At 35.2% G+C, this 143,441-nt stretch overlaps 13 protein-coding genes and 2 long non-coding RNA genes across 27 annotated transcripts; 10 read left to right on the plus strand and 5 right to left on the minus strand.

Moving 5' to 3' along the window:
* Positions 1 to 2,224: 2,224 nt before the first annotated feature.
* Positions 2,225 to 46,067, plus strand: LOC119068791 (probable serine/threonine-protein kinase DDB_G0272282). Of its 2 annotated transcripts, XM_037172553.1 has the most exons (18): positions 15,339 to 15,808; positions 18,653 to 18,906; positions 20,791 to 21,863; positions 22,607 to 23,147; positions 27,309 to 27,948; positions 28,004 to 28,301; positions 28,371 to 28,799; positions 37,138 to 37,355; positions 37,502 to 37,639; positions 38,029 to 38,337; positions 38,408 to 38,638; positions 38,717 to 38,888; positions 38,955 to 39,371; positions 39,432 to 40,168; positions 40,231 to 40,413; positions 40,624 to 40,710; positions 40,795 to 40,912; positions 44,243 to 46,067. In XM_037172553.1, exons 2-18 carry the CDS (start codon positions 18,875 to 18,877, stop codon positions 44,359 to 44,361), a joined length of 5,742 nt encoding a protein of 1,913 aa, XP_037028448.1. In that variant the 5' UTR covers positions 15,339 to 15,808; positions 18,653 to 18,874; the 3' UTR covers positions 44,362 to 46,067. The 2 variants fall into 2 exon arrangements, with proteins under 2 accessions (XP_037028447.1, XP_037028448.1); XM_037172552.1 differs by lacking the exons at positions 15,339 to 15,808; positions 18,653 to 18,906; positions 37,138 to 37,355; ... (8 more) ...; positions 40,795 to 40,912; positions 44,243 to 46,067 and adding exons at positions 2,225 to 2,963; positions 31,633 to 34,834.
* On the minus strand, positions 24,961 to 26,924 carry LOC119068792 (gamma-aminobutyric acid receptor subunit beta-like). The gene is made up of 8 exons (XM_037172554.1): positions 26,761 to 26,924; positions 26,607 to 26,704; positions 26,412 to 26,479; positions 26,125 to 26,348; positions 25,983 to 26,065; positions 25,795 to 25,929; positions 25,450 to 25,734; positions 24,961 to 25,362 (listed from the first exon to the last, which is right to left on the minus strand). Exons 1-8 carry the CDS (start codon positions 26,823 to 26,825, stop codon positions 25,235 to 25,237), a joined length of 1,086 nt encoding a protein of 361 aa, XP_037028449.1. The 5' UTR covers positions 26,826 to 26,924; the 3' UTR covers positions 24,961 to 25,234.
* Positions 46,068 to 51,477: 5,410 nt separating the features above from the next.
* Positions 51,478 to 54,926, minus strand: LOC119068793 (ABC transporter G family member 20-like). The gene is made up of 12 exons (XM_037172555.1): positions 54,842 to 54,926; positions 54,587 to 54,748; positions 54,131 to 54,249; positions 53,676 to 54,073; positions 53,464 to 53,612; positions 53,254 to 53,389; positions 53,105 to 53,188; positions 52,865 to 53,050; positions 52,603 to 52,798; positions 52,295 to 52,544; positions 51,833 to 52,225; positions 51,478 to 51,765 (listed from the first exon to the last, which is right to left on the minus strand). The coding sequence occupies exons 1-12, from the start codon at positions 54,898 to 54,900 to the stop codon at positions 51,591 to 51,593; spliced, it is 2,307 nt and encodes a 768-aa protein (XP_037028450.1). The 5' UTR covers positions 54,901 to 54,926; the 3' UTR covers positions 51,478 to 51,590.
* Positions 54,927 to 60,681: 5,755 nt separating this feature from the next.
* Positions 60,682 to 64,431, plus strand: LOC119068794 (SCY1-like protein 2). The gene is made up of 6 exons (XM_037172557.1): positions 60,682 to 61,134; positions 61,193 to 62,025; positions 62,409 to 63,078; positions 63,407 to 63,620; positions 63,685 to 63,767; positions 63,825 to 64,431. Exons 1-6 carry the CDS (start codon positions 60,999 to 61,001, stop codon positions 64,238 to 64,240), a joined length of 2,352 nt encoding a protein of 783 aa, XP_037028452.1. The 5' UTR covers positions 60,682 to 60,998; the 3' UTR covers positions 64,241 to 64,431.
* Positions 64,432 to 66,057: 1,626 nt separating this feature from the next.
* On the plus strand, positions 66,058 to 68,591 carry LOC119068795 (kinesin-like protein KIF18A). The gene is made up of 4 exons (XM_037172558.1): positions 66,058 to 66,191; positions 66,244 to 67,601; positions 68,031 to 68,177; positions 68,243 to 68,591. The coding sequence occupies exons 1-4, from the start codon at positions 66,092 to 66,094 to the stop codon at positions 68,561 to 68,563; spliced, it is 1,926 nt and encodes a 641-aa protein (XP_037028453.1). The 5' UTR covers positions 66,058 to 66,091; the 3' UTR covers positions 68,564 to 68,591.
* Positions 68,592 to 71,449: 2,858 nt separating this feature from the next.
* LOC119068796 (endochitinase) lies at positions 71,450 to 76,238 on the plus strand. The gene is made up of 10 exons (XM_037172559.1): positions 71,450 to 71,533; positions 73,705 to 73,761; positions 73,823 to 73,986; positions 74,038 to 74,203; positions 74,266 to 74,309; positions 74,409 to 74,587; positions 74,653 to 74,776; positions 74,838 to 75,425; positions 75,482 to 75,841; positions 75,990 to 76,238. Exons 1-10 carry the CDS (start codon positions 71,485 to 71,487, stop codon positions 76,194 to 76,196), a joined length of 1,938 nt encoding a protein of 645 aa, XP_037028454.1. The 5' UTR covers positions 71,450 to 71,484; the 3' UTR covers positions 76,197 to 76,238.
* A 587-nt stretch (positions 76,239 to 76,825) lies between these two features.
* Positions 76,826 to 77,428, minus strand: LOC119068797. Its single transcript, XR_005086224.1, has 2 exons — positions 77,147 to 77,428; positions 76,826 to 77,089 (listed from the first exon to the last, which is right to left on the minus strand). It is a non-coding gene; the product is annotated as an uncharacterized LOC119068797 (long non-coding RNA).
* A 2,534-nt stretch (positions 77,429 to 79,962) lies between these two features.
* On the plus strand, positions 79,963 to 87,647 carry LOC119068798. The gene is made up of 8 exons (XM_037172560.1): positions 79,963 to 80,269; positions 84,392 to 84,481; positions 84,542 to 85,602; positions 85,658 to 85,906; positions 85,969 to 86,041; positions 86,097 to 86,269; positions 86,335 to 86,790; positions 86,858 to 87,647. The coding sequence occupies exons 1-8, from the start codon at positions 80,209 to 80,211 to the stop codon at positions 87,242 to 87,244; spliced, it is 2,550 nt and encodes an 849-aa protein (XP_037028455.1). The 5' UTR covers positions 79,963 to 80,208; the 3' UTR covers positions 87,245 to 87,647.
* Positions 87,648 to 99,423: 11,776 nt separating this feature from the next.
* On the plus strand, positions 99,424 to 120,902 carry LOC119068799 (spectrin beta chain). Of its 12 annotated transcripts, XM_037172561.1 has the most exons (12): positions 99,424 to 99,577; positions 104,426 to 104,592; positions 104,683 to 110,601; positions 110,668 to 110,864; positions 110,942 to 111,116; positions 111,530 to 111,580; positions 112,725 to 112,814; positions 114,503 to 114,667; positions 115,993 to 116,096; positions 116,182 to 116,348; positions 116,417 to 116,599; positions 118,291 to 120,902. In XM_037172561.1, the coding sequence occupies exons 2-12, from the start codon at positions 104,457 to 104,459 to the stop codon at positions 118,292 to 118,294; spliced, it is 7,191 nt and encodes a 2,396-aa protein (XP_037028456.1). In that variant the 5' UTR covers positions 99,424 to 99,577; positions 104,426 to 104,456; the 3' UTR covers positions 118,295 to 120,902. The 12 variants fall into 12 exon arrangements, with proteins under 12 accessions (XP_037028456.1, XP_037028465.1, XP_037028463.1 ...); XM_037172563.1 differs by lacking the exon at positions 118,291 to 120,902 and having other exon boundaries at positions 99,477 to 99,494; positions 116,417 to 116,604; XM_037172562.1 differs by lacking the exons at positions 99,424 to 99,577; positions 118,291 to 120,902 and adding an exon at positions 99,578 to 99,876 and having other exon boundaries at positions 116,417 to 116,604.
* Positions 120,903 to 123,663: 2,761 nt separating this feature from the next.
* On the plus strand, positions 123,664 to 124,363 carry LOC119068800 (TM2 domain-containing protein CG11103). The gene has a single exon (XM_037172575.1). The coding sequence runs from the start codon at positions 123,760 to 123,762 to the stop codon at positions 124,336 to 124,338; it is 579 nt and encodes a 192-aa protein (XP_037028470.1). The 5' UTR covers positions 123,664 to 123,759; the 3' UTR covers positions 124,339 to 124,363.
* A 2-nt stretch (positions 124,364 to 124,365) lies between these two features.
* On the minus strand, positions 124,366 to 125,463 carry LOC119068801 (protein Abitram). The gene is made up of 2 exons (XM_037172576.1): positions 125,258 to 125,463; positions 124,366 to 125,183 (listed from the first exon to the last, which is right to left on the minus strand). Exon 2 carries the CDS (start codon positions 124,993 to 124,995, stop codon positions 124,420 to 124,422), a length of 576 nt encoding a protein of 191 aa, XP_037028471.1. The 5' UTR covers positions 124,996 to 125,183; positions 125,258 to 125,463; the 3' UTR covers positions 124,366 to 124,419.
* A 59-nt stretch (positions 125,464 to 125,522) lies between these two features.
* Positions 125,523 to 126,052, plus strand: LOC119068802. Its single transcript, XR_005086225.1, has 2 exons — positions 125,523 to 125,836; positions 125,896 to 126,052. It is a non-coding gene; the product is annotated as an uncharacterized LOC119068802 (long non-coding RNA).
* A 1,167-nt stretch (positions 126,053 to 127,219) lies between these two features.
* Positions 127,220 to 128,303, plus strand: LOC119068803 (protein BCCIP homolog). Its single transcript, XM_037172577.1, has 3 exons — positions 127,220 to 127,431; positions 127,497 to 127,623; positions 127,693 to 128,303. Exons 1-3 carry the CDS (start codon positions 127,336 to 127,338, stop codon positions 128,298 to 128,300), a joined length of 831 nt encoding a protein of 276 aa, XP_037028472.1. The 5' UTR covers positions 127,220 to 127,335; the 3' UTR covers positions 128,301 to 128,303.
* A 1,944-nt stretch (positions 128,304 to 130,247) lies between these two features.
* LOC119068804 (putative aminopeptidase W07G4.4) lies at positions 130,248 to 134,709 on the plus strand. Its single transcript, XM_037172578.1, has 9 exons — positions 130,248 to 130,711; positions 130,776 to 130,920; positions 130,993 to 131,121; positions 131,195 to 131,305; positions 131,645 to 131,789; positions 133,360 to 133,892; positions 133,955 to 134,248; positions 134,317 to 134,419; positions 134,479 to 134,709. Exons 1-9 carry the CDS (start codon positions 130,704 to 130,706, stop codon positions 134,541 to 134,543), a joined length of 1,533 nt encoding a protein of 510 aa, XP_037028473.1. The 5' UTR covers positions 130,248 to 130,703; the 3' UTR covers positions 134,544 to 134,709.
* Positions 134,710 to 134,737: 28 nt separating this feature from the next.
* On the minus strand, positions 134,738 to 135,938 carry LOC119068805 (SUN domain-containing protein 3). Its single transcript, XM_037172579.1, has 2 exons — positions 135,764 to 135,938; positions 134,738 to 135,608 (listed from the first exon to the last, which is right to left on the minus strand). Exons 1-2 carry the CDS (start codon positions 135,834 to 135,836, stop codon positions 134,806 to 134,808), a joined length of 876 nt encoding a protein of 291 aa, XP_037028474.1. The 5' UTR covers positions 135,837 to 135,938; the 3' UTR covers positions 134,738 to 134,805.
* Positions 135,939 to 143,441: the final 7,503 nt, after the last annotated feature.

Here is a 143,441-nt window from a genome sequence, read left to right on the forward strand (position 1 = left end):
GAAGAGTGATTGTTTACAATGAAAATTATGATTTTTTGATTATGATCTCGGTTGGCACAAAGCATGATGTGTTACACTTATTATAATGTTGATTTTTTCAGCACACGACCCAATTTTCCTTACTCGCACCGCTCGTAAGGAAAACTTGGGTCTAGTGCTGAAAAAATCAACATTATAATACTTGTAACACAACATACTATTGTGCCACCGAGAATTGAAATACAACTCTTTTCAGCACTCATTTTAGTGTTGTAAAGTGACTTATTTCAGCACCCGTTTGATGGAATATTTCAATACTCAAAGCAGTGTTGTTATGGAATTTGTATGAGTTATTACAGCATTCGTTTTAGAAAATGCAAAGCAATGTGATCGATCAAATTTGAAGAGTGATTGTTTACCATGAAAATTATGATTTTTTGGGCATTTGTCTATTTCAATTCTCGGTTGGCACAAAGCATGATGTGTTACACGTATTGTAATGAGATTTTTTCGGCACACGACCCAATTTTCCTTACTCGCTCCGCTCGTAAGGAAAACTTGGGTCTAGTGCTGAAAAAATCAACATTACAATACTTGTAACACAACATACTATTTCCGAACTAGTGTTGAAAAGTGTTGTTCCTTACTTATGTTAAAAGGCATTTTTAGCGAATTCGATTATAGAATCCGGCTCCCTAAAAAAAGCCTTTTAGCATAAGTTAGGAAAATAGCTATTTCATAACATGTGAAAGATGTGAAAATTGTCAATTTGAGATTGAAAACTCATCGTTTTCGAAAAATTACAGAACAGGAAATAGCGCATTTCCGACATTTGAGTGCATAAAATCTATTTTAAAGAAAACAACACAAAGCCCTGAAGGTTTTTAGAAAATATCTCTAAACTTAAACTTTATCGGTTTACATTTTTTTTTTGATAAACTTTTCGATACCGTAAAAGTTGGTTGTTGTTTTCAAGAATATTATTGTCATCCACATATTACAAGACAAATTCTAACATATTTGTTGTGGTTCAAACTCTTCAGCGTATATAATTATAATTTTATGTTGTTTTACTGTTGAACACTAAACGAAACCATAAAATATCAAAATTTTCAAAATTCCCCAAGTTTGAGTGAAAATTGGCGGATAGTTTTTTGGTGCATAGCGGTGACAAGTTAATTAAAAATGTTAATTCGTAATGAAGATATTTTAATTTAGAAATTTTATTGGACTCATCTATAACGAATTTTCGTTACCTAGGACACAACTTCCGATCTTCCGAAGCATTTACAATCGCATCAATAAATGCACAATCATTCAAAAATTGAATTATTTCCGTCAATATAATCGTAACCGTCTTCGACCAAAACAAAAAAAATAAAACCTACGTTGCGTATATTTTGCATATCAAAGACTTATAAATGCGATGATAACTTAAAACTCTAGCAATGGTAAAAGAGACTTTAAAAATTATAACATTCCATCTTGTGTGACGCAAAGTCGCGAAGAAAATTGTTATTTTTTTCTTTTTTAAATGCAATGAATTGCGACTGATCTCGGGCGTTAAAGAGAATGTAAATTTTTTATTATTATTTTGATTTACCTATGATTGTCTTTGCGCTTATAGCGTTTAATTGTAAAATTCCAATGTATCTATAACTGCCACATAACATAATTATACTTTGCGGTTAGTTAATGCTATTTGTCTAACTTTTATAATAACATCGAAAAACATTAAAATCTCTTGATGGTTTGCTTTTACCATTACATTGGAACGTTATTTCGCCCATATTTATATAGATTTACGTGAACAGTCAATATATCTACACACGTATACAACCATACCTGGATATGACCGATACATGTAATAATAATAATAATAAATGATAATATTACAAACACGTTTTTCATATGAGAACATAAGTTCAAAAGTTTTTTTTTAGTTATAATAGTGGAGAACACATCACAGCACTTATATTTTTCTGCGATGCATGTGTTTGTTATTTAAAATATACCTGTTTTTGTACCGTAACATTAAGATTTTCTTTGGAACTACCTGAGTGTCTGTTGTGGTCTTTGCTTCTATACATTAACGAATAATGTTGGTTTGAGAGTCGTGTAAGAAGTTCAAGCATAAGATGGAATGGAAGTAAATGGAAAAAAGTGAACGGCAATTTCTAACTTAAGAAGAAAAAAAACCCAAACAAGCAACGCGTTAAACAAGTTTTCCAGCACTAAACTAGCCGTTTCAGTTTGGTTCGCGCAGTCATGTTCCACGGACGTGTGTAATCAGTTGTGAGATTTTTTTATTTAAAAAATATTTTTGGAAAAAATATAAATATTTTAAAATTTATAATATACACAACACAACATTATATAGCATTCCGATTCCAATATTTATGAATTGTTAAGGTGATTGTAATATATATATATATAAAATATAAAATGTATACACAACACACAAGGCATGATTCGTAAGTTTTGTACAATAAACGTGGAATATATCAGTTGTTGTTTAAATTTTAATTAAGTGCAAACAAGTGCCAAATAAATTTTTTTTTAAGAAGGAAAAGAAGTAGCAAACAAAAATAAAAACGACAAAATTTAACGTTCAACTGTGATAGTTTAATAAACAACAACAACAACAGAAAAAAAGTATTTGAAAGTGTTGAACCTTCTTCTTCATCACTGCATTTAATATATATATTTATTGACGAAGAAGAAAATTCCAAGTATGTACGCTGAAGAATTTATTATTTTCTTCGTGTGTTTTTTTTTTTGTGATATGTGATTCATATTTTCGAAACAAGAATTTCTTGTAATCAAATGGATACGACTATCTCGTTCAGCCTCATTGGTCTAACGTTGCACGTCTGAACGGAGAAAAAAAAAACAAACCTGTATATCTTTGTTGCCATCGCATCATCTAAAGATCTACCATTTTGTGTGTGACACTCCTCTTCCTCTCAACAGAAATCAAACAGGTAGGTTCAACAATTAAAATGAGATTTATATACATAAATAACTAGTCATATTACCGATCGAATTTTTATATTATATCTTTTTTGTGTTGGATTCTATAATGTGAGTCTATACTCGATCGAATTGAATTGAAAAAAAAATGTTTGTATTAAAACTAAAAGTAATCCAATTTTAGTTCGAAATAAACGGAAAAAAAACATTGTGTAACACGATAGTCAGGTATAGACCACATTTAATATACCGAAAACATAGTATATATTATATGCACTGCATGCACCATTCAATTATAAAATCATAAAACTGTGCCCTTTTTAAACTGAATGAATTTGAATATAATTACGATGTACTTTTTTGAGCATCATCAAAAGAATGGTAATTTTATTTGTATATATGGCATGATTCATTGAGTTCTTGGGATTTAAATCTTATATATATGAATATAAGTGGTATATGTATTACATATATTTAACACACCGTCGCATACCTCTAAACGTAAGGAATACTGCTGGTTTGGTGGTTTTTTTTTGTATATTTTTAAACAACTTTTTTTTCTTCGTTCTGTTTAGCTTGAAATATTTAATATTGTTGTTGTTGTCGTACAAACAATTGTTTACAGTGCAGTTTCAAGTCTAGACTGTATCAACATCTTAATAAACAACAAATACTTTTCGTTTATACATTTGGAATGACTTTAGAATCTCGGCGTTTTTTTTCTACAAACTATATTTATTATAACGTGTGCACTATAAAAAAAACTATTATTGCAAAATTATGCTATTGTAATCGGTGGGGGTAACGCTATTACTATTATTGTACGTGTGTGCCGATTTCATGCAAAAATTCTTTTTTTTCGGCATCAAGATCTTGTGCACGAGATAAATGCTGAGATTATGCATTCGGTACGGTAAAATGCATAACAATTTTTCGGAATTAAAACAATATACATGTAATTTGATCTTGACATCCTGGTTTGTATTATATACCATACACACTCGAACGTATTGAAGTTTTTTTTTTGTTCCAGAGATAAAGACATTTTTATTCGTCTAATTTTAGCCATATGCAAACATTTTTGTGAAACTCAGTCAATCGATGTAAAATTTAAGTGATTTTCTGTAAAATGTTTGTTTTGCAATTCGTTTTCACAAATTGAAAGATATATTTTTTAACATTAAAAATGACTAACTTTATTTTTCAAAGAAATGCAAATGGTTTTTTTATTTGTTGGGAGGTTTGCCTCTTTTTTTTTGAAGAATAATTTGCATTCAATCAAAACTTTTATTTTATGGTTTGAGTATTTTATTGCTGGTAACGTTTGTGTTGTGTCATTGCCGAAAAACAGAGACAATATTCACCATTATATTATAAGGGTTTGGGTATTATATACTTATGTGCTGTCCTCTTCTTATTTTTGTTTCTGTTCAGTTTTTGATTGTTCGAAATTCAGTTTTACAACATTAGTTCAGTGGATTATTGGTTCCGGTTGGCTCGGTTTATGGTTAAAAGCAAGGCCACCGAATTAGATACAACATACAAATTTAATAAACATCCTGACTTTCGGTTAGATGCTCTTAACAATCTATCATTATCAACGAGATTGCTAAATTTCGAAATAAAATAAGTTTGCAAAATTGCACACGATAAAAGGCAATGCTCATTTGAATATATCATCATATTTTATAGCTCGGTACTGTACTGGACATTTTATTGTCCGGCAATGAAATTTTACAGTTGTCTGAGCAAAAAGGTTGTGTGGGAACTGAGCTGTAACAGGGTATATTTCGTTCGTAAATGATCCTTACGATCGTCTACTCTAGCTTTACATGAGATTTCTTTTGTAAGTTTTGGCTCCATATTATAAATAAGTATACTTAAACTCTCACAGACGGCAGGCATATCAGCAATTTTACTGCCGGATCTATTACTTCACTTGATCTACAGTTTGTTCACATTAAGAGAACACAATTTGAATTTTTTCAAGTTTAATAAGTCATCGACGTTCCCAGTCAATGAAGTGTTTCCCGTTTTATGATTTTTTGGCGCAAAATTTGAATACGCTTGAACGAACTCAAATTTTGCGCCAAAAATATAATAGACTGGGATCAACTGTAGATCAAATGAAGTAATAGTACAACTCGGTAAAATGTTCTGAGCTAAAAACAAACCCACTGTACCACCGCTATTTTCAAGAGATTTATTTCAAATCTTCTACTTCATTTTTTTTTGGACATGGCTTTTGCTACATAAAACGGCATTCGCTTCATTATTGATAACATAATGATACCCATCCGCACAAGTTAATAAAGCATGCGAAGTAAGTCGACATGGCACAGTTTAAAGTACTAATTCCAAAGACGAACGAACAATATCGTTTCAAATTAAAACATCACAATATATCATTGACCAGAGCTACTTGATCTTAAATTATTAAAAAACTGTGAGATTCACGTTTCACTAATTACAACAAGTTATGTGTTGTTAAAATAACTAACATATTCAGACAGATCGTGATTGTCCGTTTTTCAAGCATCTAATCAAAGAACTATAGCATTGCAAATATAAGTGACTCTCATGTATCAATTGGAATCCGTTCGCTTTTAGAAGTTTGTTTTTACAATTTTCATTTTCAAGCATTGACGCCGTTTTGTGCCTTAATTCGTCTTACAAAACACATATAGGTACGAAATGTTATTATAACTAATTGCATAAGTAGATAGTAGTCAACAGCCCACTATAGGGTTATGACATGAAATGTTATTGGGGTCAAAACGTTATAAAGATTATTTTTATTTAAACAGAAAAAAAAGGTATCTGTAAACAAATACCACACTTAAGTTACGAATACTTTGTAAAGTATGTGCTTAAAAGCTTTGAAATGTTATTCTACTGATAAATTTATAAATTTTAATTGATTTTTAAAATTAGCGTTAGCCTTTTTTGAGTGCGGTATTTCAGAAATTTGTAAGAAAAAGAAAAAAATCTGACTCATTTTAGTCTATCGGAATGCATCGTACCGTGTAAAGGCTTTCTAAACAAATCTGAACCATATACAGTCACATATTTTGATAGTTTAATCAAACAAATAAAATTTCAGTAAGCATATCCACAAAAGCAAACCGACAATATTTTCCTCAGTTCCCAAGCCCGCCCATATTAAACTATGCTCTGTATTAAATTATATTTTTTATTATTTAATTTTCAGTTTATTTTTTCGTATGCGAGGTATATAATTTGTTGATAGTTTTTCACACAGTTTTGTTCTATTTCGTTTGTTATGATGTAGCGTTAAATACACATTTTATTTTTATAACAGACAAACAAACAGACTATATAAAATCGTTTGTGTGACAGTAACAATTTGAGAAAAATTACCCGAGATAACTTCATCTCCTTCATTTGAGTGTGGACGAATGATCTTTTATTTTATAGAAAAATGCTAGAAAAGATTCTTAAACAATCAAAACTTCAGTGATAAGATTGATAAATTATGTATCCATCTCTCGAAACATAATTTTTTTTCGTGTTAATCCCGTTTTGATGTTTTGTCCACTACTAGAATTTAGACATATATGTCAATAACCGTTTAGAACGTTTATGGTAAAGTTAATTCTAAAGCAAACTCTAGAATTTTATGATTTGAAAAGGCTCATTTTATTAAATGTCGGCGCCATTTCCGTCTGGTTGTTAATTGCTAGAAGGCTTTTCTAGGAACACATCTCAATAGATTGTGGAAATTGTTATCGTCACTAGTTACCGCAAAAATCAGCGATGGCACTGCCTTCGAGTCGGTCTTTTGAGATACGAAATTTAAAAATCAAAATCATTTGTCAGGAAATTAAATTTTCGATCACATTGTCCATGAAAATATTGTTCGATGAAGTGACAGGAGTGACCGACTTGCCGACAGCGTCAATTATTGAGAGTCCTGTGAAATAATGCTCAAATCCTCAAGCTATACTTACAATTCGAATCAAAAACAGAAAATGCACACTGCAGGAAGCATTGTGATCGCAAATCTCAAGAAATATCATTTAAAATTTCGCTTGGCTTACACAGGTTTTTCAATGTGTAGCCTTAAAAGTGACTAAGTCTAAAAATAGAGCCGAACCATGGCAGAGTAAAATAAACCAGGCAGTAGCGGTTCATTTTCGAAACGTCAAATAAGGGACCTAATACACTGGATGAAAATGAACTAAAATGAACACTGACATAAATTGAAAAATTTTGTTCGCAAAAAATATAGTGCTACTAGATTATTCAGGTCCCTAGTCAAATCAGCGCTCCTGCCTGGTTAACTTTACTCTGTCGTGGCCGAACGATAAACATAATCAGTGTGTTTATTTATTAAATCTGTTGCATCCACTGTTCCAAACTTCCGGGCAGAGCACGGGAAAATATGTGGCGTGGTAGAAAGCCCAGTTTTCGGTATGTCCAGAGATCGGATGACACCGGTGATTGACTTCACGAAGCGATTCGACGCTACCTTCTTAGGCAGAGCAGACTGGCTTAAGGGCTGGCCTACTAGCCTATCAAGGGGAAGTAAAGTCAGATTCACTGACGGTTCAAAAACTCCAAATGGAACAGGAGCTGGAGTGTATGCTTCCGAAACGGGGCTAGGAAATTCCTTCCACCTGAGAGTGATCGCCAGCGTACCTCAGGCGGAGCTTTATGCGGCACTCATGGGAGCACATGAAACTCTGCCTATAGGGACGCAAGGCGAAGAGGTTCTTATATGTCTTGACAATAGGAATGATCAAGGCACTCGTATCGCCCGTAGTCACCTCCAAGCTGGTGAAGGAATGTAAGGAATACCTGAACCTTCTTGGTATGAGCAATCGGATCAATTTGGTCTGGTCTGGACCAGGACATTCCGGTGTGGAGGGAAATGAAAAAGCGGATAAGCTGGCCAAAGAATTCGGTGTAGCACATTTTGTACTACAAAATCTGAGAAAGTGAAATTTGTGAGAAAAACAACAAATAATCGTTTTAATTAGTTATTTGACCCACGAACAGTAGTAAGAAGTCGATTTCGTCGCAAATACACATTTTTCGATATTTTTACAAAAGGTTGAACTTCGTGGTATACCGTGTCAATATAATGTACTACATCGAGATCCCAAATATTTTGTAAAAGAGTTCAGCTACTGTTATGGAATATTATGTGCACTTACTGGCCAAGGTTACCTCGACTCAGCAACACCGGTTACAGTGTCTGCACTGGCTTCGTGGGCGACGTGGGTACACTTAAAAAGTTCATTCATTAATGTTGAAAAAGTGGTTTCGGATGGATCGCCGACCGGGACAATGCCTAGTGTACTGGTAGTACTCGACCTCCTCTACAACCTCATGCCAAAAGCTAAACTTAATAATTTGTCTCTCAGGAAATAAAAGTCAAAAACGAAAATGTCGAACTTTCGATGTTAGAAAACCTCGACAGACACACCTTTTGGACCATCGGTTTTTTTTGGCAGTTTTGTAGAGTTTTTAACGCTCTACATCCTGCTAGAACATTGTTTTCAGAAATACTCTCAACTTTCCGAGTTATGACCATTTGAAAGTTAAAGTCGTCCGGCGGGACTTCTTCCCGGGCACCTTCGGATCCATCAACCATATGCCTGGAATTAGTTTTCAATGATCTACGTTTTCCGCACACAGGCTATCGCGGCCCTTAAAATTCTAAAAATTCGATGCGCCCTAGTAAACACGCAGAACGATGGGAAGCGTATAATGAAGGCTTTGACACGAAATGCTTCTTCCCTAAGCCTAACCAAAAATGGGCCAAAGATTTGCTCAAAATGGACCGAAATCGCATTAGAAGAGTAGCAGGAGCGATTACGGCACATTGCGGGCTGAATCGGCACATGAATAAGTAGAGGCTTTTGGACACTCCGAGATGTTCCTGCGATCTAGAAGAAGAAACGGGTGCACACTTGATATGTGATTGCCCCAAATTTCTTCAACTAAGACGCAAGACGAAAAAAATGCGTCACACATTTGAAAGTCGCCGACTGTACAGGAAAAAATTAAAAGAATGATTAAAATGATCATAAAAGGGGGGTTATGTCGGTTCTGTCCCATGTGAGCACTATTGGTGACTATCTGTAAAACATTTGTTAAGGTATTGTGATAGAAGACGTAGGCAATGTTGTGTAGTGTAAAGACGATACTACACCCAACACTTGTTAAACATATAAGTTATTCCCTTCCGACCAGGTAAGTGAGTAATTTGGGTATAGTAAAATGAGAGCTATGATGGGTGCGTTCACGAATGGTGCCTAATTATTTTCCTCTCGCATAACTGAATGTAAATTTTCACATCGTCTGATGCATATTTTGTCTGATGTAATGAAATTTACAGTGCGACCATTAAGACTTAACACGTTAAAACATTTGATTTCATTTCGGTATGTGTACCGAGACATAAAAATTGCTAAAAACATTTAACACTCGAGACTTTAACAGGTTTTCTACGTCATTCGAATATTGTGTGTATCTTAGAAAAACAAATAATCTTTCCACATACTTGTAGTCCGAATTATTTGCCAATAAAAAAGCTTCATTTAAAATAACAAGCTAAAAAATATGCCAACACTTCTCGGCATAACCAGCAAACATTCCCTATTTGTATATTTGTACAAGTAAAACAATAGCCATTAAAACCTTTACGACGTTTTTTTTTTAAACTGAACCTTTTTCGAGTTTATGAATATAACATAACATGCATGGTGTTGAACTCTTGATAAATCAGTTCGCGTTAAATGAAACATAATAGTTTTAAGCACATTATGTGTCCGAGCGAGCATACAAAGTCAAAGTAGACAAACTAAAATATACAAAAAATGAATCGAAACCAAATATAAAGAGAAAAGTGCTTGTTTGATGGCTAGTATAACTTTGGTATGTACGGTTTGTACTTGTTTAAATTTACATTTTACAAACTTTTTCGTGTTAATTGTCTTTAGAAATCACTTAAATATTCCGTTTGTGATTTGGAGAATTATTAAATGAGGCCTTTGTGTTTTCGATTCGATGTACAAACTCGAAACGAACGTCACGGATTTTAAATATTTTTTTTTCGTCTTTCATTTCTGTCTCGGATGTTATTTTCAAATTAACTATCTGAAACAATTGAATTGAAAAGTTTTTTTTATTATTATTTTGGTCATTTATTCATCACGTATTCGACTTCTGATTGGCATACCAAAACTATGTTAAATTTGAAGCTAATTTGATTGGAATTTTTTTTCTTTTCTTCGCTCTTCTAATTTTTGTTGATTCAGTCAACATATCCATGGCATGGAAAAAAATACTCTGCTTCATTGTCTTCATCAAGTGGCCCGATATCTTTGATTGATTATTCATTTATACCACTTTCAATATAAATAAGTAGAGATCGGTACATACCTTAACCTGAATTTTTATTTCATTTTTACATGCAAGGTGTAAGTCGTTAAAAATGTTTGTAAATAGTAATTTTCGATGTGACTGAGAGTGTTGAGCAGAAAACTTTTGAATAAAGTTAAATGCAAATAAGTCGTGACGATCCGGATGAAAAGGCGAGTATATTTAGATAAATGTTTTAGTGGCTTTAAATCCTTACTTTTAATATTTGTTTAAAATTTTAATTTCATAATGATAGCTCAACTTTCATATTTACAAAACTTGGAAAAAACTTTGTGTAAACTATGGGCTAAAATTTTTGCTTTTCATAAACTTTTGCCTTTATCATCCTTTGCATCATCTTAACTTATAGTTTGTTGTGTGTACGAAAACAAAAGTTCAATTCAAATTTACTAGGCCCCACCACTTGGGTGGGTCATTTCCCTTGACTGACTATCAATACTTTCAATAATTCCAGTCCCAGTTGTCTTACCATTTTTAAAAAAGCTGTTGTTTTGAAAAACACAAAATTATAGTCAGATGAAAAAGCCTCTTAGTCTCTTTGCTACATCATCACAACGCTTTTAAAATGGCATATTTCTTGCCTACCTCTTGAATAAATTAAACTCGTGTGAATTACGGCCCTCGCTTCGCTCTGGCCGCAAAGTTCACACTCGTTCAAATATTCATAAGCCTAAGCATGGAAAATAGGAAATTATAACACGATGTGATCAGGAGAGGCATTTTTGAGTATGTTATACAACTGAGAAGAATACAAACAAACAATACTTACAACGATTGAATATTGTCTCCTAAAAAGCGCAATGAGTGGAAGGTCTAGCGAAGTACGTTTAACTCCTGATATGAGTCTCCTATATAGTCTACTAAAGGCGCTGAAAAGGTGGCGTATTTCTTGCCTACCTCTAAAAAAATTCTTTTTAAGAATACGGATTTCACGCAAAAATTGTCGTATATCCCAGATTACTAGTCCAATTAAATTCCAATGTTCGAGTTTAACCACATGAATTACGCTACTGGTCGAAATTGATTTTTGAAGCCTCTGAGAATTACTCGAGCTATCGGTTTCTCAAGCAAGCAAGCAAAAACTCTTTTGGGAAGTACTTCTTAATTGTTAGACCAGAAATCCAGAATTTCACAACTCGTCAAATAAGAAATTTTTCTGGAAATCCGTTGCAAAAATGTCGTGGTATAACAAGTTATGTTTACAATTACTCCAAACTCACTACTCCAATATCATTCTCTGTCAATTAAAACAAAAAAATTGAAAATCGGGTAAAAATTACTCAAGTAATCGCGCGGTAACAAGAGAAAGCGTCTGTGTAGAATTCCTCCCATCTCGTTGTTCTAACATTATCCATCTGCAAACTCAACCTCAAGAATTTCAATCTTCGTCGAATAACACAAACAATTTGAAAATCTGATAAGAATTAGTGAAGTTATCGCGGTAACAAGGAATAAAATTCTCTTGAGAATTACTCCCATCTCATTACCCCAATATTGTCCATCTACGAACTTAACCTCATGATTTTCATTCTCCGTCGATTAAAACCAAAATTTTGCAAATCGGTAAAGAATTACTCGAGTTATCGAGTCCACAAGTGTACGGACGTTTTCTGTATTTAACGTTTTTTGCCAATGTAGAACATTTTCAAAATATCAAAGTGAACTTAGCGTTACGGACATTTAAGGGTATTTTCTTTCATAAGACCCTGACTTTCAGTCAAGGGAATAATTAGTGTTCTAGTCGGTAAAAGTTTAGGGTAATGTGCAGTTTTATGATTCGTTGTAATTAGTCTGTTGAAATTAAAAGAAAATTCGTAAAAAGTTTATGTTTTTGTCGGAAAATGTTTTTTTAATACAATTTGATCTCGATATAGCTTCATACAGTTTTAGAAGAAGCTGATTCGATTCATGGTAATTGTTGTATGGAAATTTAATGATAACAGAGAAGTAATAGATTCCTTGTAATCAAACGAAGTTTTTCTGAGATAATCGAGCAATATGCTTCTAAAATCATTCATTATGGTACCCTTTCATAGTTGAAAAAACACTAGCATAGCCGCTTTCTCTAGCATCGACACAACATGAAAATTATGTCAAATAGAAGTCGTTTTTATTGGAAAATCGAAAGGGCTCAGACCTCAATTTGACATAATGTTTGTGTTGTTTGTTGGGTTTGCTGAAAACGTTGCAGAGAACAAGTTTAGTCATAATAACATAGCATCTACTATTGATTTGGAAAATGCCAAACGCACATATCTTTTGTAGGCCCTGGTGCCACTGGCACTTGCCCAAAGTGTTCATATGGAAGACTGAACACTGCTAATAACACAACAAAATTAGAGAAACTAAAGTCTGAGTGTTACGAAAGTAATATGGAAAGTAAGATTTCTATAAAAGGATACAAGGGTGAAATTGATTGATTAAAAGCGGGTAATTAATCGTGAGAGATTTTTCTAAATACAAATCTAATTTTAAGAATATTATCAGTTGTAATTCCTAACGTTTCTTAATGTTTAATAAGAACATGCACAAAGGGAAGATAGCTACATGTTGCATTGATTTTACTGTCACTTAAACAATAATCAGCAAAAGTAAACAAACAATAAATTGATTTCCTCTCTATAAAGACATATGAGCCCTAAATCCGTACATCTGCGACCGTCCAATGGACAGTGTCCATAAGGTTGATGAAATAATTATTTTCTTGGATATTTATTACCATCAATGCCAATGTTACAGATTAATCGGTTATCCAGTTACTATGATCATGTAATTACATATAGGTGGGTGTGTTTCGTATTTCCGTTCCCTTCTGATGATTATATATCTTATTGGTAAGACAATCCACAAATGCTACTGATTGCAATTAGTTCAAGCAAGAGAATTCAATTTTTTTTCTTGTCTTTTTTTTCTGCTGGTCGTCAATCTTCCACTATAAATTAAATTATATTTGAAATGGAAACAAGAATCATGTAATGAATAATTTGTTATAGAAATATTATTTTAATCACGCAATTTCTGCCTATACAATGTACGTTTTTTCATATATGAACTCTTGGCTGTTTACGCATTGAAACGTGTAACAGTGTAATGATCTGTTATGTTTAGAATATTTTGCTGTTCTTTTTCTGATTTAAATGTTAATTATTTTTTCTTCTTCAACAAGTTCTTGTTTTCTTCGTCGATTCTATGGAACACAGAACATATTTCTCTGTGTTAAATGCACTGTCTCTATGGTGTTCATTCGTACGTAATATCAATTATGTTATGCTCTAAGTGATATATTTACCTATTGAAGCTAATATTTCTGTAAAACGTACAAAACGGAGCAAACCTTCACCAATTGACTTTTAGGTGGTTCTTATTTAAGAGGTTGTTTCTAGTAGAATTTACGTGCTTCCCACATCTCCTAAAACTTCTAAAATTAGACTTCGATCTCATCAAACTTCTATAAATCAGGATCAAGATGTCCATTGAACGTAGAGCTTGTTGATAGCTTTGGGAGACTACAACTTTTCCGGATAGATTCATTTCCTAAATACCTAGTCTAAGAGTATGCTCCAACGTGAGTTTTAGTTTGCTACATACTGGAACGAACAGGCCAATAGGATCTTACAAAAAATAGAGACTTCCAAGCGATAGCCATTGTAAAGGGAAGAGTATGAGTTGTATTCACGAAATAGGGGCGTAACAGCATTCGTATAATTATGAACTTATCACAAAAATACTGACCTTCCACACCGAACTATTTGTGAAAGAAAACATAGGTTGTTACAAAATATATTCTTCATAGTAAACGAAAACTCTTATAAATCTCTTAAAAGCTAAGTCTAAAAACCGCCTAAAACTCTTAAAATAGGAGGATCCTTAATTCTAAAGTACTTCGAATGCCAATTATCCATTAAGCTGTCTAAAATTCTAGATCAAATTACTGTCCTTTGGAGTTTTTTTTTTTAAATTTAAGATCGCTTCAATTAAGTGTGCTAAATGTTTCTAACACACATACTTACATAAATCTTGATAAGAATTTGTGTCACCTAGTTCCCCAAAATTGTGTTAGTGCTGCAGCCGCAGCATAACTGTGCCAACATTATTTGAAATCTAAAACTGTGCCCATTTTAGCATTTTCCACAATTATTTTTTATAATCAGGACTTAACGACGAATAAATTCGGTTCGCCAATTCAATTCTATTTGTAGCTCTATATTGCTGAGCTACTGTATAAGCTATTTTACCGTATAAAATTTTGCACCTGTTTGATTGTTTGCAGCACACTTATTGGCTAGCGCATATATATAAAAATCTTCAATTAGAAAAAAAACAATTCAGTTCGTTTCTCCCTGTTCATTCAATTCTCGTAACGGCTTTTCATGCTACTTCCAACAACTAAATCCATTCAATTCACATGCTGCTAGTCGACAAGTTATTATTTTGTTTATTAAACAATCGTTGAGTGTGTTGTGTTACTTCCGTTAAAATCTCACCCCTCATGCTACCGAAATGTATTTTCATTTTTTTTCCTATTTTCCAAAAAAAAAAATATTTCTACGTCTCTTTCGTTCGGAGTATAGTAATCGACAGCATTTATACGTTTCCTGCGCATAACCACTCTTGTTCTAAAGAAATGTTGCGTGAAAATAAAAATATGGAAGACCGAAATGCAACATTTACGGTTAAACCTCATTATGTGCTCAAACCTACGAGTAGATTTTAATGTTGGACATAATTGATAGTTTACGTATCGGTTCATATGAATATTATACGCAGTAGCATTGACTTAGAACCGCAATTTTATTTATTTTTATTTTCCATTCAGCACGCCATCCAAGCATTCAATGGATACGACGGAAAGAGAGGGAAATAGATTGAGAGAGGAAAAACAGTTTGGATCCGAAACGAGTTGTACATACGAGTTCATAGTACAACTCTAGAATCGACCCCGTGTTTCGATGTATTTTTCAGTCAACATCGGAATTTCATGCCGATAACTATAAGATTCATTTCATATCATTCACAACATAACATTATGTAATTTTAGATCAATTAATCAAATATCACCCAAAAAAAGACAACATTATCAGTGCAATTCATATCCATAATGGGTATTCGGTTGTGCGAATAAATAAATTGAGAAAAAAATTTAATTAATTAGAAAATTATCAAGTGGTTTTAAGTATGTAGTCTCTTAATGCCCGTCGTTAAGTTGATTTATTTAATGTTTTTGTGATGTGCTCAAGAAAATGTTACAGAATCTCTGATAGGAAAAACTAAATGAATGAAAGAAGAGGAAGAAAACAAAAACTTGCTTTCACTCAGGCCACTAAAATGAAATCCTAAGTTATTTCGTTTATTATAAATGTTTGTTCAAGAACTATTCGTCAGTGTCGCTTTTGAAATGTAATAATGATAGAAAAATATTTGTGTTATTTTATTGCAAAAGTATGTTTTTAAATGCGACGATAAACGTATAGCATTCCTTGATGATTTTTCACAGTTTGCAGTGTTGTTGAGTAAAAGTTAAATAAATTTTATTGAGGACAAAAATCGGGCGTTGACATGTTAGATATACCCATCTATCTTAAGATGATCGTATAAAGTTTATTAAACAGCGATTTTTTGTTCACCTCTTGTACGCTCAACGCTGGTAAATTAACTTTATGATGACAATTTTCTCAACCATCACAGCGATAATGTCTTATTAAACGTTTCGGTATTCCGATGAACGAAAATGCCATTACACACGTACGTATATAAATACGGTGGCAAAACACTTAGTGTCGGTGCTTCTAAGAGAAATTTATTTCATTCGAATTGACACATTATCAGGAGTAATGCGCAGTGAATCGTTAGTTTGATTCGAAAAGAATGGGCCACACTCACCTTAAATATGCTTAATGTTATGGCATACAAATTCATATATAGCACAAACATTGATTGCTACCATATAACACCACCGCCGTTACCCGTACACCGACAGTAAACCATAAAAACACTTCACCTTTAATTCGTTTTTGTTTTGTTGACAATTTTGTTTTTTGTTTAATCAAAACTAGGACGACATTATATCGATATATCGATTTTCGCTTCTATATTTTCTATGGAAATTTTTTAATTGAGGGTTAAAACTACTAATTGCTCTAATTACCCAGCGATGATGATGCAAATTACGTAGAACTTTGGGGTGGAACTAATTATTATTTTAACGTCAATTATTTCAACTCGAGTTAAAGTTGATTTTAAAGCTTTTCTGATTGCCGCTTTAAATCAAAATGCAATTCATGCTAACTTCTTGAAAGGTAAATTAGGTGTTACGAAAATGGCTTCGTAACGTAGGAGTCGTTTGGGGAATATCAACCTGTAAAAGACTCTTCTTCAATAAAAGAAAAATTAGTGTTTATGAGTATTCGGTTATCTGTATCTCTGGTTTTAAAATGAAAGCCACAATTTCCTAGGTCCAGAAAGGTCGACAAGACTATATGACTTCAATGGTTGAATACTTCTCAGACGCGAGCATTTTCATTATATGTCCTACATAAAATTTTTATTAATGAGATGTCTGCACACATTGTGTGCCTAAAACGCATTTATCACTGATGTCAACCAGGACAACGCCGGGGTAGACGACACATCGTATGTGCAAAATTTAATTTAGCCTAAGTTATGAACAAGATTTTTCTCATTTTTAGAAGCGCCTTATTGTATTTAAATATGTTTTCAAGAGTGTTGACTTTTAAATTCAATCATGGCAATGTTTAGAAGCTAATAATCTATGGTTATTATCCTATTTAACCATTTAGAAGCGGTTAGACAATCGTGATCAGTTACTTTATTTCGTGAAGGTATAACACTGGATGATAAAATCTATTACTTCATTAGTTTTGACATACATTTTGTTATATGTAAAAGACCTCTAGTTAGAGCTCGTCGTTCATTGTTGATAACACATGATTAAACGAATGTGGAGAAATTTGAAGAAATTAAAAAATTGGGCTAGTCAAATCTTTACTCTCTCGATTGTTCAATCATTTTATTCAACGTTGTATCGACAGGAAGAGAAAAGTGAAACTCGACATGTTTTCTTTGGAATTGTTGTTGTGATTTGTAATTGATTCCACGAAAATTTCGATTTACAACTAAAAATCTAGATTTATATTTTCTAAATTTTGGTTGCTCAAGCGCTGTAGATCTAGATTTTCATTTGTTAAACAAATTTTGTGTGAAATCATGTACAAACCACACCAATTTCCAGAACAGAAAACACGTCGAGTTTCACTTTTTTTCTGTAACTTTGGACTCTTCCATCACATCCGACAATTTAATTTAAATCAGGATCGAACATCCAGTTAAATTTTTCTTAAAGTTCTTTAAAAGTAACATTTCCGAAAATATACACAACCAACACGAGATACAATCAACGGTGAAATACATCCCACTCAAGGTAGCAATCATAGCACTATGCGATGTTCCATTGATTGATTGAATCATTTCACCGACCATCCATAAATGAACGGATTGTAACCAATATTCATGCATAATTTTTCATCCAGATAATTACAATTTTAAATGCAACACTTTACCAAAACAATAATTCGACAATGCTCAACCAATCAATTTCCGTTTCGCAATTTCGGCTTAATGTTCACATTTTCTACTCCTCGAAATTTTTACTTTCAAACCCATCCATTAAACTACGATTTTATTGCATGATTTTCCTCTGACAGAAAATTTATATTATATACGCAAAACAATCGACCGTAGAGCTGTTGATTTGTATTTGCTGATAAATTTTGTCAGAAAATGTTTTTTTTTCTCTTGTTTGAGCCGCTGATGGATCACTTACACTTATGTGGGAGTTCGTGTGAAAAGCCATATTTCACAGACGATTAAAACTACTTAAGTTTAAATATAAACCGAATGAAAAATTAGCATAAACATAAATTATTCATGTTAAACCGAAAAAAAAAATGTATTCCATTTCCATTGGCCTATTTATTCGAAACGAAATCGCCAATAGCGTTGTTAAAGTTCCTTTCCTTATGTACGTGTAAATATTATGTAGAATACCGATTCCGACTATGAAACAAAAGAAATGATAATGTAAAAGCGTGTACTCATATGTACAGTACATACAATGCGTATTTCAAGTCCAATTCAAAACTCAAAATTTATTTCATTTAACCGCAATTAAATGATCAACAACCATATAATTTGTGAATCAACGTCAAAGAATTGTTATATCTTGTGATGCTCTTTCAAACAGAACTAAACATTTTGAATATTAAACTAGGAAAAAAGGCAGAGATTTTCGGAAAATAATGTAACATTAAACGTAGATCATAAATAAAATTATAAAATCTCAACGAGCGAAAGAAAAAAATGTTGTTTCGTTATGCCTAAATACTTCCGACTAACTGTTGATAATATATAAAATTTGAGACTTTCAACGTTATAAAAAAAGTCGGTTTTTTCTCTAAATTAAATGACCAGATTGCAATAACAATTTAACATAATGTTCACATGTCTCTGGCAATTATGGGATTGGTAAGTACAACATAACATAGTTCGTTATTGTGTCATGCAATATTGTGTACTTTAGGTACCTACATAATGATAATGGAACACACAAACTTATTAGTTTTTAATAGAACATTGAAATGTAATACCGTGTCATTTAAACTTGTGTGATTTGATTGTACTGCTGTTAATTATGTTAAGGTAAACATATGTTCCTCATCTCAGAAGACCTTCAATCATTTTATATGTTTATTTCTATGTGGCACTGAGCTGATAAAATTTCAAAACGAAGCCCATCTTCAAGAACATATGCATCGCAATGTTGTGATTTCAATGACTCAGTTTCAAACATCGATTTGCACAATCAAATGGAAATTTTTCTAGAGTCTTGCGTATATTATCCTGTACTGCGGCGGAAGAAGAATCGATTTTATGTCCAGTATACGTTGAAAAATTTGCGTAGAAATTGCAATTTAGCACGAGAGAATTGAAACGATTGTTTCGGTGCCTTTTTATGCGAAACAACCACGACAAACTTTTTTGCCCGACATGACTTCTTGTCCCGTGCAAAGAATTCCAATATATCCATATACTGAATTTCATCATCATCATACATTACATATTCAATGGCTCACTTTCAACTGAAATATTGGCATCGAAATCAGACTTTTAAATTGGCTGCAGTGTAGTAAAAGTAACATGCAAAATACACATGGTGAAATGCATTCAAAAAACAATTTCGAATAGAGTTTATTGTGAGAACTAATTGCTGCACTATTTTCTTATGTCCATTCACATATCCCATTAAATATAGCACACCTGCTTTTTTGAATCAACCAAAAATAATATTTTCCTTTTTTTACATTTAAGCAGATGTTAAAATTTCGTGAGTTTTTTTTTTCAAAACGAAATTATAACGGAGCTCATCAGGGACTAATAATTTTCTGCGTAAGCTGTGTCTTTATACAATACTTTAGGTTTCACAAAACTGTAGGATATATTTTCAGTTTCTCGAATTCATATCCTTTTTAATAAAGCCTAGCCTACAACGTTCAGTTAGTATTCCACATGCTCCATCTACTTATTTATTTACGATTTAATATTTGATTCATAAAAAAGAACATTTCGTGCGACTCATGCTCAATGAATTTATTAGTCACATGAAGATTTGACGAATAACTGAATCCTGGATCACGTGTATTTTCTCTATAATCTGAGAATGTTGATGAATCCGAGTAAATCCGAAAGCTTTTCTTTCGCTGAATAAATATTTGATTTTTTATGGATTTAGCCGTAAGACGTTTAAAAAAAAGATGTTAAAGGTGACTCTGTCCTTCGTAAATTAACCATTTTTTCTGCATTTTTTTTTTTCGTAGAAAAATCTTATTTAATTTGATGTAAAGTTGTTCCATAGTTAATATGAATTCCGTTTCAGCTATTTAGCTAATAGCGCAGCGGTGGTTATGTATGCAAAAATTTTAAATAAAAAATGCCTTCAGGTATACGATGTCAAATTCCATTCATAGAGGTGCTATTATGTTCATTTTTGTCGGAGTGCAGAATGACAAGTTTTTTATTATTTAGTGCAGACAATTCCACGCTCAACTATAACCATTAAAGTTAACGAAGTTTTCACAGACTGGGTATACAATTCCTCTAAGATTTTTTATTCGCCATAAATTGTATAGCTCAAAAGCTCAAAAAAGCAGACTATTATTTGCTTGTCAGCTTATTCTTCCGTAAGATGCACTGCCAAAACATGATACAGCGACAACACCTTAAATTTTTGTTTTGTTTTTTGTTTTAATGAAACAAGTAGACAAAAGAATTAATTCACCTGAGTGTTGTGTAGTACTTCGACTATTTTTCTTGTTATAAAAGTTTTTAACATTTTGTTTTATCCATTTCCAGGTTGGATCCACCTCCCATTTTTACCACAGCTACAATGGAAAGCAAAAAGCTTCAACAAATGCAACAGGCAAACACCCATTTAATTCCTCAGCCCATGCCACAAATCAAAGCTCCACTGTTCCATCAAGTCACTGGTGACTACGGTCCCCACTCACCAGTTTTCCAGAATGTGCCGCAATACAATAGTGTCACTTCGAATTTCGCACAAATTGAACGAACTGGTCACCATCAGCCCAGACATCACTCGTCACAACATCACCTGGCCCCATCGTCGAATAATCATTTACACATTAAGCCATTGCAAAATAGTCATTCATCCATGTTGAGCAGTTACACAGCACACCGACAGACTCAGCCAACCGGCCAAAGTTTGTACGGCACAGACTCAGTGTATCAAAATAACAGAGATCGACATTACCAGCAAAGTGCGCTACGAACTCAGCCAACATCACAGCACAATCACAGCCATCCAATGAATAAATTCCAAAGTGAATATCAGCAACTACAACAAGCAAAAATTCAACAACAAATCCAAACTCAAAACGAAGCATTGATACAACAACAGAGAACGTTTGCCATTCGTCAGCAATTGAACCCGCCGATTCCTCAATCCCACATGCACAATCTGCAAAGTTCACAAAATTTACGTAGCATTCCACCATCAACGCTAAATTTAACCACACAATTCCAACCAGCTTCGGGACCATCAGACTCAAACAACGATGAAAAAATTTACGGTGCACAACGAAACTATAACCAAACATCACCAAACAGCGTTCAATCGCAATCGATCTACCATCAAAAGCAGAAAAGTAACCAGCAATTAGCTCGCCAAAAGATGCAAGAAAGCAGTCCGAGCGAATTAACGCCAATCATACAACAAAACCATCCAGATTTGGTTGTGAATCAGGCATGCCAGACACAAATTCCCGAAACTATTGCCAGCAAATCAAAGTCGCAGACTGAGAGTCCAGTTCATCAGTCTTTGGAGCGGAAGAAGAGCTCGGGAACGATACAGAGTTTGAAGTCACCTGTCACAAAGCGGCCGGCCTCTGCACCAGTTACGCTTTCAGGTAAGACAGAAAAAAAAACATCTCACGTCTAACAAGCGAAAAATTCCATGCAAATATTTCATGAATTTTGTCTAAACGACCTCCGATCTCTTGAGTCCGGTATGACAATAAGCCCGATAATTCCTTCTCAAATTATCATGCATTTCGGTACGAAAATTCGCTAAAATTACCTAGCCAATTATATACTGAAAGTAGAAAAAAATGATCGTCATGGCAGGTATCAACTCTTAAGTAGGTATATACCGTCCGAAAATAGAAATTGAATTAAAAATAGACTTCAAAATGATCATGACGAGTATATAACCAGCTCAATTTTGCAATATAATAATAATGACGATTTTTTCGGTCGATCTATCGTCGTTCACACTTCACACAATAATCGCGTTAACTCCACCTTAAAGTATAAATCATCTCATTCGAAAGTTTTTTTTTTGCATGCTTTGCTACAGCTGATTTATCTGAGCAATTTTTTTTTTATGATTCTCGTTTTTCTTTCCTATTCTGTTATCTACGCAACAATCAACTGTATTTGAGATGTATAAAATACGCGCCATAAACTGAATTCACTTTCTGAAAATACGGTGAAATATGTTCAATGATGGAATGTTTGTAAGCCTGGAATGTTGGAATGTTGTATCGCCCTTCCCATATCCTTTATCATATAGGAAAATTTTCTTTCTTTTTTTCTTTTAAAAAATGGGCCCGTCACTAATTTGAAATGGTTTATAATTTAACCTCTCCAGGCTGGTTGTACAAGCAAGGATCCGAAGGCTTAAAAGTATGGCGAAAACGCTGGTTCGTGCTGTCCGAGTATTGTCTGTACTACTACAAAGGACCTGAAGAAGAAAAGCTCTTAGGCTCAATTTTATTACCGTCATACCGAGTAGCCGCATGCCTTCCAGAGGATAAAATTTACCGAAAATTTGCATTCAAATGCGAACATCAAAACATGCGAACATATTGGCTGTCGGCTGAAACATCAGAAATTATGGGTCATTGGATCAGAGCCTTAACTGCTGCAACGGTAATGCAAAGTAGCAGTGAATCATCCGATCATGTATCGCAGCCGAGTTTCTCTTCACTGAATCCAAGTGGTGAAAACAGTGATTCAGGCATTCTTACATACCAATCGCAACAAAGCAAAATCAGTGCATTGCAATCACATGGTCCAGTCACGCCTGCCATGGATACGGGAGGTCCGCTGTACGCGAATGCTCCACCGAAGCCAAGGCGAGCTAATGATGGTGGCTATTCTTCGCCCAGTCCCGAAAATTCAATTGATCGGTGAGTTTACAGAATGGTTACACGTTTGCATGTTTATTTACATTTTGAGTTGTGCCAGTCACGTATTCTTGACTCCAAAACGAAAATAGACATCAAAATCGCTTGTCTCTACGACGATATATATACCACGCACTCGAAAGGTTTGCGATAATTTTTATATGAACACAAGGAGGTCGCTGTTATTTGTAGAATAAATCTGGAACCGTCCGTTACCCATTATTATTAGAGCTTTTGTCGACTGAAAGTCGAAATGTTCTGTAACTATTCATATGTCAATCCATCAATCGATACATTCGAATAATTTACACATAGAGTACAGAGTACACATTGTTTGTGTACAAAGGTACACATTGTGTGTGTACAAAGGTACACCAATCATAAACAACATGGACAACACACTACAATTATTGTCGAGTACAGAACATACAAGGATTAATTAGAAGGTTATTGGTTAGGAAAATTAAATGGTGTAGATTTACATATCAAAATTTTGTCTCTAATTTTGTCTTACAATCGAAAATTGTAAACAAGTTCTAAAACACTTCAGTGTTTGATATATCGATTCCATTAGCTAAATGACGTTATATATCACCTTTAAATGAACCGTATTCCTATACAAACTAATAGTATATCAGACCTATACGAACAACAGGTCTCTTGATTTCGATGTGGTGTTTTGTAACCCGAAAAATTGTAATTTCATATGAGAAGGTGTGATTTGGAAATGATTTTGTGGGTTTTCCACAGGTTTTTTTTGCGAAAAAACCTGTCATATCTCCGGAATGAGAAAAAGTTACATCTCAGTCGCTAGTCGGTAGAGATTGAGATTTCAAGACTGCAGCAATATCAAAGTGAGGCTTTATGGTGAAGACAAAAACTAAACCTCTGTACTTGTACTCACTTCTTTTTGAAATTTCAGCATGACTTTGCTTCAGCTGAGCCATACATAAAATCAAAACTGTTTATGCCTTTTATACGGTTGAACAGTTTTGATTGTTTGTATGGATCAGCTGAAAAACAGCTGAAGCAAATTTCTACTGAAATTTCACTGCCTCTGACTGTAAGGAATTTTTAAGAATTTCATGAATTTTTATAAGAAATATAAGATTTCTAGATTTTTTTTTAAATAATTTAATTTAATCTTTAATAAAATTTTGAGAATTTATAAAAATTAAATTCTCATAAATTCCAACAATTTAAGGATATTTTTTTAAATATCAGGAATTTTTTGCACCACACCGCTTCAAAAAAATCATTCAATCGATTTTTTTAAGACTTCCTGGTCCAAGTGGACAAACAATTGCCACCGTATGGTTAATACCTATAATTTTATTAAAAGCGATTTTTCTGATTTTCTGTTGGTAGGATTGTAGTGCGAAAATTCAAAGGTCTCGAATTGGTCCGTTTTTTTAAAAATTACTTTATGACCAACCAACAATAACAATATGTATTAAAAATTTAAAAAGAAAATGGCACCTTACAAGTTAGAATGAATCGTGCGGGTCTTACATAGTTTCTGTTAATTGAGAGCTGGAGTCAAGATAATGGTATTCTGTTTTCCTTCGAATGTACGGTTAGTAACGATAGTTTGATTCTTTAAAAGAGATACCAGTGTCATTCAATTTAAAAGTTACCAATGTTGTGGAATGTTTATGTTTTGCTGGGCACACCATGCTTACACCTAAGTCTATTTTAAATTTGTTTTTACGACTCGGAATCAGTGATGGAATTACTAAATTACCTTCTGTATTAATTTTTATCATACTTACCATACGAAAATCCCCGAATTCAATTAGCGACACAAATTCCGTTATTCTGACTTAAAATAAATTTATTAGTTTCAACAAGCGATTCATGCGGTTCTGAACAATCCGAATGCTAGGACTAAACAATTCGTCTGAAAATATCCGTTAAAACGTTACACCATCAATGGAAGTTGGTTCTTCTATTGCTAAAAATTGCGTCAAAAGTATGAAGTGAGATTCTTATCTCACAACATTTTTTTCTCCCCTAATTAACACTGTTTTTAGTCCCTATATTTATCGATTACTGTCTAACTATTTGTTGACGATATGCGTGAATTATATTCAATAGACTAACCAATAAATTATGTTAAATATACCGAAAAGGGCTGCATAACCATATCGGAAAATGAGGTCAATCTGGGATGATATGTCCTCTTTGTCGGACGTAACGTTACTGACATACGCAAATTCTGCACAAAAATGAATTATTTTTTTAAACAATCTGAAGAAGTGGACTTAGACCTTAGAAAACTGCATGAAAAAAATGATTAACTCACCGACCATGGCTATAAAGACAAAGGTCATGCTAACTCCGGTGTAAACATCAATAGCTTTGATGTACGACGTTTTCGGCAATTGCATGGAAAGCAGCGTAAGGCCAATGGGCATCAGAAGTAATGATAGGGCACAAATGACCAATCTAACGTTGGCGGCTCTGCGGTTCAACAAAAACGAAATCCATGATAGTATTACGAGCATTGTGCACGGTATATAAACTTGTGTCACATAGTGGCTTGTGTTTCGTTTTACTTGAAATTGTGCATTCAATCGTGAATAGTTGCCTAATGGGAAAAGTGTTTAGTAACACATTTTAGTAAATTCAATCCATTTTGATGAACTACCGGTGGTCAACTGAATAAATTCGGAATTCTGTCTGTGGCCAGTTAACGCAAACAAATTTATGGTTGAATCTACTGAAACTCCAACGGCATTCTCATTTTTCCAGGTATATGTGATATCTCTAGCCGTATAACCGTCTGAAAAAAAAAGATCTGTACAGAAACTCTCGTGAAACTTGACTTTTACCAACAGCTCTCTATAGACAATGAACAAATCTGACTATCCATTGGAAAATTAGTGTAGTCCATGGGACAGGCGGCCGTGACACTCAATCTAGTTCCATTAAAATATTTTCAAGTATAAAAATCGACTTGTTTCCAGTTAAGTTTTACCTGACACTCCTAATCACTTCACCATTGCTTCGGACTTTGACGAATTCATTTTTCGCAGTAATCGAATGAGCAAAGCCTTGTTTCTCATTCACAAAGAATGTGTCGGGTAACCAAATTGATTTCGAAACTTCGTGGCCGAAACTGAGCGTTTCGATACCAGACCGATTAAACGCTAACCGGGGATCATTCCAGTACTGACGGAAATAGAAATTGATTGAGTAATCCTAAAAAAATGGTCAACAATAAAATGAAAAACGTAAAACTTATTACACGATGTAGCTACCAACCATATTAACATCGGACAGCGCGTCAAAAGAAATTACGTACATTGTGATTTCAACGTTAACCGGTGGCCCTAAAATTATAGCGAGTTTAAAGAACAATAAAATCAATTCTTTTTATTTGTTATTTGGTGTAGCAACGTTGAGAGTTTTAGACTATGAATATGGACATGACGCAACAGCGGTAAAGATAAGACTCACCACCATAGTTAGGTCTTAATCGTTTGTCGTAACCAGAAAGTAATGAGTCAATTAATTCGGAAACATTAGCGTAGTTTTGTTCATGTACTGCATTTGATCTGAGAAAGAATTTTCGTTTTTACACAAAAAAATAATTAATTTTTTCAAAACTCACTTCACATTTTCGAAACCAATAACGCAAAATACGAAAATCACTGCAACGTAATTAATTAATTGCATTTTGATTCACTTTAAAGAGCAGCACAACTTTGTATCTTGATGTTCGTTCTGCACAGAACGATTGTCCAGTTATAAGTATTTTCTTTTGTAGCTTCATTACGCCTAATATATCGACCATATTGCGCTGTAAGTAGCAGCAGCAAGAGAGAAGATTTTTTTTGCGGAAATGTCTTTATTAAATTTAAATTGAGATGGAATTTTGTGAATACACAGCACAACATAATGAATCGTAACGCATTATATTTCAATATTATTTATTAAGGCAAATGGCTAAAGCAGATTGAGTCACTTAATTTACTAAGTGATCGCGACCTTTCAATCGCACTGGTTTTCGGTTGTCATTGGTCATTTCGCAAAAAAATACACTTCTGATTCGGATTTCTTTAATGTACTGCTACATGCTATATGACTGTGCTAGCTCCAAAATGTGGTACACAAATATCATTCTACACCCAATTGTAACATCATTTTCTATCCAAACAGATACGAGCCCAGCTTTGATAAGAACAAATATTTCGATTCGACTGCTCAGCCTCAATCGTATCATCCGCAGCACATGCTAAATTCGCCAATATCACAAACACATTTGAACGAACCGATCTATGGATCACAGCATCTGAACAAGTCGAATAGTATGCAAAATCATAAATTCAAAAACAACTGGGAAACATCCAATTCGAACCAAATAAAATCTCCATACGGACAAGACATGCAGCAACAAGACCTGCAAAATTTGCTATCATTCTCATCGGAATTGTACCAGAGTAATCGTGACAATATAATACGGGCACCGCACCGGTTCGAAGATTATGGCAGGAAGCATTTCAATGAACAGAACGATGTCGATACATACGGTATGCAACCGTTACTCAACAGCCGGCAAAAGTACGAACTACAAATGGAAATGAATAATTCGGAACGAAGGACACCTGATACTTATGGTCGTTCGCGAATCGATCAAATCAACCGGAATCTCATGGACTATGAAGACATTTACAATTTGAATTCGCAGCCAGATATGAATGTGTACAGACGGCCGACTAGTCCGCCATCACATAAAAATTTACAGACTTTACAACATCTGCAAGGATCAAGCCAACGAGCGGTTCCGAGTAAATTGGAGGTGAGATTTAGGGAGGATTGGTTGTCAAAACTCTTTTACAATTATTGCGTTTCAGCAAAAGCAAAACGTACGGATGCGTCGACCCGTACAGTCAATTCCTAGACCACATTCGGCCGATTTTCTCGAATATGAGACAAGAATGGAAAGCGCCAATAACCCTGTTCCCGAAATGATGCGAGCTCCACGTCCAAAGTCTAGTCTTGATATCAATAGAACACCAGATAACTTTTATTATTCGGAAGCGAGTTATGCAGAAAAAATGAGACAAAGTGCGCTATACCTTCAAAAGACACCGAGTGGTTTGTATGGCAAGGACAAGCATTCGGAAGTATTGAAACAGTCGAATTCAAGAGGTAAGAACCGAAAATACTTTCAATTCTAGATAAACGTTCAACGATAAAATTGAATTGATTGTCCCGTAGGTGATATAAGCGGTCACAACATGGGCTATAACACGATACCAGGCGAAAGTGGTTTCGTCATGCATTCCGATTCAAAGCATAACAATTCTCACACACCACGAAATCATCGAAGTTACAACAAAAACGTTAATTTACAAAACGAACAATTTCTGCGGTCAGCTAGTGTCCGATTACCGCGCAAAGCTGATGACACCGGTATGCGAGACAGCGAACAGAAACGTGAAGAGTCGATGAAACGTTTGCTGGAGTGGAAACAGCGTATGCTTCAATCACCATTGACTCGGAAAGGTGTACCCATATCATTAGCGATGGATGCTAAAACACCATTATCGGTTAAGACAGCAAATATTACACAAGGAATACAGCGCAGTCGATCAGCAACGAATGCAAATAATGCCGGTTACAATAGCTACTCGTCAGATGATGAAGGTGAGTCGATTTTATATGTGATCTCTCTCATTCTACAATTTCATTTTAATTGCATGTTTGATGTTGTTAACCAAATTATAATAATTTGCGAATTGGTGGTTTAGTTTTAATCGAAACGAAATGTGGGAGTATAATCACTCAGTAAAACAAATCAAAAATAATGGTAAATTGGGAAAGGTCTATAATTTCTACGTATAATCACAGCTATTAACTGTTGTGTATACAGAAGTTGATTCTTGTTTATTTTACTAAAATTGCAAAATGTTCTGGACATTTATCTAAATTGAATCGGACACCAGCCTATTATTATCCATATAAAATAGTGCATGGGCGCTGAGCATATTGATTGACTTCTATGTCGAAGAAAAACTCTATTCACGGTACAGCAATTTTAAATACGAAATTATCGTAGCTCTTAATTTAATTCCCGGGAGAATGATCGAACCCAAGCAAAATGTATTCACATCATTTTATGCACCACAAAACGCCCTTATTATTGCCATTTTATATGATGGGAAACGATAAAAAAAATCGACAATTTTGTCAATTTAACATAAACCAAACGTGGCGGTTTTAAACAGTTACTTTATGAGCTCCTAAATTTATTACCGATTTCATCGAGAAAAGTTTGTGATAATTTTACTGGAATTTTACTACAGTTAAATAGATATCACACTCTTCTTGGGTGTTGGATACGCGATACAGGTTAGATTTTATTATTTAAAAAAACGTGAATCATTTTATTTTTGTTATTTTCAAACTAACTATCAATTTTACACTATGGACTTAGCGATGAAGAAGTCTAGCACTTTATTACCTTCATTCCTCAAGTATCCACGCCTCTATGACTGTTTGAAAATCACGTTTTTTCAACTTTAGCGTGTCTCTGCCGGCTTCACTTGCACTTAGGGTACACAATTTTTGTACAATTGTTATTAGAATTTCAGGCACTATCGATTGAAACCACAACCATTTTTCCACCTCTGCAGACAGGATGGGCTATGCACCAATATCAACGACGGTTCGGATGAAAATCAAAAATTTTTGTCGAACTTTGTTCAAAAATATCAAAAGTGCATCGAAATGCTCAGTGAAAATTCTTGCGAAAAACGTTTTAGCAAACGTCTGCGCTTGGGGGCAGAGAAAAGCACACTCCATACAATTCCGGTGTACGAAAAATTGCACACAAGGAGGGAGGGGTGTTTTAAAACACGGAATAAATGCGGACGAAATTTATGAACGCTTCCTTTAGGTAATTGTTGTTAATTGACACACTCGACCTGCAGCCAAGTGCCTAGAAAACCATTTATCAATCGGAAGCGTAAATAACTATTTTCTGTCCTATTCATATATGATTCATATTTGATATGGATCATCTATAGAATATGTCCCCTTCGAAGGTCCTTTTATATTCTCACTCTCATTTTGATTTTTCTGATGAAAGGCTATAAATTCTGTAAATAAAAGAAGAAGAAAAAAATTCTGAGCATGAGGCCTTTAGATAATGTTTAATAAGATTCACGAGTTTCTGTAAGATGGAGGACTTTCCAGAAGCTATGACCTTTAAAATAGGCTGTATGCAACTCGAACCTGGTTTTCAAAGCATAATCTAGCGAACCGACACGATAATTTTCCAAAGAAAAAACTACTCGTATACAAACTGGCTTCGTATTTGAACATTCTGCACTAAGCTCTACTAATTCTATTGGTGTTAAGGTTGTCTAAATTTTATTTTATAATTGGTGACTGGTGTTTAATAAATCATAAGGTCGTTTCAAATCGCACAGACTTTTATTAATTATATTAAATAAATAAAAATAACTTATACCCAGGATCACATTGCCACATTGTAATATTTTTAACCGAAAAAAATGATTAAAAAAAATAATTTTATTTAATTAAAATTTAAAAAAAATCGGCTTTATTTTCGGGTTGTTTAAGTGCATCATATACCCATTTTTTTAGAATTATTATTATTTTTATTAAATATTTTATTTCCATATTGGCAGTAAAAGTAAGTTTCTGAAGCGACCTTTGGTAAAATTAAAATGGGACTCTGCTGCAATATAGTTTTTTTTATTTAAAAAAACAGCAAAGGAACTTATTTTAATTTATTGTAAGTAATAAATTACAAACATTACGATCGTAATTTGATCATCACAAAAGCTTTAATAAACGTAATAATTAATAATTAAATTAGTGACATTAGGTAAAGTACTGTAAACAATTAAAAAAAAACGACATCAGTTTTATTTAAAAAAAAAAAACAATATACCTTCCTGCCGAGTGCGATTACATTTTCTTTCATACATTTACTAACTAATAACCCCCTTATTATTATTTTTGTTATTATTTTTTTTTTGGTGTTGAAGATGCTCAAACCTTCTGGATTCAATTTTTTTTTTGGTTTAATATTAACATTTCATTTAGTCGTAAAACAAGCATCAAATCTTTACAACTAACCAATTAACACTTTATGAATCTGATCTCTCAAAATGTAAACGAAAAAAAAATAAACAAAAAAAAATAGTAGAAACTAAAGAGGCGTCCATTGTATCGGGCATGTCTATCTTAAACGAAAGTTTAACGAAACGGAAATTAATTAGCAAATTTTGAGCCTCGTATTAATCATTAGACGTAGCACATACACACGTATTATACACACAAAAGAAAGAAAAAGAAAACCAATAACGTAGCGCAAGAAGTAATAGATTTGGATTAATTTAGTTTCTACTAATTCATTTTGATTAGAAATTTTTAAGAGAAATGAAGAGATATACGTACAAAAAGCGAACACGTTTGTAATATAAAAAAATGTATATTCACTCGTCAGATGAGCCTCACATACCACCGGCAGGAAGGGCATCTCCGCGTCCCACACCCCCGTCCTCTTCTAGCGAAGAAACAGTTCCTAGTCAATATGATTACCCTAAGCCAAACCCAAAAGCTCTTTGCACTACACTACTGGACAAAGATTCTTATGTCCCAGTTTATGCACAAAAAACCGTTAAAGATTCGATATCCACAGGCTCTGAACCGAATTCCGATCAGATTTCGATTGTTGACGGTGATGTTAACAGTTCGAATTCCACGGACAGTACTGTGAATGTTAAATCGGAAAATTCATTTACCGAAATCTCTGTGGATGATATTGAAGAAGTATGTAATCAAGACAATGATAACGATGAAGAAGAACCGGCGTCCGACGGTGTCGATGATGAAGAAAAATCGTTTGAGTATACCGATGGTGATTTGGAGGAGGCGTTAGAATCAAAGTCTGATGATGGAGACGAAGCAAAGACACCGACTAATGATACGAATGAAGAAATTAGCGAAAGTCACTATATGCCAATGACTCCGAAAAAATCAATTTTGAGTATGTCTGAAAGTAATATCTTTGCTTCAAGTAAATTAAGTATGAATGATGTCGATAACGATAATGCATACGTTGAGATGACAACAATGGGATTCAATACGTCGATATTAGCTAACGATAGTAAATCGTCCTACGAACTAGTTTGCATTAACAAGAAAAGTAACCATTGTCGCACTGAATCCGAACCGGTTTACATGGAATTGTCTCACCTTAAAAATTCCACGTTGAGTTTAAATTCGGAAGAACCCGAAAACAACACCAAACCATCAATTAAGAAATCCGGGAATAAAAAAGGTTTCGACAAACGAATCGACATTGGGAAAGGCGATAATCTCCCCGACATATTGAAGCTAACCAAAAATGTCACTGTCAGCGAGAGTTCTGATACCGAAGATGAGAATCCGAGTGATTTGTATAATGTGGATCTTCGATCGCGTACAAGATTCAGTTTATCCGATACATTTCGTCCAGCTTCTTATTACTTAGGCGTTACAAGACCAGACAGTTCGGATAGTGAAATCGTATCGCCTCCACCGATTCCATCATCACCCCCTCCAATGGAAGAACTGAATACTGAAGAAATATTTTCGGCCGAAAACTGTGACACCATACGCAGAAAGGGCAAAAATTCGTTGAACCTGTCCTACGATCAAATTCCTCGATTACATTCCAGCAACTCTTCGTTGAATTCAATAAAGAAAGATGGCATTAAGACCAGTCGACTGAGTCTACCCGAACAATACCTTAAGTACAAAATTAAGAAAACCGATGATTCCAGTTCAAATTACAACACAGACAACAGCTCTCCGACATCGTCCGATTACGATTTATACAATAAGCTTAAACTTCAATCGCCGTCATTTTCCGGTTCTCTATACCCGTCAAATGTATCGCTTCGTTTCGATGGCATGGACAACAGCAGTGTGGATGAGCAACGCATGAAACGTCGACCAATATCCGAAGATTCGATGAGCGAAATTGAAAGCGATCGATTCGACCAAGATATTCCGGATGTTGACCTGAATGCCTACCTGAACAATTTACAGTCGTCCAATGTATACTCGGACAAACAAATGGAAACCCAGTGGTCACAAGATTCCATTTTAAATGATGTGCCATTTATCAAGCCACCGGAGGTGTTTCGTAGCGAAAACGACAAAATTTTCTACGACAACATTAATTTCCTTAAAAACGATGAATGCGCCCTGAACAACGAACAACGACGTAAGGCAGCTGACATTGAAAATAAATTTGATTTAAGCAGTATCAACGACAATCCGAAGACTGCATCAACGCCCAAAACCTTTAAGAGTCAGCACTTGAATTACAGTCATCCAAGGACTGCTTCTATGGATAGCACAACGTCACACAGTTCTAAAAGGTCGTATGGAAGTAGGTCCGACAACAATGCATCTCATTCCGGGTTTGATATTAGCATGTTATCGCCGGTCCATAGTCGAGTTAGTAGCAATATTTCGGAGCTTTCCGCCCAATCAGCACCATATTACTATAAAGACGTTACGCCTGTTGAAAATACACTCGCAAACAAATCTAGGTCGAACGGCAGCAATCTATCTCTTTCGTATTCATCACCGAAACTGAATAACATGAGAGAAGTTGGTTTGAAAAGAAACGGAATCTCTCATATTCACAATCAACTGGATGGATCTCATGGAACGATAGCTTCAGCAACTATATCTGAAGACATTCTGAATGTGGCGAACAAAACTCAGCTCATTGATAGCAAAAATTTGTACGGCAAAGACGTGAAGATGGAAAAAAATGTTTCAAAAGAACTGACCACCGGATATGTTGCCAACAAATTGTATGGCCGAAGCGAAGGAGTCAAAACGAACAAAGCGACGGTTGATAGTAAAGTACTGAACAACATCACTCCTCCAAAAACAAATAACACAACCGTCCAGTGCAATACTGATCGCAATGGTGCTAATACCTACAGTAATTTGTCGAGTGAGTCTCGACTGAATCGAAGTAATCATGTGACTACAGAAGGTCTAAACGAATCATCCGACGGTAATTCACTGTGGGAAGAAGATGAGATTTGGCGCGAAAGACTTCGTCGCGTGTCCCATCGACATGCTCGATCGTTGGACGATTTAGATAAAATTGATAAAGACTGTCCGGTTGGCAACGGAAAAAATGCAACAGAAAAGCCACAAATAAGAGCTAATCCCGGTTCGACTCGCAATGAACCTGTTGCTGTCGCATATGACGAAAATGATGTGTATGTACAATTAGCAAAAGATTCCAATTCAGACTTGTATGAACGGTTACGAGATGATAATGTGAGAAAATCGGTTGAAATTAACAGAGAAACGTTAAGGCAATGGGATTCGATGTCCAGTGGTTTAATGAAAAGTGCGACGGGTAGTAATATTGGTGTAGGGTTACAATCTAAAACAAAGACTAGCAATGTGGACAGTGAAGATTCTGGTAGCACATCTGGTAATAAATTGGGTCGCACTCACAGCAAATCATATCACATTGTGTAATCACTTCTAGGTTTTAAGTATAATTAATTTACATTTTCTTTTATACATTTTTTTTACTTAATTAATTGATTTATTAATGTGGATTGTACATTTTTTTTGACAAAATTTATATTTTTTTTAAAAACTTATTTCTCTTTTCATTTTTATTATTAACTTTATCGTAATCTTTTTTTAGGATAATTTTACACATTTATTTTGAAATAAATTTAAGGAAAAATTCACACAAAAGAATTACTACCTTTTTCTCATTGAACGACCACCAATTTCAAACGGATGAACGTTTTGTGCGTGGCTTGGGGTCATTTTTTGGTTCCTAGGTCTATTACTGAAATAAAGAGAGTAAATAATTTCGGAATACACATCTGTCAACAACTGGTTTTCTTTCAGCTCGTATTTACTTCATTCTTAGTATACGATCAGTATTTATCGTTCGTTACGCAAATAAGCACAAATATTACAATGTTTACCATCTGATACAAAACCAGCTGTTGGTAGGCGCCCACCGAAATAAGTTGTAAGCATAATTTCAATAGGAATAAAGGAAAAATAGTACCTTCGATTTTGATAATTCAATGCAGAGCATTATTCTAGAGCAAAACATTATTCTACTGCCTCAAAAATGTATCGTTATTAAATGTACTCTCAGAGTCACGGCCTTGAAAATAAAAATCTTCGAGTTTTAGGCTTGAAACACCTCTTGTCTCTTCGCAACAAAAATTTGTTTTACGGTAGCTTTCAGTCCGAGGGGGAAAGCACTCTTTTTTATTGACGTGATTAACATGAAGACGAATCAGTGATTAACCAGCATTTTACCGGGGGAATCGTCACAAAACTACAAGTAACAGTGAAATATGGTGGTTAACCATGGTAAATCACTGATTAACCGTGCGTATTCACAAAAATCATGTTGATGATTAACTATTAACTATGTTAATCAGAAAAGAGTGGTTTCCCCTTCGTTTCAGTCCGATAAGACTTTTGTTTACATCTTACAAAAGTACTGCATCTATGCATGCAGTCGTAGAATAGTGTATATAAGTAACAAAACAAAAAGAATGACCCAACTTCGGGCAGTAGTTAGCATAAATTCATAAAATTTATTCAACACAATGGACAGACTTTGGAATCTAAAATCGTTTTTTTAGAGATAAATTGCAATTTTTATGTCGAACTATGACTTATAGTGCAGGTACGCAAGAGTTTTAAAAGCTTACATCGAAGTAGGTATTTGTTTAACGATGGGAGAAAATATGAAATTCCAACAAGAGTGAATTTTCAATTTCTCCCAGAGGTGTACACAACGTTTTTCATGTGTGCATGGAACCATTTTTGATTAACCGCTTCTCTCCACGAAAAGGAATAGTCATTTACGTATCTGTTTTAAACGCTAGATTTTAGGCAATTTCACGAGTGAACGAAGTTTAGGGCGACAACTTTTCATGCCAATAGCCTAAATTTCGCGAAAAATTCTGAAATTTATATCCAAGGTATGAAAACATCAATTCACTATTTTCTCCCCGAGTGAGAGAAATTACAGCACTTTTCTCATTAAAAAAGTCATGCTGAATCGTTAACAAAACGCAATTCTCTTACAGCCTTTTTCGAGGGGAAAATCATGTTTATCACACCGCTCGCATAAAAATAAATTTTCCATAAAAAAATCAAAGAGACCGAATAACTTTGATTCTGTCAGCTGCTGCCAGATGGTTCCGTTTCTGAAACTTTCACAATTTTCGTGCAATTTTCGTTCGACTTCGGTGACTCTTCAATATTATGCCGTAATACCAAATTTCACTCAACGAAACTAATGTCCCGAAATTGGGATGGACGATTGAATACCAATTACATTTATTGCAGTAATTGACGATCAAAATGTTTTCCACATAATTTGCTCTAATTTTATATTGCCATCCGGGTAATTTTATGTTTATCATTCAAAAAACAGATTTTTAGCTTAATTTGTTTTGTTTTAATTAATTGAAATTGCTGTCTGGTTGGTTAACTCATATAATCCAATTTACCTAAAGCTTTTGTACTACAAAGAAACGCTAATTACCATGAATTATCATGGATGAGAAAAGAAATCATAAATTGATTACCAGGATAGGTCCTTCAAGATTGAAATGAAAAAATTGCAAAATTTGTGGAATTTTCCAAAGTATTAACGTTGGCGTAATATATACTTGAAAAATTCTACTTGATTTTGAAGGTAAAAATTAGGATGGAGTTTGTATCATATAAGAATAAACTGAGATTAATAGTAAGTATGTGAGCATTATAAAATTTACGAATTGTGTATCAGCAACAGTTCGCCATAAGTTTTTTCAAGTCCCATTAATTTAACCTTTAAGCGAATGCATTTACCCCTTCGGCTATAAGAACATTTCTAATTTAATTTTAAAAAGATGGAATTTACCTTACTAAGGAATCAATTTACCATAATTTTTAGCTTCAATATCCGTTCAAAATGTACGCAACGTACACAATTCACACATTAATCTAAGACCGGACTATACGTACGAAGCGCAACTATCAACAAAGAACAAACACCATACAGATTACAGTGCCGACATTTATTCGGATAAATTTGGTCGAAATCGCAAAACACATAGCCATCAGGAACCAGATCCACCGGAAAGGAATTTCCAAAATATTGCTGCAATCCGAGTAAGTACAATTTCGTTCAGCCAACAATTTAAAATAACGAAGAGAATGATGCATCGAGTGCAGACGACACAATCTATTAAATTCGTTCAATCAAACGACCCAGTAATTTAAATTCACTTTCGACACTATAATTTTTACACATTTAGAATATGGACATGTCTGCTGGAGATTTGCTTAGTCGGACACACGAAGAATTAGTGTTGTTGTTAATTCAACTACGACGCCAAAATTGTGCTACAGCTAGATCGATTGAACAATGTTGCACAGATATTCACGAAGTACAGGTTGGGAATTCTACTGTTAAAATTGTTCTAACAAAGGCTTTAAATAACCACATCGTTTTACTAATTATTACTTGGTGGTGGAGAAAAGAACGTGGCATATTTTCTTACAAGAATTTTGCGGGATTCGCCCATTCATTTTGATAAGATTAACAATAAGAAACACTAATCCTACATCCTTACAAAAAGAGTCATTTGATCAAACCTTTATCACCGCTATTTATCGATCCCTTGGTGATGGAATATCTTTCGAAGAATAAGTTTGACTCTGAACACCTTCAGATTTTGATGGAATAAAAATATTTTTCTTTGGGACACTTTCATTACACCTTCACGCTGAAGTCAAACTTTAACATTTCCACGGAAATCAAAAAATTTTCAATATCTTTCAGAACCGAATTCGCACATGCGAGACAGACAGAGACAGATCGGAAAATCTAGCCCGATTAGACAGTTTGAAACAGCATCTGGTTGACTTTGAAAAGCAATACGAGAAAAGTAAGCCACTGGTGAATCTGGTGGACAACATGGTGAAACTGGGCTCTCTATACCGAAATGGCTCTTCGCAAAATATTCCGTATTCTCACGAATCGGTCACACTTGATCGGTTGGAATTCAATCAGCGCATGCAAGAAAAACGATTATTGCAGGAAGATCAGAAGTACTGGGATCGATTGAGTCCAAATCACAACGAACTGCAGGTATATTTCAATGTTCATTTCATTGAGGACCTCTAATTTGAAATTATTGTTTTGTTAAACAAACTTACAGACAAAGGTTCAGCAACTGTACCAACTGGATCAACTATTACAAGAAGAATCCGGCACGCTGCAGAATCTGCAACGAGATAAAGAAGATTTGGAACGATCGTTGGGAAATCTTCGAAATAAGTTGCAGCACGGTGGCGGAACCCCATATGCAATGGAAGTTGCCCGGAAACAGCAGCATGATTTAGAGCGAGAGCTGTCACGAGTTCATCAACTTTTGGCGGAAAATTCGAAGGTAAATAAGGTTGTAGAAAAGTAGAAATGTCTTGCCTCCATCAACAGATTAGTCATTGTTGTTTGTGAAACTTTGTAGAAATTAGAGCAAACAGTAGCCGGAAATGCTAAGCTGGAAAAAGATCTTTTAGTATTGCGACAAAAACTCCAAGCAACTAAAGAATCTAGAGGATCACAATCCGCCCTAGGTAGTCAAGAAGCAACCGATAGTATTCCCTATGTAGGTGGCGCCACAGCTATGCTAGAATCGGGTATTTAATCAGACAATGTGCAAACAAGTGAACAAACTTTGATTAATTGACTTTTGGTATTCACAGAATTGAGGCGAGTGCAGCAACTTGTTGGCGATATGCAGAGGCAACGTCATGACTTAAGTCAGGCAGTGCGTCAATTGACCGAAAATTCTAACACTTTGAATCAACAAATAAAACCAGCAGACCATTCATCACAGTCAAAGAAAAGAAATTTAAGCACAAGTTGGACCGAGACAGATCTGGACTCCATGATTAGTACCGATCACCAGCTTTCGTCGTCAATTGATAATATTTCGATTAATACACAAGATCTAAGCGCATCGACCTACTTGAATAACCGTTCAGGCAACTTAAGTAGTCTAAACTGTTCAACCTCCGATAACAGCGACTTTATGTACAACAAATTGATGGGCAGTCATAAAGCACATGAATTCGATGCAATCGAATGCAGTGAAGTGGAGAACGACGACTTTTCGGAAGGTACGGTTCGGGTTGAATTTTGTATCGATTCGGAGTTTAAAACCATTTCTCGTTTCACAGGCAATCTACACAATCAGGACAAACAAGAAATCAAAACTGTTCGGATTGTAAAACGTGAATCGGAGCGCCGGCATCGTGACAGAGAGCGAACTAATGCAAATTCAAGCATCAACCTCGATCATGTAGTGGAAGAGGACATCCTGAACACCGAATTTAACCGATCAAAATCGCTACCCCGAACCTATTTGGACAAACATGATCTGTATGCGTCCCAGCTGACCGACAAAAAACTCAAATCACCAAAATCTGTACAGCATCTGCCAACTACATCTGCCTTTTCACCGAATTCTGTGAATTCAATGAATTACAACGATTACTACAACAGTTTGACCGCTCAATATCCAATGTCGACGACGGAAATCAAGGACAAACCGGAAGGAATCAATGTCGACCACTACCTAAACAATTCCATCGCATCGACCACCCCATACACGAGTCAAAATCCGAAGAATCCGTTTCTGACCAATCTAACGACATCCCAAAAAACGGATTCCATTCAAAGTTTGAACAAAGCTATTGGTGATTTAAGTCCCGTTTTCCAAAGCGAAGCAGCTAGACAAATAATCACCGAAATGTCCGGCACATCATCGGAAGAGAATTCGAAAAAGAATCCGTTAGCTAGCAAACAACGGCGTGCTATACCGCGTGAGAAACGTCGACACTATACCGCTCCATCCAATACGCTCGGCACCAAATCAACCAAATACGTCCAATCGGAAAACGATATGAACAAAAATGTAATTTTCCACAGCCAACCGACAATGACGGAACGATTTTAATTCTCTTTACAAACTTTTAGAATATTAACTGGCGTGCAAGAGATGATTTGGACATGGAAGTGGCACTCAGACCGCGAGTGAATGCACCGGATGTTGTACGATCGGCATTGGGTCAATGTGAGAAAATATCGGAGAATTCCATTGATAAGCTCTTTGCCGCCCCAAGCAAAATAGTTATTCCAGAACGATACATACCCGAACAGGTAAGTCATTGGACAGTAGCAGTGAAATAGAAAAGTGAAAATATCTGCACCAACAAAAATTGCTTTGCATAGTAGCAATGAAAGTTGTATTTTGTAGTTTCTACGGTTTTATTGCGTTAGACAATAACAACCATCGAAACTGTTCTGGATTCGTTTTAAGTAGACGGCGTCGTACTAAATAAAAAAAATACAAATTTTGTTTTTAATTAGCCGCCAGAGTTGTCACCCGAAGAAAAGAAAAGACGTCAAGAGAAGGTGGAAGCAATCAAGAAAATGCTGTCGGAAAATACAACAAATGTAAGTGAATTAAATCCCGCTCACTGAGCACCCCCAAATGTGTATGCATGTACGTAACTCCAATATATATCCAATATCCAACAGGACTCCACAACCCTACCACCGAGTCAAATAAGCGCTGAAAAGAAACAACGTGAACATTTATTGCAATTAAACCAAATATTAGCTGAGCAAGTTATGCAAATGAGTAAAATAGTTGCAGGTAATTGTTATGCATTAAAATTCAAGGAAGCACGGAGTGTGAAACCAACCAATTTTCGATTTTTGAGCCTTTAATTATAGTTTCCTTTTGTTCAGAATGTTTTTGTTGATTTTATTTTTGAATCTTTTGTTGTTGTTGTTAATTTCATCTAAATTTCTAGGCGTTCATTCATGCTTTTTCTAATTACATATCTGTGTGTGTGTATGTAATTACAGATCACCTAGACGCAATTCATCATCAACATCACTAACCCCATTTCTTCTTTTCGTTCAAAATCAATTTACCCATAATTCATTCATCCCACAACATTCATCCGTTTTTTCGTTCTTCGTATTTAAACAAAAACATTTTTTTTGCCGAAGATCTCGTTTTTAGATCCTTTTTCATACGTATATAACTCGTCCAAACGAGTCGTTCTGATTTTAGTTTGACCACTAACAAAATTAATTTTTTTAATTTTTATAATTACGATTGGAATTTGTATTGTTTGATGTTTTATATGCCTGTTGTGTTACTTTCAAATTTAGGTAATCCTAGCCAGTCTAGTCAAAAATAATAAAAAAAAACTAAACACGGATTATGCAGTCTTTTATCGAACGACCGAAGCCGAAAGCAAAGGTTTGTAACTTATCACTATTTATGACTAAGACAAACATAGGATAAATGTTAAAACATACAGCGACTATGTATGAAAACGCTCTACGCTCTCTATGTGTGCTACTTTTGTCTTTTCAAATTACCTAAACATTCATTCACCGTCACAACTATTCAGTACGTTTTTTTAAGCATTAAATTCATTTATTTTTTAAAGTTTCCTGCATGAAGTGATTGTGGAATTAATATTTTCGTCGATAAATCTGATTTTTTTATTTGCAACATTACCCCAATGAAAAAATGGCTGCTCAGTACCATGTTAGTGGGCTGTAATTGAGTATCGGTTATAGACGATCGAAAGACATCATTGACAAAATAGTTTAGCCTTTTTATAGACTCGGGCATCAGTTAACGTTCACGGGTGATTCGATCAAATGCCGGCTTTGAGATTTTTTTCCTCGAATTTGCTTAATGTTTCCCTATTTTCTTGAATTTTCTCGAAATCAAGAATCGGAAGTTCTTGAATCTTTCTTGAATTTCGAATAAGAAACACGGAAAATCCCAATATGTGTGTGAGATCTATAAGTGGACTTAGCACCCCCATTTTTTGGCATATAGCTGTGTAATGCATATTGCGAAGACTGTAGTTAAAATAGCTGTGTAACTTATATTATAGCTGTGAGACGCGTTTCAGACCTATCTCGAGAAATAAAAATTTTTCCTAAACTTTCATGAATTTTGCGGTCACCCATCCAAGTACTAACCGCGCCCATTGATGCTTAACCTGAGAATCCGACCGTCGCCTATGCTGCTGTTGTGCTAATTTTTCTTGTGCTTTAACACGTTCTTATTTCGAAGCGTTGTTACCGCAATGTAAATTCTGCAGCTATATTATAAGGCACACAGCCTAATTCAAGTCTGTAGTTTTCATATTTAGCATTTTTACTTTGGTGAGTTGTCATTGTTTCAGGTTCTGAAAGAAAGTGAATTGAGACTGCCTGCGTGAAGAATCGCCCATTCAATTGTTTTCTGTGAAATGCCTAGTTTGACATTTGGGAGCAGTTACTTGGCTTAATTCGTTTCTAATGTATTGAAATTTCTGATATATACGGATATATACTTTCATTCGTCTGTGTTTCCACGGATTTTGACTATTGAAGAGGTATTTCTATAACCTGACAATCAAGCTTTATTAAAATCAGCCAAGCTATTTTACGATTTTTCTTTATCTGTTAACATTGAGTCCGACCAAGTGTCAGTACGAATAACAACTTGAATGCATGGTCCCATACATTTTCTGATATGCAGCACACAGCTATATTTTTCATACGTCAAATATGCGTTACACAGCTATGATATAGAGTACACAGCCACAATATGCAAATCCTAGCTATAACATGTGTTGTCGATGCATAATGTAGCTCTGTAATCTATAATATAGTTGTGTAACTCACATTGCAGGTAAATAACCAACATTAATAGGATATGCGTTCAGTAGCTATATTTTTATAAGTCTTGCAGCTATATTATAAGAACTGCAGCCACATTATAAGTTACACAGCCTTTAACGAAATCCACGAATTTTCCGTGAAGATAATTTTCTCGAAACATTTTCGCAAAAGTAGTCAGTGATTTAAATCCTTTGACGAACGGAAAACCTGCCCAAGAAGAATATGGGATGGCAGATTTTTAAACCTTCTGTGAACAGCAAGCTAATCGCGACAAAACCACTGAATATGTTACTTCTTTTGCTTTGAGCATTGCGTAATCCAAATCTTGTACTTCCTTAGTTTCACTTTACGTTTTGGGAACAACAACTCGAGATCATCATTCATTGTTGACGATTCTGTCAATAACAGAAGATTAGCCGTTTGTAAAAGGTGTATACAATTTTGGTAAAATTTAGAAAAGTAGAGTAATGCAAACATTATTAGGTGCTGATATTATACCCAATAAGGGTATACACTAGACAAGTATGGCGTCATAAAGTCAAGTATTAGCGTGATCCATGTATTCGCTAGATCCATGTATTCGCTAGCATTAATATGTTATTATCATGAACGGTCAGTTTAACTGAAGCTACAGACGATCTTATGATGACAAGACAATGTGAACAGAGCAATTATTAAAAATATTTTAGGTGACTCAAAAACCTTTCAGATGTTTTTTTTTCTATTCGAAGAAAATTCATAAAAATCACAAAAATTCCTAATTGGTTCATTTTCGAGGATCCTTTCACATTGAACCATTTTCATTTCCACTCTATCTTTTATGTGATTTATGGATTAGATTACACAAAATGTGACCATACACAATTCTAACATCAATAGTTCATGTAGCGTGTACCATGTTTTGCAAACAATAATCGATTCATTCCTAGCATTTAAATAGTTGTTGATATCTTACTTCTAACACAACAATTTGACAATTATTACCAAAGCCTTAGATAAGATTAGTCCGTACTCAATATTTCAACGTAAGTATTATGTTAGATTACTAGAAAAGACCGAGCGTGTCCTAATCCTAAAAGTAAATTCCCATCAATTTTGTTTAACAGTCGCATTTGTAGCGCATATAAGATCAATTAGAGCAGAGATGCAAATAGAGCTAAACAACCAACCAGTTCAATTTACTAACTGCAACTGTTTGATTTCTGATTTTTTATTTATTTTCAATATTCAATTTTAACGACCAACATAAATTAATAGGACAAAAATTTATAAAATTTTAATGTAGAACGGGCAATGGCATCTGTATCCAAAAACACCGAAACAAATATTTTATCAGAAGACGATCTAACATCACCTGTAACACCACTGCCAATATATCAACAACGTGATAATTTCTTTTGCTAAATGAAAACAAAAAAACCAGCCATATGTAAAAAAAAAACAAGTGAAAATAAAACCAAACTGAACATGAAATGTAATTTATATATTAAACTCTCAATTATTATATCAATTTGACATATACTCGATTAATGAAAAATTCATGAAAAAAAATGGAAAGATGGAAAGAAAAACACTGATTTGTACATACGAAATAAGACAAATTACATACAAGAAGAAGGTTGTTTGTACATTAAAATTTAAATTCTAATTTCACTGAATCAATATTAATAAAGGAGGCATCTTACTTCTTCATATCATCCGATAAGGAGTGTAAAATAATAATTTAAGTTTTAAATTGAAAAAAATTGATTTTTAAGGTAATAAAACAGTAGGTTGAAAGAATATTATGTACTTACACAAACATATCAATTCTATTAAGTTGTTGAGTCAGGTTTTTATCACGTTATCGTACTTAATTTTACGAAAAATATTTTTATTATTTTGCTAAACAAAACGACCAATGATTATAAAAATATCACCAAAATATATCGTCGATAAAATTCATGTAGACGTAAAGTGTAACCTCAAGCTCAGGATGAGCGGCAAGAGTGTAATGAATTGATTGTTTATTACGATTTCTTACAGTGCAGATGACGATTGTCATAAGCCAGGGCCTTGTTTCGGGAAACTTTCTTTAATTTTCTAAAAAAAAGTTTTTGGGAAAATTTGGAAAAATGATGAAAAATTTAGGACAATTAAGAAAAGAAATTTCCCCAGTCATAGTCGCTTAGCTAGAACTTAAAACTTAAAAAAAAAGTTTTTATTTGAAAATGTGTCCGACATGCAAGGTACCTAGCTTAGTTAGTCTTGATATCAAAAAGAGTAATAGATTACGACAGTGTACCATGTAATTTTTACACTGTTTCAGGTCATGTCGTTCTACTACAATTCTAAATGCTTGCCTGATGAAATTATTTTTTTTTAAACATCTGATAGAGGGAAGTGAGAGTATGAGCCCTGTATCAGTTGTTTAAAAACATTTTTCCAAGTGTTGCTCAAAATCATGAAAGCTGAAAATTTATGACATTGTCACTGAGGTGTGACTTTAGGTACACAAGAATTGTTATTCTTTTTGGTTATTTAGTTTTAAAATTCTTTTAATTTTATTTTTCTTCTTTGCATCGTTTTCAAGATTATTCTTTTTTCCGTCCAAAGATGAAAATGATTTTGAATTTTGTCGTAATATCTCTGTGGTACATAATGATGAATATATTTTGAAGAATAATATCAAATAAAACGAAAATTATTTTACCTTTGAAAGCATTCAAATATCAAACCAATAAATCACCTTATCATAAAATAGAATATCGTAAATTAAATAAAATTTATGAAAGATACGGTCCTTAAGTATACAGAAAAAGTGGGAGGGAATAAACTAGTAAATTGTATGGATAGAACGGGAATAGAAAGAAATGGAATTATCGTTGAAATAAAGTAATAATCTTGCCAATTATTAAAGTTAAATTAAATGAAATTAATTAAACAAAATGAAAGAAAATTCAATTAGAAACTTGGTTTCACACCAAAAGGAGACGAAAAACAAAAATCTTATATTATAATGCTGAAGCAAAAGTCAATTTAACAAAAAAAAAACAAAAGAATTTATTTCTATTTCGAAATTATAATCTCTATCTACATTATGCATATCGCACAAAACATATAAATGAAAATCAAGTTTAGAAAAGAAAAATCAATTCAATTCCACGAACCGATCCGATACACGGTCTACGAAGTAATTAAAAAAAACTGAAAAATGGGACAACAAAATTATTCTGCAAACTATTTTGACTTAGAAAATAAAAATCTATTAAATCTAAAATTAAATGAGAAAGTAAAAAAAAACATTTAATGGTTTAAATTGAAATTAAACAAAGAAAACAGGATTGTAGAAACTTAATAAAAAAAAATTATTAATGAACTTAAGGAACTTATAAATATAAAGGCAAACACTGATAAAAGAAAAAAAAATAGTAGAAATTTTAGTGGAAAACAGAAATAGGAATTTAGAACGAAAAACACTGTATTCAATTGTTTAATGTTGTAACAAAGCTTTAAAGCTCTTGGAGACACGGAACACCATCATTTATTTTCGCCGCACACAATCGGACCATGACAACAAAAGAACATTTTAAATTAGGCTTTTAGAATCGTAGAGTATGTTGCCGAAAGTCTTTTTTTTCTGCAAGAGACAACCTTATTTATATTAAACTGAACATCGCGTCAGGATTACAATAAAAATCAAACAAATCATCAACACTATTGGGATACACGATTTTTGTTTTACATTTTTCTTTTTAATTTACATCCATTTCGAAACGTTCACAACAATTTAGCTGAATGACATCCATGCCTCAAGCAGATTTTTTTCTTCATTATTTTCTAACTGAAATGGGCTCGATCCTGAACTATCTATGAGTTTTCTTCGCTCGTTTATTTGTATTTTTTCTGAATCAAATTAAAAAAGCTTATTCTAACTAAAGACAGTGACATTTTATAAATGAGAATTTGATTACCTAAATAACGGAAATAAATATACCGTCTCCCGGAAAAATGGGGAAATTCAATCTTATCTGTTCAGCAAAAATGTGTTCAGCGAAAATTTTTCAAAGAATTTCGTGTCATTACGGAAAATTACGACCACTGGCTATATGGTTGATTTTAGTGTGTCATTTTTTATGAATTCTATACTATCAAAGAGAGGAGAAATTTGTAGTAGTCCTTTGTTTGCTAGTATATTATGTTATCGCCAGGGAAATAAAATTAACATTTCAGCGATCGAACATCCGAGCATTTAATCTTTTGAAGATCGACAGCGACGACAAAAAAAAACAATTAGCTCTTGTTTATTATTGTCACTAATGAAGTAAAAGATTTCGTATCAATCTGTTGTATATGCTTCGTTTAAAAGACGATTCTGGTGATACGCTTACTGTGAAACAATGAAACAATGAAAATCGTGTAACCAAATAGAAAAACTAATGAACAAATTGTTCTTCATTTGAAATACAATAAACCAAAGACGTAAAATTTTATCATCGTTTCGAATTTATGCGATAACCTTCCGGGTTCCGTTTTCTTTATCATTTTTTTTTTAATGAATCAGCTTTGCAACAACTTTAAATGAAAATGATAACGAGATTTAATTAAGCATTTAGAAAAAAACCCCTAGAACAATAAATAGACTGTTATCAATTTAATGAAACAAGAAAAGCAAGACCTAAATCGTCACATTGTTATGTTCTTATTGAAAGAAAGAAAGATATGAAGGAAGGGAAACGACTAAAATTATAATATTCTACACATCCGCTATATATGACTATACTCTATATATATTGGCACCAAATAAAATAAAACGATGCCATCTAGCGACTTTTTGAATTTTTGAGACTTTAAGAGAAAATTGAATTTTTAATTTCTTTTTTAATCAAAAGCATAATTTAACTTAAATAGAGATCTTTTAGTTGATATTAGATGGAAGGAAGACACTCTTCGGTTTCTTTGTTCTTATTTTTCTCAGTTTTATCCGAACCATAAACACATTACAATATGAAAATCATTAAAATAAAAAATTAATAAAAAAAAATATAAACCGCGCGACATGGCAGCCTCAAAGAAAGCCTTGTAAATAAAATATTGGTAATGATTTTTTCTTAGATTTGTATACAAAACATTTGCATAACATCAGGTAATATATTCAAATTTTTTATATTTTTTACTTAAACTCTACGAACATTTAGTTTTTTCTAAACAAAAAAAAATATAATTTTTTCTTTATAACTGGTGCTAGATGCGTTATTTAGTGTAAATATTATTCAGATATGTATACATTCTCAAAAATAAAAAGCAGTTGCTTACTGAAAATATTTCATACGATTTTTTTAATCCTTGTAACTTACCTTTCTTCAGATAGAGCCTTCAAGTTCAACAACGATTTTGACTGCTGATTGAGATTAAGAGCGCTCACCCCTTGGCAATTTTCTAGCCTACATTTGTGCGCAAAAATATTCGTTATTCGATGATTTCTCTGAACTAAAATCTTTTTTTGAAAAAGTAAAACCATTAAAGCATACATAAATGTGTTACTTTTAAGGGAAAAATTGGTTTGTGGTCGTTAACTTAACGCACTTGGACATTTGATTTGATACTGCTGACAGACAACAAAAATGACCTCGACCGATTCGTAGAAGAATTTTCAGATGTAGCTCAGGAGGTAGGACTTCGTTTCAACCCCGAGAAATGCGAGCTGTTAATCCGAGATCCAAACAAAGTCGAATTGAACGATGTACCAACGCTTCAAGTGGGCAAACTAAACATCAAAGTAGTGGAGAAAATGAAATACTTGGGCACATACATAACCAGCAATCTAAACCGGCCTTTGGTAGTACGCGACAGAATCAAAATGGCATATAAAATTACGCATTCACTTCTGCCGTTCTTACGCTTGCACAAACTTCCAATGAACTTAATAACGAAAATATACAATACCGTTATCGCACCAGTAGCTATATATGGATTGAAAGCATCAACGATGACACGCCGAAACAGAATCTCGCTTACAAATATGGAACGTCAGATACTACGAATTATGTCCGATACGTCGAGTGACAAGCCATCCAGCACGCAACCAAAAATAATGCTACAAAATAAAACGATAGTCAAAAGGGTGATGGTTCAACGAATACGCTACCACCGGCACATTGAACGAAGACCACACGATCATATTCTTAAAGTCGCGAGACGCTTTCGAATCATATGGGAAGACACATTACTTAAAGAAGCAGCAAAATCGGGAACCACCGATCTGTTACCAAATGTGGGAGACGACGAATTCGATATGAAAGCTGTAGAACAGGCCATATACGACGGCAATATATCCGAAGAAGAAGAAGAATAATACCACAAGTTTGTATCGTTATAATCTGTTATTAAATTCTTAACAGCTAAACCTGAGTATTCAAGAAAGGTGAATCTCACAAGGAGATCTTAAATAAAGACAATTAATATGAACCATTCTCAGAGCAAACGCACGATAGTCATCATAGATAAAAGGTGAATCTCTCAGAGAGACCGGAAACTCGTCACTAATGTGATAGATGGTGAATCTCCCACGGAGATCGGAATAACAACAACAAACTAAACATAAATGTCGTAGTTAGTCGAACTGTACACCAGCTGAGGGTCAGTTCTTTGTGTGTTTGTCCATTTTCCACATACCTGGTTGGCCTAGCGTAATCTAGGAGGCATAGCAAATGGAATACATCGCTCGCTGGGTATAGTGAAGTCGGAGTCGGAGTTAACTTAACGCACTTGGAGAAACCTTTGCAAAACACTTAAAGATTGAATTTTTCTCACGATGTGTCTAAGAAAACATTTATCACTCGGTTGCATAATGGTTATTCAAAAGAAAATCATTTTATATGCCTGCCGCATGCGGAAGTTGAACATTACGCAGCACTTTGCCTCCTCCGAAAATGATCCATTACATTAAGAATATTTACAGTTCATTTTACGTGAATTCCATCGTGGTAACCAGTTTACACATGGTACAGACAATAAACGAGGATACTTCGGATTCTGCTAAGTAATTCAATAATTCGGAAACAACCTTGTGATGCTCGCAAACTCACTTTAGAGGGCAGGTCGCGGTTTGTCGCATATCCTTACGGAAGTATATAGAGCACACAACGTGAACATAGGTGATCATGAGCGAGAGCGTTCAGACTGGGCGTAAATCGTTCTATTCGGACGTAGAATGATAAATGATGTTTTCGCATATGGGTAACTCCAGGGTTAGTTGCGTTACAAATTTCGTAATTTCTGAGGCATAAAGTGAGCTTTATGTGTTGACTATGTTTTGCGGTAACAGATCAGTCTATAAATTTTCTAAGACTCAGTGCTTTCATGCCAACAAGAATTGGAATTTTTAGCCTGCGAAGTGTCACTTGTGTGATCGAAGAAGTCGGCGGTTAGTTGCACCAAATGTAAACTGATTTCTGTAAACTTTTTTCCCTGATAGCTATGGTCAAGACGCGCAGTTTAAGTTCAATATGAGGTTGGTAGCCCAAAATTTGTGGGAGATACGTATATAAAAGTTATATTTTTCGGTGGTCATTAATAGCCATAACTATTTTTTTTCGAAATTGGTGGTTTATGCCCAACAGAAAATTTTGCTTTGGCTCAAAACCGTTTAAAAAAAATGGTTACAAAAATTTTCGAGATAACCTCGACGAGTCAAAATTCTAGAATGACACTTATCACCACTGGAAGCTGATTTCATCTACTTCACTCACCCAACTAACCTGATCGAGCCAAAGGTATTTTTCTCGTGAAGTCATATGCTGTAGCTTTCGAATGACACCGATCTTCAGTTTTTATATGAAAAAATGTAATTTTGGCAACGTTTGGGTCGAGGTGATTTCACCTTACTTCGAAGCAGAAACCAAAACACTTCTAAAAATTTAATTTCGTGTCATTTGGTGCAATTGTGGCATTATAGCGTTCGTTTCTATATGGAAACAAACAGAAATCATTTGAGATTTATTGAGAATATCTTGGAAAGTCGAATACAAACAAACACTTTTTGGTCATATCTCCCCGAGATGTTATGCCAATGACCTCATATTGGTGTCAAACTACGCGTCGATTTTCGGCCACCGACCTAATGTGGCTTAAACGACGCGTCTGGTCAACAGAGTTACCCATATAACTGAAGAAAAAACCCGAGGTCGTATGTTGGTTCCGCAAGTTACACCACTCCAAGACCATTGATCAGAACTTTGGTATGTTAGGGTTTATTTGGGTTCTCTTCTTTACTTTCCGGATTGTTAAGGTTGTAACATATTGGTTCCTAAAATTCCAGCATCCCATATGGTCGCAGTTCTAGAATTCAAGGAATTTGAATGATTTGGGTTCCCTTCTAGACTTTGTGGTTTATTGAGTGTATTTGAATTTCCAGCGCCCCAATCCGTAGTTTTTTTCCTGAATTATGTTTTATACGAAGATATACAGGTAATTGCGCTATGTGCTTCTCCGCTTTACACAAAATGAGTCATAATGGTGAAAAACATTTCCGTTTCTTTTTTATTTTTCTTTTATTACTTCCCAATTTCCCAATTACTAAAAAAACTACATTACGTGAGGCGTCACAGCTATTAATAATTGAACAGCCAAAAATTTGCTTCATTTATATGTAATCACATACGTTTATATTTGAGAACCACTAATGTAATCACCAAGAACAATATGATCCACGATACTGTTGAAATGTAACCTAAATATACTTCCGGTTCGCACAGCCCCCATCCCCTTGCAAGAACACTCCTGAAAGCTGTGGTGGCTTGGGTTAACGGTAAGAAATATGATATGTACCTGATCGCAATACAGTTAATCGTCCAATGTTCAATAAATTTTCAAATGAAAGTCTAATGGCAATTACCTCAATATTAACGGCATTCCTTCTATGGGCCAAACCACACCGCTAAGTAACATTATTGGATAAAACGAGCCTATTGCTAGTGGAAATGCACTGTGTTCTGTTTCACAAATTGCCGATATAAGAAATCCGAAGCACATGCCATTCATGCCTTGCAACAAAGTTATACCGATGGCCAGGAATGTACTTCCAATGCATGATATTCTGAACACTACCAGCACGAAAATCAACACCAAAGCCGTCTGGCCACACATAGCAACAAATTGAGTGATTACTTGTGAAAATAGAATTTCACTGGACGACACACCAGCCACCCAAGATCGATCCCAGAGGCCCTCAGCTCTTTCTACGATCAACGTGGTTGCTGTTAACGCAACCGCCAAAAAGAATATAATGCTAACGGGGATAGAAGGTGAATTCAACGTAATCACTGAATTTTTGTTTGTTTCGTTCCGAGCCACTTACGTTAGTACAATGCCAGGAACAGCAAAATCAGTGAACGTTGACGTGCTGCTACCATAAATTGGCTCATTAGTTCGAATTGGTACATTGCCCAACTTCGGATTGTTATCACAGTCTTTTAAAAGGCCTTGAGAGAAGTCTAAGTAGGTCATTTGTATGTCACGATTCATTAAAGATGATATTTGTTGATTAGACAAGTCAAACCACATCTGGATTTCGGATTGATCCAATACTTCATCACTAGCGGTTCGCCCTGTAAATAATCTATTATTTTCAAAGAAACTGTGAATTGCGTGACCGCAACGACAAACCCAGAAGCATTCGACCAACCATCGCAACTGAGAAATTTGCATTAAAATAAATTGCGGCCCATGCTTGACCGGTTTTAACAGCCTCAATAGCAGACTCCGAATCGTTATGATACTGTCGTAGATAACTTGGATTCAAAAGGCTCAAGTATCGACAAGAGAGTCTTTGGAAATGACATCCTGGTTCGAAGTTACATTCCTATTTGGAGACGAAAAACCCATATAAGTCGAACAGATGAAGAGATCAATTTGGTATTCAATCTACCGTTCCATTCACTTCCATATTTGCAATTGCCAACGTTAATCCATGTGGATCACGTCCAATTGCTAAGCAGAAAATCACTATCTGTACAATGGGTGCGAGAAAACAGAACAACAGTATAGGGAGATTGCGCCATATTCGCAAGAAATTTTTTTTCAACAAGGCACGTTGTTTCCTCCTGAACGTAACCTGAAAACAGATCGAAAAATAAGGCATTTTGATATACTAAAAAGGTGGATTTACTTTGTTCATGCTTTTTTCCTCGGAAAAATCGTCAAATTGAATGTCCCTTAAATTTGGAACCAATGCGGAAATTGAGCCATTAAGCTAAACGAACATAATTGAACAATGAGATTTCTGGCAAGGTGAATTATCAATCCGATCTCACTTACACCAAATGAAGACTGATTATTATTGCTGCTGGTTATCAGCACTTCTTTGCTTTGGTAAAAATTTAAACCTATGACACCACTGTCTTGACTGATATAAACTGGTGCATCCAGCTTGTTCCTGAAACCTGACGAGCTGCTGCAAATGGAGGAGAATGGATAAATCGAATGGCGGCGGAATTTCAATCGGGAAATATTCTTTCGTGTATCTACCTAATGTTCAATTCTGAAACTTCGTTGGAAGTGCCCTGTTTCCGTGACAACTTCAAAAAAATACTTTCTAAATTAGTACAGCTATACATCGCCATCAGTGTCTGTGGCGATTCTTCAGCTAGAAATCTTCCGGATCTCATCAATCCAATCTAAATTGGAAAGCCAGGGATCCGTCAATAATTACATATTCATATTTGGTATCTGTATTTTACCATGTGAGCTTGTCGAGCCTCTTCAATGTAATGCGTGGTAATAATAATGGTTTTCTGGGCAGTTTTGCTGAGATGACTAAGATGATTCCAAATATTCTGGCGCAGCAACGGATCAACCCCAACGGTCGGTTCATCTAATATAAGTAAGTCGGGATCATGAAGCAATGCTACTGCAAAAGAAACACGTCGCTGCTGACCGCCGCTTAGATTTTTTATGAAACGATTTTGCGATGGTAAATCTAGAAAATCTAAGAGAAACTGCAGACGCTCGTAAATTTTGTTCGTTTTCATTCCGAATATCCAGCCGAAGTACAGCATCGTTTCTTTGATAGTAAATTCACCGTACAATGCTAGTTCTTGAGGCATATAACCGACTCGCTTTCCAGGAGCACCAACATCTGTTTCAAAATTTATCGATTATTTTGTTGTTGAAATTTCACATTCGGCATCCGTACCTTTTGTACCTGACTCTCCACCAAGAATCCATATTTTACCTGAGTCCAATTTTCTTCTGTTAACTATACAGGATAACAAAGTAGTTTTTCCGCAACCTGATGCACCGAGAAGCCCATATCTGGAAGTATACAGTGACTTATGGATGGAAAAACTAATAGAATTCAATTTTTTTTCGAGTACTACGGGTCGATTTCTACTATATACAGATCGACCCTTTTTGATTTGTTTGTAATTCAAGTAAAGATACACTAAACAGCCTCTAAACAGACTGTTTGAAAATAGCTATCTCAGCCAGACAGTAACAAGTTTAAAAATAGTCGAACGTCCTCAAAATACGCGTTTAACAGGTGCGAAAATGTAAGAGTTTTTATATTTTTTAATATTTTATCTCTATAAGGCATAATAGACCTATAGTCGATTAAATCTATCACCGCAACGTTTTTACGACAACTTACATAGTCCCTTTAGCTACTGTCATATTGAGATTAAGAAGAACTGGATTCGGTTTCGACTTGCTGCCATACTGTTTGAAAGCGTTGCGGACTGATACTGCTGGTTGCATTTGATTGTAAGCTTGCCCGCTACTGTCCATATTTCGTTCAACTGATTTACTGCAACTAATAAATAAACAAGAAGAAGATCGTAAAGCATATCCTTTTCTTGTCGTTTTACCAAAATAATTATTAGATTCAAATCCATCGGTGTTTTACCTCTTCATATTTTCGCATTTTTCTATTGTATGCATGTCTCTACTGAAATTTGTCACCATTTGCAATATAATTCTTATCGATCGAAAATGTGATCAAATACTGACATCGAAACATTTGTCCCAATAAAGCATCTCATCGTGTTATAAATTTTTTACTTTATTTTATTATGTACATACATATTTTACAAACATGTCGATATAAATAGCCATAGTTTGGATATCGTAGACGACTTGAAAACAGAAATTTATCTCTCTCTCTCTCTCTCTATCCTAATTTTCCCAAATACGTAGTTTTCCAGCTTTTTGAAATTGATAGATTTTCGCCCATTCCTTGCTGCCCCAGCAAAACCTACTGTTTCAAAGTAACTCATGGATTAGTAAATTTTGTTCTGAGAAAATATACTTTTGTCTTTCAACTTGATCTGCAATCATGATCAGCGATATTTCTTTGATAGATAAGTTGTGCAAAAATTCGGATCTATTTTGGAATCCAGTTAGAGTTACACTCACCTCAAAATAATTAGCAATAAATTCATGGCTTTAGTGGTTTTTCTTCAATTCAACTTCTCATCAGTTGTTCTCCGTGTAAGCAGTAAATTCGAGCATAAAGGGAATCGTACTGGCATGCGAAACGTGAGCGACTAAGAAAAACAGAGGGTCCCATGAACATTGCTACGTATTTTGAGGTGAGTGTATAACATTTTATTTTAAATTGATTCAATTGAAATGAGGATGAAACACAGATGTTCAAGTTACAGCGTCACCACTTAAAACGAAGCCGTTGAAAAACATTCGTAACAGGCGTTTCATATATTGTATACCTTGAATATATTTAATTTTTAATATTGTGATAAAAAGTTGACAAAATAAATTGTTTGTCAAACACAAACTTGACAAACGTCGACGTCTAAACTTCTTACACCATTTTTGTTTCCACAACAAAGAGTTTTCGAAAAAATAATATTCTTCTCTTATTGAGGACCGACTCCTTAAAGCCTACAATGGAGATTGAAACCTTTGGATCCATGGCGAATTTAAAAAGGAAACCTAAAGGACGAAGGTGACTCAATCACGGATCACTATGGGTCCGAAATCAAAAATTTGACCAAAGAAAATTTTACTCAAAAATAGGAGTTACAATAAACAGATGTTGTGGAAACCTCACCACTCTAATGAAAGTAGATAAACGGAATCATATAACCGAAAATAGGTCACGGGAATATCTATTTTCATATTTCATACTCGCTCTATTTCAGCACTACTCCTAGCGCCTCCAAATATTTTCTATGTTCATGCTATGACATATTTTTGGCCATGACATTCTCCAAATCGAATTGTATAATAATGATCCAATTAATGAAGAAAAATTTAGATTGTCAATTTTTCTTCATTCAGCCAAAAATGCGTCACCAATGCTTCACGGTGAAAGGTCGATTTAAATGTTTAAGCCAAAACTTTGTCGACTTGTCGGTTTTCCAGTCTATGTGAAGAATGTCTTGGCCAAAAAATTATTAATTTGAGTTCTGCCACATTGGCTATGCTGACCTATTATTGATGATTTAAATTTCACAGTTAAAAATTTGGCCCATCTAAATCAGTTATTACTTGAACTTATCCCCAAATGAGTAATCCTTAGTTTAATTAAATTTTAATCTTTTATGCTCTGAATTTTGACACTTGTTTACTATGCGTTGAAATGAAAATCTAATTTTAATACGATCGCAATGTTATTTGTAGTGGTATAAAAACGTATAATTCGAATCCATTCTACTTATACTTCAGAAAAAAAAATAAACCTTTTTCTTTTAATTGACGAGATTTGAACCCGGGATCTCCTGCACTCCAGTCGACGGTAAGATCACTTAACTGCCACAATTTGTTCTTAATACCAACGTGGCTTATTTTGAACCGTTGTTTCAAGGAAACTAATTCATCGTGGGATTAAAATGGGGATTAAATGCAAATTGCCAGATGGTATGATCGTCAGTTCAAAAGTCACAATGGTTTTCATGGTTTTCATTTTTATATTCTTCTGTAGTTTTTTTACCATTTGTTTTATAAAGTATTCAACAATTTAAATTCAAAAATTCCTAGATTGGTTTAGAGATTTCTTGAAAGTTTTAGAATCTTTACAGACAGACTTAAAATTTTTATACTTAGCCTAGTGTAACGCAAGGCAGAATAAAGCATCGGAAGTCTCATTGAAACATTTTAAGACCAAATTAATTTGTTTCAATTCAATTTTCTCTCATAAACGTATCTTGTTCTCAAAAATCGTGTGCGAACCAAATAAACACAAATTATCGTCGTTCAATCCCCAGTATTATTGTTTAGTCCCACTTTTAACCCCTGAAGAAATTACATTTTTACAATTTTTAGCAAGGATTCAAAACCTAATCCCGAAAGAATTAATTTGGCGACATGTATTATCACCCGGGGAATTATCCCCCAGACTGGAATTATCACCCGGGGAATTAACGCCCAGGAATTATCACCCAGGTCAATTGGAACTATCACCCGAGGAATTAACGCCCAGGCATTATCACCCAGGTCAATTAGAACTATCACCCGGGGAATTAACGGCCAGGCATTAACACCCAGCTATGTGAGAATGATTTCTCAGCAGTTTGTAGCTTAGAAATTATTAACCAGTGAATTGGGAATTATCACCCGGGGAATTAACGCCCAGGAATTATCACCCAGATCATTAGGAATTATCACCCGGGGAATTAACGACCAGGCATTATCACCAAGCTATCTGAGGAGTCATGCTTAATAAGTCTAGTTAATTGTGCATCATCTTAAAGGCATGCACAATTAGTCTAGTTAATTGTGCATCGTCTTAAAGGCATGCAAAAATAGTCTAGTTAATTGTGCATCGTCATAAAGGCATGCACAATTAGTCTAGTTAATTGTGCATCGTCGTAAAGGCATGCACAATTAGTCTAGTTAATTGTGCATCGTCATAAAGGCATGCACAATTAGTCTAGTTAATTGTGCATCGTCTTAAAGGCATGCACAAATAGTCTAGTTAATTGTGCATCGTCTTAAAGGCATGCACAAATAGTCTAGTTAATTGTGCATCGTCTTAAAAGCATGCACAATAACTCTAGTTAATTGTGCATCGTCTTAAAGGCATGCACAAATAGTCTAGTTAATTATGCATCGTCATAAAGGCATACACAATTAGTTCAATTAATTGTGCATCGCCTAAGAGGCATGCACAATTAGTCTAGTTAATTGTGCATCGTCTTAAAGGCATGTACAATTAGTCTAGTTAATTGTGCATCGTCTTAAAGGCATGCACAATTAGTCTAGTTAATTGTGCATCGTCTTAAAGGCATGCACAATTAGGCTAGTTAATTGTGCATTGTCTTAAAGGCATACACAATTAGTTCAATTAATTGTGCATCGCCTAAGAGGCATGCACAATTAGTCTAGTTAATTGTGCATCGTTTTAGAGGCATGCACAATTAGTCTAGTTAATTGTGCTGCACATAGGGCTCGGAACAGATCGGTTTTAGAGGATCTGAAATCTGAAAATGCGAATCTGCAAATTTTCAGATCAGATCGAGCGTGAAAATAATCTGATTTGATCTGAAAAATGCAGATACGCCATTTCAGATTTCAGATCAGTTTGATCTGCGAAATTATTAAATTCGTGAAATTACAAGGGATATTCGTTTTAACCAGCAATAATTCAAACGAGTAATGATAGGAAGTCGACATTCTTCGAGAAAATTTTGCGCCGAGTTGATTTGAAACCCATTACGAAGGTTGTACCGTTATCGTTGACCGAAAGGCATAGTTTCATCGACCGAAAGTACTTGTAGATGATCAGCCCAGTATGGAGAGTATTGAGGTGAGCTTTTACATCGGCTGTCGTGAGTTCCTTTACTAAGTTTAAGGTGTTGACGACTAGGAGTATTGACTACTGTAAACGTCGTATGAACAAGACGATGCTGACTAGAAAAGTGTAGGATCAATTTCCTCGGTCCAAGCTCTTATTTGTGTCATTTCGGGTAAAACCTAAAAACTTCCAGTGATATACAGATCATTTATTCGAAAGTGTACACACGATGCAAAATTAACTAGACTGATTGTGCATGCCTTTAAGACGATGCACAATTAATTATACTATTTGTGCATGCCTTTATGACGATGCACAATTAACTAGACTATTTGTGCATGCCTTTAAGATGATGCACAATTAACTAGAATTATTGTGCATGTCTTTAAGACAATGCACAATTAACTATACTAATTGTGCATGCCTTAATGACGATGCACAATTAACTAGACTATTTGTGCATGCCTTTAAGACGATGCACAATTAACTAGACTAATTGTGCATGTCTTTCAGACGATGCACGATTAACTAGACTAATTGTGGATGCCTCTAAGACGATACACAATTAACTAGACTATTTGTGCATGCCTTTTAGACGATACACAATTAACTAGACTATTTGTGCATGCCTTTAAGACGATGCACAATTAACTAGACTAATTGTGCATGTCTCTAAGACTATGCAAACTAAACTAGACTAATTGTGCATGCCTTTAAGACAATTGTGCATGCCTCTAAGACGATGCACAATTAACTAGACTAATTGTGGATGCCTTTAAGACGATGCACAATTAACTAGACTTATTAAGCATGACTCCTCAGATAGCTGGGTGATAATGCCTGGTCGTTAATTCCCCGGTTGATAATTCCTAATGATCTGGGTGATAATTCCTGGGCGTTAATTCCCCGGGTGATAATTCACAATTCACTGGTTAATAATTTAATTCTAAGCTACAAACTGCTGAGAAATCATTCTCACATAGCTGGGTGTTAATGCCTGGGCGTTAATTCCCCGGGTGATAGTTCCAATTGACCTGGATGTTAATGCCCGGGCGTTAATTCCCCGGGTGATAATTCCAATTGACCTGGGTGATAATGCCTGGGTGTTAATTCCCCGGGTGATAATTCCAATTGATCTGGGTGATAATGCCTGGGTGTTAATTCCCCGGGTGATAATTCCTAATGATCTGGGTGGTAATTCCTGGGCGTTAATTCCCCGGGTGATAATTCCAATTTAATTTTAGTTTTTTCAGTCTGGGGGATAATTCCCCGGGTGATAATACCCGTCACCTAAATATTGTAATACCATATTTTTATCTTTGTACCGAATTTACGTAATTTACCAATTAAATTCGCTTATTCAAAGTACCAATACGCTTTGCTCAGGAGAATATGACATTTTTGAGTTCAAGGTATATTTTTGCACATACTTTTTGTTATTTTTTTGCGTTCGGGCGCAGACTGCGTTATTAACCTGCTACTGACGGTCAGCATATGACCAGTATTATTATCGGGTCTATTACTACCATCGATCAAAGTATTTTTACGTGCTACATGCGTCGAAAACCGTACTTTTCATGTTTCAAGCACTACTTTCGACGCCCTCAGCATGTAAAATCTATAACATCAACATCCTCGGATCAACAAAATTCACACAAAAACTCTACTTTGCATCTTTTTATCCCTAGTCATGTAAAATACTATTAATCTGTTGATTTCAAATCTTGTACTTCAATTTTGTTAACATGCATTTAACTATATAAATGACCATGTCATTATTTTTGTCGTCGTTATCAATATCGTTCTAACGTGCGCACGTTTCCGGCAAAATAAAATATTGGTAAAGTCACCACGATTGAGGTACCTTTAAAATTGCATCATTGGTTAAAGTTGATTTTCATGTCTTATCTACCAAAAAACCCACCATCAAAGCAAAACGGCGACTCCTTCATATTTTCTGAATGATGAATAATGTGTCTGGTAATGTCAAAGAATATGTCATCATACTATTTATTTCGTGGACATCAATGACAAGTTGAAGTAAATATAAAATTTGCGGATTGCAGTTCTCTACAATTTTTCGGATCATTGCAATTTATCCAGGTGCAAGTCAACATTTATATTCAACTGACAAGATTCGTCCGATTTTAAGTCGAAATCAATCATTAAATGAACATATTGTGGAAAAAATTCATTTCGCCTCAACTCCATACGGAATTTTAAACTGTCCGTGAATGTATACCTCGAATTTGTTAAAACGATAACAAAAATTGGCTGCTCTTCGTTAATCCATTTGCTTTGAATCATCATGGATGTTATCAATAAATTCAATAAATTGTATTACACGGTGACCAATACGGTGTCTCAAATTGCTAGCGTTTTACCAGGAAATGCCGTCACGAAAGACTATGAAGTTTGTGAACTAATTGCAAGTGGTGGTCCAGGTATTTTGAAATCCTTTGATAATTTAACATTGATTTTGACACACTTAATTATCACAAGGTCTTCTATGGAAAATCTATTCCGGTCACAAAAAGTCTACCAGAGAAGAGGCATCCGTTTTTGTGTTCGAGAAAAAGATCCTAGACAATTGGTCAAAGGATGACCGGGAGAATATGCTAAACATTCTGCGCCGTAGTATCATTCAGCTGACTAAGATTCGACATCCGCGAATATTAACCGTACACCATCCGTTGGAAGAAAGTCGTGACAGTTTAGCCTTTGCAACCGAGCCGGTATTCTGTAGCCTGGAGAATATCTTCGGCAATTTAAACAACCTGACTCCGATTCCGAAAAGTCTATCGAATTTCAAATTGCACGACATTGAGATCAAGTATGGGCTAATGCAAATCATCGATGGAATGACGTTTCTCAACTATGAAATGAAGCTACTGCATAAGAACATAACGCCAGATTCCGTAATTGTCGATAAATTTGGCAATTGGAAAATATTTGGTTTCGACTACTGTGCCATAGGTCAAACCGGTGACGATGGTAATCAAACATGGCCCTTTGTGCCATTTAATACCTTCGCTCATGTGTTGTCACAGCCGAAATTAGAATTCATAGCACCGGAAGTCATTCAGTCGTCGGAAAATTCACCGGCCAGCGATATTTATTCACTGGCTTGTCTCATCTACTGCATCTATTCCATCAATCACAGACCGATGAAAACGTTTGGCAAAGATGTTTCCACCTATAAACGATATGCCGAAGACTTGAACAAAGGGGTTTATCCAGATTTGTCCTGCATTCCAGATTATCTGTCTGGCTATGTTAAATTGATGCTACGCGCTAATCCTGCGACAAGGCCAAATCTGTATGACGTATCCAAGGTAAGAGTATACGCTAATTTCTAATTAATGAATCGGTCGAGTCGTGGCTCCGTTGCTGTCGTCATTCCTTTCTTTCTATGTCATTGACACTTTCCAATCTCCACTTCCATTGCCAGTAGTTGCCTAATACAACAGCCCTTGGGCCCTGTGTTGAGTTGTGTCTTGAGCAACTGCAACGTCCTCTGTCAACTTAACTCAACTGTTAATGAGTTGATGCAGAGGATTTCAAAACGTTGCCTCAAAACGATCTACAGATTTCACATTGAAAATTGTAGAGCGTGGCCAAGTACTACGAATTGACTTAAGAACACCTTTCGTTCTTCATGTCCATACATTAGTTTCTTAGTTGTTTTATATCACCTATATCATCTATACTCTTTCAGTTACCGATTTTCGAAGAGAAAACAATCAACACTTTGCTTACTCTGGATACAATTTTCCAGTTGGATAACTTGGAGAAATCAAAGTTCTTTAAAACGTTACCGGATATGCTCAAAAAGTATCCGCACCGAATCAATTTCCAGCACGTGCTACCCTGCCTAACGAAAGAATTCACGAATCCTCAAATGATTCCATTTATACTTCCCAGCATAATATGCATCGCTGAAAACTGTACCGACGAACAGTACGCCTTCATTTACAGCAAACTGAAACCGGTTATGAAATTGGAAGAACCGATCCAAATCATTTTAATTTTAATGAAAAACATCGATTTGCTGATCAAATTGACGCCCAGAGAAAATATCGAAACGGATTTACTGCCGATGCTGTTCAGGGCTATGGAAACGCAGGTGGATAATTTGCAGAAACTTAGTTTGACGATCTTTCCAACCGTTGGTCCGTTGGTCAGTAAAAATACGATCAAAACGGAAATGATACCGCGAGTTCGGAAACTATGTTTGGCCAGTGACAGTACAACGATGAACGTATGCTGTGTACAGTGTGTGAGTAAATTGCTGGACTGTTTGGACAAGTGGATTGTGCTGGATCATGTACTGCCATTTATCATCGATATAAAGTCGAGAGATTCGGTTGTAGTCGCCGAGATTATGGGTAAGTTAGTTTTAAAGTTTTAAGAAAATAAATTTCAGTGTGCAATGTGGAGAGTATGGTTTGGTTTGGTTTGGAGAGACACATCAGATGATTTATTGATATATGCTTGGTTCATAAAGTAATTCCGTTGAATGACAAATGAACTCCAAAACTAGAAAAATCAGCCTTGACTGCCCACCTCAGACCTCGTAGTGGTAGCATACTAAACTATATTTTTGTTGTTCTGATTTTTAAACGATGAAAAGGGAGACTTTCCTTTAGTCTAATTCTTCTATCTTCTATCCCACAATAAGCGTCACACATTTTATGCAATTTTCCATCATTTCAGACATCTTAAAACTGATACATTCCAATCCAAAGCTGGGCATCACAAAGGACATATTGGCCTGCAAAGTCATTCCATTTTTAATGCCCATATGCGTGGAAAATAAACTCGATCTGAATCAATTTGAGACGGCCATAGCTATGGTTAAGGAGATGGTTGATTTTGTCGAAACTGAGCATCGAAACAAGCTGAAACTTTTGTCCAAAGACGAATCAAGGTCAGTTCAATTGTGTGGTTTCATTAAAAGAAAAGTTGAAAAAAAAATTAAATCGAAATTTCAGGGTGTCATCACTGCATAGTCGATCGAAAGAACCGACTGTATTATCAAATAATGCCATCAAACCGGAACCCACTAAATCTCCAGGTATTTCAATTTCATCAAAATTCGGAGAATTGTGCCGCTAAGGAAAATATTTTTCAGATTCCGATCTCCTGACAAGTATATCAGCAGCACCGGTTATTGCTCCACTTAATCCCTATAACTTCACGCCTAAGCCCCAAGTTCAGCCGTCAACGCAACCGTCAATTAATTTAGCATTAAACTCAATGAATCAGCAATTGAATATCAACAATAAATCGATGCTCACCAATACGAACACATCAGCATTCAGCAAACCAGCAGTAACGTACGCTTCAACTCCCAACTATACATTGAATACGCAATCGTATGGACAAATGCAGACAAATCCGTCGCAGTCATTGTTACCACAAGCTCCGAAATATCAAAACAACAGTCAGTCGTTATTACAGCCGGTAAATTCGAACAGAACGAATAGTCATCGGGAAGAAAAGCCTAAAGAACTGACGGCTCAAGAAATTATGGACTTTTTGAATTGAAAGATCAAGATGAAAAAATGAAATTGTAAATAAGTTAATTTATTAGTGGAAGAAAACGAAGGAGAAAAGAAACAGACTCGCAGGTTGACTCTATCATTATTCGAGCACTTAGTACTTAGTACTGGTTTCAAAACTAGAAAAAAAGAAGAAGAGAAACTGGCATCAATTATATCAAACCGGCAATTAAATCGTTAAAAATTGTGTTTTTCTATGAATTATGTGATTGGCGAACCACACAGGAGTCAATGGGAAAGTAGTCTTAAGGTCGCTGGTTTCGGAATATCGTAAGAGGTAAATAGCTTTCACATGAAACAAAAGCACCAATTAAAAAAACAATTAGGCCATCTACCGACTGAAAAAGTTTTTGTAGACCTCAGCTTATAATTCGGAACTGGTAAGGTATCGCTTGATCTGAAACTGATATTTGAATCTACCTGAAAATATCTGAATCTGACCTGAATTTACCTGAAATTTCAAAATCAAGAAAAATTCAGTTAAATCAGAGCAGATTACGGGTATACCTGAAAAATCCCAGGTAAATCTGATAAGAACTGAACCTGAATAGAAATTGTTTACCTGAGACCAGTGAAAACCAAAAGAAGTTCAGGTTTCAGGTCGACCTGGCCTGTTCCGAGTCTTTTCGAAGACTCACACGACCCTCAACGCTCAACTCAAAGTTTTTTTAACTGTACCCCACATAAATTAAACTTTTATTTAGTGTTTGGAAAGGTAGGGTGTTTTGATGACTAGCGATCATATTCCCGCTTCATTTTTAAAATTAATTCAAATTGGTCGAAAAATCCACCGAGAAGTTTAAGAGTTATTTGAAACTTAGCAGTTCTTAAGAGTATGACTATGTTCATTCTGAATCGCTACATCAAGAACCAACAGTTTAAACGTCTTACCAACTGTGAGAAAATGCATTTAAATCGATTTTCTCAAATCGATCGGTTATGGACTTCAAGTAACAGCTGCCAAAAAGTGTAATATTTTCTATGGAAAAGTTTTCGAGATATTTTTACGGTGCCAAAATTTGTTTTTCCTAACTAGTGTTGAAATATCGCGACTTCGTCACGTATTACCAACATCGTTTAGGAAAAACATTGTTGCTAACTTATGCTATAATGCTTTTTAAGCGATAAAAAAAGCATTTTAGCATACGTTAGGAAAATACCTATAATACGCTGCCCTGTTTTAGTACTCTATGTAGAGTACCACTATGAACCACCTTCCAGACACTTTGTGCTGACATAAAATCAAAAAGAACTGTTTTAATACTCCGTGGAAAAAGTTTTTTTTTTTCAAATTGTCCAAAATATTTTAAACATTAAAGTTCTGAGTAAATATTTGTGGGCGCGGTCAGCTTCCATAAACATTGGTCAGTCCATCAGAACTGTAATGTTGAAAATATACAACTCTTTTGAAAGTTGACCATATTTGGTCGATAGCTGAAAGAAGGCCAAGGTGGGCGTGGACAGGTTAACATTCAACATTCATTGATCAAGCTATCGCTATAAAGAAAAAACAGTTTGACCACCCCTGACGTCGCCTTTCTTTTAGACACCTAAAATATTGAAAATATTGAAAAAATAACATGGACTGGCTAGAATTAAATATCGAATCCAACGAGCTACACTTTAATAATAGCGGAAGCGCTTTGTTGCTAAAATTTAAAATTTGTCTGACGAGTTCGCGAAGAATTGGGATAATTGAAATCACTATGTGGACTTTCAACAACAACCTTCTGAAATACATGACAAAATTTTGTATATTTAAAAGCACAGCAACGCGGTGAACTAAATGGGAATGTCAAACAGTAAAAGGCTATGTTAAAACGTACCTAATAAAACTATGAAGGTTGCCGTACGTATATGGTCTCCTCTCAGAAATTCCGAAGTTAAGTCTGGGGTTAAATTTGAGGATAAGCCAAATCTGCACAGCATTTTACACGGTATACTGAATTCAATCATGTCCTGTCAATCAATGATAATAAAAATTTTCAGTATGCGACGACGGTAATTTAATATTTGATCCAGTCAAAGCAAAGAAGGGATTTTACTATCACGGAAAGAAACAGCTCCATCGCGACATTACAATTGCTAATAAACATTTGCCATTCAAATTTGACGCTATATTCGAGGAGGGCGCTGGAAATCGAGATGTTTTTGAAAGGCTTATGAAGCCGTTAGTTCATTCGCTAATGGATGGATTCGATTGCTCATTTATTAACTATGGAGCAACTGAAACGGGAAAGACGCACACGGTCATTGGCAGCAGCTTAGAACGTGGCATCGCGTATTTAACCATGGAGTACATCTTCTTTCAACTGAAGAAAAGAGTCTCCAACGGATGGATTTATGAAGTAAAAATTTCCTATTTGGAGGTGCATAACGAGAGAGTTGTTAATTTATTAACAAAGTCCAAACCTTTGACCATCGTACAAAGGGGAAATGAAGATGTAAACATCCTCAGTTTGGACATGCGAAAAGTTAACAACCTGAGTGAAGTGCATAAATTGCTGACATTAGGGCATCGTAACAGAACCCGCCACTTCTCCAAAAAAACTCATAGCAGTCAGAGCAATACAATATTTCAAGTTCATATTAACACTCCCTGCAAATCATTGAATGGGAACAATCCGGATAATATAGTAAAGCTCGTCGTCGTCGAATTGGGTGGTAGTGAGCGAAATGCCACCGAAGCGACACGCTCAAACTCAAACGATATGGCTAACATCAACAAGCCTATTCTTACATTCAAAAACTGTCTTCACAGACTCTCAGATGGAAGCAAGGACATTCCGTTCAACGATTCTTCGCTGACGAAAATTTTGAAAAAATCGCTTACGTGTGACGCTCTTACTGTGATGCTATTCAATGTGTCCCCGTCTGCATCGAACTACAACGACACATACAATACACTAATGTATGCCAAAAGAGCAAAACAAATTGGAGAGCCAAAGGGCAAAGAAAATGTGAAAGAAATTGCTTCAAATGGTAACAGTGGAGCTGGATTGAAGCGTAACGTCTCGTATACTATTTCTACCAGCATACCTGCGAAAAACAAGTCAACATTTACTCAATGCACAGCCGAGATAAAATCTTGTAAATCAAATGATGATCACAAGCAGAAAAATGTTCCTCCGAGATCGGAGAGCAGTTCTGATGTGACAATCGAATTAACTGAATTGACTCGGTGGTACTATGAAATAAACACGATTTACGATGCTGTTAAGACATCAGTCGAAGGTTATTGCACAAGCGTTAGCAAAGAAAAGTTACTGGAATTGCGATTGAAATGCAGGAACGATGTAGAGAATTGTCGCGATCTCTTGACGACAACAGGGTGTAACAGGATGACCGTAAGTTTTTATTTTAAATCTTCCGTTGCAATTAAAATGGTCAAAAACATAATATCGAGAAATGAAACTGTAGGAGAAACGTAGCCTCAAAATCAGACAGAGTTACCGTGCTCGTATGAGGCTAAACAGTATTAGGGCATTAAGGAATTGTCTTAAACTTAGCGTTTTTTTAATATTTTTCCACTGAGCAAAATTAATGGCAAAAGCTTAGAGGACATCTGTAAAGGACATCTGCAAATCAGCGTTGTCAGAGAGAGTTTTAACTACTGTAAAAGTATATCCTTTTTGAAGTTAAATCTCCCTAATATCCCTTTTTGGGGGATCGGTCAGATATTTTATACCTCAAAAATTCATGTTTATGGAGTTAAGACCTGTACAGCAACACTGAATTGAGGACGTCCCTTATGTCTGTCCCCTTAACCATTACAGAAAGTTCGTGTTAATACGCTGCTTGACGAAATTACGAAGCAAGCAGCAATCGTTCCCAATAAAGTCAATTACTGGAAAAGCAGAATTCAAGTTTGTCAAAAACAGCTGCAAAATTTGCACCGTAAAGTCAAAGAACTTAAAGGAAGCGTAAGTTTTCTTTCAATTCCCACTATTTAAAAAGATACACATCGAATCGACACAATATTTTATAGAGTTTGGATCATATACTCGAATCGTACATTTCAATGAAAGAATTCGAAGTTAATGCTACCAAAGCGAATCAGGAATCGATGCATATAATGAAAACGAATGCAATTTATGTGAACAAAACGGAAATTTACGGCTATTTGTCGGTGTTGGGCGTAAATTTCGAGAGCAGTACGATGCTACATGGGGCTTGCAATGAACGGCAACATTGTTCGGAATTGAATGAAATCGGAGATATTGTTCTTCCACAGTACGCAGACTGTTTAAAAGCAAGTAGTCAAACTAAGTGTAGTAAAGTGAACAGTCGAATGTCGATGAATTTATAGAGTGAGTTTTTCAATATTTCGCACCAATAAAAACATGATTCATAAATTGCTGTCGTGTTCAATTGTTGTCCAGAGTCCAGTCTTACCTACTTAACCATTCCTTTGCGGGATGCGAAATTGTTTTACCAACCACTGTAAGAATGATTTCAGCCTTCGATTTCACTGATTTCTTACTCATCCCTATCTGACTCAATTACGGGCACGATTTTCTTTCATAAATCTTTGACTTTGAGTGAAGGGAACGTACTTTAAGCATGCATGGTACTCCAAATTAGAGTACTGAAACGGACAGTGTATCATACAAATATATATCTGTATATTTAAAAATGTGGAAAAAATCTTCATACAAAGTGGTACTCTATGCAGTTAAGGGCATAAACATTGCATGTTCCTCAAAAGTACCAACTCTTTTACTTCATTACTTTAAACATACACCTTGCTATATCAGAAAAGACATTAACTGGACCTGATTGCTAGTTTTGATGTCGTTGCCGAAAATATATGAAAAGCAGTTTCCAAAAGGGTGATTTCCGTGTAAAGAAGTCTCAAAAGTTGGAAAAACGTAGTCTCACTGTCTTTGAACTTAACCTTTGAATTACTTTATTAGATCGAGAATTCGTAGATTATCCGCACGATATCCATACTCTTATTCATTATCACAATACTGTCATATGTAGGACATAAGAACCAATTTTTGGCCCGTTAAAGCCGATTTTAATCTTCACAATTAGAGGTGAGGTTAACGTACTTTTATACAGAATGAGTTATCGGGCTTAAATGTTATATTCACCGAAACGCATTTCAGATGGCTTACGCATTGTGTTGTTGTTAGTTATAAACTTGATTTCTGAATTTCTAAATAATATGTAACAGGTCTTTGGAAGATGGAAGATTTTTTTGCTTCTGAGGAAATAAAACCGAGAGAAAAAAGTCTAGTCAAGTGAGGTTTATTTATTATTACAGAATCGTACGAATATCAATGTTTTATGATTTACGTGATTCGAATTGCATTTCCATGAACATTACTATGATAAGAGGTGTCTCTGTGTGTTTGCAGAAAAAAGTGTTGTTTGTCAATTGCAAAAATAAACATGACTTGCCTGGCAGAATGTTAACGGAAATACGTTAAACAATTCAATGTAATGCTAGACCGGCACCAGCACTTGTTTTATCAAACTTGCTATTTATATTCTATTCCAGTGTAGTACTTGACCAGATGACCAGAGCATATTTTTGTAATTTATTTTATTGTGGACTTAACATCAATGATTGGCGATTTCAGTCTTTGGTCCAACGGTCATCTGTCCTTCTTGCAATATGTCCTGCCCAACTCCACTTTAGAGACGCAATTCTTTCCATGACATCAATGACTTTTGTTTGTTGGCGAATCCATTGATTTGTAATTTTGTCTCGTAGAGTAATTCCAAGCATACTTCGTTCCACTCTCAACTTATTTTCAGATGCTTTGGTTAATGTAAACGTTTCTGCTCCATATGTTAACACTGGAAGGACACACCTATCGAACACTTTCCGTTTTAGACTGTTATTTATTTTGCTTTTGAAATCAGGCTGAGTTTTCCGAAAGCTACCCATCCAAGACCAATTCAACACTTGATTTCTGCAGTTTGGTTGTCCAGACCTAATTTTAGTTTGTGACAATTTTCATTTGTCTGTCGTCGTCGATGTTTGTCATGATTTTCGTTTTTGATAAGTTCATCTTGAGACCAACTTTGTTCACCTGTTCACTTAACCCTTCTAACATGACTTATGTTTGGTCTAGATCTAGTGCGACTAGGACATTGTCATCTGCGAAACGGAGATGACTCAGGAATTATCCTTTTATGTCAATTCACTTTTTGCTCCAGTCTAATTTCTTGAAAACACTCTCCAGGACAACTTCAGTGAGATGGTGTCACTCTGTCTTACACCTCGACCTAGCCTGAATTCGGTCGTGTTCTCATGAAGTTTTATACATGACGTAGCTTTTTCGAACACATATTGGAGCACCTTGGAGTACCTTGAGTCCACTTTACATTCGTCCAATAAGTCCCATATCGACCATGTTTCTACTGAATCAAAGGCTTTTTCGATGTCCATGAATATCAACACATTTCTATCACAAATCTAAAAAACTCACGTTGCTTTTGTTGACATTCGTTGTATCACTATTTCCCTTTCGATTTGAAGAAGTTAGATTCAGAAAGTTGAAAAACAAGACTCACATCTCCTGTAAAAGCTCCAGATACAATTACAAAATTTACCGGTGGTGATCAACATAAAAAATTGATTGCCTCAGTAAAATGTCTGATTTTGTTCGATCGAGGCTTTTGGGAGAACTTTTTTTTTAACGGGGCATGTGTGTTAAAGTTTTTTTTGTAACTTTGTTAAAAATACGTATATCAAATGCAGCAAAAAGGCTATAAAGGACTCAATAATTACGTATTGTCGTCTGCGAATGCTTGTTTCTAGCCAAAATCAGTTTGCAACAATTTAACTTAACATCGCCGAAATTACTTTGAAATGGATATTTGAATGCATCGATGCGACAAAGATTATTTATTATCATTTTATTGCAAGAAATAAACAAAAATTGTTTACTTTAAGCAACATATACGTATGTGAAACGTAAATAAATATCCGAAAAAGATTCATTTTTATTGCATTCGTCGTATTGGTAAAAGTATGAACCAAACAAAAAAAAACTTTTACCGTTGATTGGATGTTAATAAAACACATCGAATGCTCATTTTATGCATATTAATTAAATATAAAAAGACAATTTATTATTCAAGAACAAGTCAGACACACACCGAAAATAATAATCAAATGAAGCGAGAAAGAGAACATGTTTGAATATAAGAAAAAATGAAACGTCTTCCAGAAGTTCTTTCTTTGTGGCTTTCATATAAATACCATTGATTATGGAAAATGTTACTCATTTCTTTTGTGTTTATTTACGGATCATTATGAGTAAGTTAACGTGTAATTTTCTAAAAAAAATTTTTTTTTTCATTTTTAACCATACTGTCGGATTATACTACTTTCTATTAAGAATTATTAATAAGGATCTCCCCTTTTGCTATATCGATCCAGCATCACGATTTTTTTTTGTCATGTGGTTTGCATTACCGAAAGTGTATATCTGTATATTTAGATATATAATGCTGGATATAAGTCAACGACCTTTCAACAGTTTCTGTTCTTTTAAAAAAGTTATTTTAAAAAATGTGAATTTCGGTACTGTAAAATTTTATATAGAAATATATCTTGGACTATGTTGGATTATTATAGTGACACAATTATAGTGAAATAACTGATCTTTGCAAATAGAAAACAACAATCGGTAGTAACAGTGGATGTGGATAAATTTATTTAAATAACCATCCTGTCCCAACTAACGACTAGAAATATTTTCTGAAGATGTACGGAATATTCTTTGGTCAATAGTTGTTTGTAGACCAATGAAAATAGTTCAGTCATACTAGTGTTTTCCTTGCTAGTGTATTTCATGAAGTGAACCCACAGTTTAGTCTAAACTGTTTAGATAGTTTTATGCTTTCTCTAGTGCAGGTGTTCCGAATATGGTACAGCCCCCAGGTATTTCAAGAGATGGTGGTAAAAGACCTGACGGTATGACTTTGATACCATTGAGTCATGGGAGATCACTCTTGTGGGATGTAACTGTCCGGGATACCATGGCTGCATCATATATTAATGATTCATCAAAGAGAGCACGGTCCATTGCTGAAAAAGCAGAGAGACATAAGCATAACCACATAACCACTACATTTCTTTGAAACAAAATTATTTGCTAACCCCACTTGCTTTCGAGACGTTAGGTTGCATGGGTCGGGAAACAAAGAAATTTATTGATAAATTGAGCTCTTTAGTGGAAAAAGCAACGGGTGAGGTAAAATCGAAAGAATACCTTTTGCAACGAATCTCGATCGCAATTCAACGTGGTAACGCTGCTTGTATTTTGGGAAGATAAGGGAAGAAGAAGATTGGTGATGTTTATTTACTGTAGTTTTTAATTTTTGAATTTTTTGAAAAGATTGATTTTTTACCGTCTGCGCCATAATTGTGAGCAGTCTTTTTTATCACATTTAAAATAATAAAATATTTCCCAATCAAAAAAAAAGTTTAGTTAGTGGGATATTTCCCCACTTGACGAGAAATTTTTCTCATAATTAACCAATGTTTGGTCTTGAAAATCATTTAATAACCGTTTGAAAAATCTGGTACCGCGAAAACGTTTCAAAATTGGCATTCGTTCTTTTACTTCTTGAGCGTGTAAGTGTAAAGCTAGGTCTTGTTGTTTTCAGTCGAATGTGCGAGTTGTACGCATTATATGGGTATGCGAGCGTTGATGCTGTTGAGCCCGAGATAAACTGTGAAAGATACTCAATCTGGATTTGGCTTTTACTTTTAGTTGTTTTAGACGTTCAAGTGAGACTGTTATGCGCTTTATTTACAATCTCATTGAGATATATTTAGATTTTTGTAAGAGCACTGACTCAACAGAAGTTTTCACATGCATTCCGCAAGCATCAGAAGATATTTATGTCAAATTGGAGGCTGAAGCGAATAGTTTCTGTCACAATATTTACAAACTTAACACTAAGTCGATCCCTTGAACTGATAGAATATTCTTCAAATGTGACAAAAAATCAAGTAAACTCACACTCGGAGAACGAAGTTTCTTTGTTATGAGTACCATAATGACACCTTCAAGGTACAAATTAAGAAGTCAAATTAAGATATTTGCTGAAGTGGTATAATTAGTATAAGGAATTTTTAGTGAAGAAATGGGTGAACCAATGAACCGATAAAATAAATTGGAGGTGATTCAACGCCGCGTTAGTTGGACTCTTCTCACCTTCGGAATGAACTTACTCAATTTGAAATTGTTGTTAGAAAATCGCAGTTTTCTCAAAGGCTAACATTTACACTAACACTTAATAGTACACAGCTGTCGTTTAATTAAACTAGAGTCGAATGAACCATTTACTGAATCAATTATATTCACTTTTATTGTAGGCTAATGAAATATATTGTTAGGCCATGACTTCATCAAATTATTAATTAATTTCAAATGCATTTTAAAGTCAAATTTTAATTAAATTAATTTTCCCATGCAGAAACGCTGCTATCGATAATACCATTTCTTTTATGCATCACAGTAGTGTACTCGCAAGGTATGTCTTAATTTCCATAACAAGATGGTCCACCTGCCTTTAATATTAAACTTTATCACAGCTCCTGCTCGAGTTGTGTGTTACTTTAGTAATTGGGCCATATACCGACCAGATGAGGGCCGATATACGATAAACGATATTCCAGTAGATTTGTGCACACATTTGATATATTCGTTTGTTGGAATCGATAATGCGACATGGCAAGTGCTCGTCATAGATCCTGAGGTTGGTTACCGTATTTAGAATGGGAAACCTAATTCACTTTATTGACTTTAGATTGACGTTTTTGATAATGGATTCAAAAATTTCACTAACCTGCGAAAAACGCATCCGAATATTAAACTTCAAGTTGCAGTGGGTGGATGGGGTGAGGGAGGTAAAAAATATTCGGACATGGTTGCTGTGAAGGGAAGGCGAGATGTATTTATTGCCAGCATTGTCGGTAATTTATTTGAAATTTGTCGACTGTTAAAATTCTTGTATTTATGATGTGATTGAGTGTAGCTTACATGCACCAGTACGGATTCGATGGTTTCGATCTTGATTGGGTGAGTTGTTATTTTGTGTTAATCTATGATGGGCTCAAGATGCTGGCTGCTGACGTTCCGAATGTTTAACGTTCATTAAATTTGTTAAATTCAATAAAGGAATATCCTGGTGCAACTGACCGAGATGGAAAATTCAGTGACAAAGATGTGTTCCTCTATTTTGTTGAGGAGTTACGCAGAGCTTTCACAAAAGCAGGAAAAGGCTGGGAGATTACTATGGCGGTTCCAGTTGCTAAGTTTAGACTACAGGAAGGATATCATGTTCCGGAATTGTGCGAGTACGACAAAATGAAAATTTATTCCGGCAAGGACACAGCTGAAATGATCCCTAATTGAAATTTAGACAGGTTGATGCCATTCACGCTATGACTTACGATTTAAGAGGCAATTGGGCAGGATTCGCTGATAGTCACAGTCCTCTATACAAACGTCCACATGATCAATGGGCATACGAAAAGCTAAATGTCGTAAGTCGTTTCTTCTATTGAAAATGTTACTCTCGATAACCACACTTCTTCGTTCACTTAGAATGACGGTTTGCAATTGTGGGAGAACATGGGTTGTCCATCTCATAAGTTAGTAGTTGGAGTTCCTTTCTACGGAAGAACATTTACATTAAGTGCCAGCAACAACAACTATAATCTGGGAACGTTCATTAATAAGGAAGCCGGAGGTGGTGACCCTGGTCCATACACAAACGCAACTGGTTTCTTAGCTTACTATGAAATTTGTACCGAGGTGAATGACCCATCTAAAGGTTGGACTGTAAAATGGGACGCTGAAGGCAAAGTTCCGTATGCGTACAAAGGGACACAATGGGTTGGCTATGAAAATCCAGAATCCTTAAAAATTAAAATGGATTACATCAAGCAAAAGGGATATGCAGGAGCAATGACATGGGCTATTGACATGGATGATTTTCATGGGGTCTGTGGTACAAAGAACGTTCTTGCTAAAGTTCTTTATGACAACATGAAAGGATATATTGTACCAAGATCAACCACACCGACTACACCGACACCAGAATGGGCGCGACCTCCTGCCACTGCAGCGACAGCGGATAAAGAAATTATATTGCAGCCTACCACTTTAGCAGTACCGACAACTACCTCAAATGTACAAACATTTGATATTGGCTTCAAATTGGTTGATTTGATCGCATTTTTTTCTAGGCCCCAACAAAACGAACAACAAGAATGACTACCACCGCAAAACCTGCTACTGTCGCCACAACTGTAGAAACGAATGTAATTCATGACGGAAACGACGAGGATGAAACTGAGAAACCCGTATCGGTTCCAAAGCCAACGGAAAAACCTAGACCTGTCCACAAGCCTACAGCAACCCATAAGCCTGCAGTTCAGCCACCAAGTGCAAAGCCAGTTCATAAGCCGAATCCAAAGCCGACTCCAAAGCCAACTGTAAAACCAGAAGAGAAACCTGACGATGACAAGGATGTTGAAGATACTGAAGCATCAGCTATCGATTGTACAAATCAAGATTTTATACCGTCAAATATCGACTGCAGGAAGGTAAATGACCAAATAAATGCCTCGTGCCTCGAATTATAAATTCATGCACTTTCATCTCTCTCTGAACTATTATCTCTTAGATTTGAAAGTAAGAAAGCACAGCCTAAGCGTTCTTAAACATTAAAAACTTTATTCTTTCTTGACATAGTACTACCGTTGTGATCATGGTGAACCTGTTCTATTTTGGTGCATGCCTGGCACCATATTTAATATCGAGAAAAACATATGCGATTGGTCGGAAAATGCAAATCGGGAAGACTGCGTGGAGTTGAGGCGGTTGCAACAACAACTTAAGCTCGGTGGTAACAACGTGAACATCGACATAAACATTGACGTTAACAGTACAAAACAATAATTTTAATTTTTTTTAAATAAAAAATTATTTGCCGTCTGTGTATGACTTCTACAATTATTCCGGTTACAACAAAGGACATATAAATAAAAGAAACAAATAATTACGTGGGACTCGCAGCTAATTTCACGTACGTCCTACTATACGTAAACTGATTTCCTACGTACAACTAATGCATACGTAAAGCTAGTGCGTACGTTGGCTAATGTGTACGTAAATCTAATTCCAAACATTATCGATTTCAATGTGCATTCAGCTCGCAAAACGCCTGCCTGCTACGAGAGAAATTACAAAAACTGTTACGAATGACGTATCAACTTTGTGAGATACCAAAAATTTTAATTCAATTTATACAGAAAAAAAACTGTAGCTGTCTCAGTCCGTAAGCCCTGCTCACGATTCATTTAACATGTTTACATTAATTTTTCTCTTTAATTGGTGCAGACTTATAGACCTTAGTAGTTACATTCCCCTGATTGCTATCATCGAAACCATTTATTTTCTGTTTCACTTTCACTTACCTTTGAGGCACCATCCGGTGCTTCGTAATTTATGTCTGCAGATTTGTGTTTTTTCTCAGCCGAAAGTTTCAGCTCTGGCTATGAAACATGACAACACGATCCTATTTAATATTTTTCTTCAATTTTTTTCATTTATTCAACATGTACTTCATCGTTATTCTTATCAGTTTGAGTCAGAGGAGAGGTTCATTCAATTTTTTTTTCACATGAACAGCGACCGCAGCCATATTCATCTGTTCCGTAACGAACAAGACTTCCATCGGGACAGAATGGTCTACATGTTATCGGTACACATGGCGGTCTCGTCGACGTGGTTGTGGGAACCGGTATTTCCCTATATGGATCATTCTGGGCCGTCTCAATTCCAGCGACAAGCTAATATTTTTTTTGAAAAATTTAAATCACAAATCTCCATTGAAACATTTTTCTCACCTGAACAATTGCTACGGTTACAAGAACGAAAACGAACAATAGTTTCATGTTTATCGTACTGACTATATTTTCTCACTTGAACACTAACAACGTCTAAACGAATTCTCAAAATGAATTTGTATTTTAGGCGAAATTATTCACATCAATTCTTTAAGTCCGTAACTGGAATAACTAGCTTGGTATGATAATTAACATGGAATGCATCGACAGATATTTAAATAGTCAATTAAGAGTGGTTCGCCACTAAGAACAGTGATAAGATGAAACAAAACAAGTTTGTCCATTTATACGACATTGCTGATTGCTAACTTCACTGATTGCAACGATAACAAGACACTTGGGTGTCTCGGTGAAGGTAAATTGCAGTGCAGCCTAAATTAGTGCGATATTAGTTCAAAACATCGATATAATATACTGTAGATAATGAGACACGAAGAACGAAATATCGGAAATATAGCACACATACAAGTGCAAAAAATACGAATCACAACACAAAACGAAGAGAAAAAGGAAATTGAGTAATTCAGAGTTTCAATTCACGCCGTAAGTGTGCCTAAAATTTGAATTTTAAGTGAACGATTTGATGAAAAAGTGAACCGAAATAGTATGTTGTGTTACAAGTATTGTAATGTTGATTTTTTCAGCTCCGCTCGTAAGGAAAACTTGGGTTGTGTGCTGAAAAAATCTCATCACAATACGTGTAACACATCATGCTTTGTGCCAACCGAGAATTGAAATAGACAAATGCCCAAAAAATAATAATTTTCATGGTAAACAATCACTCTTCAAATTTGATCGATCACATTGCTTTGCATTTTCTAAAACGAATGCTGTAACAACTCATACAAATTCCATATCAACACTGCTTTGAGTGTTGTAATATCGCATCAAACGGGTGCTGAAATAAATCACTTTACAACACTAAAATGAGTACTGAAAAGAGTCGTATTTCAATTCTCGGGGGCACAATAGTATGTTGTGTTACAAGTATTGTAATGTTGATTTTTTCAGCACCATATTTGGGTCGTGTGCTGAAAAAATCTCATTACAATACGTGTAACACATCATGCTTTGTGCCAACCGAGATCATAATCAAAAAATCATAATTTTCATTGTAAACAATCACTCTTCAAATTTGATCGATCACATTGCTTTGCATTTTCTCAAACGAATGCTGTAACAACTCATACAAATTCCATATCAACACTCCTTTGAGTGTTGTAATATCACATCAAACGGGTGCTGAAATAAGTCACTTTACAACACTAAAATGAGTGCTGAAAAGAGTCGAATTTCAATTCTCGGTGGCACAAAGTACATTTCAACGCTTCATTGTATGAAAATGACGCTACGTTAGAAAGACCTCCGCACGTTGTATTTTGAATTTCGACCGCACTTACGGCGTGAATTATTTTCAAATATTTGTATGACATTATTTCGCGCGCTTTCTCAAAACTTAAGTTACGTTACACATGCATCCATGTGATCTCTCCGCATAAAGTTGCTTTGACATTACTTATCTACCCTATATTATATCGATGGTTCAAAACAAGCGTAGAAAATATCAAGATTTTTTCAAGTTATTTTTTCTACTGATTTTGGTTTTGGTTTGATTTAAAAGGCTGTCAGCTGCTTCCACTTGTTCCGCATTTATTAGAAAATTTTATATAATCTACTGACGTCAAATTGAAGATTAGTCAGAGACATGTCAAACTATATAATTTGTCCCAGGGCTATTGAAGCGTCTAATAGTAGATCACATGTGCTATTGTATCACATGCCACATTAGCGATTTCTAAGAAAAATTAAGTTTAAAACCGCAAACATCGTGAGTCTATTCGGAACGAAATTTCATTTTTCTTAGAATTCGCTAATATGACATATTCCTTTACTGCAATTTATAATTACGCCAAATATTGCCAGTTATTACTCTATTTTGCTGATAGATACGATTGTCGTCAGAGTAATATGTGATATATACCTTAATCTTCGCATTAGTAGGAACTGTTTATGTTCAATTAGTGGGATCTTTTTAAAATCGATATCCTAAATTCTTCTGTCATTTTCTACCATTTTAACTCTGAAAACTGACGACAGGTGTTTTACATGTAAAACTAATTGTTTCTTTCACCTTTGAATTCGATGGTTATAACAAATGTTGAGGCAGACGGCCCGTTATATGGGTTTGAATATGTATGTGTAGTGCAAGTACGAGTAACAACATTTTATGCACAGTCTCATCACGTATACACTGATTAAAATAATAAATTGGCCAAATGGTCAGCGCGAAAAGTCTAAGATAAAATCTTTAACCAAAAGATTATGCTTGTCGAAATTATTTATAATGATTTTTCGGTTACATACCGCATGACAACGTAAAATAGTTCAACATAGGCAGCATTTCTTTTCTATACTGAATGCGTGATGCGATTTTCTTGTAATAATTTTGGCAACGATCAACATTTCATTTAGTGTGTATAGGACCGTGTTTATAACTTTTTCTCGTTTTCCACCGACTATTTTTACTTTTTCAATCAAAACGAAACAAGCAAATCGTCTGTCGATCATCAATTTTCCCGTACATCGAAACACAGCTCTTCAATTCAATCGAAATTATTGAATGCGGCAAAAGTTCATAATAAAGTATTCGATCGAATCAAACCTAAATCCGATAAAAATGTGAAAAAAAAATATATTAAAAAACAAAAAATTCGAATCGTACCGACCGACCGAATGATGCTTTTCACATTTTCGTGAAATTTTCCTAGCTTCCTCAATATGATAATGTTTCTGTAAGTTTTCGCGGTCACAAGGTAATATTCGGCTCCCTGTTTCGAATTAGGAATAGACCGGGCTAGATCGACGGCGCGGCGCGTACAAAAATAAAATTTGACAAAAAAAAAACTAAAAAAAAATATTTTAAATATTCCGAAATTAGAACTAACTTCCAATATTAAATTCTTCGTCTATGCTAATGCATAGAAAACAAGTGTGATTTTAAGTGTGTAACAAACGACGTGATAAGGGCTACGAATTGTTCTCGATAATAACCCATTATTGAAATGGGGAATTTTAAATGGATATTTTACTGTGGATTATTATTGCTTGCAATATCCTTTAAAGGTAAGTAACATGTTTTCTTTGATGAGGAAAAAAAAAGAAATTGACGAGAAATATGTCCGAAAATTTTTTTTCCGATCAAATGAAGCATTTACCCATGTAGTGATCTTGAGTTATACCAAAATCGAGTTAATATGAACTGAATTGTTGATATCGTCTCGATTAATTGGAATTATCAATTTTAATGATTTGTGAAAAAATGAAGGAATTATTAATAAATAACTTGTTGAAATGCGTCAAATTATATAATGTGAAATTGTGAAAATAATTATGCAACAAGAATATTCTTTTCTGTGGCCAGTGTGTTGTGTTAGTAATATATTTAATTTTAGCAAAAGAAAATGTGGGTTCTGAATTATTTTATATTTCTTATATGAATTTATGTGTCGAGAGTATTAAAAAGTTTTGATTAATTTTTTCGTCTTCTTCACGGCTTCTACTCCGTCGGATTTGGAAGACATCAAAAAAAAAAATTCTTTGCTTTTTAATGTCTTTTCATGAAAGAAAACATTAAAAAAGTGATAGACTGTTTGACGATTTATTTTATCTAATCTGTAAACATAAACAGACAATCAAGTCAAAATCGAATTGGTTAACATTATGATGCAAAGATCTAAATCTGACTTGAACTTGTCTAAAAATAATCGAACAACTAGTGACTGTGACGGAATCGAAATAAAAAAAGAAAGAAAAAGTTGAAAGAAAGTTCCTGACAATCTCTACACTGATTATTATAGAGACACTTTTTCATCCATTACGATTTTTAAACTGATCAATGAAGAAATTTACACATTTTGTGTGTTGAATCAACCTGTGCTCCCGTATTTATTTTTATAAATTCAAGTGATTTAATAGAAAATCATTCAGGGTCATATAGACGTTTAAAATAAACATACAAAAAGAAAATAGAATTTCATTTTTTTAGAAGAAAAAGAAATGAATGCTTGTGCTGATGTGTATAGACCCGGAATATTAAAATGGAAAATAATAAAAAATAAAAACTTAATAACGAGAATTAGCGAGAAGAATAGGAACCGAAATAATATTATTAGGTCCGAGATCATTTAATTGGCCAGCTGAAAACCGTGTGTGGAGGAAACATTGTTACGAGAAGAGAGTCTACAAGAGAGTAATAACTAAAAATAATTTCGATATTTGAAAAGTCGCTTTTAAAAATAATATTTCTTTTTATTAGAAATTTTATGAAACTTTTGAAATAATTCGAAACTCTTTGAAAATCTATAATAAATGTGACACGTAAATCCTTGTTAGTATTTTCAAAAAAGTTATATGAATTGGCCGAATTTCGATTGGAATTTCTTCAGTTAACCTTAACACCAATGTACTTTCAGTTTATATTTACAAACCTATCTGTATTCATTGGAATATATTTCATATTTTGTTTTTTTGAACTTTGAGACAGATTTAGTGACTGTAAAAATGTACATCATACAGTTATAGACTTGTCGGATCACACGTCAATACCAGTATGGGGGTTCCCAAATCGATCACAAAAAGATTTCTTTTAATGTAATTTCTACAGAACACTTTTTGCAAAAGGGGTTCTTATCAGGGATCTGATTAGTATTTATGAATATTGGTTCCAACGAGAAAGGTTCTTATTCATCGCGCTGTATATGAACTAGTGATCAGTCTCAATTAACCTTCGAGTAGTGGTGTCCGAGTCTCACTGTACATTAGAAGTCTCCGAACAGGTTCTTTTTTCAATGAAGAGATATTACTTAAACTGTAGCTCATAAACCAATGAGAAATAATCAAAGTTGTTGCAAGTATACCTCTCAAACCACATAGCAAAATCGTATGTGTGGGACTATGCCGTATATTGGCTATGCATAAGATACAATCAGGGCTTTCAATTATTGTCGTCCAGAATTAAAGGAATTTAAAACGGACAGATAATGTGTACGAGTCGTGTTTCTTAACTTTGCCTTGATGGGCTGTAACGATACCTTCTTTAGAAACGACGAACAAACAACAATTTTGGTAAATGTACAAGGATTCAACAACGTGATGAATTGTTTTCGAAATTTTCGTTTCAAAATAAATATCTTACTGCATACCATATGGTCGTGCGTTTTTCTGTTATGACATTTGCGTGAAAATGACTTCCGCCGGTCGTAGCATGTAAAATTAGACATTCAACCGACGTAGTTTCTTGCAAAATTATTGTTTTGAATGAGTGGGATTAAAAAGACTTACCACTCGTAAAAAGCTCTTTAAACAAACACTGGATTTTCGATCAGTTTCGAAATAACTTCTATAATCCTGTAGTCCTACTATTTACGATTTAGTGCAGTTCATATGGTCGCATTGTAGCAATTCACGACTTAACAAATAGATCGAACGTCACAATAGCCTCCACTTCCTTAGTATTAATACGAATGAACTATTCACAAAATTTATTATGCAAGTTACGACTATAAACTTCACAATCTTCCAATTCGAATGCTTTTCACCAAACATCAACGGAAACTATGAAACTTGTTTTTCTTCGCTAGTATTTGAAATAATCTCAGACTGCAAACTCGTCATTGGAAGCATGGATTTTGTTGTGTGACTACCCTAATCATTCTTTATAGAATGTGCGAACATATTCTATTGTGATACTAAAGCAATCATATCACCAATATACCGATTCTTTTACTTTATTTGGTATCAGTATTTTCAGCCGATAGATGAATCTTTTACGTCGTTACTTACACCTAGGAACTAACTGTTCACAAATAAAGTCACGTTGTTAGGGGAGGGATGTTCAATAAAACGGGAAGGTTTTGACGAAAGTCAATCAATTTTGACTCTTTTTCAGTGACGCGGGGGAGTGGTCGAAAATTCCGTAAAATAGCGTGACGTGATTTGTGAACGTACCCCCTCAAATATGTGACATTTTAAGGGTATTCGCGGCTGCGACTTATGCTGGAGTGTATCGAGTATAAATCGCATAACGACAACTGTCAATTGAAAAAATCGATTGTCGTTACGCGATTTATACTCAATATAGGGGATATACTGAATATACATAAACATACTCAAATATACTCGAGCATAAGTTCGCAACCGCGAATACCCTTGTAAGTCACATACACTAAGCGATATAAGATGGCATTCACAACTTATTTGCGTTGTCGCTGTCTTAACAGATGAAAAAGCCGACTGCAAAAGGTTAACTTAAAATACATTTTGTTCATAGAAAGTTTCCCATCGGTTCAGTCTATAAAAAGTCTATTGTTTATCGCAGAGAATTATCGATTTTTTATTGAAAATAACATTTCACCTATGGTCTAGGTTACGGTAATTATTAATAGCAACCAGGTTGAATATAAGTATGTTCCAAAACAGATTCGCTTTACAGATACCGCCTACACCACATTTACTGATTCGAATGAAATTGTATATTTTCCATTCTTCGAGAATGTTTCTTACGACATCGTGGCTACCGTCTCTTTGGTAACATTATTTCGAACCCTTAATCTCACGGTTTAAGCTGATAGCTAATTTTTAACATTTAAGTCGTTTCAAAGTCTTACTTTCCACTTAATGGTTGAACAATGTAACCATTTTCTTCTAAAAAATATTTCGAAGTAAAGAAAGAAAAAAATTCAAAATAGACTGTACTGCCCCAGCTACCTCTATCTATATCTATGCGTGTATGTAAATATGAATAGTTTTCGCTTACATACAATTTTGTTCTAATTTATGAAAGAAAACATTATGCGGATTTATGTAAAATTTATTATGCCTTCTGCCAACTTCTGTCAGAAAGAGATTGTAATAATTTGTTAGCGTGTGATCAACAATTTTCTTTTTAATTTTAAATAATTTTTAACTTATAATGCAAGTAACACACAAACCCAACTGCATTGGGTCAGGTTATTATTGAATTAGAAAAAATTGAGTTCTCACACTGCCAATAACTTTCAATGAATTTTTTTGTGAATGAATTTTCGAGCTCGTCGACAACATTCATCGTCCAATTTTATTGAGATTGAGAAATTACAATTATAGATAAACTTCTAAGTGTGTGGGTGCTTCATGTATATGTAGGCATATCTAAATGCAATAAAACTAATTATTACACTTAAATTGAAATCTCAACTTAATTTACAGATATTCGAGTTCGAGCCGAAGTCCCATCCGAAACAGAATGTAGGCCTTACATCGAAAAAGCTTTGCATGAGCTGAAAGGGTCAGATGCTGGTAATCCAAACACTTATTTCTTAATGTAACGAAACTTGTACGAATATTTTTCCATCGCAGATGACGTGGATAGTGGAGAAGTCGACACACCAGATACTGGTCCGAATGTAGCGGAAAATGGCGATGATAGTGACGAAAGTAATGAGGATGTGCAAAATGCAAACGATTCAAATGAAGCTAACACTGAAGAGAACGATGATGACGATTCGAATGAAACTGAAAACGAACCAGCTGGTGACGTTGCAATTGATGATGAATCGGATGAAGCTGCCGTTGATGATTCTAAAGAGGATGATAAATCGGAAGAGAGTGCAGAGAAAGCTGATGACAGTTCCGAAACGGAAGGCAATGCCGATGAAAGTAATGAAGACAATGCGTCTGAAGAAAATTCCAAAGCTGATGATGACAACTCAAACGAAGATAGCGAAGCTCAAACTGATGGAAGTGATGAAGACGAACAAAAGGACCAAGCTACTAATGATGACAAGACTGACTCAAATAACTCCGACGAAACTGAAGAAAATACAGACAAAGTTACAGAACCGCAGATAGAAGCCGAGTCTGCAGAAGATACTGAAACTGCAAGAGCTAAACGAAGTGTTGAAAGTACTGAGGATGATAACGACTCAAAAGAGAATAGCCAAGAGGACGCTACCGATGAAGAAAATTCAAAGGAAGCAGATGGTAGCTCGGAAAAAGATGATGAGAACAAGTCTGACGAAGACAAATCCGATGAATCTAAAGATAAAGATGACACTGCTGAAGACAATGACGATAGCAAAGAGGATAAGGCTGCTTCTAGCGATGAAGACAAAGGAGAGAGCTCCGAAGATCAAAAGGATTCTGACGAAGTAGTCGCCCCGTCTGATGATAAGGATGATTCTGCGCAAAGTGAAGAGGATGCTGCAGAGCAAAAGCCAGAGAGTGACGAAGACGACTCGAAGGAAGAAGGCAAAGACAAAGAAGAAGAAAGTACAGAAACCGAGGATCAAAAGGATGAAGCTAAATCTGATGAACAGTCCGCCGATGATGGAAGCAAAACTGACGCAGACAGTTCAGAAGAAAATGATACAACTGAAGAAAAGACTACCGAATCCTTCCCCGAAGACGATTTACTTATGGTAATATGCGACAGTTTGCAAAGTTGTTGCAATGTTTAAAAAATATTTATTCCAGGAATTCGAGATCCCCACCAATTTACGCGACAGATCGCACATTTCTGAGTTGCTGCATTTAGATGATGAATCTGAGGAACGTGAAAAGGCTGTGGACAAGGTGTCTGACGTCATTTTGAAAGATCTTAAGCGTATCTATGAAACTGCTATCAAACCACTTGAAACTCTTTACAAGTACAGGGATCTGAGTAACAGACACTTTAGTGATCCGGAAATATTTTCCAAACCCTTGGTATTGTTTATGGGTCCGGTATGATTATTTTTGAAAAAATTTAGATTTTGATTGCAATTTACTATCAACTTTCTTTACAGTGGAGCGGTGGTAAATCCACCATTCTCAACTACTTGACGGACAACGAGTACACACCATTTTCTGTAAGAACAGGTATGAATTTTGTCATCAGGTGTAGCTACAGCCGACTATAATTTCGTATTCTTAGGTGCTGAACCTTCTCCCGCATATTTCAATATCTTAATGCATGGTGACGAGCCGGAGATTTTAGACGGCACAGAATTGGCAGCTGATTGGACTTTCTCCGGCCTTCAGAAATTTGGAGGCGGTTTGGAAGACCGTTTACGCGGCTATAAATTGCCAAATAAATTGCTTGAAAAGGTAAGATGCACCGGAGTGAAATGAGAAGTTTTAATTTAAAAAATCTTTCCGCAATTTGTTCGTAGGTAAACATTGTGGAAATCCCCGGAATATTGGAAGTAAGGAAGCAAGTGTCCCGTCTCTTTCCATTTAATGATGCCTGTCAATGGTTCATTGACAGAGCTGACATCATCTTCTTAGTATATGATCCGTCGAAGCTGGACGTTGGGCCAGAAACTGAAGCTATTCTGGACCAACTGAAAGGTCGTGAATATCAAACGAAAATCATTTTGAACAAAGCCGATCAGGTGAAACCAGAAGAGCTGTTACGCGTACAGAGTGCTTTAATTTGGAATATATCACCGTTAATGTCATCGGCTCAACCGCCAGTTATGTACACAACGTCATTGTGGTCACATCCGTACGAAAATGGTGCACCAGTGAGACTATTGCAAGCCCAGGAACGTGCTCTGCTGAGAGACATTCGTAATGCTATCGACAAACGAATTGACAATAAAATAGCTAGTGCGCGTCGTTTCGCTGTTAGTTAAACACAACGTTCAAATCAATTGCTTTTGAGCTAATTACTTTTTTAAATTCAAATTTCAGGTTCGCGTACGAAATCATGCCAAAATGGTTGATTGCTATCTCACCACGTTCTACAATCACAAGACCCTGTTCGGCAACAAGAAGCAAATTGCCGATCAAATTATCGACAATCCACAAAACTATCACATTTACGAAGGATTATCGACTTTAACGAACATTTCCCGATACGATTTACCGGATCCGGAAGTCTATCGTGACTTCTTCCGGTTGAATAATTTGTATGAATTTAAGAAACTTTCTGAGACGTGTACCTACTTCCGTGGATGTCCAATCAACAAATTAGACATTTCGATCGCGTACGATCTGCCCGAACTGGTTGGAAAATATAAGAAGCTTTTCGAAACAGCGCTAACATCATTAGACACAGGTGCTAATGGGAAAAGTTAAACGGATGTGTGGAGGAACAGAATGTGCCCATATATCAGTCAATGTATGGAGAAAAGATGTAAATTTATTGTAAATAAATTATAAATTGATTAATAATTTATTTAAATAATTTATTAACACGAAGAACTGTTTTTGTGCTGTCAGTACATTTTTACACCAAACAAAGAAACAAACAACACATTTTACCCAGGATCCAGTGAAAGTTTGGATTGAGAGTGTGAATTGATTTTTTTTTTATTATTGTTTAATCGAGCTTAATTCTCGAGCTTAATTTAATTTTTATTTTGTTTTCATTTAAATTTGATGATGTGCTGATCAAAAAAGCAGAAGGTAACTACAGTTCTCCAATTTATTTTATTCATTTACCGTGCTATTTAAAACCTTTGTATTTAAAGAAAAAAGTCTAAAAACTTTTAGCTTAATATTTACCCATCACATTTTCAATATTTTATTTTAATTTTTTTCAAGAATACACTAGGTAGAAGTAAAGAAACTTTCAGTTTAAATTTAAATTCATAAAAATAAGACAAAATATTTTAAATAAAAATTAAGAAAAAAGAATAGTAAATTCGTTTTATTGATACAGTCAGAGCCGGATAATTTGAAAAAAAGCTGGGAATTGAGTAGACTCGCACTAATACTTAACACGTACGTAGGGGATAATGCTCGAGCAGACACTTTAGGCACGCCGGAAAGTGCTAAGGGAGTCGATGAACACCTCCAAATAAATTTCTAAAAAACCAAATTTTTGATTTTTAGAAATTTATTTGGAGGTATCCCTCGCATCCCTTAGCACTTTCCGGTGTGCTTAATGTTGACAAGTCGCAATAACCGGCAACGTGTTAAGTTGGTCGACCTTTTTATCGAAACCAGAACCTGATGTGACTTTTCAAAACTGTTTTATTCAATTTTGAAAATTTTTTGGAAATAAGAAGATCTCCCCATCTTTGCTGTTGCTAATTCCATTCGAGACATTGCAGTCAAACCAAAACGTTTTTTGGGCTGAGCAAGGTATCGGTTTAAAACTAAAGAATCATAAAACTATCTATTTCTGGCCAAGATATTCTTTTAATCGATTTTTCACCATGAAGCCAAGATGGCTCATTTTTGGCCAAATTAAGAAAAGTTTAGATCTGGTTGTGGTCTACATTTTTCTCCATTTGACCAAAAATGAGCCATTATGGCTTCATGGTGAAAAATCGTTTTAAAGAATGTCTTGGCCAGAAATATGTCAGCAAGTTTTACAGTGAGTAAATCTCTAAAATGTTTGATTTCAGTATATTTAGCTAATCCTTCTGTCACACCTTTTGACAGCTTATAACGTTTTAGTACGTTTTCTCTCCCAGTAGCAAAAACCCAATCCCAGCAAAAAAAGAAACTATATCGAATGCCGCAAATGCATTTAAAAACGAACATTCGGTGAAATAACTTTTTTATCACACCAAATGTTTATCATTTTATACAAATATGTTCATCTTTATAATAACATCGGTGAAAAAAAAAACTAATTTTGTCATGCAATGCAAAAATATAGATAAAAATTGACAATATTGCCGACCACAAAAATATGTCGTCGATTCTCATGCATTTTTTATGCATAGCAAAAGAAGACAGGATCAAGCAACGTAATATTTTGTCTCACATAAAAGTTCAACTTTCTTGTAAGACAAATATTACGTTGCGTTGCTTGTTCCTGTCTTCTTTTGCTATGCATAAAAAATGCATATAAATCGACAACATATTTTTGAGGTTGATAAATTTGTCAATTTTACTTATGTTTTCGAGATCTCAAAATTGTTTCTTCCCCCGAAGTAATCCATGAATCGTCTGTATTCAATTCTTTTTGCATTTAGAAAAAGTAGCATTGAATGCAATGTAAAAATTTTTGGTGAGTACAGTGAGTACGGTGAGTACAGATCAAATTGTAACATACCATACCCACTTAGTGACAATTTGTCAAAGTTTAAACTTTTGTATGGCGAGACAAACATCTTAAATCAGACAATCCAACTTTTTCGTCTCTTTTACAACCTATGTCCAAAATTGAGCGCTTTTTGGTAACTTTGGGTGAGACTAGAATTTTTCGTGATAGATCCATTTCCGATCCTGTGTGATGAGATAGATACTTTGCACGTAGGAAATCGAAGGACGTTACAAGTAATAGGTCTATTCTTAGAAATAGCCATTGTAAATGGAAAAATATGAATTTTTAACAAGAAAGAAGGGCTTATCAGCATTTCTACAATGATGAATTTATCACGAAAGCTCCTAAAAATCTCCTAAGACCTAACACTATAAACATCCTAAAACTCCTAAAATAGGAGGATTTTTAAAGCGTGGGAGGCCTGCAGATGATTATATCATACTTTTGTTGTTGAATTAAAGTTCATGCACTGCCCTTTGTCTGATAAATTTTATGCTATATCTCAGCGGAAGCTGTGCTCGTCTGAAGACCTTTGGCCGGATAGACTCGGTGGCACACACCTCTAGCACTGCCAGATTGGCTTGCTGGCGCACACTCCTATCAACAACTAAATAACTTTACCATAAAACTATAAACACTAATCGTGACATAATTCAACGGTCTATGACTGAAATTGAAATTTTCTGTTTATATTTATATGTACAGTAGGTACATACATCACACATCATATATCGGATAATCTACTTAACTCTAACAGATACACACCAACAAAAAGCCATAGTTTTTATTGCTAATTACATAATTCATTTCCACTCCCGCTCTACGGCTTTGTAGTACCTATTCTTATTTGATTCAAATTTATGTATAACATTAAATATACGAGCAAAAAATATATCTGAACGTTAACAATGAATAATGAACTATTGTTTGAACTGTCGGTTTTTTCGATACATCATTCAGAAATGATTTTTTATTTAGCATTTGGGAAATTATATTCGAGGGATTATTTTTTCTGAGTTTACCAATTGGAGTACTTTTTCCAAAAACTTTTTTACCAATATTTTTTCGGATATTACCGTTATAGATGCATTTTATACGCTTACATGTTTGTATATGGTAGTGTATAATGATCATTTAAATTTTTTCAATTGGTAATTCCAATATATGGCCATGGTAGAACTGATTTTTTTTAAATGGTAAACTTGTCATAAAATACCGGTGATTAAATATTTATTCAAAAAATTAACTGATATTGATCATTTTCCTAAGAAATGTTGGTCGTCTTGCATTTATTTAATGGTTATTTGAATAAAACTTATTATTGGTAGTAAAAAAAACCAAATAACGATCGTCATAGTCACAATAACTGTTAAAAAATAAATAAAATTGGTAAATTAAACACTTATAACGGAAAATTTAGGTTTATTTTAGTGGTAAGTCGTTATTGGTAAAAACATATTATTCTCTTTGGTAACTTCAAATTGGTAAATCGAAATGAAAATAACGTTTTTTGAACTAAAAATAACGGTGTCTGATCAAGTTTAAAGAAGTAAGTTTAAAGGTCATGTCGAAATTAATAATGATCGTGTCAGAAAAGATAATGGTAATTCAGAAAAAATACTGGTATTCATATTATAAATAATCTAACAATTAATAAAATCTTAATGTTATTTTAATATCCAGCTCATTTTGCTTTATTGAACGTATTGGTAATGTAGCCGAAAATAATTTTCTCAAAATGGTAGCTTCAGATTTTTTAATGGTTTCTTTTAGTTAATTTAATGACGTTTCCAAAGTTTATATTGTTCGTTCTAGATTTCTCAATCGGTAGGCTAGAAATAATATATGTTGCGTACCGCAATTGGTATTTTGAACAAAAATTATTGGTAATATTGGTTCGTTATATCGGTAAAAATAATTTTTAATATTGGTCGTGTATCATTTTTCTGTCTTTCGTATTGATAAATTATACATATTAAAGTGGGCATGCATTCCATAACCATTGGTAATCTACAAATATAATTGGTATTTCAATATAATTTATCGGTAAACTGAAGATTGGTAAATTCCATTTTAATATATTGGTTTTTTCAGAATTGGTATTCGTGGTTAAATCAAGCGATATTTTAGGAAAAAATAACGGTATTAACGATTTGTCCGTAAAAAATAGTGGTATTTCGTTAAAATTATTGGTAAACGGATAAAATATAACGAACAACTGGAATTATAGTGTAAAATATTGGTAAAGTATCACAAATTTCCTTTTTCGCCAATTGTTATTTTATTATTCTTTACTTAGCGGTAACTACAAAAAATCACATGCAAACTACGTAGAAAACAATGGTAGATTAGGAAAAAATACTGGTATCTTGGTATTGGTTTAATTTATTGAGATAAGTGGTATTTGAGTATAATTCAATTGTAAATAGGACATCTAAAATATTGGTAAACGCATTAAAACGAAATTGGTATCTTGACACATTGAAATTAATTGCGGCTTATCAACTTTCGGCACCCTGGACTTTACTTAAATAGTCGAGGAATGCCTCCAAATAAATTTCTAAAAATCCAAAACTGAATTCTAGATTTTTAGAAATTTATTTGGAGGCATTCCACGACTATTTAAGTAAAGTCCAGGGCGTCGAAAGTTGACAAGTTGATTATTTTGAATGTGTCAATATTGTTTCACGTTATTAAACGTTTAAACGTAATGGTAATCTGAAAATATTAGAGGTATTTGAGTATAATTTTGTGGTAAATCGTACATCAAAACTATCGACATTATCAAATTAAGGTAAAATAGTAATGGATAGTGTTATGAATAAATAATCTATTGTAAAAGTAGCGAACGGTGTTCGGAAATAAGTTGGTCACTATCGGACAGTCATTATCAATTTTTTATGCCGGTCTCATCCGTTGTATCAGTGCTGTACTATAGTTAATAAAGCCATTGAAGTCAAAAATCAAAACTTAAAATTGTGATAAGACGTTTCTGTGGGACTGATGAAGGTTTGAAAAAACTTTCATTTGTCTACATATACGTATGTGCTTTGTTAAAATTGTGGTAAAAATCAAACGAGGGGAAACTACACGGACAAATACTTAAATCATTAATTAAAATCATCGAAAGAAAATCTATAAGAAATCTATGGACTGTCGACGAAGCCTAGTCATGGCCATTTTTTTTCTATCTAATCGTTTACTATAACTCTTACGAAGAATAAATAACGTCTTAACAACCCTTGCGGCACTGTGCAAGGTCTAAAGAGCCAGCGAAATAGAATCTGGAATTTTCCTAATTTTCGCGTATCGTCCTGATTCGCATATGCTTATTTTTTTAGTGTAATTCAACTCAACTCAATTCCTAATTTTCGTTTCGCCGTAAAGGCGTTTACTTCATTCCTGGGGAATTGATCCTTTTACGAAATGTAACGTAAAGGAGTTTGGCTCAGAACTCATCCTTTTACGAAATGAATACAGACTTTCATTGTATATAAAAAGCGTTGTACCACACCGAGCGATCCGGCCCATTGCCCCGGAGCGAAGCGGAGGGCCGCAATGCGAGCCTGGCGCCGGAACGGTGTCGGTAACTTAGGAGTTAATTTTTTTTTCTCGCATCGTCTAAAAATTAGTCTGTGTAACTTTTTTATACATCAAATTTAAATTTTCACGCAAAATAACATTGATCGACTTTTGTAATTCCTAAATTTCAGTTTTGATTTTTTTGTAATTTGCTTCGATTTGAATCAGGGCCGTATCTAGATGGGGCGCAGGGGGGGCAGCGCCCCTCCTAGAGAAGTCATTTTTTCATTTTTTTTTAATTTTTCCCATACAAAATAATTTTTTTGGACCTTGCGCCCCCCCTAGCGCACTCGGATTTTGAAGTCTGGCTACGGCCTTGATTTGAATTTGCACACATGACCAATACACACAGATTCAAAAAATATAACGGTACAGCCAATAAAAAGTAAATGGTAAAGCCAACTAAAAATCCCGATTTCCCACATTACCAATTACACACACATATACAAGTTAATGGTAATTCCTCACATTTTATCGGTATTTACTTTTATAATAACGGTAGTTATCATAAGAAATGGTATTTTGAATTTTTTATATTGGTAAAAAAAACAGTTATAACGGTCGACAGCTAACTAATATTGGTACAAAAAATTTGTTATAACGTTCAACCCAACAAAATAAATGGTCGTTTATTACCATCCTTTAGCATTTAAAAACTTGGCTGGATATATTCGACATTATTTGCTACACGTGAGGCCCAATAATGAAACTTTCGAGTACTTTTTTCAATTCGTTTAAGCATCACGATCAATACATCAAGACGTCGTGATCAAACCTCATCAATAATGTTGGTTCAGAGTATTTGTGAAGCTTGTTCTAGTGAATTTTATACCACCACCTTATAAAAGTTGAAAGAATTTCCATAATTTGTCCCATAAAAGGCATCATTTCGATTCCATTCCATTTCACCCGATGGGTACGCACTTCAGTAAATCTCCAGTAAATCACACACAAAATTATAAAAATATTGTTTCAATTTTGTGTTGGTTCAAATGTGGTCATATGTTACTTCTTTTCCTCCATCATGGGAAATATTTTTCGCAAAAGATTCGGAAATATCAGGTAATGGAGGCTCAAATTCTTTCCACCTCGATAACTTCCCAGATTATTATAGAGTTCATCAAAAAAAAACCTCAAAGGTAGTGGGTTCATACTGAGGACCTTCAGCTAGGACTAAGAATTAAGTTACTTAATTAAGTTATTTCTGTCCATTCGAGAGTGAGGTCAAATGAGGAAGAATGCATCATTCCACATGATCCACCATTTTAAAACTTCTTGAATTGGAGATACTTTTGGGATTATTGAGGTGGTAGAATTGATTCCTCCAATTCCATCACTCCACATGTTTCAAATTCTACCAAGTTCAAGAACTTCAAGATTTTTGGGATTATTGAGGTAGTTCTTGGGACCTTCACATACTGATCCGAGTCAAAGCCGAGGTCCATAAGCACTCAAGAAGCCGTATCTATCATTTGTCCTATTGACAGGTGAGTTATTTTACTTAAAGGCTAAGTTTCACTAATTTCAAGTAAAATCAAATCAAATAGACTACGCCAAAATGATGTTTTTTCTCAATTTTTTTACATAAAGCAGCTAAAAATTGAAAATAAAGATACCCGTGTCTCGTCTTTTGACGAAAAAACTTGAAACCGGAAAGATTCCTGAAATATGGGATTTGCGCCATTTTCCACCCAAATTCCACATAAGGTCTTAAGTTTGCCACTTTGCAATTACAGTAGTATGAGTAGTATTGTTCACTCAGTTCATCCAGTTTTGACTGATTCACTGAATTTTGTTTTGATGAAATGTCAAATCGGGACAGTAAATTTTAAATCTCAAACAAGTTTGTGTCGAAAATTTGTAGTATTTCGCGTAAAACAAAGTGATTCAGTTTAAATTTCGCACAGAAAATAGTTCCGAGTGTGCTCATGCTAGTGTCTTAAACAGAATTTAGGACAAATTCTCCGAAATAATTTTTAAGACATATTAATTTGGTCAAACACTGTGGGTGTTGTGAAAATCTCATTTTTAAAAGTAATTTGGTGTGAATTGTGCCATTCAGTGTTCAATTCCTTAATTTTATGTGTCTAGAAATCGCCTGCAATACGTTTCGTGCTAATTCAGTCGGTAAAATGTGAAGAAAACATACAAAAATATGTTGCCATTCAGGTAAACAAAATTCTTGACATGTCTGTTGTGAAGATAGTCGTAAGTGACACCACAAAACTGAAATTTTTTTGTCCGTTAATTTAAAAAATGATTTTTTTGGGAAATGCTTCTATTTGAATGTGTGCATGATTCCAGTAAAATAAAATAGTGATCAAGTCACCACTATTGATGACCTTTAAAATGGCATCATTGGTTAAATATGATTGGCATAGTCTATTGTTGAGTATGTAATGTCATCGTCGTAATAACCAGTTTACAAATTGAAAGAGTGAGACAGTATTAAATTTTTAGATAAGATTAATATGCCGTTTGTAACACGTCGAATTGGAAGCAGACAGTAAGGGCAAAGCTTTTGGTTATGTTCATAGATGACGAATCCGCAATAAAAAAAATGTCCGTCCGTCCGTCCGTCCGTGACCCCTCTAGCTTGAGCAAATCACAACCTTTTTTCAAAATTCTTTTTTTCCCCGATTGGTATCGACAAAAGTAAGGTCAAGTTCGAAAATGGGCATGGTAGGGTCGGCCCTTCCAGAGCTAGGGCCCTATAGGTGTTTTTCAGTCTTTCGACGATATCTACCGAAATACGCACGTAATAGCTGCTTGTGATATATCAAATGAAAGGTATTGACGAGTAGAACAAAGTTTCTGAACATTGTTTTTGTGTAGGATGCAACGCGAGCTTGGTGGGAGGGCTCAAAGGTCGTTACTCGGCCCTAAGTGTTTTTTCCACATAAATCGAGTAAATCTCATCCGATTTTGCCAGATTTAGTTTTTTATGGAAGGTAATTGAATACCGAAAAGAACGTGGCGAAAAAAGTTTCAAATTTGGGCCCTTGGACTAAGGCCGCTACTCGGCCCTAAGTGTTTTTTGCACATAAATCGAGTAAATCTCATCCGATTTTGCTAGATTTTGTTTTATTTGAGAGATAATTGAATACCGAATAGAATGATGGCAAAAAATGTTTCAAATTTGGGCCCTTGGACTAAGTCCGCTACTCGGCCCTAAGTGTTTTTTGCACATAAATCGAGTAAATCTCATCCGATTTTGCTAGATTTTGTTTCATTTGAGAGATAGTTGAATGCCGAATAGAATGATGGCAAAAAAAGTTTCAAATTTGGGCCCTTGGACTAAGGCCGCTACTCGGCCCTAAGTGTTTTTTGCACATAAATCGAGTAAATCTCATCCGATTTTGCTAGATTTAGTTTTTTATGGAAGGTAATTGAATACCGAAAAGAACGTGGCGAAAAAAGTTTAAAATTTGGGCCCTTGGACTAAGGCCGCTACTCGGCCCTAAGTGTTTTTTGCACATAAATCGAGTAAATCTCATCCGATTTTGCTAGTTTTTGTTTCATTTGAGAGATAATTGAATGCCGAATAGAATGATGGCAAAAAAAGTTTCAAATTTGCGCCCTTGGACTAAGGCCGCTACTCGGCCCTAAGTGCTTTTTGCACATAAATCGAGTAAATCTCAACCGATTTTGCTAGTTTTTGTTTTATTTGAGAGGTAATTGAATACCCAATGGAAAGTTGGCAAAAAAATTTGGGTTTATAAAATAATGTCGTAAATTGTTGGTTTTATTTGAGAGGTACTTCGTACGGGCTTTCGTAATTGCGCTATGCGCAATTTTAAAAATGAACACTTTCAGTAAATTTGACCATGCCCAACTTGACTTGCATTTTGGTAACAGACGCATTAGAGGGTTGTAGACGTATTAGGGTTCCGGGCGTATTACGGCTACGGACGTATTATGGTTACGGACGAAATAGGATTACGGATCGTACGGGGCTAAGTCGCAGCAAACGCTCCGACTGTTCTGATGCCTTGTTTTATTCAAAAACGTGATGTAAAGTTAACTCTACTATCCGGAGCCAAAACTTTACCTCAAGTTTTTGAATAAAATAAAATAAAAATTGTCAATGGGCTGCGTCTCGATCGGTAAATTTCACTCAAGAAGTATCATTTCCGTCATTTGTCTCATTGTTAAGTATTGTACTATTACAATACTGCAAAGTGCGTACCATTCAGATAGAATTTCAATGATAAAATGTAAGACAAAATTACAGTCTACGTGTGGTAATATACTTTTCCTAACTAGTGTCGTAATATCGCGACTTAGTCCGAACTCGCCTCCGAGCTGGAAACCTCTCATTCCGTAAAAAAGCATTTTAGCATGCGTTAGGAAAATAACTATTACGTAAAGCACTGTACGCAAATTTTGAACCTCGGATGGAATGCACTAACAACAGCTAAACAACTAAAAACGGTCACTTCTATAATAAAAATAAGTTTTTATGAACCAATAATGAATATAGCCTTGATTGATTATTTATCTGGCTGCGATCAACAAATTTAACATAAAAAATATCATTTCCATCATTTGTTACCCCATACCAGTTTGGTAACGTTACACTTGTCACAACAAAAATGTTGTGGAAACTTGCCAAAACAACATTTTCCAAGCAATGACGTAATGCACTATTTAATTAGAAGACAATGCATGAAACACGAGTGGCTTAGTCGGTGAAATAGAACAGAAACCAATTTATGTGTATGTCGAGGGGTAAATGATAAAACCAGCCAGACATTAAAAGCTACTGACACACTTCTTATGTTGTAATCGGTTCTCATGCTACTTCTTAGTTCAACGGTATATTAGTCTAGATTTGTTGAATTAAGGAAACTTGGGCATGATGAAACTGTGTTTACTCTGAACCATCAATAGAAATTGTGACTCGAACTAACATTATGTTTGGAAGAAAATCGACTCTCAAAAACTTTGCGAGCTCGCTTCTTATACTGAAATGTTACCATAATGATTTTACGTTTATGACTTCATTGTGGAATTTTAATCTTAAGTAATCAAAGACAAGTGAAGATGCAGTAAGTCTATAAATAAATTCAGTCGTAATGTTGATGAATTGTAATATCAAAACCTATACATGTCATTTTAAATTAATTCTTCCGTCCTAATTTATGTTTTTCCGCACTGAATTGTTATGAAAATTCTGAATAATAAAACTATACATTAAAAGTAGTGTGATGAGTCACCCCCATACACAGAGTTATATTAGTGGCTATTAGTTCAAACAGGTCTTCGTTGAAATCATTCTTTTAATTAGTTTAGCATTGGGTTTACATTATACTCTTCTGCTTTTTTATATATATTCGGTCGCAGGCGCACTGAGTTCCATCGGTATTTTCTTCTTTGTGGTATATTTCGTTAGGTTGACCAGAACTATCAATGTCATATAGTCAGATACCAATTTATTTAAGAGTGTGTATACAACGTATACATGAGCAATGAAAGTTTAAAACAGGTATGTCAAAATATGGTACTTCAAAATAACAGGTTTGTTCCAATTAACTGTAAACCCAAACTTTGACAACACAAAAGACAATGATTTCATTCACAAGATGAACATAGCCTAAACGTCAACAAATTTCTTTGTAAATTCTCAGTTAAAATTTTCGTCAACCTGAAATTTGAGGTTAAGTTGCCTTCTGTGGATGAAATTCGACATTTCTCAATGACCTTGGAACAAACCTCAAATCCAAAATTTTGAACGGTTTAGTCGATTTTTTTCATAACTTGATATCTACACAAATCCTCTTCTTCTAAGTCGATAGAGGAGCGGAGGTGCCACTAGAAAATTTTGTTGCCACTGCCCCTTCGTGATCAACTCAGAGGTGCCACAATCTTGTCTTTCAGACCCAAGATTTTCTCATCAACTTTTAATTGATAAGTGACGACATAAATGCGCTTCAGAATTGGAATTTTGGGTAAATCAGTTGAGAAACAAATTAGTTGAAAAATAAATTAAACTACCCAAATATGACACTCGGCAGCCATCTATTTCGAAACCACCTAGCAGGCGACTATTTCAACACATTTCTTATCACTATCAAGAACATTCAAATCTTTTTACATGCTACATGCGTCGAAAACCGTACTTTTCATGTTTGAAGCACTTCTTTTGAAGTTGGAGTTGTTTGGAGTTTTTTTATTTTGCCGATAGGGAGGTTTGTAGCCAGAGCCGAAGGTGAGGGCTATAATCCCTCGTGGCAAAATAACAATCTCCAAACAATTACGTAAGGTAATTTTATTTTCGCAGGGTGCTGCAAGTAAAATCCATTACATAACTCTGGATAAAAATGAAAAGTCTCGTTTTCGTGTGTTTATTGACCTCGGCTTCGCCTCGGATCAACAATATTCACACTTTTCATCTTTTTATCCCTAGTTATGTAAAATACTATTTCTTTTTGTAACAATGTCCCAACTTTAAGACTCGTTTAGATTTGTCCACGGCCTAATATTTGACAAAGTTTCACAAATGTTTAACGAATGTTTACAAAAATTGTGCATTTGTCTCAGTTCTGTGATTTTTTCATACATAAGTTTCAGTTCGGTTTCAAACATTTTTATTTTCAACCGTTCCACATTTTTTTTCTTTTCATCAAAATTAATATGTTGAATGTAAACGCGGCGTTATATCGGTTCGTGAATGACATATGGAACAACTTGTTCGTTGTAAATACGATGCAGAAGAGTAATAAGAAGAAAGAAAAGAAAGAGGTGTGGTTTTATATTCTATAATTTTTCAATTTTTCGTGTTCAAACTTATTCACTTACGATATTATTGGAAAAAAATAAACACCGTACGTATTAAATAGAGCTAATAATTAGTAATTGAAAAACTAGTACATTGCAATTGAGTTATTTTATTGCATCCCTTAATTTTCATATTGATGTTGCGCGAAAGGCCGTAAAAAGCCGAGAAAAAAATATCCAATTTATTCGCTTTTGCGTGCGTTCACAAACGATTTTTTTTTTGCATGTGTGTATAGTGAAAGAAGATGGTGTAGGATCATTCGTTCAGGATATAATATTTTTCACATCGAATTATTGTTTGGTTGGGCCGATTCTTTTTACATTTTGGACTGAGTAAATATATCCGGTAAAAGCAACTGTTCACCGATAAATCAAAGTGTTTAGAATCTAAACTAAGTTTTATTTCGTTGACAAAAAAGAAAATAAGGAAGGAAATGTCCTTGCAGTAACATGAAAATTATTCGGGAATTCAATACCAAGCAGTGAAGTTTTTGTTTGTTTGCACCCAATTTTTACGTGATGATGTAATATGATGATGTTCACTTGTATATAAAAGATATAAAATGGTGTTTCAAGCATACAGTTTTTTTCGCTCGGTATATCGGTGTTAGTGTGATGTATTGATAAGCTCGCCTCTAAATGGTTTGCCTATATAAATTTTTAATTATAATCTTAGATAAATAATTCCAATAAAATATAATCTGTACACAATTTTCAAATATTTATGTACCAGCAACTTGTGCATCAAGACTCTTTTCCATTCAATACATTCAGCTTCGGCTCAGCTTAGAACACAATGCTGGTCATCAAATTGAAGAGGAAAATAAAAATGGCTATTCGTAATTGGTTCCAATTGAACTATGTTCTCACTTCATTAATTTACTTCGTACCTTACTTGATTGAATAGCTGGTGTGGGTGTGGTGATATTAGTGTTTTAAAATTGTCACGTCCGTGCATTTTTATCCTCAGTTAAATCTGAATTTGTTTATAATAGAAAAAGAAGAAGAAAAAAAAACTCAAAAATCTCCAAAAGTATACTTAGTTGACTAATCGATGAAGTTGGTGAAGTTAAATAAAATCGGTTAGTGGATATCCCTATCGGTGGTAAATATAGAGCACGGATTTACAACACTCTGCATGAAAAATGTTCTAATATCATAAATGAAACAAGCGATTGCCTAGCGTCAATAGAAAGTTGTTGTCTAAATTTGGATTTCTCGAAAAAATAAATATAAATTAAAAGACGAGGCACTCAGGGGCTGGTAAAAAAAATCAAAAAGGTTCTGATCGGCAGCAATAAAATATGTTCTAAGTTATTGTGCCTCATAGAGAGATAGTTAGAATTTCGTTCTCGATGGAGCAAGTGCTTGTTATTTATATTAGCCATAATCATTCATTATTCCTATCGGATTATCTTCCATTCATGGTTCATGGTTGTAAACATAAAATAATCGAGAATATAATTATCCTCGTTCTGTTTACAATAATCTGAATTTTTGTAAAACGCCGCAAAGTTATTTAACCGGTGTGATTGTGGTGGTATAATATATTACGAATATGGTTGGTTCGTAGATTCTTGGAAAACTCGGTCATGACCTTTTGCTGATGATTCTTTTTGTTTTTTTATGAATTTAATTCACACAAACCTGGTATTGTTAGATAAATCTTCGTTTGAGAAACAATGTTTTCTTTGAATAAAAAATTTTTCTTGTGAGAAGAGAGCGATTCTGTCATTCAATTTCTTTCAGTTTTCATGGATCATTAAAATAAAAAAAAACGACGAAGACGATTTAGATTTGAATCATTTCTGCACAAATAAAACAAGTTCGTGTGTATCACAGCGTCCGTTAATGTTTTCATTTATTTATTAAAAAAAAAAGTTCTAGTGAATCAAGTGGAATGACGTTATTAAATTGAAACATCTAGCATAATATATTTCGGACTGAGTGATTTATGTTTGAAAAATGAAACTAATTTTTTTCCTTCGGGAACACTTAAAACTGAATCGATTCATTTGAACACAGAAAATTTCCGGGTGAATCATAATCAAGTACAATTTCAAATTCATTTAGTCACGAAATTGTTGATTAAAATTGATATTTGTGGTTTTTTCAGTGAAAATTTTCTAGTAGAACAAATGGATGACGTTTTACTTGGGCTATAGAGCAAAATTCTTTAATATATATTTTCAAATTTTAGAATTCCTTTCCAAAATAAAAAAAAGCCTATCAACACCCAGCACTACTAAACACTCAGATCCATTCCAAAATATGTTTGATTGATCGATCCATCAACCAATGTCGAACATAAATTCATTTTTTTTTTAAATGAGATAAGCCAAAGCATTGACGTTGACAGAGAGATAAAAAGATTATTGGTTGGGTGAGATTTTATTACAGTAATTTCCTTTCATATGCAGAACATATTTCATATTGTGACTTTTCATCACACTTGTCAGTACACAGACCTACCACACCGGAATGCATTTTTTTGGAAATTATTTTCCCAATTTTGTTAAAAACTTTTAATGGAAAACATCCCAACAATAGGATTCGTACTCAGGGTCTATTTTTGGGAAGACATTTTCTTGCATTTTCCTTAATTTTCACAAAAAATATTTTCGTGAAAATTAAAAAAGAAATCTAGAAAAATCGAAAAATAGTAAATTGTCTCAGAGCCTTTAATTAAACTTTAAATCGCTGTGCACAGAGTTCAGGTAACTGGAAATAAAATCAAAATATAGTTTACTGTGCTCATGATGTCTTTACGACAATTTGATCTAGATTGATGAGATAATGTTGTGGTGTTACAATTTACGAGTAAACGAAATAGGAAAACGATGTTTTTTTTTTAAACATGCGGCTATGTCGACTGACGTCGTTGGTTGTTGTTGTTTGCACCTTTTCTAAATCTAATTTAAAACCGATTAAGGTGATGTGTATATACAAAAACATGTCTGCATTGGTTGCCATATAGAAAAAATGGCAAGTAATAGAGAATCGGTTAATCGATAAAACTATTAGAGAAATCAAAAAAAAAATATTTCTATTTCCAAAGTCTGTTTTAGCATACAACACACCCAAATAAAAAAAAACTCTATGGCCGGTGTCTTGTTAATTATAAACATACACTCGTACAACATATATATACACAATCTTTTCAATGCTATTTTAAAATATATTTTTTTATCTATTTAAACTAACTACAATATCAAGTGAGTACATTATCGAAATTCCTATGATTACCTAATGTAAACATACATCGAATAAAATTATTACAAACATCTGAATCTGAGCGCAGAATATCCACCATACATTTTATAGGAATATGTTCAAGTGTACGAAGTGAGCAGTGAGTACTTATTTGATCAGAAAATCAAATAAACGAGACTGTTTATCATGATTCAAAACAACCAAAAAGTGTGAGTGCTAAATGGCACAAACTGTACAGATTCAGATACTTAATGCACGGAATGGTCATTTCGTACGTGTCCAATAATAGCTCAAAGCATATTTTTGTTGTTTTATTTAACATTTTCGGTTCCTACTCCGCGTCTAACGCACTTTTCTCCCGTCAGTTCGGTGTTTTGTTTTTATTGCATTCGTGGAATATTGTTTCACATTTTTCGTCTATACAAAAAACTATATAATATAAATACGAGAAAAGAATAGAAAAACTATCGAATGAAAAACACTTCTGATTCCACCATTCTCGATCGTTAAGCCGCATAACGCGGTGTTCTCTAGTAACCAACGCCAAACTCAGCGTATAATAAATTGATCTCTGAATAGTATATCACAGCGCTTCGTATGCTCTGCAGTATAAACATTTATGTAAATATTTTAGGATCTAAAATCGAATTCTGCAGTAAGTTTTTCTTATTCTTCTTCTTCTTCGTCTTGTTCCTTCATCTTCTGAATTTCGGTTTGAAATGAACTTATTTATAGCCTTAGGTGTGCTGGCTTCCTATGAAATACAATAAGCATAGAATGCAAGTTGTGCATCTGTTTCGTTCGAAGCGCATTCATATTGCTTAATAGTTATCACACGAAAAAAAAATAATATTTTCATTACAAACAATAAAACAGCTGGAGAGCTTATTACGATGTGTGGTGAGATAACTATTTTAGTGTCTGAAGGTCTTGCAGGTTCATTAACCTGTAAGTTTTATCACTTGAACCAACTATTTTGTTTTGATTTTTTTTTCTACCCATGCAGGTAAAGGTTGGAATTTGTTGATTTATCACACTTTTGTGTAGATTACAAAACATTTCTTTGCCTTTGGCTTAGGCTAACAGTTTGTTCAAGGGTTGAATGGCTATTGGAAAATTACCAAATAATATTTCCAGTAATTTCATTTGTTGCTTGAACAACTCCAACTCGTTGTCCCGAAAATTCCTCTAAGTGATATCCTATCGATTTACGATGTCAGTTCAGTTCTGTTACGATTGTGTTGTTCCAAGTGACAAGTCAGTGTTTCGTTGAAACTGGAATTTAATTCTGATTTCTGTACTCTACATTAGGGTGGCGACACCAGTAGTCGGAAACCTGTAGTTGTGTCATTCACAAAATGTTTATTATTATAGTAGGTGGCATACTATTGGTATACATAACTGGACACTGGTGTACCCTTTGGATTAAAATTTGCTTCTCTGTAAGATAAGTTTTCATTCTAATTTCTCGAGATTTCTTAAGTTCGATGTTGTTTTACTCTTTCAATCAACTTTAAGTTTCGATAAAATCGGTGAAAGACGAATGAATGTTTTTGCGATGCTATATGTGTAGATCTGTCATTCGGTACGGCAATATGTTCATCAGATATTTTCTTTCCTAACAGCGTCCCGCTTAACACCACAACCATATTCCTAATCAAAATTTTCTCTCACATTTACAGATAGCAGCGATTGATTGAAAAATTTAACAATATGACTACAGACATTTCGGTAGTGCGCTGGGATCCCAGTCAGGGGCCTGGCAGCGAATACATTGACGAATACGAATACGACGGAGGAAATTCAAGTTCTCGCCTTTTCGAACGTTCTCGCATTAAAGCTTTAGCCGGTACGTTTTGGATTGATTTATCCATCCACCTTCGCTGTTCGTAGACAACCGAGCATTTTTGTAATTTTTCTTTTTTACTTTTCGACACAGAGGAACGAGGAAACGTACAAAAGAAGACGTTCACAAAATGGGTCAACTCACATTTGGTACGTGTGAATGGTCGCATACAGGATTTGTATATTGATATGCGTGACGGTAAAAATTTGATCAAATTGTTGGAAGTACTGTCGGGTGAACGTCTTCCAAAGCCGACAAAAGGCAAGATGAGAATTCACTGCTTGGAAAATGTGGACAAAGCGTTGCAATTTTTACGCGACCAACGAGTGCATTTGGAAAATATCGGTTCGCACGATATTGTCGATGGCAATGCCAGTTTAAATTTGGGACTCATTTGGACGATCATTCTTCGGTTCCAAATTCAGGATATTACAATTGAAGAAGTTGACAACAAGGAAACGAAATCAGCTAAAGATGCCCTGCTATTGTGGTGTCAAATGAAAACAGCTGGATATCAAAATGTAAATGTGCGCAATTTTACAACATCCTGGAGAGACGGTTTAGCATTCAATGCTATCATTCACAAACATCGACCCGATCTCATCCAGTTCGACAAATTGGGTAAAAATCATCCCATGCACAACTTGAACAATGCCTTCGATGTGGCAGAAAAATTGGGCTTGACAAAACTATTAGATGCTGAGGACGTGTTCGTTGAACATCCAGATGAAAAATCAATCATCACATACGTCGTCACATACTATCACTACTTCAGCAAACTCAAACAAGAAACAGTACAAGGAAAGCGTATTGGAAAAGTAGTCGGCATAGCAATGGAAAATGAGAAAATGATCAACGACTACGAGACATTTACTAGTGACCTTCTCGGATGGATCGAAAGCACAATCATCACGTTGGGCGATCGAACGTTCGCAAACTCATTAACCGGCGTACAACAGCAGCTATCGCAATTCGCAAACTATCGTACAGTCGAGAAACCACCAAAATTCGTCGAAAAAGGCAACTTGGAAGTTCTGTTGTTCACACTCCAGTCGAAGATGCGCTCGAACAACCAGAAACCATACACGCCGAAAGAGGGACGAATGATTTCCGATATCAACAAAGCGTGGGAACGATTGGAGAAAGCCGAACATGAACGAGAATTGGCGTTACGCGAGGAGCTTATACGTCAGGAGAAACTTGAACAGCTTGCAGCTCGTTTCAATCGAAAGGCATCGATGAGAGAGACCTGGCTGTCCGAAAATCAACGGCTTGTTAGCCAAGACAACTTTGGATTCGATTTGGCAGCTGTTGAAGCAGCAGCCAAGAAACACGAAGCCATTCAAACTGATATCCATGCATATGAAGAACGCGTTCAAGCTGTTGTCGCTGTGTCCGATGAATTGGACGCGGAACGATATCACGACATTGAACGCATATTGGCACGTAAAGAGAATGTCTTACGATTGTGGCAATATCTGCAAGAGTTATTGGAGGCTCGCAAGATGCGTCTAGAACTTTCATGGCAGCTACAGCAAAACTTCCAAGAGATGCTCTACATCTTGGACAATATGGAAGAAATCAAACAACGTTTATTGACAGACGATTACGGCAAACATTTGATGGGTGTTGAAGATCTGTTGCAGAAACATTCTCTGGTAGAAGCCGACATCAACGTACTGGGCGAACGTGTCAAAACAGTTGTCCAAAATTCGCAACGATTTTTGGGTGAAGAAGCCAATGGTTACCGACCATGTGATCCAGCTATCATCGTTGACCGTGTCCAACAGCTGGAGGACGCATATGCCGAACTCGTCCGATTGGCCGTTGAACGCAGATCGCGTTTGGAAGAGAGCCGCAAATTGTGGCAATTCTACTGGGACACTTCTGATGAAGAAAATTGGATCAAGGAGAAGGAACAGATCGTTTCGACCGCCGACATCGGTCACGATCTCACCACAATCAATCTGTTGCTATCCAAGCACAAAGCCCTCGAATCCGACATTCAATCGCACGATCCACAGTTGCAGTCGGTTGCGAAGATTGGTGACGAACTCATCAGCGAAGGTCACTTTGGTGCCGATCGTATCAAGGATCGTCTAAAGGAAATCCTAGCGAAATGGAATCACCTTTTGGATTTAACAAAATATCGTCGTCAACGTCTCGAGAATGCAGTCGATTACTTCCAATTGTTTGCTGATGCTGATGACATCGATCAATGGATGTTGGATTCGTTGCGATTGGTTTCGTCCGAAGATGTGGGCAAGGACGAGTCACATGCTCAATCCTTGTTGAAAAAGCACAAAGATGTTTCCGACGAACTTAAGAGCTATGCTGAAACTATCGACCAGCTACATAAACAAGCCGATGCGCTAACACTCGATGAAACAGAACAGAAAACCGTGTCTGATCGTATTGCATCGATCGATGACCGATACAAGCAGCTCATGGAGCTATCCAAATTGCGTAAACTTCGCTTATTGGACGCACTCAGTTTGTATAAACTCATGTCGGAGGCCGATGGCGTTGAGCAATGGATTGATGAAAAAGAGAAAATGTTGGACACAATGACGCCTGGAAAGGATATCGAAGATGTTGAAATAATGAAACATCGTTACGATGGTTTCGATAAGGAAATGAATGCAAACGCATCCAGAGTCGATATTGTCAACCAATTGGCCCACCAATTGTTGAACCAATTCACCAGTGTTGACCATCCGAATGCTGAACAAATTATCACTCGTCAGAATCATCTCAATCAAGAATGGTCACGATTACGCGACAAGGCAGACACGAAGAGAGATCAACTCAACTCGGCACATGGTGTGCAGACCTTCTACATTGAATGCCGTGAAACAATTTCATGGATCGAAGACAAGAAACGTATTTTGACCGAAACCGACAATCTACAAATGGATTTGACCGGTGTCATGACTCTACAACGTAGACTCAGCGGTATGGAACGTGATTTGGCAGCTATTCAAGCTAAACTTACCGCATTGGAAAAGGAAGCCGATGCCATTGAAGGTGAACATCCTGAAGAGGCTGCACTGATTCGTGAACGCATCGCACAGATTACCGTCATTTGGGAACAATTGACCAATATGTTGAAGGACCGTGATTCCAAATTGGAGGAACGCGGTGACTTGCATCGATTCTTACGTGATTTGGATCATTTCCAGACCTGGTTGACTAAAACTCAAACCGATGTCGCATCGGAAGATCCGCCAGCTTCGCTTCCAGAAGCCGAGAAGTTACTCAATCAACATCAAACCATTCGCGAAGAGATCGACAATTACACCGAAGATTATCAGAACATGATGGAATATGGTGAGACATTGACTTCCGATCCAGAAAATAATGATCCGCAATACATGTTCTTGAGAGAACGTTTGAATGCATTGAAAGACGGCTGGGAAGAGCTACACCAAATGTGGGAAAATCGTCAAGAGCTGTTGTCGCAAAGTTTGGATCAACAATTGTTCAACCGTGACTCGAGACAAGCAGAAGTTTTGCTTAGTCAACAGGAACATTTCCTTAGCAAGGACGACACACCAGTCAATCTTGAACAGGCTGAAAATCAACTTAAACGCCACGAAGCCTTCCTCACTACAATGGATGCTAATGACGATAAGATTAATAGCATTGTCCACGTAGCCGACGCTTTAGTCGATAAGAAGCACTACGATGCTGATAGAATTCGCAAACGCGCTGACAACATTGCCGAACGTCGTGATGGTAACCAGAATCGTGCTAAAGAGCAACAAGAGAAATTGATGAATCAAGTAAAATTGCACGAATTCTTGCAAGACTTGGAAGAACTCACCGAATGGGTGTCCGAAAAATATATTATTTCCCAAGATGACACCTACCGCAGTGCGAAGACCATTCACTCGAAGTGGACACGTCATCAAGCCTTCGAAGCTGAAATCGCTGCCAACAAAGAGCGATTATTCGAAGCTGAAAAGGCAGCCCAGGGACTAATGACAGAAAAGCCAGAATTCAAGGAAATTATCGAGCCGAAACTGAAGGACCTTTCAAAATCGTTTGAAGATTTGGAAACATTCACGAAAGACAAGGGAGCTCAATTGTTCGATGCTAATCGCGAAGTCTTGGTTCAACAAACCTGCGATGATATCGACTCTTACATCACTGATCTAGAGAAGCAGATCATTAACACCGATACCGGCAATGACTTGACATCAGTCAACATTCTCATGCAGAAGCAACAAGTAATTCAAACTCAAATGGCACTCAAAGCAAGACAAGTCGAAGAAATGGATAAGCAGACTCAATATTTACAAAAGACCATCCCATTGGAACAGGTCGAACCGATTGTTACAAAGAAGGTCGCCGTTACCGAACGGTTTGAGAAGATCAAGGCTCCGCTCGTGGAACGCCAGAAACAACTCGAGAAGAAGAAAGAAGCCTTCCAATTCGGACGTGACGTTGAAGAAGAAAAATTGTGGATCGATGAAAAAATGCCGTTAGCCACATCGGACGATTGTGGTAACTCATTGTTCAATGTCAACGTATTGAAGAAGAAGAACCAATCCTTGGCTACTGAAATCGAAAATCACGAACCAAGAATAATGGCCATCTGCAACAACGGACAAAAGTTGATCGACGAAGGCCACGAAGATTCACCACAATTTGTCGAGCGAATCAAGGAGCTCACACAGAAATGGCAAGAACTCAAAGATGCCATCGAAAATAGACGTAAGAATCTAGACCAATCCGAACGTGTTCAGCAATACTTTTTCGATGCCGCTGAAGCGGAATCATGGATGAGCGAACAAGAATTGTACATGATGGTTGAGGATCGTGGCAAGGACGAGACAACCGCACAAAACTTGATGAAAAAACATGAGACCTTGGAGCAACTGGTTGAAGATTATGCAAATACCATTCGCCAGTTAGGTGACACTGCCAGACAATTGACTTTAGAACAAATTTCGCACGGTGATGCTGTTTCAGTTAAACAATCTCAGCTTGATAAATTGTATGCAGGTCTCAAAGACTTGGCTGGAGAGCGACGAGCTCGTTTAGACGAAGCCCTTCAATTGTTTATGCTTAACCGTGAGGTGGACGATTTGGAACAATGGATCGCAGAACGTGAACTTGTTGCCGGTTCACATGAATTAGGACAAGATTATGACCATGTTACATTGTTGTGGGAACGATTCAAAGAATTTGCAAAGGATACAGCTACCGTTGGTGGTGAACGTGTTGCCCGTGCTAACGGCATTGCTGATGATTTAATTCATGCTGGTCATTCGGACAGCGCCACAATTGCAGAATGGAAGGATGGCTTAAATGAGTCGTGGCAAGATTTGTTGGAACTCATTGACACTAGAACACAGATGTTGGCCGCTTCGAGAGAATTACATCGATTCTTCCACGATTGCAAAGATGTTCTCAGCCGAATCCTTGAGAAGCAACACGGTGTTTCCGACGAACTTGGCCGTGATGCTGGTTCCGTTTCAGCACTGCAGCGTAAACACCACAATTTCATTCAAGATTTAACTACACTTTACTCCCAAGTTCAACTCATTCAAGAGGAATCGGCTAAATTGCAAGCATCTTATGCCGGCGACAGAGCCCGTGAAATAACAAATCGTGAACAGGAAGTGCTACAGGCTTGGATGAACTTGCAAGCAATGTGCGACACACGCAAAACAAAATTGTCCGATACCGGCGATCTGTTCAAATTCTTCAACATGGTCCGTACATTGATGCTATGGATGGACGACGTAGTTCGTCAAATGAATACTTCAGAAAAACCACGTGATGTGTCAGGCGTTGAACTTCTCATGAATAACCATCAAAGCTTAAAGGCAGAAATCGACACTCGCGAAGACAATTTCTCGACCTGTTTGACATTGGGCAAAGAGCTGTTGGCCAGAAATCACTATGCAACAACCGAAATCAAGGATCGTCTATTACAACTGACCAATACTAGAAACGCATTGCTTCATCGTTGGGAAGAGCGTTGGGAGAATTTACAATTGAGTAAGTTCAATGCGAAAGAATAACCAATGTCGTTTGTCTAATGTAAATTTTGCTTTCCTTTCTCAGTTCTCGAAGTCTATCAATTTGCTCGCGATGCTGCTGTTGCCGAAGCCTGGCTTATCGCCCAAGAACCATATTTAATGTCAACGGAATTGGGTCACACAATCGATGAAGTTGAAAATCTGATCAAGAAACACGAAGCCTTTGAGAAGTCCGCTGCCGCGCAAGAGGAAAGATTTAGCGCTTTGCAACGATTAACTACGGTAAGTTCGTGGACATTTAAAATTTATATCTGCCGCCGAATGAAATTTTAATTCTTCAATCGTTACATTGTCCACAGTTTGAGCTCAAAGAAATGAAACGACGACAAGACGCTGCCGAGGAAGTCGAACGAAAACGTCTACAAGCCGAAAATGAAGCAAAGGCTGCCGCCGAAGCCCAAGCCGAAGCTGCTCGACGAGCTGAATCGAAAGATTCAGCCGATGCATCGTCACCGCACCGGGAACACGAAGCAGGTAATTGTTACGACGAAAATTGTTAGAATCGACAAAATGGTTGGGAAAACTAATCATTGGTTGAACTTGGAACTTTGTCCCACTGTATGCGGAGCACACGATTGTTGCAATTGATTTAAAGAGCGAAATCCCGAAACGGGACGGTGTTTTCTTTTATTCGAATCGTGTTTGTGTTGCTTAGTGGTACATCGAGACAAGTTGGTGGTAACGCACAGAGGGTTGTGAGACATTTTTCTTTTCTTTTTTCTAAATTTGGTTTTTGGTTCATTTAGACTTTTAAACAAAATGCATTGAAGTAATAAACTAACGATTTATTTTTCGTTATTTTCACGCTGCCCACTTATGTCACTCATTTTTAAATCAAAAAAACAACTTTTTTACAAACCAAAAAAAAATAATTTTTGCATAAAAAGTCACAATGAGAGCTGCTTCACCTATAGCTGAGAGACCTATCTCTCAAACAGGTATTTTATTCTGTCACAAACTATTTTCTTTTGCGATTTGGTTGATTGTGAAAAAAACATTAGCAAACAATTGCAAACAGCGAGCTTTATACGTCATTCTATCAAGGTCTAATATTTGATTGAAATGATTCTCAAAAGATTCCCTAAAATGACCTAAAATTTTGTGAATACGTTCTCACATATTAGGCCTTGTATCACACATGGGAAAATTCGTTCCACACTTGGCAATATTCATTCGTTACTCATTGTTGTAGAATGAATATTCCCAAGTTTGGAATGAATTTTTCCGCGTGTACAATGAATGACGCTTTATGGGAAGAAGGCTACCTATTACATTTTGAGTGGTGTTTTGTCTACAAAAATTTACACATTTTTGAAGTATTTAATATAAAAGTTTTTGATGTTGTCGCATAATTGTTTTTGCTTGTACCGCTTGTACATACAATAGGAACTTGCTTGAAATGCTTTAGAAAATCAACATTAGCTGCATGTTTTACAACGTAGAATGTAGAATTAATTTGCTTTAAAAAAACAAAAAAAGTCCCCGCTCACATGTTAATCGATTCGGTTTTCACGTTGTGTTCTTCGTGAACATTTTTATAATCTCATAGTCTCCAGAACGTCGCGTCGTCATCGTTTTATTGATTCCATATCTACAATCAAATAGGCAACTATAAATTCTGTGAAGAGGAATGCAAACATTTAACAAAAATGAGAGCTTTTCTCAATCGAACGGCAAATTGATGCCCATTATTATGAATAGAATTAAAATTGCTTGGTTCGGGTGACGTGATTTATCGATTTGAATCTGCATTCATTGTCAAAGCTGATTTAAATATTTCACGAATGAAACACAGTTGGAATATGCTGAGGTGTCGACCGTGTCGAACAAAAGAGCTTTTCAATTTTTGTTTGCTTCTATGGAACGTCCATATTGTCATAATATACGGGTTTCTGTTGTTGTTCTTCTTCGTTCCATTGCTTCTTTAATTACATCACAGCAACGATGTCAATTTCGTGCTTGGTAAACTTGAACATTTGCATAATCGACCGGATTTTATTATTTGCATGTTTAGTGGACTTTAAGTTTTTAATATTCGTAGAAGTTAGACTGCATGATAAACGTAAATTTTGTTTTTCTAAGAGCATGAACCAAAACCTATACCTGCCAAAAGGCAGTCAATCGAACCGGTGCGCCAAAGTATTTCGCCCAAACAAGGAAGTGCAACCCCACGTAAGTATTTGATTTTTCGTAGATATGCGGTTTTTAGTTTCCTTCGATTTTTTGTTGTTCTTATGGTTTACGAGTTTGATGGTTTTTATGACGACTACGAGACAGCGGTATTTCGTTTATGGTTTTTCTTTTAACCGACAACGACTGGTGGAATTAAAATTGACCGTATCTAAATATTTGGAAATATTGTCACCAGGGCGGGATAAGTATTCGTCCTTTGCAATGAACCTTACAGCCCAGATTTTAACGGTCATTCTCCAGAAAAAATTGCAATGTCATACTTTCTCTGTGCTCTTCATTTTCCCAGCGTCCTGGGCCGAGCTCACTTTACCAATACTCTAATCCGCCTCTTATTTTCACACGACGATGAGGGCATCCCTCACTTGTTGGTGAATACGAAATTGAAATTGGGAAATTGAAAATCTCTAAAGTGAAGAACGAAGGTCGCCGGCCGTCAACGAATTCTTCAGATTCGTGTAAATTGTCGGAATTAATGTGATGTTCTAAACAGGCCCGGAATGGTCATATTGAATTCTTCAACTTTTGTATGAAAGTTTAAATTTTTGATATTTGTTTAAATATACATCGAAATCGTGGGCGCAAAAGAAGTTAAGAACTTGTGCTGCTTAAGAGCCAAAAACATCCAGTAGTGCAGTCGCTAAATTCAAACGTTTACAAGGCATCAACTGATTTAATGTCTCCTAAAAGAACTTCATAATGGATTATTACTAGCAGAGGCCGACGATTATCGAGTTACAATACATTTAAAAGTGTTGTTGGGAGCGATTGAAACAGTTCATGCATTGTAAAAGTTTCTATGTAAAATTGAGATAGAAGAATGAATTAACCTGTTACAGACGGCAAGCATATGACCAGTATTATTATCAGGTCTATTACTTCCATATATCAAAGTATTAATCTGTTGATTTCAAATCTTGTACTTCAATTTTTTTAAACATGCATTTTACTATGTAAAGGGACCATATTACCCATTATTTTTCGTTGTCGTTATCGATAACAGGTGAATAGGCGTATGTGACAGGTTAAACAGCTCCAACCGTACATCAGTTGAATATTTTGTTACCGATACCGTTTCGTAATCGTTTGAAGAAATTCCATCAAAGTCTTTAGAAAATTGTTTGCTCCAATGCACTCGTAGTATTTTGATTTTTGAAAACATTTTACTAATACCATTGTACAACAAATTAATTTTTGATTATTTTTTATCTGCAGTCATGAACACCTATAAGTTCCGTCGTGTCAATCAATCTCTTATTTTTGTTCAGTCCACTTTTGTTCCACACATAAATATCTTGGGACTCAAAATACACGTGTAAAACACCTGTGAATGTGTGTAACAAAGTGGACTGAACAAATAAAGGAGATTCATAGGACGACGCATCTTTTATATGTTCATAACTGTATACCAATTATTTATCGATAGTTGTTTTTCATTCGAATCTTTTTTTTACTTTTATTTTTTGCATACGTACATTCATTGCATTGCTCGTCCTTCGTCATCCCTAAAACAAAAACACATATACATATTCCATCCTTATGATATAATTTGAACCAACACACAATTGTAAACCAAAAAAAAAACAAATTACCTAACCGATCGAACCACGACACAAAAAATCACCCCAAAATGCATCATAAACCAAAAAACAAAATCACAAAAAAATCAGCGAGTGGTTCCGACCGACGCTCTATACCAATGTCACCAACAACACCATCAAATACTGGATCATTAAAAATTGGTAGGCCACGATCTCGATCAAAGAGTCCATTCCGTAGTTTCCGATGGAAACGCGGCTCTACGTCACGTGCTGCTGATTCTGACGATGAAGCAGGTAAAATTAATTTTGTTTTTCTTTTAAGGCGTTTTTTTTAGTATCGAAAGTTCGTCAACTCAATCACATTATAACCTGAGTAATTTTGAATTTTTTTATTTGTTTTTTAAATCAGCGTTTTTCCAATATGTTTGACTATATTAGACTGTTTTATCGTTGCTTATCGTTGGAGAATTTTATTTATTTATTTGTTTTAATGCATGATCGATATTAGTATAAGAACAAAACGATAATTTATTATCGTTTCGAATAGTTGGATGTATCATTGATTTTATTGATATTGTAAATTTGTTCGTTTTATTTTTTTGAGACAAAACACCATTTTTTAATATTTTTCTTTTGAAATTTGACTAGTCATACACACGCCTTCTATTTCCGGATATAAAACATTTGCGGTGTATACAAAACACATATATGATAGCATACATGCATCAGCTAGACATTTCTTTATGACGTTCATAATTTCCATTTGCTTCCATTAAAACGTTCAAATACACCTTCTAATGTGGGCGAACTAGAGAAACGTTTATCAGAAAAGAAATCGTCGTTAGCGTTCATATTGTTCGATTTAAAGACAACAACAACAACAACAAATAAGTTTGTTTTTATCTATCCAACGACAATATTTACCGAAGGAAGTAAATGTAAATGATAAACAATGTATGCCGATATTGTATACAATGTAAAGGTCGTCGTATTTAAGCGGGGCATCGATTCCAATCCAATGCGGTTTTTCGCTTTGATGAATGGTAATCATTTTGTCGAATAGAATTGGATTAGGGCTTTGATGGTTTCATTTGTTTTGCGTTCCATACACATAAGTTTTGGTGTGAATTTAATTTGGGACGGTCGGATAATGAATGAGTAAATTGATAAGGGGTGACAGGGGAAGTTTATTAGAAAAATTCGAAATTAGATTACCAGCACTGGCTTCACTGATGTGTTCTGTTCAGTGTGTGGTATTATAATTGGCTGCACATATATGCTAATAATACCCACGACCTTTATTGATCACATTACGTCAAAGAGATTGGCCAATTTTCTTTCACAATTTATCGACAATTAATCCATATGCTCCATTCAAAGACACGATCCATTATAACACAAGTTGTTTCGTATTTGTATGATCATGACGATGTAACTAAACAAAGAAAAAAATGGGTACCGAAGGTTCGAAACGAGTGCGCCCTAACCGTCACAAGACGCACAAGAAACCGTAGAGAGTAATTTTTTTTTATTAAAAAACAATCGACAAAATGTTCACAAAATACCTTCCCCCCACTATCGAGACACGGTCATTAAGAATTATTTTCAAATGTGTTTAGATCGGCCGAGCTCTGGTGGAGATGCTGATGTTGAAGGTACACTTACACGTAAACACGAATGGGAACACACAACAAAGAAAGCATCGAACCGATCATGGGATAAGGTAATGTGTTGCACCCACAACGACTTATTTGTTTTCGAATTCGGGATAGAAGCACAAACCAATAACGAACTCTATTCAATTACAGGTTTATGTTGTTGCACGCGGTGCCCGTTTGACATTCTACAAAGATCAAAAAGCCAGTAAAGCTGTCCCAGAGTCCACGTTCCGTGGCGAGCCACCATTGATATTAGAAGGTGCATCGGTCGATGTAGCAACAGATTACACGAAAAAGAAGCATGTGTTTAGAATCAAGTAAGTTTGCGTGGACATTCTCGCTGGATGAATGGAACTCTCATGGCAATTTTGTTTCTTTGTATTAGGTTATCGAACGGAGCCGAATTCTTATTGCAAGCGCATGATGATTCTGAAATGAATCAATGGGTGGGAGCATTACAAGCACAGTGTCAAACTGGCGGCGGTGGCGGCAGCAGATCGATGACCCTACCTGCTTCATCACAAAAGGATGAGACCAAAAGGAAGTCGTTCTTTACGCTAAAGAAAAAGTAAATATTTTTTTCGTCCTTTATTATTTCACTTTTAGACAATTTAGTTTTGTCTCCATTAGCTTCACTGTCCATTAATTTTTAGTTTTTGTGTTTGATCATCACGATATCGTGGGTTTTTTTCGGTTTCATTTTTATTTTGTTAACGAAAGATGCTGGGCCAGCGTAGCTGCCACTAAAAATTTACGTTTGTGGATGTTGAATGTACTGACAAATAGATTTTCTGAGGAGATGCAAAAAAAAAGATTCGCAAACCGTCAGAATCTGTAAATTGTGTTGATAGTTTTCGTTGATGTTCATTTACACCGATATGCGAAATACGAACTTCACACTGGTCGTAGATGAGTTGAATCGTACAGCATTATCTCGCATTTTTTTCATGTCGAACTTTCAAGTAATGTCCGATTAGAGATGCTGTTTCGGTCCTCCTAAATTCCCCGAGATGTTTATAAAATTCCCCAAATTTCCATCAATTTCATGGATCGTAGATTTACGACAGTTGGTGAAAGTTTCTGAAATCTCAGTGATACTTTTTAGAACTAATTCTATAAGTTTATTGACATTGACGATCAATAGAACATCTAAAAATCGTGTAAAATCGAAGATATGGGTCCGTCATTTTGTAATTGTTTTATCGGCGACTGTAAGTTTCGAAGTATAGAACAGGCAACTTATAAAAAATCGGTGTATTTTGGAGGCTGGTCGTAGAACCATTTTTTGTTCAGAATAACATTGTACGGCGAATAAGAATAAATTGTTTGATTGACCTTGCTTAATTGACCCTTTTCAATATACAGTAAATTAATGTCAGTACAAACAACTAGACACTTTTTGTTTTGCGAATAGAAAGCATGTTCAACCACATTGCACTGCTTTAGGGGTGCAAAACATCTGGGCGCTGATTCTCGGGAATTTAAGAATTCGTAACTTGACAGTTATCACCTTAACACTTTGCCGGTTACTGTGACTTGTCGACTTTAGGCACCCTGGAAATCAGTAAAGGTGTCGAGGAATACCTACAAATAAATTCTAAAAATCAAAAATTAAATTTTAGATTTTTTAAATTTTATTTGGGGGTAACCCTCGACTCCTTTACTACTTTCTAGGGTGTCTTAAGTTCCAGCGTGCGCATTATTGTGCAATGTGTTAATGCTAAGCGTGGTCCATACAGTTCTAAACTTTAAATGTGACAACTGTCACGTTAGGAATTCCTAAATTCAGAGAATCGGCTCCAGGACCTCGATTCTTATACGTTCGTAACTTTAAGAATTCGTAACTTGACAGTTTACATGAGATTTTATACACTGCGAGCTTACGAATATTTGAAGCTACGAACGCAAGAGAAGCGAGGCCCAGATGTTTTTCCATTTAGAGCCACAATTAGATTGATTAATTTTTGTCACTTTTTTGGTTCATTAACATCCCCATCATTTTTTCGTTCATTGTGTGCGGCTTTTTGAATTTCAATTTGTTGATTTGTACCAATTCGGCCCATGATATATTTAACAAGCACATTATTGGCATCCAACTAACACACAAAAATACACACGCCCATCACACACCCATTTTGTATTTTGGTTTAAACTTTTACGTTTCATTTTAATATACGCAACCATAATATACGCAACAAATCAAAAATTTAATTCAAAAACAAATTCTAACAAAAGTATCAAAATTTCTTTTATTTTCAGTTAAAAAAAATTATAAAAAAATAAAAAAAAGAAAAAAAAAACAGAAACCAACACCCTAAAATCCTAAAAGTTAAAAAAATTTAATTAATTTCATAAGAGAAACAAAAATCTTTTCAAATCACAACAAAAATTATATAAAAAAAAATATTTGTAATTAATTTCTAAGAGAGAGAGAGAGAGAGAGGAAAATGTCCGATCAATCGGACCAAACAAAAGGCAGATGTTTTAATTTTAATGCATTGTGACACACAAACACGCCACGCAGAAAAGTTCAGATATTTGAAAGAGAAAAAAATTTACGAAACACAAACAAAGAACATAAATGGAACGTTAAATGGACGGTTTAGCTTATGCAATTTTTTGCGAATTTATAAAAAATTGCTTTAAGGTATCGCAGTTGAAAATGTTTGAAAAAGAACCAATGTAAGAGAAAGAAAAAAATTGATGAAATTTCAATTGATTTGTTCAAGTAAATTACACAAAAGAACGACATAGAATTCTCAATGCATAACCATCCGTGTTCGTTCGTGTCCCGAATATATCAAACTCAGGTCTTTTTAAACAAAGTGTTCGAATTAGCAAAAACACAAACGGTAGTTACATGAAGTACAATTTCACCCAAACAATATTCCCAATACACCAATCCTTCGACGAATGCAAAAACATTCATTTTTCATCTCGTTTAAAACTCTCATTTAAAACCGGAATCAATTTATTATCAACCGGAGTTTCGAGTTGATACTGCTCGTGAAAATTGTGATAGTAACTAGTAAATGATTCGAGACACGCGAACAACTCACAATGTATATGGATCGGTGTCTTTTATTTTAAATATTTTAATATCGTACAGATCAACCGGATCACCCATATAAAATAGGAAATCGATCGTCTAGAAAATGAATAACGGGAATTTATGTTGGAATTCGGTTGGATGTTGGAATTTTCTCTCTTGGTGAAAGATTTTTCTTCAATAAAGTGAAGAGAAAATTCAGTGGTTAAGACGCCAGGAGAATAATGTGCACAGAGATAAAATCGAAAGAACAAAACGAAGGATGAATTTGCTATGATTTCGTTTAATTAGGTAGATTTTATTGGCACCATTTTTTTTTCGTCTGAAAAAGAAAACATTTTTTTCTCGTACATTGCGTAAAATTAAAATTTTTACCTTTTCACAACACAAAGAACACATTTTTCAATTTTATAAAAATCTTCTCCGATTTCCTTTTATTTCGTTTCCTTACATTTTATTGTAACTCGGTAAAAATGCTTTTATTCTGCAAATATGTCAGCTAAAAATGAATACATATTCAAATCCCGGTAATTAAATTTAAAAAAATAATAAAAAAAATTCAAAAAACAAAAAGTTAAAAAAATATGAAATTTTGAAACAAAATTATTTGACTTTAAAAAAGGAATCATTGAAAACTTGTTTTTATTTTTCTAACGCTAAAAATTTAATATTTTTAAGATACGTAAGTTAATAAGAGGAAAATAATTAAAAAAAATTTTTTGACTTAGTGTTCAAACAAAACAAAACAAAAAAAATATGAAATGAAAAATGGAAAACAAAAAAGTAAATGTTTTAAAAATAATATATTTTATTAAAATAATAAATTAAGTAGATAAAAAACCAACACAAAAAAACTACCATCACATGTACCGGACTTGGATTTCGACTCGCCGCTATTAATTGCAATAAAAAAAAACTTTTTGATTCTAAACAATGTGATGAAAAATTATTGGCACAGGGCGCCACCAGTTTTTTTATTATTTTTATTTTTTATTTAAAAAATATTTCTAAGTCAACAGCATTAATATAGAAGATATTCTCTACGCGCAATATAAATTTAACTGAATTGAACTGATTTTAGTTTTAACTTGTAAAAGGAAAGAATTTAAAAAAAGAAAGAAAAAAAACATTCCAGTCGAACTCTCCTCCTACCAGTTTTTTGTTTCGCTTCTCTTATAAAACGAAATTTTTATTATTATTTTTTGATGATAAATCAATTTTAGTCATTTTTTATTGGTGGGTTAAAATTAAACAAAAATAAAATTTTGGAATGTGTTTGATGTGAAAGTTTATTAACTATAAATATTCCGACACGACTTCTATTTTCCGCAGTGATTTGATGTCCGAAACGGAATTACATGATTGATGTCACAAATATTCGCAGCTAAATCCAGTGTGTCCAATCCGACCAAAGTCCAGGTCTGTGTACAGAAGAGGATTTATCGTTTCGAAATTATTTATTTCTTATTATTACTTTGTAGTATTTTTTTTTCTTTACTTTTGTTTTCTTTGAGATATAAAAAACCAATTAAATTGCCAATTTATAAAATGCAAACAAAAACTTTGAAATGAATTAAAATAATTTTTAATTTTTAATTAGCATCATATTGTATGGATTTCAATTATACATATTCATCGAAAATAAATAACTGTAATGATTTTTCTGCCAGGCTGCTAAGTAAATAAAAAATTTAAAATAAAATAAAAAAAAATTAAAAAATTAAATTATCTTTAAAAAAAATCTACAAAAAAAGTCTAATTAACAAAACATTGATTGCGTATAATTAATTTATAGATTGTTGTTTGGCTTTAAAGAAGAGAAAGGAAAAAAATGAATATCGAGAAAAATTTTACTTTTATTTTAATTTTTTGTCGAAGTAAAACAATGAGTTCATTCTGTTCATTCTGCGAGAGAGAAAAAATTGTGTAACGAATTTTCAAAAAAAAAAACATTTATACTCTGCTACATATATCCTCCCTATTTATGGAACACAAATTGTTACACACCCAATAACAAAAAAAAAACTTTATTAAACCAATGGTGAATTAGTAAAGAAAAGAAATTTCATTCGATGAACAACTAATTACAAAATGTTTCGACATAAAATTAGATAAAGAAAAAAAATGAATAAAATAGCCACTCCATTATCTTCTAAATATTAACTGATATCCCCCCCTATAGATGAATAAAAATTATAAACAAAAAAAAATTACAAATGAAGAGTAATAAAAAAAATTCAATGTTATTTCAAATTAATCATAAGCATAAAAGAGATATTTCGAAATGAATGAAGAAGACGAAAAATAAATTAAAAGAAGAAGAAAAAATAATGAAAGAATAAAAAAAAGATTTAAGAAAAGAAGTAAGAATCAATATTAGGATTTTATTTGTCTTTGAAATATGATATAAAATCTATTATAAAAATTATAAATTTAATAAATGCTTCTTATATGTAAAGACAACCAGCTCTCTTTCAGTATTTCCATTATACATACAACCTTGAAATTACCATTTGAAAAACGTTGCGTTACTGTTTGGATTGACTCATTTAACGAGCCATCTTTGTCTTCTCTATATTGAGGTCTTGCAGAGCTATTCTTACTTGTGAGTCATTTTTATCGATTGATTTTTCGGACTGAAGACATTTTACATCTTTTTATCGTGAAGCAACTGGTAAGTTGCGTTTACATCGCATATGCATTGTCATAACAAAAGAGTAAATCCAGGCAGTAGCGATTCATTTTTTTGATGTCAAATAAGCGACCAGACACACTGTATGAAAATGTACTCAAATGAACACTGGCATAGTAAAAAGTTATCGGTAGTTTTGAATATTTTTATCGGTACTTGGGAATTTCGCTATCGGTACTTTATTATTTTTTATCGGTACCGTGTTTATCGGTCATTTATTATTTTTTATCGGTAGTTTTGAATTAATTCATCGGTAGAATATAATATCCCTTTTCCTTTAATAGGACAAAATCAGTATATTTAAGTGTGAATTTGTGAAATCTTCAACAAATCGAAATTGAAGCAATCTCCGACTTTAATGGTCAAATCGTTTAGGCTTCAGGCTATGATATGAGTGAAACATTGATTCGAAATAACAGGTGAGTTATATGTGTAGATGCTGCCATAGTTCTATGAAGGTAGAGAAAAAAAGACTTTTCAGAAAAATCTTGCTCAATTTCTTAGAAACGGAGAAAGATTTCGCACATATCTGTATCAAACCCCATCAGTTGAGGTTGTTACATAAACAATCATTTGCCTGCCCTATTATTAATGACTCTCTAAGGAAAGAAGCAGGTACCGACCCGTCTTGTTCGCGACACCAGTTACGTAGCTAGTTAGTTTGTGGTGATTTAAGGTCTCAAAGATCTCCTTTTTCGCAGATTTCGTGGAGCCACTCGAGTTGCCAAAACTTATATGATCTAGAACACACTAAAATGGGGCCTACGATTATGAAATGTTTGACTAAATTTTACCAAAGAATCATAAAACTTATTGACATATTCCTGGCCAAGATATTCTTTAAATCGATTTTTCACCATGAAGCCATGATGGCTCATTTTTGGTCAAATGGAGAAAAACGTAGACCACGACCAGATCTACATTTTTCTCCATTTGGCCGAAAATGAGCCATCATGGCTTCATGGTGAAAAATCGATTTAAAGAATGTCTTGGCCAGGAATATGTCAGTAAGTTTTATGATTCAGTGAATTTTTAGGTTTTATAGTGATTTTGGTGAAATTTAGTGAAAAAGTTCTCAACATCAGGCATCAGGCACACACTAAAACAATTGCATCGTACAGCAAAACTTTGTCAAAATTTGTCAAAACTTTGACCGTCAAAAATAAAACCAGTGGCAATTTACTGCTGATGTAGATAGGAATGCAAAATAGGAGCCTCTGCAGAGACGCCATAATTTTTTTACTAGTTCATTCTTTGCGCTCTATTTTCTAGTGAAACAACTTCACACTGGTAAATTAGAATCCATGAAACGTCATAGCAGTGAAATTGGTTCACAAAAACGAGCTTTAGCTACAAATAGCGACGTGAAGTTGACCTAAACCAAAGTTAACAGTACACTTAACAAAATTAACGAATTATCACATTTTCGTTTTCAACAGATTCTACATAATTTCTAGATCCACAAATTTGACAGTCTTGAAATTGAATGCCTTTTTGGTTTTTATTCGAGTAAACTGCATGTGCGACAAAAATTTCGACTGCGAAAAAATTCAAAAATTGCATTCAATATAACAGCTGTCATAATCTGTGGTACTAGTAATATCAGATCCTACATAAAACAAAAATGTGAATTAGGTCTCTTTCGCGTCGTGTGTTGTACAGTAAGAGTCAATTTCGCATTAGGTGTTTTTAGCTTCATCGTGTGGAGGGTCAGTTAGTCAATTGTGCACTGTTATCTAAATCAGCAATTACTTATCAAACGAGCATTTCAAGAACAGATGCCATCGCCTATTTCAAACATGAAAATGTTTTCGCGGTTCTACGAAAAAAATGTTGGACGGCTCGTACTCTATGTCAAAAGTGTTGTTGACGTTTAAAATGAACGCAATCATTCAAGTTGTCATTGACTCATCCGTGAAATCACCAAAAACAAAGAAACCAAAATAGTGAAACCAAATCAACAAAATGTAAATAAGAAACAAACTAAATGGACTTAACACATCGAACAATTAACATCAAATTCCAATTAAACATAATCATCACACTGCTGGTGGCATGTACCTATTCCGAATCAGCTCAGTTATCCAAAGATCGCATCGATACAGCCACATACAATCCTCAGGGTCCTCTCGTCAAATGTTCGTTTCTGCCAATCGATTTTCTCGATTGTAAGGAACCCATCGACCACAAAGGCAACAAAACCGCACGGGATGAGGTCGGCCATGGATGCTTAAAGTTTGGCGGCGTTTATTACGACGATGTGGAGAAAACAAAGGTGCAGTGTAGTGTACTAGGCGACATTGAATGCCACGGTCCGAGAACGTTTCTGAAAGATGGATTTCCCTGTGTCAAATACACTGAACACTATTTCGTGACGACATTGCTGTACAGCATACTGCTAGGCTTCCTAGGAATGGACAGATTTTGTTTGGGACAAACAGGCACGGCCGTGGGTAAACTGCTGACGCTTGGTGGTGTTGGCATTTGGTGGATTATTGATATTGTGTTGTTGATTACAAATAATTTGTTGCCAGAAGATGGAAGTAATTGGAATAGAAATGTCTGACCTGGACAACAAGTGAAACAAAAAATGGTTTTTTCTTTTAACTTTATTGTTACCACATACTATCGAGCGAACACAGTTGGATCAATTATTGGAACCGAGGTCGGATGAAATTTTTCTGTACTCCTCCTCCGATATGAGAGTTTGTTTGATGTCTTCAACTTTATCAATTTTCGGCAAACAAATGGCAACGTATCCATCACCTTCTTGGGCCAACAATTGTGGGTTGTCCGTCAGTCTTTCATTGACTTCGGTTAGCTTACCAGTAATGCAACTGACGACTTTATATTGAGTGTCGTCTTTGCATGTTACAATAGCCAATGCTGATGTCGGTTGCAAATTCATTGCACCTTTCTTGCCTTTGCCAGAACAATGATTCTTCCTGCGGTCAATGTTACCGATGTTAAAGTCGACTGATTTGATACCCTTCACAAAAGCGATGTGTGACGGCGCTAGTCCAACCAAACAAATCCGATTCGAGTGAATCAATATCTGATGATCTTCGTTGCCGGTGTCCGATTTGCGATAGTAGAAACGCGTAAAGTATCGGTCGACTTGTGATGGAAATTTGGCATCGAAATCACACACGATAGAAGGGCATTCTTTGCCGTCGAACAGTAACTTTTCCTCGTTAAAATAGTAATCACTAAGCTCGGTCATATTGTGTCTTCTCACTATTGAACGTTTGGTTCCGATTTGTCGCGATTAAGTCTCTCCTGAAACTTTTTCTGTCTTTCGGCTGATCGTCTCAAATTCTCGCTTTGATTCGCTTTCCTCTCGTTCCTCAAGCAAGCGATTAACAATTTGTCGATTTTATTGCAAGAACCGAAAAATTTTGCAACTGGATTCTGAAATGATCGATGCGGTAATGTTGGCAGATTAATCGGAATGAACAAAATTCAAAAATTTATCGCGATAGTACCTCTGCGTGACACTGGTTAAATTCTTCTATGAGCAAATTGCATTCGGGTGTGTGCAGGTTTGGTGATAGATCGCCATGCATTATTGATTAAAAGTTGATTTAAAGTTGAGAAAGTTTCTCGGTGACGATCAAAACAAAGTATGGATAGTGAAACCGGTCATATGGGTCGCTTATTTTAGTGTCATCGAAGTTATCGCGTCTTATGTAATTCTTTAAACGCTTCTACATTGAAAAATTTCTGCTGGGCCACATAGAGATTGATCTGTCATCCACTTTTTTGTATGTGCGCAATTCATTTTTTTTTAAATCCTTCAAATCCCCTACCTTTTACCGATTTTCCTTGAAGTGATGATTACAACTGTTACTTTGTGAAAGTTTAAGTCGGAAACTTGTAATAGAAACTCTAAACGTCTTTAACTTTAGCTAGAAAATAGAGTCTTACGGTAAGACTCTTACCGAACGCAATATTATTTATCACGGAAAAGTTAATTTAAACAATTATGAAGATAAATTGGATAATGTTGGGTCTGGTTGTTCTCTCTATTATGATGTCATTAATCAAACCGACGAGGTCAGAAGGTTAGTTTCATTTAAAGTGATTTTACGTTCATCGTAACATGTTTTGCATTTTTTTTTAGATTTAGATAAAATTAAGCCCATCGATCCATCAAAATTGTGTGTGGAGCAATACGGTGCTTGCCAGAATAGTTGTCCACGGATTTTAATGCGAGAGAGTACAGATTGTCATTCTCCACAAATGTGTTGTGTTCTCGTTCACATTCAAAAATAAATATCTGAAGCGCCTTGTCCTTTAAACATAAGTTGTTTTGAATTTGAAAATAACAGCAGATTAGACGAGCTTCGTTTAAACTGCCAGTTTTCTCGTAACAGTCATTTACATAACAAATAGTAAAAAGTTGAAAAGTCCAGTTTTCATGTGAACTTTGTTGATCCGAGGCGACGGTCAATAAGCACACAAAAATGTGACTTTTTACCTTGAGTTTTCTAATAGACTTTACATGTTAATGCAGTCGAAAGTTCATGAAATACGATGAAAGGAACGATTTTCGACCCGCAAGCATGTAAAGTGCATTGACACATATCTCTGAGAAAATGATGGAAATAGTGGTTCTGGTGTAATGCTTGATTTCCACTTACCAAAAACGTACTCCGTATGAGTAAAAAAATTGATTTTTTTTTAATTTTTGCATTGTTTACTTGACACCTCGGTCTCTCATGGCTCTTTCACAGAGTACATACTTTTTGTTGAGTGGAAACCATACTTAAAGTAGGTTGACCCGAGGTGATGAAACACAAGAAGGTATGTATTTAGCAGTCGTGAATAAATTTAAGTTTACCTCATGTTGTTGAGTCAACTACATTTCAATAGAAGAATTAATGGAAATAGCTTCTTGTGGGATTATTGACAACAACATTTTGATCCAACTGATAAATATGTAACGAGCTGTGTATGATGTCGTATTTGTTCAACAAGGGAAATTATGGAAAATATACCGATTCGAGGCGAAATCGAGGACGACATAAACATGAGAAGCTACATCCATCATTCCTTTTATTGTTAAGCGATAAAGCGATATATTTCCCTCAAAAGCTTCTCAGCGAAGCTTTTCCTTAAAAGTAAAATAGGTAAAATGCCTCACTTATCAATGTTTTCAGTGAAAATGGTTTCTTGTGTCTTTTACCAACCTTGATTTCACACAAAAAGTACTATTTTCATCATTTATCTCGTTTATAAGGAATGGAACATTACATGAATGTTACATGTGCAAGGATAGTCTAAAAAAAATGTATTTTGGAAGATAAATCTCAAAATTCAAAAATATTTAAATTTATGCGGAACTTTGTAATAAACCATCCGATGACACCAACGAAATAGATGGAAGATATATTTTGACTGGGATATTGTTGACAAACACTTTTGTAATGTCCATATGATTTTACAATGTGCATGAAACACATGAAACAACTTTGACAGCCCCACATACACGCGGTGATATTATAGTACATTGTGAAATTGGCGTATTACCAGAAGAGATTTTTGTTTTCTTGAATTCACCATGCCTTTGAAGAAGAAAAATCCAAACGCTGAGGATATGGAGGTGTCAGAAGACAGTGACTCGAGTGATGGTAGTGAGCTTGAGGAGCACAATGAGGTACGAAATTTGATATGAAAATTGTTCGCTTCAAATGACTTTACATCGGCGCTAAAAAATTCTAGGAAATTCAAGTTGACTTTGAAGGAAGAAACCCGATCGACAGCGATTTTGGTGGGATACGGCAACTGCTGAATCAATTGCTCCTCAAATCAGATGTAAACATGTCCGAATTAGCCGATTACATTATCGGTAAGTGAAGCAAAATTCAGCAATCGAGGGTGGAAACATTAATCAAAATGTTTTGTTTGACTTTGTCAGGTCAAAACTACATCGGAAGTGTGGTGACACAGTGTGAAGACGACGAAGATGAAGATGAGGACGACGATATGGCCGATGCGAATATGGTGTTCGGCATAACGACAGCGATAAATTTAAATAAATCCGAAGTGGGTTGCATCAATCAACTTCGAAATTTGATTGCACAGAAGGCAAAAGAATCGGCAACGATTGAGGTGCACGAACGATTCAAAAACATCTTCGAAAATACATCGAATGTCGTTGGATTTTTGCTGAACGAACGATATGTAAATATTCCCCCACAAATTGCTGTACCGCTGATGGAGAGTTTGGTCAACGAAATTGACCGGGCGAACCGAAAGAAAATGCCATTTAAATTCACACATTACGCGATGTTGCTGAAATTCTACAAAAGAAAATTGAAGAAGAGCAAAGGACAAACGATTCCAGAGTACTCAAATGCGGAAGAGGAGATTGTCGCACAAAATTCTTGCATAGAATTTGAATTTGCGGCTCAGACTGAGAACGAACCGGCGAGTATTGATGTCGTGCCCTTCCGAAAAGTTGTTGTTTTTGAGGCGGCAAAGCTCCCTCAAATCATAGAATCAATAAAGACGTTTATAGAGTAGAAACTGCGGCTGGTTTACCATTACGACCATAAATTGGAAAATTTCCTTTCATTGAGAAAACACTTACACATTTCATTGGCTCCCTTCCGTCGACTAAGCCATGTCTGAGTACTGATGAATCTCATAAATGACTAGTCGTAATCGTGAAGACATATTAGTTCTCTATAGAGATCTTTTTTGGCCTTGCGATCGTGACCGGAGACCAAATTCATCAAGGCAGAACATTTTCAAAATTAGGTAAATATGAAATCCCTTGAAATCCCTACAGGAAAACGGTCTGCTTTTAGACTATACTCCACTCCATATACATAGCCTTCACTTAAGAAAATCAAGGTCTTCCTACGGAAGTGACTCAAAAATGGATTGATTGTTCCATGTTCCACAAATATCGCCGATGAATTTTTCAGTTAATTTTTTCACTCAAATCAGATTTTTTATTTAACGAAGTCCTTAGGGGACGTCCATAAAGTACATCCGCTATTTTTCTCGTTTCTTCGCAGACCTACAGCTTCCTCTTCACTATAGTTGTGTATAATTGAAGTCGGGATACTGAAAAAGGTAAGCAATGTTCCATTTCATTGGGCAGTAGCAATGAAATACGCGTATCATTTATACTAATCAGATAAAATTTGGGATTCTAAGAACAAACGATAATTTCTTTCTGAAACAGATTCAAGCGGTGTTTGTGTAGTCTATCTAACGTGTATTTTCGCAATTTTCATTTTTCTTTCGTTGCCAACTTTGTAACATAGTTATTTATGACATCGAGTGCAAAGTTCTTTATTAGGCTCTAGATGTGTAATTGTGAATCGGGACCGCAACTTGATAATACACATCGTGAGCCTAATGAAATAGTTTTTACCGAGATTCATACAAATTTTTATGCCACAGAGCCATCCAAAGTTTGCAAATTTTGCATATTATGATGCTGAGTGGCATAGATTTTTTTTCTCAACACAGGGACGAAAGGTAAAACTTTCGTTGGATTTTTAAGAAAAACGTTATTTGCAACTCGGTCATAATAGTTATTTATGTAGCTGACTGGTAAATTCTTTTTTGGTGCTAGATGCTACATGCAGAGTTTGAAACTACACATCGTGTCCCTAAAAAATCATTTATCACCGAATTGTATCCAACGTTTATCTCAATAAATGAAAAAAAAGTTTCACTTTTAGTCACTGTTTTAAGAAAATGTTTTTTTCAGGCACATGACGTGTTTTGCCACACTCGTGTGACAACTTGCTTATCTAGTGTCTAAAAAAGCATTTTTCACTCGGTGGCATAAATAACAATAACTACTCTTTAACCTGACGTTCTCTATTTTACAAAAATCACCGATTTTCTCTTACCTCTTCTCACATTTTCGTAGCTGAATAAGAAAATTTCGTAAAGTATTTCATTGAATGAAGAATACAAGCATGAGTTACGTTTCAGACTCGGTTTCAGACCATTTTCAGCAAACGAAAAGCAGAAGAAATGAAATTATTTCGTTTCAAGCGCTGGAAGATATACATACATCTACATTTCCATCAGCTTATTGCTGTTAAATGATCTAAAACGTAACTCATGCTTCTTTTTATATGAATTAGTTCAATTTTTAAAACGTGAACACCTAGATTGTCCAACGATTGTTCAAACTCATTAAAAGACCGAAGAAACTTACTGTTCAAACTCATAATTTTTGAATGCTCACAATTTATCACCGTACCTACTCAGGTTCAGATTCGAATCATAACCGTAGGATGGGCATGATTATGTTCGGCTGAGCATGGGTATTGTGTGAACAGTAAAATTACCAAAATGCAGCTGTCTATTTCAAATAACGTCTGACATCTGCTAATAAGCTGTTAAAAAATAGTTACCCGAGTCTCTTAGGTGCCATGTCATAGATGCATATTGTACATTTCAGATATTTATCTAAGTGCGGCTTTTTGAACTATACAACTATCGGTCACTGATTCCAGTTTAAAACTTAATTCAATTATTGCCCGTTTCCACGAAAAACTGTCGCTACCGTCTTGTTTACCATTTTTTGATCAGATTAAGTTTTTAAAACTTTCTACGGACCGTCACTGCATATACATTTTCGATTTGCATGGTTGGTATGGTTGCATATCTTGCATATGTTTTTGTTTTCAAAAGAGCTGGATCATTTCTTTGTGACTTTTGTGTATTTTGACGGTGTAATACTGACGAATTGTCATGCCAGTTAAAACGTTTCATTTATCATTGCATTTTGTCCATTCGAAACTCATCCTAATCGCAAAGCAATACTGAGTACACTTTCGTTATCTTATCAAAACAATACCCCCGACAACATTCAATTATTCGTTTCAACAAGATTTAAAGGCTTAGTACATTACATCGAATCAGTCAGTCTGCTTGAATTAGTTCCTGGGCAACATGGACACGTAACGGACGATAAATTTCGGAAAGGAGACACTGGATTTTAATACGATTGATTCGTTTTTATAGTTATCTTCCATGCGATGTATGTGAGGTCACGAGTTTGGAGAACGTGTCGGCTTGGGATTCCATTTGTGTGATTGAATCAGAACCACCGATTCTGTCCGGTATTTTTGCGGAGCATCGATCGTTCGATAAAGCTTTCGATTCAGAGGTTCGATTGGCAAATATTTCATTGTTGCCGGTTGTTGTTACCAGACGAAATTGAACAACATTTTCTCCGCAGGTCACTTGCTTCAAAGATCCGAAACTGAATTTACGGATTGTGAATGCTCCGGTCGGTGTATTGGACGATTTTGACGATGTACGAGTGTATGCCCGTGCTAGTGGCAAGGCCATTGCTCGAGCTATTAAAGTGAGTTGAATCGATGAGTTTCGCATTCGTTGGCTTTCTCTTTAACATTTTTTTTTCTGTTGGTGATTGTTAGGCTGGTGGAAAGTCGGTAATTTTAGTACTGCCCGAGGCAAAAAATACATCTGGAAGATATCAATATTCCGCTTTGCAAAGTCTGTTGGGAGCACTACATGAACTGTATGTGGTAAGTTCGTTGACTCATACTGGATATGATAATTTGTCGAAGTTTCAGAACATTTTCGCAACTGAATTTAATTTGAGTTGTGCAGCGATAAGAGTTTAGCCATTCATATGTACAGTGTGTTGTATACTGTATTACTGTACCCTAGGTACCCTACATAGATACTTAAATGGAATTCAATTGTTCGTAACTTTTATCTCTTTGTTGCTGTTGTTATTGAGTCGGTTACATACAGATTACATATGACGAATTGCCGTTATTTATGTCTCTGTTCATAATTATTTTTCCTTTGTAGCCCATACATTGTTGCAACCATAACCAAAATATCTTATCTATTTTCAGCCGATTCAATTGCGAGAGGATGTTCCTGCGCAAAAACAACGAATCGAGAAAATGGGTGTCTATCATAGTGATGCAAAGTATCTGAAGGAGATTGTTACCAAGGCCACGCAATTCGAAAAGGGATTGTTTGCAGCCAGAGATGTCGGTAAGTTTGTTTTTTTCGTTTTTTTTTCATTTTTTTTTCATTTGTTGTGTGACTGAAATCGTAAGTTTGGTAAACTGATTTTACTTCCTGTCCCATGCGAAAATTGACCATTATATAGAAATTTACCCTCTGCGAAAATGATCGATTGCATGTGGAATATTTTTGGTTCATTTTCGTGAATTTTTAAGTTAACTTTCCATGTCGTCAGCAGTGAGCGGGAATCCACCGGATTCTAAGTAATCATTAATTCGGAAACAATTTTCCTGCGTATATGATTGTGCAACTTGCTTCGGTAACTATTTTTCGACATTTGTAGTGGTACACTTCGACTTCGGCTCAGATATACAAACTGTACATTCGTCGAAAAACAGTTACCGAAGCTTGTTGCTCAAAAACACACTTGTGAGTTTGCTTGTATCACAAAATTGTTACCCCAATTACTTTCGCAGCATCCAATGTAACGTAGTATTACACTACAGTCTCTATCGATTTTCGTCCGTTAGTATTGTTCGGTTACCTTTTCCATACAGACTCAGCATGCACTTGTTTATTCGAGAGCCGGTATAAAAAGCCGGCTAAACGACTAAACAATCTTTTATTGGTATACAGCGAGTGTATGCTACTCAGTGTATGGTACTGAAATCCGGTAACCCTAAAATTCTTCTGCTTTTCATTGTTCATTAATACGAATTCTCACGTGAGATCTGGCTAGGCATGTTCACTGAAAAATATCATCAATCGATGATAAAATTTCCAAATAATCGATACTATATCAATCGAATGTTTTATCGATAATCGATAAATATTGACTGATAATCAACAAATATCCACTGAAAATCGAATTATCAGTCTATATTTGCCGATTATCAGTCGATATTTATCGATTATCGATAAAACATTCGATTGATATTGATTTTCTGAAAATATCGATAATCGATTCCAGGGAAATAATCGATATTTTATCAATCGAATGAATTATCGAACATGCCTAGGTCTGGCTGCCTGACAGCCGATTTATAATGCAACAGACCAAGTATTTAATTAAAAAAAAGGTCAGTCGGACCCGACCGCCCACTACGGACCTGATTCTATTACTTACACTGTCTGTCAGTTCTAAGACCCGTAGTGTTTCCAAATTTAGCAGAAATATTTTCCGCCTATGTTATTTGCACCGACAATTTCCGCTTCATCTAAAAGTATGGTAAACAAATGTAACTCGTCGAAGCGCCATGGAACATTTATAACAATCAATTATTTATTACAACCAAATCAATCAGAACCGAAAAACAGCCGAAAAAATTCATCGTTTTAGTTCTAACATCAAATAAAACTTTAGAACTCCAACCACAATCGTTTTGATATAATACCCACTATTGTCTGATGAATGAATGGATTTTTGTTGTTGAGTGCCGAATAGTTTTCGTGTTTTTTTTTTCTTCTTTCAATTCGTAAAAACTTCAAGCTTTCAAGAGTAACTCAAAATTTCAACGAACCGTTGATGGAAACTCGTTTCTTTGGTATCGCTTTAAGAGCTCGGATAGCGTACCATTCAAAATGTGTTTTGTTATAGGTGGTGGCGATCCTGAAAGAATGGCTCCACCAAAGGTGCAATCCTACGTGGACCGACTGTTCGCCAAAGCGTCAAACATTAAATTGACCGTCATCAGCGATCTGACTGTTTTCCAAAAAGATTTTCCACTATTCGAGGCGGTCAATCGTGCCGCATCTTCAGTGCCAAGACATTGCGGTCGCATCATTTATTTGGAATATACAGCTCCGAAGACAGCAAAGAAGACGGTCATTTTGGTCGGCAAAGGTGTTACATACGACACTGGCGGTGCTGACATCAAGGCCGGTGGAATTATGGCTGGTATGTCGCGCGATAAGTGTGGAGCAGCATTCGTTGGCGGTTTCATGAAGTATGTGAGTGACACGGCACCGCAACATACGAATGTCATTGGTGTCATGTGTATGGTCCGAAATTCGGTTGGCGAGGAGTGTTATGTTAGCGATGAAGTAATTACGGCTCGGTCGGGTGTTAGAGTACGTGTTGGAAATACAGACGCCGAAGGACGAATGTGCATGGCTGATGCTTTGTGCCAGGTTTGTTAGAGTTGGTGCAAATTTGATCCGAGAAAATTTAATTCAAATTTGTGGATTTAAAGATGAAGCAGCGCGCTCTGACAATGCCGGATCCTCATTTGTTTACAATTGCTACACTTACTGGTCATGCATTCTTGGCTGTGGGTCCTGGGTACACAATCGTTATGGACAATGGACCAGCAAGAGATCAGGGACATGGCAATGAATTGAAGAAGAACGGCGATTTGATCGGTGATCCATTCGAAGTTTCGACTGTACAACGTGAGGATTTCAGTCATCATCAAAGTAAAATCATCGGTGAAGATGTGATTCAAGCTAATAATCTTCCATCGAGTCGAAATCCTCGAGGACATCAGGTAAGATCATTTTATGACACACCGTTGATGTTAAGAGATTTAGTGGAATGAGTGAATTCAAATTTTAGACGCCGGCCGCCTTTATCATGCTCGCTTCTGGATTAGATAAACATGGAACTAATTCGTCCAAACCGTTGAAATATTCCCATTTAGATATTGCCGGTTCGGCAGGTAAGATTAGCAATAATTAATGTCAAAAGAATAGCGAGAAGTAATTATAAATTTCTTAGGCGATTATCCTGAGATGGCAACCGGTGCGCCACTACTGGCTATGGCTAAAACACATTTGATTTAATTTCCAGCGGAGAAAACATCGGCCAAAAATGACCTAACTGTTTGGTGGTCAGTTCAACTTATCAGGAAATTTGTCGTTTTTATCAAATGCATTTACGCAAGTCGAGTCGAGATATCAAATTTATTTTTTATGTTTTTTTACGTAATAAAATTATCGTACAATCGGCGACCATTTCTTTTCTCCACACACTTTCAGTTGATGCATTCGTCCACTCTGTACCGAACAGTCTAATAATCTGATAACGGACGAAACGCCTCTTCCGTCAATAGAATCGTATTTCCGATCGACTTTCGTCCAACACACCAAACACTCTGGTCCGATAAACACAAGTAAATTTTCCATCTCCATGATTCGAATGAAATCGAAACGATACGTAGAGAACGCTTTCCGTGGACTGACGTTCGACGACGAAAAATTGAGCCGGAATTCTCTTTTCGATGTCATACACGAACGTTCCGAATTTGAATGGCTTAGGATCGGATAGACTTTTCAAGCCATAGACGGAGAACTCTTTCGGAGCAGATTGAATTGTTCCGGATGCGGACATATCGTCGGTTATATGATCCACACCAACCGAATCTACAAACAGCCAATCACGTAACTTAATTGTAACTTCACCCGTGCTACCTTTGAAAGCGAAACATTCGCCGGGATTCAGCAGCGGATTGATAGCTAGTCTCGGAGCATTTTTTATTTGAAATGGACCGAAGAACAAGTAACTGAACGAGTACGATACTAAATCGGTTTGGCCAATGGACGCTATTTCGCTGCCCGATGATTCTAACGCAAAATCGTATCGTTCTGTTACAGGCGGAGTTCTTGATATACTCGACTGAAGTGCTGATAGCATGTCTTTGGCAGTAGCAATATCGGTTCGAACGTTATCGAACACCTTACCAATTACATTTTCAATTGGCTTTTCGAGGTCCTTTTGCGTTTGTTGCGATTGGAAATATTCTTTCAGGAAAGTGGCATAATTTTTGGACAGAAACTGTAGCTCATGTGTCAGTGCTTCCATTCGAAGATTGAGATTATCGCTTCGGTAGGTGAATTGCAGGTGCGTTGCTGGAAAATATTGAAAGAGAAAATTCAATTTTCATCATTAGAATTCACAACACACAACTTATGTTATGAATTGAGATTTTGAACAAATATGGGAAAGGGGGAAAGGATATGAATACGTTTGTTTATTGACATGCTATTCGTTAGATGCTACATACCAACACACCAATAAATTATAAATGAGGTCATTAGTACCAAAAATGATGTTCTTAGGCAAATGTTCTCCGACATATTCGTAGAAATTCAAAATTATAACGAAAAATAAATAAATAGAAAAATCTCATGACGTTTACGCTGACGGGTGTAGTGCTTGGTTTATTCCGATTGAAAATTAAAAGAATACGTCCAGTCGGAGGGGAGAATGTAGGGTGAAGAGTACTTGATAAGTACATGGCCGTAAGCCAACTTTAAAAGCTGGTAACCGGGTGTAAGTCATTCTTAGACAATTTCCAACGCTGTAACCGATGTTGATGGGACTCATTTTCTACAGGGTAATTTTCAATCGACTGTCATCGTCGAGGTGATCGATATATTATGGAACAAGGACAACTTACATCACTTAGAATCTAAGGGATGCCACGAAGTAAATGTAGTGTCTAACTTGTATGTACGTTCCAAAAATCAATACCCTAATTGTCGTAAAAGTGTCATCAGTTTAAGAGATCATAAGAAAATGCCGAAAAATGCTGTTGGAGTTCGTATGTGAAAATTGTCCTCAACAGTTCACAAATCAAAAAGTTCTACAATATCATAAGGAATGAATGCATTTGTCCCAGGGATTTTGATTCAACTTTCAATCAGCGTATGAATGCATACGAATGTACAAAATCAACGCACTGACAGTGCTATGACAAAATGTAAAAGATTCTATCGTGGTTCTTGAATGCTCCGAATCCACATTTATCGTTGTGATGGAATTCAGCTACCAAATGAGATTCCACGAGTCAGTCGAGCCTTGAGAATAGTGTTCGAAAATGTTCCGCAAAACGAAGCAGCCTTCGCCGAAATTAGGAAGCCACTATGAATTTACATTGCTTTCAAGTGGTGTCTATACGTTTGCATTAATGGGAGCCGCCATTACCAAACAATTATCAATGTTTGAAAAGAACATTGAATTGGCTGAGGCGTTTGTCGAGTGCGAAACCTTCGCAATTCAAGAATTATTATTATTGACACACCACCGTCGTGGTGGAGAAACAACGAAAAAGACAAACGAAGACCACTATATCGATGACGATGGTTTTAAGGAAGCTGCTGAGGAATTATGGAATGGTAATAACCTTACCGTTTACAAGGGTAAAATTCCAACAACGACATTCGTACTGCTTCACTAATCGATGACCACCATCGAATTCCAAAAACAGTTCCAACGGAACATTTTCTATGACATTCTGGATGGCGCAATTGTTCAATTTCCCAAAAAAATACAAAAAGTTACACATTGAGTAAGGTTCCCATTCGTCCTCTTTTTGGAGGACATGTCCTCTTTTTTCATCTCGTTCTTCTGTTTTACAAAAATTCTAAGAACATCACTTTTTTAAAGAAGACGTTGTCTTTGTCCTCTTTTTTTCAGCTCTTCTTCTTATTTAAATAAATTTGATGCAGCTCATACCTAAAGAACGAAAAATTTTCGCTGCGCGGAATTAACTAATAATCTTCTCTGTCAGAGAATCTCTGAACGGTAATACAACGAAATCTTCATCACAAAAAAAATTTCGCTCGCTCCGCTCGCATTCTTTACCACCTCATTTTTTCATACATTAAAATAAAATTATGGGATATATTTTTTTAACAGCAAATTTAAATTTCGACTGGTAGCAAATTTATTCTTTTTCCAGCAAAATTTTTCCTTTTACGAAAATTTTGCTAAAAAAAAATAAATTTGCAGAAAAAAGAATAATTTTGCTACTAGTCGAAATTTAAATTTGCTGTTAAAAAAATACATGCCATAAAATTATTCTGCATGTTGTATTGCTTCGGACACACCGATCGTTAGACTAATTTTTGAAATTGAAGAGTGCAAAGTATGAGAAATCAAATTGAAATTTGGAAATAAAATTGTTGTTGCACGCGCCCTAATGAGATTCGAACCCGAGACCTCTTGCGTATGAAGCAGACTGAATTAAAAAAAAAGTTAGTCATTTTACAAGAACAGCGTAGCGTGATACGAAAGATCACGCATCCGGAAAGATCACGCAAGGATAAGGTAAAACAAAGTCTGTATTCAGGTAATATGGAGTGGATGTTATCACTGAGAAGGAATCCAAAAGAATATCAGGAAGATTTCAATGCCAAAATAGTTGCACAAAGAGCATGTACAGTTGCTGTAATTCCGTGTCAGAAATTCACTTTTCGTCCTCATTTATTGACATTAATAAAATAAGAAAATAGAAAAAAATATTTTCACACAATCTGTTAATGCCAATCGATTCCAAACACATTTTAAAACATTTTGGTCCAAAAATAATTAAAAACCACTTAAAACAGCAAAGATATCTGAATTTTAGTTTTCATTTCCATGCTAAATCGTAAAATAGAAAAACTGACAGATCGTAACAAAGGAGAAAAAAGCTCTCGCTGACGTATAAATTTATACGACTAATGGCGTGGATTTGCGATTCACAAGGATTATGTGTATCAGTATTCACGTTGTTGTTAACTTTAGACCAAAAAAGACGACAAACTGCCGCAAGGTATTTCCGCTGAAAGCAAAAGAGAATTTCATTTGTTCAAGCAACGATGCATAAACTTGGAAAACTATCACAAACTCATTGACCCGACAAACTGTTCACCTATGGAATCTGCTCACAAACATTCAAATCGGTACCTACGAGGTACATCAGGAACCGTTGGAGCGAGAATCACGAAACACTGCAGGTCAAACTAGCATGTAAATATAATTTTACATTTTGTTCGATTGAATAGGTTCCTAAATTATTCCTAAATTTTCCAATATTTGACCACCTGGTTAGAGGAGTCAGTGCTGGTGGCATTATGTAAAGCTTACTATTTGCTCTAAAAATTGTGTGTGTGTATGTATGTGTTGCGTGTGTGTGTGGCTGCTCAAACTCGATTAGTTCTCGACGCTCTTTCAACGATTACCAGTACCCATTCAGAAACAAATCGAAAAACGTCAAAAGCAGGAAGCGAGGTGGCAAAGACTGTTATAGGGATGGTAAGGTTAGCAGTGATCAGCTCAGTAGTTCTAGTCGACATCGAGCCGGGATCGTGATCGGGATAAAAAGTATCGGTAGAATGTGTATGTGTGGTGTGTATTATCGATAAGAGTACCATCCAATTTCAACAACAAATGATTTTACAAGAATTTGATGTTTATTCACTCAGGAACTTGTAAATTTTGTTCGTTCTTCAATTAAGAAACGTTTCTTTACCCGACTTGCAATCAATCAATTATTATTTTTTAAGTCATCATTTCTATGTGTACCATGGACTTAGACAAATTGATTCGATCGAAAAACTTTAAGTTTAATTTTTAAATTGAATTTTTCATCCACCGACATTTGTTTACATCAATTATATAAGTGATAAGCGAATACTTTCAACTATTGCTTCCTAAGCCATACGTTACTAACATTGAAAGCCTTTTTTGCCCGTGATTGCCATGTGCTTCAATGATGCTAAAATTACGTTAGCCGCATTTCTAGACATAGAAAAAGCCGTTGACACGATGTGAGTTGAAGGACTTATCTTTTTAATGTTAATGATGGAGTACCTCAGGGCTCTGTACTGGGGTCTCTACTCTTCATTATATTTATGATAGACATCCCGATGCATTTGAATACTACTCTGACAGTCTTTGCTGATGATACGAGCGAGCGTCTTCTCGACCAGAATTTCTCAAAGCAGAGCAAAGTCTAATGCACAGAGTCACCTTGATAGACTGCATCACTTCTATCAGAAGTGGAAGATCAGAGTGAATGTGGGAAAATTTGAAGCAGCGATCAAATCGCACAAGAACCATCGTTAATGATCTAAACTCACTCGAAATGAATGGCCTCAAAATTCCATACAAGAAAAGCGTACGCTTTTTGGGTTACCACGTTCAAACTAATCTGAAACATAATGAACATGTAAATAAAATATTGCTCAAAGTGCATACAGGACTGCATAAACTTTACCCCATTATGAATGCGAATAATGGAATTTCGCAAGATGTGAAAATTAAGGTCTATATGTGACTTTTCTAAGAGCAGTTCTCACTTATGCAGTGGCGGTTTGTCTACTGAAAAATCTGATCAGCAAATTGAAACTATTTGAAAATAAATGTCTCCGTATGGCGGTTGGTTTTAGAAGATCGAGGACAAATTATAAATTTATATCTAATGATTAATTACACGAAGTTACAAAGGTCCCGCGGCTTAATGTGCACCTTTATGACTTGGCTCGTAACACACTTAACAAGACATATTTACATGATAACCCTGTTGTAAATTTGGTGACTTCTATAATGATCTGATTGAAAATTGCATATCTAAACCTCCTCATTCGCTGATGCGGGGTCTTGGTTCCAAGCTATTCTCGTTATAGACTCACACCCTGAAATATTTCTCTTTCTTTAATACCAATAATCGAACCGCTTGCAAGAATGTTACTGTCATTAATTTTACTGTCTGTTTTAATCTTGAATCAGTCACATCAGCTATTGTTGTCTAGATTAGTAATTAGAAAAACTTACTAAGTAATTAAACAAACTTAACGTCATACTCAAATCAGGCTAAGCTGTTCATTGAATCCAATTCACTCTCAAGAATTGATGTGCCATAAATTGATAACTTCGTATATATGTGGAACGAATAAGTTGAAATCGGAAAAATCCTCCAATCTGGAGCAACGTTGGGATGAATGTTCAGAGTTTTCACGACATGGCAAACGCAAACGCTCTTTCCTCAAAATTCTAACAAAACGAGTGCTAGGTTAAACGTTCTGTGTAAATAATTAACTACGCTCAAAAGGGAAAAACTCTTCACTTAAATTCTTCATCATCGATTACAATTTCCCCGCATTTCTTTACAGGGGCAGAAAGTGAAAATTTTCTGTTTTGGGAGTTGTTGTGATTTGCAAATGATTCCACACAAAATTTGGTTACTAAATGAAAATCTATGAAAATCGTTTTTCTATAATTCAAGAAATATTTGTTTACGCATTTGTAACATCCTAAATTTGTATCTCAGCGCTACATTGAGTTGATGGAAGGGCCAGGATTAGTTCGGTCGTGGTTGATGTGATCCATTCATATTCTCCGTTAATAGATTAAACATTTCTCAAGGAACACTTTATTGCAGATAATTATGGCAGAGATAATTTTGTGCGATAACGTAGTCTTATCGGAGCTTGACGAGATAAAGTCTTCAATTGATTCGAAAAAATATGTTCGGATATGATGACGACATTTATCGCACAACTATAATAATAAATCTAAAATTGACAATTAAATTTCATTGTGTTACGAAATTCGTGTAAGTTAACTCTTGTTATTTAAGTTAATGGGTTGTGCGATTCAAAATTGTCTTGATTACTATTTCTGGTTATAGCTTATACTTATACTTCTCTTAGGATAATGGTTTCTTGTATAATGAAACGACGCAAAGGCAAATGTATTCGTGTTTACTCAATTTGAATGAATTTTAATTCGCCGATGATATGGTGGACAGTGGACACTCTAAAAGATTTTTTTTTAAATTTTGTGAATTTTCTGCATGAATTTATTTTTGGGGTCAATCTGCTATTTTTAAATTTACTCAAGCGAATCAAAATAAAATAAAAATTCTCAAGTCCTGATGTAAGAGCCTCTAAAGAGAATGGCGCTTTCTTGACTAAATTATCACAGGCACGGATTCATTTATGAGCGATCGTCGGGACCGCCCGATTCAGAGAAATCAGACCACCTACGTGAAAAAGTCAGATTAAGACACTGACTCACGTTTCGTTCGATTTTTTGTTTCCTATTGTAGCGATATTTTATGTAACAATTTTGTAAAAATGTATTTGTATTGGCATAAAACGTAGAATACTCAAATGCCTGTAACACTTTATGGCACAAATAACACTAAACCGATTTTCAAAAATGTCTGAGGTCAAGTTCGTAGATGGACAATATCGGACTAATCTGACCCGATTTTCGAAATTTTTGAATCCCTCATTGAAGAATCAAATTCATGAGGAATGGTTCTCAGATGAAAAAAATGATTTAAGAGTTATTACCGAAAAAGTTTTTGACGAAGTTTTGATGGCCTATAACTATACTAATTCCGAACCTTTTTTCAAAAACTTTCTTCTAATCTACTGACATCTGGGGTAAAGTTCTTAACAGATTAAAAAAAAAAAATTAGACTAAATTTTGGAGGTATTTTTGAAAATGTCTACTAAGAAGTAGCAAATTTTTGGAATTTTCTGGGATTTATGGTTTAGTCGAAGCCTAAAATGGCGGACACTGTTCCCTAAGGATTTTTATTTTCCATATCCGAGTAAATCTTAAAATAAATGATAACAAAATTGGCACGAGACTGATTGCGACGAGAGCGAAGCGAGGGCCAACATTCACACGATTTGCATTTCTTATTCAAGAGATATTAGATAAGCTTGAAAGATAGCATGTAACGTTTGAGTTAAGAATAACACCACCTTTCAAGTACAACTCTCATGACTTAAACGTCACATGCACGAACCCTTATCTTATAATTCCATTTAATTTTCTTTACAATCTCAATATAGAGAATGAAGTTTTGAAGATAAAATAAAAGTTTTTTTCAATATTTGTTGATAATTTCACCTTACCGTCTAACACCGTGGAAAAACCAATATTTAATTTATTTGTTAAGATAAGTTGTGACTCAACTTTTCGAACCCCTGAGATTACATCTGGAGCTGGGTCATTTTGGACTTATTTCAAACAAACTATTAAAAATAACTATAAAGAGCCAAAAGAAAAAACTCGTATACCCCGACGCATGAAATAGTTAAGCGATTCGACCATATACCAATAGTTACTAATTAGTAATCACGAATAAGAATTCCTAAGATTTTTTTTTCAAACTTTGAATCTGGGTATTAAAGAAGGTCTTGTGGCAAAGATATTCATATCTACTTTATCAAATAGTTAATACTACCGCCCGGATCACAGTAATTGCGCCCCTGAATTATGATGATATAAACACATCTTATTGAAATTTAATTCTACTTCCGGTGTCACGGTATCCGAAAAATTGCTATGTAGTTTGGTAGCAACACTGTTCGTATGTATGAGTGCAAAAATGTTGTAATTTATTCTTAAAACAATTCAATTTAATGACTATACCTTTGAATAACCATCAGACTTTATCCTAAAAATATAAGTTCTCAAGGCGTCTATTTCTTGAATATCAATTTTAACAATGCGTGCTAAAACGAAAACGAACCAAGTAAAATATCAATCTGCTCCAGAACGAAAGAACTAACATAAGTCTGAGTTATGCCTTGCGTAATATAATGTTAACGTGGTAGCGGCAACTATTACTTCATATCAACACAATCAGTAAAGTGGGTCATATTTCTCTCTCTTTCTTTCAATACAACGAAACAAAAGTAGAGAAATAGTTATAGCCAATTTGATACTAGTGGCTAAATTCATAGTTGTCTATAGCAAATGATTCTAGTAAAAATTGAAGAATTTCCTTGTATAATCAGTGCAAATGCTGACGAATATATCACGAGAGCCGAATATTAAAACAACATTAAAGCAACAGGTGAATTTAATTGTAACGATCACAGCACTGCTACTAGCATGAACATAGAAAATATTCGGAGGCTGATGAAATCACAGTAGGCACTGCGTTTCTA

This window comes from Bradysia coprophila (assembly GCF_014529535.1).
Source record: "Bradysia coprophila strain Holo2 chromosome X unlocalized genomic scaffold, BU_Bcop_v1 contig_20, whole genome shotgun sequence".
Classification (NCBI taxonomy): domain Eukaryota; kingdom Metazoa; phylum Arthropoda; class Insecta; order Diptera; family Sciaridae; genus Bradysia; species Bradysia coprophila.

Bases quoted from the DNA above. Each gene is read 5' to 3' on its own strand.
- LOC119068791 (XM_037172552.1), top strand. From the start codon at position 20,825: ATGGAAAGCAAAAAGCTTCAACAAATGCAACAGGCAAACACCCATTTA. The intron at 21,864-22,606 runs GTAAGACAGAAA...TAACCTCTCCAG, and splicing joins TGCACCAGTTACGCTTTCAG to GCTGGTTGTACAAGCAAGGA. The intron at 23,148-27,308 runs GTGAGTTTACAG...CTATCCAAACAG, and splicing joins CCCGAAAATTCAATTGATCG to ATACGAGCCCAGCTTTGATA.
- LOC119068792 (XM_037172554.1), bottom strand. From the start codon at position 26,825: ATGCAATTAATTAATTACGTTGCAGTGATTTTCGTATTTTGCGTTATT. The intron at 26,066-26,124 runs GTAAAACTTAAC...TAATGGAACTAG, and splicing joins GAAGTGATTAGGAGTGTCAG to ATTGAGTGTCACGGCCGCCT. The intron at 25,363-25,449 runs GTGAGTTAATCA...ATTTTTGTGCAG, and splicing joins TGTCTTTATAGCCATGGTCG to AATTTGCGTATGTCAGTAAC.
- LOC119068793 (XM_037172555.1), bottom strand. From the start codon at position 54,900: ATGGTGACAAATTTCAGTAGAGACATGCATACAATAGAAAAATGCGAA. The intron at 53,613-53,675 runs GTAAAATACAGA...TTTCCAATTTAG, and splicing joins AGGCTCGACAAGCTCACATG to ATTGGATTGATGAGATCCGG. The intron at 52,545-52,602 runs GTTTGTCGTTGC...GATTATTTACAG, and splicing joins GGTTGGTCGAATGCTTCTGG to GGCGAACCGCTAGTGATGAA.
- LOC119068794 (XM_037172557.1), top strand. From the start codon at position 60,999: ATGGATGTTATCAATAAATTCAATAAATTGTATTACACGGTGACCAAT. The intron at 63,079-63,406 runs GTAAGTTAGTTT...CCATCATTTCAG, and splicing joins TGTAGTCGCCGAGATTATGG to ACATCTTAAAACTGATACAT. The intron at 63,621-63,684 runs GTCAGTTCAATT...TCGAAATTTCAG, and splicing joins TTGTCCAAAGACGAATCAAG to GGTGTCATCACTGCATAGTC.
- LOC119068795 (XM_037172558.1), top strand. From the start codon at position 66,092: ATGAAGGTTGCCGTACGTATATGGTCTCCTCTCAGAAATTCCGAAGTT. The intron at 67,602-68,030 runs GTAAGTTTTTAT...TAACCATTACAG, and splicing joins CAGGGTGTAACAGGATGACC to AAAGTTCGTGTTAATACGCT. The intron at 68,178-68,242 runs GTAAGTTTTCTT...AATATTTTATAG, and splicing joins TCAAAGAACTTAAAGGAAGC to AGTTTGGATCATATACTCGA.
- LOC119068796 (XM_037172559.1), top strand. From the start codon at position 71,485: ATGGAAAATGTTACTCATTTCTTTTGTGTTTATTTACGGATCATTATG. The intron at 74,204-74,265 runs GTAATTTATTTG...GATTGAGTGTAG, and splicing joins ATTTATTGCCAGCATTGTCG to CTTACATGCACCAGTACGGA. The intron at 74,588-74,652 runs GTACGACAAAAT...ATTGAAATTTAG, and splicing joins CATGTTCCGGAATTGTGCGA to ACAGGTTGATGCCATTCACG.
- LOC119068798 (XM_037172560.1), top strand. From the start codon at position 80,209: ATGGGGAATTTTAAATGGATATTTTACTGTGGATTATTATTGCTTGCA. The intron at 85,603-85,657 runs GTAATATGCGAC...TATTTATTCCAG, and splicing joins CCGAAGACGATTTACTTATG to GAATTCGAGATCCCCACCAA. The intron at 86,791-86,857 runs GTTAGTTAAACA...TTCAAATTTCAG, and splicing joins CTAGTGCGCGTCGTTTCGCT to GTTCGCGTACGAAATCATGC.
- LOC119068799 (XM_037172561.1), top strand. From the start codon at position 104,457: ATGACTACAGACATTTCGGTAGTGCGCTGGGATCCCAGTCAGGGGCCT. The intron at 110,602-110,667 runs GTAAGTTCAATG...TTCCTTTCTCAG, and splicing joins TTGGGAGAATTTACAATTGA to TTCTCGAAGTCTATCAATTT. The intron at 116,349-116,416 runs GTAAGTTTGCGT...TCTTTGTATTAG, and splicing joins AAGCATGTGTTTAGAATCAA to GTTATCGAACGGAGCCGAAT.
- LOC119068800 (XM_037172575.1), top strand. From the start codon at position 123,760: ATGGACTTAACACATCGAACAATTAACATCAAATTCCAATTAAACATA.
- LOC119068801 (XM_037172576.1), bottom strand. From the start codon at position 124,995: ATGACCGAGCTTAGTGATTACTATTTTAACGAGGAAAAGTTACTGTTC.
- LOC119068803 (XM_037172577.1), top strand. From the start codon at position 127,336: ATGCCTTTGAAGAAGAAAAATCCAAACGCTGAGGATATGGAGGTGTCA. The intron at 127,432-127,496 runs GTACGAAATTTG...AAAAAATTCTAG, and splicing joins AGCTTGAGGAGCACAATGAG to GAAATTCAAGTTGACTTTGA. The intron at 127,624-127,692 runs GTAAGTGAAGCA...TGACTTTGTCAG, and splicing joins ATTAGCCGATTACATTATCG to GTCAAAACTACATCGGAAGT.
- LOC119068804 (XM_037172578.1), top strand. The intron at 131,122-131,194 runs GTGAGTTGAATC...GGTGATTGTTAG, and splicing joins CCATTGCTCGAGCTATTAAA to GCTGGTGGAAAGTCGGTAAT. The intron at 133,893-133,954 runs GTTTGTTAGAGT...GTGGATTTAAAG, and splicing joins TGGCTGATGCTTTGTGCCAG to ATGAAGCAGCGCGCTCTGAC.
- LOC119068805 (XM_037172579.1), bottom strand. From the start codon at position 135,836: ATGTCGGAGAACATTTGCCTAAGAACATCATTTTTGGTACTAATGACC. The intron at 135,609-135,763 runs GTATGTAGCATC...AATATTTTCCAG, and splicing joins TATAATTTATTGGTGTGTTG to CAACGCACCTGCAATTCACC.